Source organism: Muntiacus reevesi, chromosome 2 (genome assembly GCF_963930625.1).
Source record: "Muntiacus reevesi chromosome 2, mMunRee1.1, whole genome shotgun sequence".
Lineage (NCBI taxonomy): Eukaryota > Metazoa > Chordata > Mammalia > Artiodactyla > Cervidae > Muntiacus > Muntiacus reevesi.
Window position 1 is genome coordinate 77373080 of NC_089250.1, and position 144179 is coordinate 77517258.

At 46.2% G+C, this 144179-nt stretch overlaps 1 protein-coding gene across 3 annotated transcripts; it reads right to left on the reverse strand.

The window, feature by feature from the left end:
- Positions 1-13562: 13562 nt before the first annotated feature.
- ZFP64 (ZFP64 zinc finger protein) lies at positions 13563-87655 on the reverse strand. Of its 3 annotated transcripts, XM_065922199.1 has the most exons (9): positions 87469-87655; positions 84561-84800; positions 70659-70820; positions 69140-69202; positions 64936-65187; positions 27100-27249; positions 26906-26968; positions 18392-18643; positions 13563-16033 (listed from the first exon to the last, which is right to left on the reverse strand). In XM_065922199.1, the coding sequence occupies exons 1-9, from the start codon at positions 87512-87514 to the stop codon at positions 15342-15344; spliced, it is 1920 nt and encodes a 639-aa protein (XP_065778271.1). In that variant the 5' UTR covers positions 87515-87655; the 3' UTR covers positions 13563-15341. The 3 variants fall into 3 exon arrangements, with proteins under 3 accessions (XP_065778271.1, XP_065778270.1, XP_065778269.1); XM_065922198.1 differs by lacking the exons at positions 13563-16033; positions 18392-18643; positions 26906-26968; positions 27100-27249 and adding an exon at positions 57482-58871 and having other exon boundaries at positions 84561-84794; XM_065922197.1 differs by lacking the exons at positions 13563-16033; positions 18392-18643; positions 26906-26968; positions 27100-27249 and adding an exon at positions 57482-58871.
- Positions 87656-144179: the final 56524 nt, after the last annotated feature.

The following is a 144179-nucleotide window of genomic DNA, read 5'->3' on the forward strand; positions in this document are numbered from 1 at the left end:
ACTGCCAAACTTAGAATACTTTCGTTGTGGTCCTTTTAAAAGAAGTTTGCCAATCCTACGCTAAGATATGGCAGGCTGCGAGCATATCTTAGAGATACACTCCTGAATCTGTATATGTCTACAAGTGATTTCAGTTATCTGGACCTACCCTTGACACCCAGCAAAAGGTTTTGTGCAAGGAAATGATGGAGTACAGCTAATGTCTTGGTTGTTCAGACAAAGTAGAAGAGCTTTATTGTTTTGCCAGGCAAAGGAGGCCATAACAGGCTAATGCCCATAAGACTGTGTCCTGCCCTGGAGGGAGTAGTGAGGAGTTTTATCGAAAAGCTTCATAGAGGGCATGATTGCTCGTGGACCTTCTTCTAATTGGTTGATGGTGAAGTAATTGGGAGTCAGCATCATCAACCTTCTGGTTCCAACTGGGGAACCATCAATCTTCTGGTTCCAAGAAGGTCTGGGGAGGGGGGTCTATGTGCTTGTGGGCGCAAACAGTTAGCATCTTCGATCTGGTGGGAGTTTTGGTACCTATAAAGCAGCTCAAAGGACACGGCTCAGGACATCAGCTACAGTCCTTGAGGAAGAACTAAAGGTCCTTGACTTTGTTTAATGGCTTAAATATTACTCTTTTGTCTTCTAGCTAATATTTTAAAATTCTATTTTTGCTACTGTTTGGAGGGTCTTGGAGGAAGGCAGGACTGGGGTGGGGGGCCATAAAGAGGCAGTTATCTAGATGAAATGTGGTGACGACTTGTACCAGGGGGTGGGAGGGATGGGGAGGGGACGGAAGACACAAGATACAGTCTAGAGACAGCTCGGCAGCAATGGACACACTAGTGTGCAGGTCAGGGTTAAATACCCTTCTCCACTGAAGAGAACCAGACTCCCTCTGAGAAAGAGCCCATCTCAGAGCTGGGGCAGGAGATGCTCAAGAGGCACCTGGAACATGTGATGCCAGAAAGTAAGGATGTGCTTAAAGACCAGGGACCATGGTGCAAACACACAGGAGCCAAACTGAAAGGCCTCCCGGAGGCCGAACCTGGAGCGGTTTGAACAAACCAAACAAGCAAAGAGAGCAACACACAATATAAGTCAGTGACTACATGGGGAGGAAGGACAGTGCTTCCTTAGAGAAATCCCTACTGACAGATGAGAAGAGAATGACAGAATTTGAAAATCACAGTATGGCAAATGGGAGCATGGAATCTTAATCTCTGGACCACTAAGGATGTCCCCCAGCTATTTAACAAAACAAAACAACAAAACGTATTTTATTTACTTGGCTGTGCTGGGACTTCGTTTCTTCTCTTTCAGCACAGCGACTCTCTAGTTGGGGTGTGTGGGCCCAGCCAGTAGTTGAAGCACATGGGCCTAGTTGCTCCACGGCAGCTGGGATCTTAGTTCCCTGACCACGGATTGAACCCATGTCCCCTGCATTGAAAGCTGGATTCTGAACCACTGAACCACCAGGGACGTCCTCTCTCAGCTATTCTTAAGCTGCTTTTACAGCAATCCTGAATCTTTTCCCAAATAATCAAATGATACAGAAACGAAAGCATAAGAAGTAGCCCTTAAAATACTAGATAGGCATTCTTCTTTCCTTCCTTTTAAATATGCCAAAATTTAAGGAATTGCTTCCTTCCATCTGCCCCCTTTGTCAACTGCATTTTCCCCAATTTTTAGGTTGTCCTCAGTTACTGAAAATCTGGCAAAGCTCTGCATTTTTTTTTTTTTTTTTTGTGGTCTCCATCCCATCCCCTTTCCTTGATCACTGTTACATTCAGCTTTCAAGAGTCACATTTAAATACAGGAGTAGAAACAGCCTGTTAAGCTATTAGCAATGAAAGATAATCAATTGGAAATGGCTCCCTGCCTGGCAATTTTCAAGCAGTCATCACCAAGAAACCAATTATGCTGGCAGCTCTTGGTCATCATGAAAGTCTTTGTCCAGTTAGAAGTTATAGCATTTGCTAAGAGCTAAGATTTATATACAAGCAGTATTTAATATTGATTAAACAAATCAAGGCACATCATATAAATTCCCAACATTCTTAAGCAAAGTCCAGATTTTTAATAATTCTTCCTTTTACTGGTTACTAGAGTAATTAAGTGCTAAATGAGAAATTTCCAATGATTTTATTTCTTTATAGTGTCCACGATGTTGCTGGATCAAGGGGTTGGTGGATTTGATATTTGCAAATTGATACCTGGTCATCAGGACACTAAAATTTAATTGGGGCTTCCCTGGTGACTCATATGGTAAAGAATTTGCCTGCAATGCGGGAGACATGGGTTTGACCCCTGGGTCGGGAAGATCCCCTGGAGGAGGAAATGGCAGCCCACTCCAGTATCCTTGCCTGGAAAATCCCATGGACAGAGGAGCCTGGCGGGCTACAGTCCACAGGGTCTCGGAGTCTGACATGACTGAGTGACTCATACTTTCACTTTCATCAGGACACTTGTGATTTTTTTTTTTTTTTTGCTATTTAAAAATTTAATACACATCACTTAACTATGCAAAAATATGATCATGATGGATTTTTGAAACAGGCCTCCACTAATGCCATTAAAAGTTTCTAATGCAATAATGATAATCAGCTTATCTACTTAACAAAATAATGCCTAGTTCTGGAGAAGGGGAAAGCCAACTTGGCCTTTCAGTATTACTGATGAGGATAAACTGGTACAATCTTTGCAGAAAGCAATTTGGCAATGTTCAGTAAAAGCCTTAAATATATTCATGACCTTTGACCTAGTAATTCAATTTCTGGGAATCTAACAGAAGAAAACCAGTCAATCCTAAAGGAAATCAGTCCTGAATATTCATTGGAAGGACTGATGCTGAAGCTGAATACTTCAATACTTTGGCCACCTGATGCAAAGAACTGACTCATTGGAAAAGATCCTGATGCTGGGAAAGATTGAAGGTGGGAGGAGAAGGAGATGACAGAGGATGAGATGGTTGGAAGGCATCACCGATGCAATGGACATGGCTTTGGGTAAACTCCTGGAGTTGGTGATGGACAGGGAGGCCTGGCGTGCTGCAGTCCATGGGGTTGCAAAGAGTCAGACATGACTGAGCGACCGAACTGAATGGAAGAAAATCCTATATATGGAAAGAGCTTTATGCATTATTTTTAATGAAAAGAAACCCAAATGTCCACCAAGGGAATAATGGTAAGTAACATTTTTATGTCATTTTGACAACATGGAAAAATGCTATGTTAGGTTACAAAGAGGGGAAAATAAAAATTTCAAATTGTGCAGATATTAATATATACTACATTAATATATATTAATATATAGTAAAATATATTTATATTATATACAGTGTATATTATATACACATATATATACATGTATTATTACATATTAGTGTGTATACTTAAATATTAATGATGTAAAAACATACTAAGCAGAGTAAAGACTAAGAAAATAGAGCGCAATGTTAGCAACTGATGCCTATGGATTTGTAACTAAATTATAGGTAATAAAGTGCTTCCCAGGTGGCGCTGGTTGTAAAGAATCTACTTGCCAAACACAGGAGACACAAGAGACCCGGGACTGATCCTGGGTTGAGAAGATGGGCTGGAGGAGGACATGGCAACCCACTCCGGCATCCTTGCCTGGGAAAGCCCATGGGCAGAGCAGCCTGGCAGGCGGCAGAGACACAAGACTGAGCACGCACACAGGTGATTTTGCTTTTGTGTATCATTCTATGCTTTCCAACTTTTCTACAAGCATGAATTTAATTTATATGATAAAAATGATAGAATGTACTACAACAGTTTTAAATTAAAAAGAATTAAGATCATTATTTTTTTTTGGTGTGAAATATCAATCACACATTGCATTGTCCCCAGCACAATGTCCCTGTTCTTCAGAGGTGTGGTCGTGTTTGAGAATATTTTGTTAAAGGAAAGCATAAGACTGGAAAGTGAATTGCAGATGAAAGAAAACAACAGATCTACTTGGTAATTGGATTCGTTTTGGCAAAAAACAAGGTCAGTTGCTGAAATTACTGCTCTAATTAGGTAAATTCCTATTTTATCCTGAAGTTAGAATGCCAGAAAATAACAAACCCATGAAGGTGATAAATTTTTCCAGGCTCACATTTTGAAAGAAGTTCTGTGCAACTCATAAGCGGCATTATAAAGTACTTTTTATTTGGTTATCCAAGTATTTTCCAGAAAATAAGATTAAAAAGTGTCCAGAGGTGGGTAGGAGAGTGGAGGAGATGGATGTGGAGGCAGTGTGTGTAAAATACAAGGGATGAAGTGCTCACAGAATTTTTTAAAATTTCAAAGGATTTTACACTTTTAAATCAATGTGTATATTTATATTTAGAACATGGACATCAAAGTCAATAAACCGGCAAAGTGGATGAGAATCTGGCAGATAAAAGCTATTTTTTTCCATTAATTTAATACTCACTTGCTGTAAAAAGCCCAACAGAACGGATTTTATTAAAGTCATAAAACCTCTTTCCCTCATCTGTTTCACTTACAGAAGACAGCCACCATTCAAGTTATTTCATATCCTTTAAGACAATCTTTATTTAAAACACCAAGGGGGATTAAACTGCAACTTTTTTTTTTTTCATTTAATAATTGACCTTCAGCTACTTACCTGTCAACACACACAGGTCAACTGTACCTTTTATTTTTTCAACTGTACCTTTTCTTAAAAAAATGTTTTGGCTGCACTGGAGCTTCACTGCCCAGGCTTCCTCTCACTGGGGAGCTTGGGTTCAGTAGTTTCGGCACACAGACTTAATTTAATTGCCCATGGCTTGTAGCATCTTCTCAGGCCAGGGATAGAACCAACGTCCCCTACATTGGCAGGCAGATTCTTAACCACTGAACCACCAGGAAGTTAGTGGTTTTTTTTTTTTAAATGATGCATGTTCATGACTGCCTGACTATATCAACATTTTGACAGCCTCAAGACATTTAGTTGCATCCTTCCAACTGCTCTTATGGACAACGCTGCTCTGAACAGCTCTGTAAACACTCATTTGCTTCCTTAATTCCACAGGGGAAATTTCTGTAATTGCTGGATCAAAGGGAACTCACATTTTAATATTTTGGTAGACATCATCCAATTGGTCAACCCCACCCCAATCTCTTCCTAGCAGGGCATAAGAATTTTCTTTCCTAACTGGTCATGCAGTTGAATTTTGTTTAAAATGAATAGGTGATTTCTATCCTGCTGTGTTCAACTTATTATGTCCATTTCTTAAAGAAATTTTTTGTTTTATTTGACTGTGTCAGATCTCAGCTGCGGCATGTGAGATTCACTTCCCTGACCAGGGATCAAACCTGGGTCCCCCGAATTGGAAGTGAGGAGTCTCAGCCACTGGATCACCAGGGAAGTCCCTTATCCACTTATTTTCAAAGGAGAGGAGTTTCGTATTTGACCAAAAAGAAGAGCATGAGGAGAAGGTAAATCCAATACGCATATATAATTAATTCCAAAGTCACACATAATTGATTTGAGGATTAAGGAAACTCCTGGATATTTGAGAATTGTTGACAGGTATTAATGGCTCATTAAAAAGTATAAATTCTAGTTGGCTAGTCTGACCTGGGGCTTGGCATGTGCCAGGCACTGTTCTAGCTCTTTTATGTAGATTTGACTTATTTAGCTCTCATGACAACTCTATGAGGTAGGTACTATAATTATTATTTTATAGATTTTGAAAAATGAGGCATAGAGGGTCTTGAGTAATATGACCAAGGTCATGCAGCTAATAAAATGACAGACCCAGAATTTAAACCAGACACGCTGACTGCAGCCTCTGGGCTCTTAACGACCGTGTTCTATTCAAAGTTCATCTTCAAGAAACAAGGATGCATTCCGCAGCCCTCCACAAAGCTTTTTATCATAGCACTGACAACGGAAAACTTCCTTACCTGCCTTTGGTGGAGGTGTCCCAAAAGCAAGGTGTTGCAATGGCTGAAGCACGGGTTAATTTATTTTTTTGGCTCACAACAACAGAAAAGTATTATTTCAGAGGTTAGGAGGCCAGAAGTCCAAACTCAAGGTGCTGGAAGAGCCACGCTCCCTTGGAAGCTCGAGGGGAATTTTCCTCCTTGCTTCTTTCCGTTTCCAGCAGCTCCTGGCAGTACAGGTTAATTTTTGTTTTGCTTTTCTCCATTTCCTCCAGTGACCACATATTGCTTTTGTACTAGGAGAACCCCAGTGACAGTTCTTAAGAATAGAACACTTTCAATACCAGAAAGTGGCTCATCTTTCAAACGTCTCATTCAAGCCCCGTATCGACTGCCACTCGGCATCAGGAGGGTTTCATTTCATCAAACCACAAAACCACACAGACACCATGACCCCCTCTGACCAATCACTCTGCCTCCAAGAGTTCAATGTGCAACATGGGGCCAGCATCACCTACAATGGGGAGTTGCTGCAAGCGGTCAAGACCTTTGTGAGGTCCGGAGCACATTTGGCCCAGGTAGCTACTATAATCATGATTTTTGCCAGCCAAAAACAGCCATGATGCATCATTTATTTTTTTTGCCACTTCCTGCAGCTTTTAGGATCTTAGTTCCACAACCAGGGATTGAACCCAGGCCCCCAGCAGCAAAAGTGTGAAGTCCTAACATTTGGACTGCCAGGAAACTCACGAAGACAAATTTTTAAACCAAAGACTTTATAGACACAGCTAATGGTGACTGCCTATTGAAAGGGAAAATGAGGGGCTGTGATGGGAAAGAGACTTTTCACTGTACATCCCCTGGTATTGCTTGATTAAAAAAATATGTATAGATTATTACTTTAAAAGAAAACACTTTAGGACTGCAGGACTTCTTATAAATGACTTTCATATTTCAAGAGAGGATACACTGAGCTTTTTAATTAAGTGAACATTTCATAAATGTAGATTTACTTGTATCAACTTACTCAAACCATACTAGAATCTTTAATTCTAACAGCTAACAGTTAAGGCTTCTGTATTTGAACTGTAATATAAAACCAATATTTGGGGACAAACCATGTCAGAAAAAAATGCTATTCAAGCATTCCATTCATGTCAAAAACAATCTCAGAAATAGGAGAGCAGTTTCAAATTATGCATCATATTTTCATAAGCTGTTCTCACTGGCAGGGGTGGTAAACCACAGCCTGGGGGCGGGGGTGCTAAATCCAGCCAACTGTCTGTCAGTCTTTTTCATTGAAATTTTTACTGAGATCATTGTAGATCCATGTATAGTTGTAAAGGTAACAGTGATAGATCCCTATGTACCTTGGCCAGTGTTTCTCATAGGAATCCATGAGCTGTTTTTGTACAATCCACAAGCTAAGAGTAGCTCTTAGATTTTTAAATGGTTGAGAAATTTAAAAATATGTTGTGATGTGCAATCACATGCAATCCAAATTCTGGTGTCTGTAAAGCACTCCAGGGACACAACTACATGCATTTCTTTAAGTGCCATCCCTGGCTGCTTTTGTATTGTGAGGCCAGAGCTGAGCAGTTGCGAGAGACTGTATGGCCTGCAAAACCTAAAATATTTCCTACTAGCTTTACAGAAAAAGTCTGCCGGCCTCTGACCTGGAGGCTAGGCTGGAGTCAGGAGAGAAATGAGTACCTGGAATCAAGACTTTTCTTTTAAAGACCAAACATTTCTAAATGACATCTGCACCATTGATTCCCTCAGGTTTTGCTGTTAGAAACGTCTTCTTGAAACAAGGGACAAATGCACAACGGAAGAAGAGGCAGAGATGACCAGTTCCTCTCCAAATCCAGAGATGTCTATGCGTTTGGAAAGAATTACACACAGGACATGAATGTCTTTTAAATCCAAAGGGATCATGTATCAAAACTATACAAAAAAAAAAGAAGTGAAGGTAGATTGTTGCAGATGGTCAAGTGACCACCAATACGGCTGAGATAACCCTTTCCCTCCGAGGACGCCTAAGATGAGTAAGTACAGACGACCCTGGGCTGAGCACTAGAATTATCTGCGGTTGTTACTCACGTGTTATGCTCTCGGCCTTGGGTAAAAACCCTTCCGTGTCAGGCTGAAGCCAGTCTGCTGTGACCTTTCAGGAAACAGGGGTACAGCATGAGCACACTTGGGTGTGTGTAATGCCTTGAGAATTTCAGAGCTGTTTGATGAACATGCAGAGTCTGTTTTCTATAAGCCAAAGTCCCTCAAACTAACAGGTGAGGACTGAGCCATCCTAAGAAGAGCTTGTCGGAAACGGGCTGTACCTAGCAAAGAGCCCTGTTTGGTGAATGCCTTCTAATGCACGCTTTTCTTAGGGTGGGGTGAGGCCGGGGTAAATGTTTAAATGCTGATGCTACTAGACCTGGTCGTGATGGAAATAACTGCAAGTTCAAATTTTACCAAGAAAATCAGACCCCAGAAATTCCATTAGCATCAGAGGTCTTAACACAGGGGTAAAGGGACCATGGGTAGAATTGATAAGGTCCAGGAATTTGCAAGGGAAATAAGATGAATCTTATTCCACTCGCCTCTAACTGAAATTGAGCACCTGTCAGTTTGGGATGTAGGTACCAGATCACAGGAGCATTGATAGGACCAGTGACTGGGTCAACAAAAGAGACCAGTAACTTTCATATATCTCTGGTGCCTCAGTGGTAAAGAATCTGCCTGCAATGGAGGAGATGGAGGAGATGTGGGTTCAATTCCTGGGTCAGGAAGATCCCCTGGAGGAGGAAATGGAACCCACTCCAGTATTCTTCCCTGGGAAATCTCATGGACAGAGGAACCTGGCGGGCGACAGTCTGTGAGGTCGCCAAAAGGTGGGACACAGCTACACTCACACACTTCCCAAGTTTCATAAAACATCCTGGTTGCTGTAACTATCTTGAAATAACAGTTATGAGCATCTCTACTTCAAAATAAGCTTGTGGTTGACTGACCCTTGAACAACATAGGTTTGAAACGCACTGGATCACTTATACACAGATTTTTTTTTCAATAACAAATATTACAGGACTATACCTTGCGGTTGGTTGAATCCATGGCCATGGAGGAACTGCGGACATGGAAAGCCCAAGGCTGGCTATAAATAATAGTTATGCTAGAGGTCTGCTGCTACAACCTTTAATATGATGTTAATTAAGCACACTTAAACCAAGAAATATTTTGATAATGATTTCAATAGTTTTCCTCCGCAAGCTTATATATTTTGCTTTATTCTCTTAAACGTCCTTTGAAGAGAGGATTTATAGACTTGTCTGGACTGACACAGGGGCTCATGACTCCAAAAGCAATGAAGAAAACTGGTGTTAGGTCTCTTGAGCAGGTGGTGTTAGGTAATAAAATGAGTTCCACTCAGAGGACACGAACACAGGTTCTAATCCTGACCACGGGCCAGACTTGGATTCTTTACCTTCATTTTCTTCCCTATTAAAACAGAAGCGCCTCAAGGTGTGAGACATACACAAGATCCTATCTAAGTGGCCTCTGAGTGGCTGAGCGTGGGCTCTGGGGGCCCATCACACTGCTAGGAGTTCAGGTGTAGTTATCATCAAGATCAGTATTGAAGCTCAACCATCTTGTAACCTGCCTGAGCTGGGGGAATGTAACATCGGTCATTCCTGCAATAACTTACCCGCAGCACGTGGACACATAGCCTAGGGACATTTTACAATCATCCAACAATACCCATATTCAAAATATTTTCCAAGTCAACTACAGAGCTCACCATTCTTGCAAAAGATCATGTCCTTTTCCGGCCTTGACACTTAGAACTCAAATGGCTCCCTCCCCAATTGCCCCACTTCTGCCGGTGGAGGACAGCCTGCCTAAGCTGCAAATAACATACAGCACAGGAGTCCAGCACACAGGGTTTGACTTTCCTGTCCTAGCTGCCCTGAGCAGGTTTAACTTTTCTGAAAATCAGCTTTGTTCGTCATAACAGATGCACATGGTATTCATTGTAACGTCTGAACGGAATCGTGTAGGGAAATTCTAGACTATCATGATGCACGATGCTTCTCCCTCCTATCCAGAGTACTGGCTGGCTGGCTCCAGACGGGAGTCTTGGTCGCAAAGGTTGAGACCTTTTCTGTACCAGTGACGTACACTAGTTCCCTTCCTAGCCATGTTTTCTTTCCTCACAGGACTGGCTATGTAATTTGGGCTTGATGCAAAATGCAAACTCAGGATCCATGGTTCAAAAACTAAGAATTACAAAACAGCGTCAGCAGAGCAGGTACCCGAGTGTGGGGCCCTCCGGGACAGTATAGGCGGCAAACATCCATGAAGGCAGCCCTGCTTCTTCACTGGGGCAGCTGCTCCCTCCTGGCTGCACATTATGATCACCTGCACGGCCTCAGAAGGTACCAATGCCCACGGCCTCCCTGCAGAGGCAGATTTGTTACCCAAGAGCTTCCCACATACTTCAGCCCGGAGCCAGTGGACACCCACCAGGCCAGAGGGACAGAAAACCCTGGAAGGACACCATGGGCCAATATCACAAAAAGCAGGCAGAGCGAGCCCCGGCGAAGCCCTGATAAAGCAGAAACATTCCTGTGTAGAGTACCTTGGGTGTTCAAGGCCGACGCCTGGTGTCTCATAGCAAAGTCAGCTCCAGCATTCACGAGAGCCCTGAATGTCTGCTCAGGGGCAGAGGATGCACGTGACCCAGCATCTCCTTCCAGGTTTTAACTCAGCAGAGCTACTCTAGCGCCGTGATTTCCCAGCACCCTTTGCAACGGCCATGGCGTATGACCAGCCAGGTGGCAGGGACTGGAAACAGAAGCTTACATGCAACTCTCCTGCAGTGCTAAGGGGAGGCCTCCTCCCACCCTGGCTGGAGCTTCAGTTGCCACCATTTTGGACCACGTGTTGCAGACAAGGGGTGGGGTGGGAAGTAAGATAGAAACTTTGATGCCCAAGGTCATAAGGTCACAGTACTAGTTCTTGGTTATCCCCATGCCCCAGCTCCGATAAAATAAATGAAAAAAAGACACAGGCGAGCCGGATTTTGCTTTGCTGTTTTTAAACTTGTTGACATTATCATTAAGTCAAATGCCTGAAATGGTCCATTTTACAGATGAGCGAAAGTATTCCTTAGGTGGCTTAGCGGGTAAAGACTGCAACACAGAAGACTGGGGTTTGATCCCTGGGTTGGGAAGATCCCCTGGAGAAGGGAAGGGCTGCCCACTCCAGTGTTCTCGCCTGGAGAGTCCCATGGACAGAGGAGCCTGGCGGGCTACAGTCCATGGGGTTGCAAAGAGTCAGACACGACTGAAGTGACTGAGCACTCCATGGACAGAGAAGCAAATGGAGAACCTGAGGTCCAAACCCCAGCTGGACGTCAGCACCCAGTAACGCCAGAAGCAGGGCTGCTCAGACCCCTTTCCTCCTCAACCCCGACCCCTTTCAACAAAAGGCGGCTCCTTTCGGATGAGTCTGTCGTCACCCTACTCAGCTCAGCTTATTACTCTAACAAGATATATATTTTAGAATTGGAGACCCAGCCCAGTACTTTGGCTAAAAATGTGGACTCAGGAGCTACTCTGCCTGAGACTGAAACCTAACTCTGTTCTAGAAGGTCCATCACTCTCATGCTTCAGTTTCTGTATCTGGACAAGAGGCAGGGACGAGGGTGAGGTGGTTGAGGCACCCCCCATGGAAAGGGGTGCCCAAAATCTCACTGATCAAGGAAAGTATTTTAATGCAATTTTTCTAAAGACCAAATTTAACACAGAAAATCCACAATGAACAAAAACATCACAATCTTAAAAGACAGGACCAAGTCCTGCCTTAATTCCCAAGCTAACTTCTAAAAAAACTTTAAAAAAAACAACAAAAAAAGCAACTGACCTGTAGTCCGTAGTTTGCTAATTTAGAAAATATATCACTTTTTTTTGTTTTTGTTTTTGTTTTTTAAATATATCACTTTAAAACATGTGATTGCTGAGTTTTGAGTGCCCTAGGCCAGTGCCTTCCTCATCTCAACCTAGTTCCAGCTCTGGATAGCACCTGACAGAAGGAGATGAGTCAACACAGGTCAAGTTCTTATCACAGTGCCTGGCTCAGAGTAAGGACTCACACCAACATAGCAGCAGCAATTGAGGCTCATTCTTTTTAAGAAATTAAACACAGGGAAAAAAGAACTCACGTACTACAGTGTTCAGAAGGCAGCAGGAAGCCTTAAGCAGAGGGAAGCTAGAGGGGATCACCTTGACTTTTTAATTCTTCACTGGACATTTTATAGCTGCACTGAATAGATGTCCAAAGGACTTAGCATCTCCCAGTCCTTAACCTCCCCGGTCAGTCCCTAACCTCCCCAGTAGCTCAGCTGATAAAGAATCTGCCTGCCGTGTGGGACACCTGGGTTCGATTCCTGGAAGATACTGGAGAAGGGATAGGCTACCCATGCCAGCATTCTTCGGTTTCCCTGGTGGCTCAGATGGTAAAAAATCTGCCTGCAATGCAGGAGACCTGGGTTCAATCTCTGGGTTGGGAAGATTCCCCTGGAGAAAGAAAGGGCTACCCACTCCAGTATTCTGGCCTGGAGAATTCCTTGGACTGTATACAGTTGGATACAACTGAGTGACTTTCACTTACAACCTGGAACTTGGGCTTCCCAGGTGGTGCTAGTGGTAAAGAACTCGATCCCTGGGTCAGGAAGATCCCCTGGAGAAGGAAACGGCAACCCACTCCAGTGTTCTTGCCTGGAGAATCCCATGGACAGGGGCGCCCGGTGGGCTACAGTCCATAGGGTTAGAAAGAGTCAGACATGACTAAAGCAAATTAGCACGCATGTACACAACCTGGAATTTAACCTATCTCTGCAAGGATGTCAAACCAGTCAATCCTAAAGGAAATCAGTCCTGAATATTCGTTGGAAGGACTGATGCTGAAGCTTCAATATTTTGGCTACCTGATGCGAAGAACTGACTCGCTGGGAAAGATTGAAGGCAGAACGAGAAGGGGACGACAGAGGATGAGATGGTTGGGTGGCATCACCAACTTGATGGACATGAGTCTGACCAGATTCTGGGAGTGGTGATGGACAGGGAAGCCTGGCTTGCTGCAGTCCATGGGATCACAAAGAGTCGGACGCGATGGAGTGATTGAACTGAACCTATCTCTTGCATGAAACTGTACCGGCATAAAAGAACCCCAGGAAATCTGGCATTCTTTGTGTTTCTCCTCTGTTTTGACATATCAATTACTTTACTGCTTGCACTCAATAGCCCAGGTCAGGAATCAGCAAAAGACAGCCCTCCAAATCATGGCCTGCTTTTTGTAAATAAAGTTTCATTGGCACACAGCTATATCCATTCACCTACCTGTTGTCTCCAGCGGGTCTGATAACTGGCGGAGTTGAGTGATTGTGCTACAGAGGTGAACAGAGTTGAATAGAGACTGAGGCTAGCAAAGCCAAAAATACTTACTGTCTGGCCTTTTAAGTTCCCCAGCCCCTGGTCCATGTGATGCCACACTGCAAACATTCATTAATCAACGTCCCCTTTGAGATCGATGTGCACCTTGCAAAACACAGCTGGGGGCAGAAACCAATTCAGGGCCTCTTAGCTACTATGGCTATTTCCAGTTTCATTTGGCGATAGCTGTATATTTTAAGTCTCATCCTCATTTCATAAAGTTTTGTTGGCATACAGACAGTCTGGCTGCTTTTGTGAAGAGAGTTTAGTCACGGAAGAGCCCTTATGGCTCCATAAAGCCTCAAACGTTTACTATCTGGTTCCAAGCTTTTTGCTGATCTCTACTCTACTGGGGATCCAAACTCGCTAGGTGATACCAGTGTGGATCCAAGACCCTTGATAAAATGCCTTCTAAAGAGGCTGATATTTTCCCCGTTTCTTTGAAGAGCTATGACACCAGAAGTACAAGGAACGTTTATATGATTTCAATCTTTGTGTTCCCACTTGAAAGGTCAACAGCCCTTCTGCTACCAGAACAGAAACACAGATAAGACTCATGACAAACGGCAAAAGGTGACAATAGAATCTGTACCATGCACCAGCAACCAGGAATGAAACACTTCTGAACAACCGAAAATAGCTATAAAACAAAAAAGTTATTAATTCTCTCTGCCATCATTTCTCTCTTTTCTTCTTACAGTTGTTATCGCTCGCCTTGAGCCAAATGGAATCAGATTTGTTCAAACAAACCTTCTAAAACAAGCTCTGTATGTCTATTTCATAAGTGAAATAGTCACCTTTACAATCTATAAGTAATCTGTTTTCACATTCCTGTTCCCACTTTATCAAAAACAATGGATCTATTCAGTGTTTCAAAGGCCCAGATATTTAGCTTGATGAGGGCACACAAGAATGTGGATTAAACAAAGACTGTATCTGAAGAAAAGACGAAAGCAGCTTTGGATAAATTATATATCCACTGACATTCCAAGACCTCCTAAGTTACGGTCAAGTTAAATGTCCATTTACAAGAGGCTTGGGGTTTCCCTTATTTGTTGGTTCAGCAAACACCAAGCGCTTACTATGATGAAAGACACTAGACCCAGGCTTTTCCGCGTATCGCCATGTCCCACAGCGAAGCCCAGGACCCAGTGGGTCCCTACTCTCTTTTTATGAATACAAATACACAAAACTTGAATTTCACAGCACAGTTACTGGCTGAGCTAGCGTTAGCTTGATCTCTGGCGCCACCTACAGATCACACTGCATTTTGCTTCGCTGCGGCACTGGGACACGCAGAAATCCTAGGTGCATTTGCAGTGAAATGACCACCGGCTGGAGGGCAATGGAGAACCTCCACACTGTGATAGACCACAAAAATGGAGTGTCCCTCTGACACCACTCTACAGACGAGCTTGCCTTTTTATTGTAAGACCACAGAGAAAAGGAACCACACAGAAAACATATGAGGCGGCTACTCAGAAACCACCACCCAGGTTAAGAACTGGAACTTTTCCGGCCACCCCAGACCCTCCACATACCCCGACGTCCCCTAAACCTGCTCTATGTGTGGATCAGTGCAGTTTTTCCACGTGGCCTAACTCGTCTGCTTCATAATCCCATCGGGGGCGGATCGGCTTTAGAACCGGAATCCATCGTGAGGGAAATATCCCGATTGGATAGAGCGGTGCTCAGTGGACCCCCGATCTTGGAACCGAGTAAACTTGCTTAGGCGATGCTTGGAGGGAAGACAGATACGGGGGGTGCGGTTGGGGATGTGTCTCCACGGGGCTGCCTTGGCGCCTGCCCTCACAGCCCGCTGTCTGCGGCCACGGCCCCTGCAGGCCTCAGGGTGCAAGCAGGCATCCCCGGAGCGCGAGGCCAGCGGGGCTCCAGGGCTGGGCGGCTGCCTTGCGTCCGGAGATCCGGCTGGCTGACCGCCCTCTCCGGGGTCCTAGAGGCACTGGCCGGGCTCCAGGGGCGTCTCGAGCTGCCCGACGGAGACCAGCGCGCCCAGCTGCCCGGGGGCGCCGCCCTCGGGCGGGAAGCTGACCAGGCCCGAACCCCGGTGCTCGCCGAGGTCGCTGTGCTGCCTCCGGTGGCAGCGCAGAGAGTCGTCCCTGACGAAGGCGGCGCCGCAGGTCTCGCAGCGGAAGGCCCTGTGCGTCACGATCTTGGCCACGGGCGGCGCCTCCCGGCCCGGCGGCGCCCGGTTCTCCGTCCGGGCCTCGTCCCGGTGCGCCTTGTCGACGTGCTTGGCCAGGCTGCTGGGCCGCTTGGTGTCGAAGCTGCAGAGGCCGCACTTGAAGGGCCGGTCGGGGCAGTGCACGCGGCTGTGCACGCGCAGGGCGGCCGCGCTGGAGCAGGAGTAGCTGCACTCGGGGCACTTCTCGGGGTGGTCGGCCCGGTGCAGCCGGCTGTGCTCCAGAAGGTCGGCCCGGTCCCGGCCCTGGAAGGCGCAGTGCAGGCACTTGAAGGTGTGCTTGATGCGCACGTGCGACTTCAGGTTCGCCTTCATGGTGCAGCGGACGTCGCAGAACTCGCACTTGAAGGGCTTCTCCCCCGAGTGCACGATCATGTGCCTTTTCAAGTCCGAGCTGATTTTGAACTTGGCGCTACAGAGCCAGCACTGGAAGGGGGTGTCCCCTGGCAACGGGAAGGTGAGTTTCCATTAGAGCAGGCAGGCAACAGAGCCCCCCACCCCACACACACACACATGCGCTCAGAACACGTGCTGGCAGACAGCTGGGTCCTTAAAACTCCAGGTACTCCTCACCTCCTACCAGCACCACGTGAGAACACCGTGTATTAAAACTGGCTTAATCTGCATAGCAACCCCACATGTGAGTGCTACCCCCACTTTACCAGATGGGGTGACTGAGGCTCAGAGAGGTCACGTCATTTGACCGTGGCCAAGCAGCATCATGCCATCCAAGTCCACCCTCTTCATTTCAGGTTCAGATCTAAACTCGCTTGACATCTCAGATTTGGACACAGAAGGAAGAGGTGTGGTTATGCGATACAAAACTGTTTCAAATCAAGATTTATAAACATGCTCACTTTGGTGTCTGGACTTCCCCCATGGCTCACACACGAAAGAATCTGCCTGCAACGTGGGAGACCTGGGTTTGATCCCTGGGTTGGAAAGATCCCCTGGAGAAGGAAATGGCAACCCACTCCAGTATTCTTGCCTTGAGAACTCCACGGACAGTCCATGGGGTGGCAAAGAGTCGGACACGACTGAGCAGCTAACACTTTTACTCTTCACTTTAAGTTGTATTATCACATCAGTTAACTGGCTTGTATTAAAGGTTTGCAGTTTCACACCGACAGACTGAATTTTATTTATGAAATTAACCCGTGACTATGGCAGCAGGAGCAGAAGACAAATCATGAAATGCCATAGCCTCCTCTATACTCCCTGGAGGGATGGCTAAGGGTTTAGCTCTTTGGAGGCTGCTACTTTAAACATCACTGTCGGTTGATTATAGGCAAAGATGAGACTGTTACATATCCTACACAACCATCCTTTCCCCAGACTTCTCCTACATTCTGTTGAATGTGATTTTGACTCATCTAGCATCTCTCTCTAAAACGAGCATTAGCTTCAGTGTTTAGTCCATCAGCTTGAGAGGTTTAAGGATGCCTTTCTCTTTGCCACTACCTCTCCTAGATTCAGTAAATGGCTTTATCTCACTTGATTTTCTCACCTCTTTTCTTCCTGACCTTGCCAGAAACACCAGACTTCTATCTTCTGGTTGTCAGTTCTCCAGCTTTTTTTCTGCTCTCTGAAAAGTTGGTTATAGCCAGCAACCCCAGTTTCAATTCATACTGATTTGTTCTACTGTTTCTAACAGAACTCTTAGATGCAACATTCCTGCCAGTGGGTGGATACCAATGAGAACTAAAAAATGCTGGTAAGTTACGCAAGCACTCTGTCGTCTCCAGGATTTGTTGTGAGCCTTGGCACATTTCATACCACTTATTTCCTGCAGATGACGCATAATCTGCAGATGATACTTCAAAGTTAGGAGAGGAGATCAGTTTAAGGACTAGACATTCGGTGTGTTTTACCTGTTACTCAACAGTTTGGGCCATCATGCCAAGAGGCTTCAGCTGCTCCTCTGACCTCTGGCCTCTGCAGCCTACACCAGTTCCAAGTCCAGAACACCCAAGGCAGTCAGACTCTGGCTGCAAAGATTAGCATCTAGCTCTATGGCTGCCTCCCACTTGTCTGCTGGGACACAGGTTTCTTGACTCAATTTTGGATGTCAGTATATGCTGGTCTGCTTGCCATTTGCCAGGCATTCACTGGAAATTCTAATTTTCTGACTCTTATGAACTTCCCCAATCCCCCTTTTTCTGCACTGTGATGGCTTGGTTGGTTCTATCTCGTTATTTCAACAGTGTCTCACACAGGGAGGGAAAAGACTTTCTGCAAAGCCTAATTTCTAGACGCTTGTGATTACATTCAGGTAATTTTGCTACATGTTTCTTTTTTTAATTAGAGTATAGTTGCTTTACAATGTCATGTACAACAGAATGCATCAGCTGTATGTACACATACATCACCCCCCTCCAACCTCCATCCCACCCTGCTCTTCCCACCCCTCCAGGCCAGCATGGAGCACCAGCTTCCCGCTAGCCAGCCGTTTCACACATGGCCACATGTTTCTGAATTAAGCCGCACAATCAGAGTTGACGTTGAATGACAGAAACACCTAGTTTATCCATCAGACTTTTATTGAGATGCACCCTTTGCTTCCTGCGTGTTGAATTGGATAATCACCCCCAGCTGTATCTGCACAGGCAAGTTAGGAAACTCAGCTGTCAGATGTCCAGTGTTTTACTAGAAGCTGCCGTCCCGGTGGGAGAAACCACAGGCTTCACCATCAACAGAGAAGCCCCAGATTCCTTTACTCACGCCCTGGAGTCATTTAAGCTGCCTGTGCTTTGGCTAAGCGATCGCCGAGGGGCCAGAGATGCAGGGGGCGCGGGACTTACCGGTGTGCGAGCGCAGGTGCACGGTGAGCTGGCTGGAGTTGCGGCTGGCGTAGGGGCAGAGCTGGCACTTGTAGGGCCGCTCGTCCGAGTGGATGCGCAGGTGCTTCTTGAGGCTGCTGCTGTCCACGGCTGCGTAGTCGCAGAGGTGGCACTTGTGGGGCTTCACGCTGGTGTGGCAGCGCATGTGCATGGTCAGGTTGTCCTTGCGGCTGAAGCACTTGGCACAGAACTCACACTTGTGGGGCTTGTCTCCTGCAAACACAACCGAGAGTCGCGGCTTCAGGGCTTTTGTCCGCCAGGACGCCGGCAGAGAGGGCCGACCAAGAAGGCGGTCTGGGCCCCGGTTCTGCCTTTTCCTTCGGATCAAACGCCCGGAGACAGGCAGACACTGAGGTCTAGACGAGCACCGTGGGACGCGAGAAGGGGTGCTATTTCATTCATGGCTCAGAGCTTGCGAAACCTCCCAAGGAGCAGAGATAAAATCAGGCTGAAAGGAGGCCATAGGCCAAATCATCTTTGGGAAAAAGAGAGCGCTCCTAGAAGCAGTTGAGATCGGAGGCGGCAGGTGGCGGACGTTGGAACGGCTCTCCGCTCACTAGCTGATGAGCCGCCTGGAGAGCAGTCAGGGTGACTCTTCCCTGACTTGGGCTAAACCACAAGCAGCAGAGGCACCCACCCGCCGGGCTGTCAGGGAGGGAGGCTGCTTAGGCTGGAGGAGCACCGCCAAGGCTCCAAGCATGTGGAGGTTCCCGGAGAGCAGAGAACCCCATGCCCAGAACATCACCACCAAACTGCGTTCCTCCTCCTCCTACAACTACTCCAGATGAATCACCTCCAGACAAAAACCTCCCCCGGAACCCACTGATCAGGGAAACCCAGAATGGGAAGGCATGCCCAACTAAAGAGCCCAGACTTAAAGAAGATAACTATTTGACACCAAAACCAGACATGGGTCTTTAAAAGATTGTTTTGGGTTGTGCGTGGCTCAGGGGATCGTTGTTTCTTGACAAGGGATCGAACTCAGGCCCCCAGCAGGGGCAGTGCTGGGTTCTGACCACTGGACTGCCGGGGGATTCCTCAGACATGGGTCTTAAGATGGCTCAATTAGAGGCAGAGTGGGACAGTGTCCAAAGCCGAAGAATGATGACATCCTAAAGCTTTCAGGATGGGGAGGGAGGTGGGAAGGGGGTTCAGGATGGGGAACATATGTAAATCCATGGCTGATTCATGTCAATGTACGGCAAAAATCACTACAATATTGTAAAGTAATTAGCCTCCAACTAATAAAAATAAATGGGAAAAAATAAAGCTTTCAGGAAAAAAAAAAAAGGCCCAGATGAGCACACAACTCCTCAGACAATGCCGGATGGTAAAAAGATGGGAAGAGTACCTGCAGAATTCCATGGAAATTACTGAAATAAAACCCTGTACTTGAACTCACTTCCCCGGTGGCACAGCTGGTAAAGAATCCGCCTGCAAGGCGGGAGACCTGGGTTTGATCCCTGGGTTGGGGAGATCCCCTGGAGGAGGGCATGGCAACCCACGCCAGTATTCTTCTTGCCTGGAGAATCCCATGGACAGAGGAGCCTGGTGGGCTACAGTCCACGGGGTCGCAGAGTCGGGCACGACTGAGCAACTAAGCACTCAACTTGAACTCGCGTTCCATGGGAAGAGAAAATAAAGAAAAGAGAAAATAAAGCCAGTTGACAGATCACACAAGGCATCACACTTGAACCATGTACATCGGAACAACAAAAAGGTAAGCAGACAAGATGTGGGATACAAGTAATGAAATGGGAAAGACTGCTTTCAAACCGGAAAAGAGAAGCAAGGATAAAAAACAAGGGGCACAACAGAACAGAAAATAAGGTGAAAGTCAAACCAAACATTTAGTACAAATGGATTAAAGTTCCTGTTAAAAATGGCAATTATACTTTTTTTTTTTTTTTACAAGTCAGTTTAATTCTCTTGAAAAGGGAAAGTGTTAGTCCTTCAGACATGTCCAACTCTGTGACCCCAGGGACTGTAGCCCACCAGGCTCCTCTGTCCATGGAATTCTCCAGGCAAAAGTACTGGAGTGGCTAGCAATTCCTTTTCTCCAGGGGATCTTCCCCACCCAGGGAAAGAACTTGTGTTTCCTGCTTTGCAGGTGAATTCTCTATCGTCTAAGCCACCATCAATTTAGATGACTCAATAAAACAGTGATGGTCCAGGAAGATACAAAATTACAGCCTGAATTAAGAAAGAAAACAGAGCAATAACAAATTTAGAAAAACCTCTGTTAGAGATGTACCCCAAGGTAAACTGTTTTCTGTTCAAATATTTGGCGTCCTTCTCAGGATAATTAGGCTGCTTGATCCCATCACTGTAGGCCTGGATGTGGGCCTGGCTCTGCACAATGGAGAGGAGCGGATTTAAGAGCCGGTATCTTGGGAATTCCCAGGTGGTCAAAGGGTCAGGACTCTGCGCTTCCACTAGGGGGCATAGGTTCAACCGCTGGTCTGGGAACTAAGATCCTGCAAACTGTGTGGTACCACCCCAAACAAAAAACAAAAAGACCCCCCCAAGAACAAAAACGACCCCAAACTAAAAACAAAACGAGCCAGTGTCTGGTCGGCTACACTTGCTTCCCTTGTCCGGGATGACCTGGAACGTTCCAGATCAGGGGTTGTTTTTTTGAACTCCGTTTCAGGAGTACAACATAGAGATTCACAGTTTTTTAAAGTTATATTACACTTACGGTTATTAGAAAATATTGGATTTCCTGGGAAGAGCAAGGATTCTTAATTTGGGCCCCGTGGGTAAAATTTAGGGAGTTTTAAGACCTTGTATGACAAGGGATTAAGTTTTATCTCCTTGACCTCTAACTGGAATTTACCATTCCCATACATTCTGAGGATTCATTCCTCTTACTAGAGCTGCAGGTTTTACCTTCGACTGCTATCTCCCCATTTCTCAAACCGAACTCATAGAAACAAGGAGGAAAATGCAGTTTCGGGGTCAGTGGGTCTGGGAGGGTCTGAGATCCTGTGTTTCTAATGAGCTCCCAGGCGGTGGTGACCTTTTTGGTCTGTACCACTCTTCAGGACTTCCCCGCTGGCTCAGACGGCAAAGCGTCTGCCTACCATGCGGGAGACCTGGGTTTGATCCCTGGGTTGGGAAGATCCCCTAGAGGAGGAAATGGCAACCCACTCCAGTATTCTTGCCTGGGAAACCCTGCGGACTCAGGAGCCTGGTGGGCTACAGTCCATGGGGTCGCAGAGAGTCAGACACGACTGAGTGACTTCACTTTCACTTTTCAGGAAAGCAAGAGTAGTATATTAAAATACTATACAATGAACACTTTGATAGCAGCTGTATTTAAATGTGATTTTATTATGCTATTATGTTTTATATTATATATATGTTATATTATTATGTTATTAAAATGTTATTCTAGGAGGGCTCTATAAAGCTTCACAAAACTGCCAGGAGTCCACAGCAGGAAAAAAGGGTTAAGAGCGCCTTTAGGTGGCATGTTTCAGACGGGCCGCCCCACCAGCTGGGTCCTGGAGGGGAGACCACAGGCGTGGAGCTGGCAGCGACTCTGGGGGCCCAGGGCTGAGCGGAGCTGGCCTCCGCGGCCACGGAGACGGGCACCGTCATCACAGCCTAGTCCATGCACCCTCCAGCCTCTGGGAAAAGAAAGTCGCAAACGGAGCACTGTGGTCACATTCTACCCAATTTACCAGCAAAAGCGTTTGCATGTTCAATTGTTTAATAGCAGAGGCAAAGAAAAAAATGTCTCAACTCACTTCAGGATAGATTAACCCTGATATCAATACCAAGGGAAGAAATACAGAGTGGGATAAAACAAACATTGGAAGACAATGTCCTTTATGAGGTTAAATGCCAGACAATTATCTTAAGTGCAAAACATTTGAAATTCAACCATCATTTGTTTTTTTATAATTTAGTCGCTAAGTTGTGTCCAACTTATTGCGATCCCAAGGACTGCAACCCGCCAGGTTCCTCTGCAAATGGGATTTCCCTGGCAAGGATACTGGGGTGAGTTGCCATTTCCTTCTCCAGGGAATCTTCCTCACCCAAGGATCAAACCCACGTCTCCCACACTGGCAGGTGGATTCTTTACCACGAAGCCAACAGGGAAGCCCGTCAACTATCATTCTTGATGGAAAAACCCAAAGCTGAACAAAACACATCCCAAGACCCAAACCCACTTCCGCAGACTTGAAATAAAATCAAACAAACAAAAACTTCTCAAACATGACAATGATTTCCACAAGGATCCTAAGGACTTGAACCACAAATGATGGTTAAAAAAAAAAAAAAATCCAAGTAACTCCCTGGTAGTCCAGTGGTTAAGGCTGGGTGCTTTCACTGCCGAGGCTCTGGGGTCGATCCCTGGCTGGAGTGCTAAGATGCTGAAAGCTGCTCTTACGGAGCGGCCAAAGAAGAAAAAACTCAAGATATTCCATCAGAGTCAGGAGTAAGATACGGATAGGTTTACCTTCACCACCACTCTTCAACTCTGACCCAGAGCACCAAGGCACTCGAGATGGAATAGAGACAAACACGATTTGCATGGGATAATCTACCAGGACAATTCGAAGCCTAAACTTGACCTACTGCAGGACAGAAGGCAGCCAGGGCCTGGAGAGAACATGCAAAACTTCTCTGAAGCTGGTTCTGCCGCTGTCAGCACTCTAGGTTCCCACACACCCCGCTGCTACCCCATCCTTCATTCTTCTCCCTGCAGAGAACCACATCCTGCCTTGGGAGGTGGGGAGGCCCGGTGCGGCGAGGCTTGTTAAGTGCCATGTTCCGCGATTCACAGTCTTAATTGAGTACTTTTCAACTTAGCCCACTCTGGGGAAGACACAGTTCTCGTGTTTCTTTTGGACTTTATTCTTGTGAGCTTTTCACCTGAATATGGGCACTTCTGTTTGAGTGACTGCTTGTTCAGCTTCTTTTCTGTTGGAGCCATCACTGATTTGCAGGCATCCTTGTGTGTTCTGAAGATGACCTCTGCCCCACGTTGCAAGTTTCTTAACTTCTTAATGATGTCTCAGTGGAAGTTTTAACTTTAGTCATATTTAATCCGGCTTCTTGGTGGACTTTGCTAGTTGTGTTTACCTGTCTATTTTCACCATAAATTTGTCCTCCTATATTTCCCAGTAAGTTATAGACTTTAACTTATTTAGGATATTTGGAATTTGAATGATAAATTTCCCTATTAAAGATGTTGATTACACTACAAAAAGTGTTCTGTAAACCAAAATCCTTGGCTGTCTTGACAACAAGTGCATGAGGGGTGACTGCGCAGGGTGCTTTCCCTACGATGTACCCTGTTGACTTGAAAGAACTAAAAAACCACATTATTTCAGATTTGGAATTTGGCAGATGTTTCCTGAAGTATGAACTGAGTAAGCCAGTCATGTCAGTATTACCGACAATACTGGGATGATAACTTTTGGATTCTAGAAAGTTTGGATTAGCATCCTTGCTTTAGGTATTCCTGCTGAGATTCATAATTAAATATGATTTTTCTCCTATGGTACAATGAAACGGATCAACATTTGGAAGAATTACAGAAGTTGGCAAAAGTCACATTTTCCCAAATGACTGGCGTATGACTGTCAAACCAAGTATGGTTTGAGAGCCAATCAAGCATGAGTAAGGGCTATTCAAAGTTGAAAACAGACAAATGGAATTTAACAAGTTTGAAAAATTTACGGATATGACTGCAAATTCTATACAGCAACTAATATTTAACAAACCACCATTTGTTGTATTTTGGTATAGTATTAACTGAAAAGACTATTGAAATACTCCCCCATTTCCAATTACATTTTACATGAGCAGCCAGATTTTCCTCTTACATTCCAACCAAAGGAACACACGGCAATAGGCTGGATACTGGGATACAGGGATGAGAGTTCAGCTAAACCATGAAATAAGACACGTTTGCAGGTATATATGCAAGTACTTGCTTTGTTTTGGAAAACAGTTACTTCTCATAGAGGTGTTTATATATAACGGGCTTATTACTGTTACTCTTAAATGAATAAATTTAAAGTTTTGATTTTAACTTCTAATGCAGTGATTGTCAATTAAAACACTCTTCGGGGGATCTTCAGGTTTGAAGTGTAAAGGATCTCAAAGTGGTGGCTGGAAAATCAGTGTTTTACCCGTTTGCCAAAGGTCCAGCTTCAGCCTCAAGCGGTCACCTGCACGCACACAGCCATCCCCGCCTCCCTCTCACGGCTGCGTCTGAGAGGCCGTGTGGTCTACACGTGAGCTCTTTTTCTTGGTAATAGAACTCTCTCTCTGTAGCTGGGCACTCACCACACAGATTCAAGACTTCAAGCTCCCGGACTTCATTTCCACAGCTACGAATCGCCACGCGACTAAGTTCTGGCCATCGACTGGGCAGATCTGGGCATCGACTGAAATGACGTCTGTAGCTTCTAGGATGCTGCCTTTAAAGTGGAAGTAGAGCTTCCTAGTGACTCAGACAGCAAAGAATCTGCCTGCGATTCAGGAGACCCACGTTCGATCCCTGGGTTGGGAAGATCCCCTGGAGAAGGCAACCCACTCCAGTATTCTTGCCTGGAGAATCCCATGGACAGAGGAGCCTGGTGGGCCACAGTCCATGGGGTCACAAAGAATGAGGACACGACTGATCAACTAATACAAGCCATTTGAGACCACACCAATCTCTGGGATATCCAAGCAACAAAATAGGACCCTGAGTCCCTGAAACCACGGGGCTGGCCACCACACTCGTCAACAGGTGAGAAATATGTTGGCTTTATGCAACCATGGGGAAAGATGCTATGAGCACCCCAGGGCCCACTCCTGCTTTCCAGAGGTAGCATGGGCCTGCCCAGCATCTCCACCCCTGGCTCAGGGAGCCCCACCAAGGACATGGCCTCACCTGTACTTCCGTATCCCCTCAGGCTCTGTATTACTCCAGTAAAACATTACTCCAGCTCCCACCTGTCTCTTGAGGTCCTCCTGGTACCGTGGCCATAGGGCCTGACGACCCCGTGCAGGGCCTGTCCTGCTCACTGCAGGTTCTAGGCAGCACCTTCGGCCTCCGCCCACCAGAGTGGCACATGCCCCAGCGGAGCAGCACTGCCCGATTATCCTCAGGACCGAGTCACCCACTTTGAAGTTGCCTAACCCGGCCCCCTTGATGAGGAGTCTCTCTGTTCAAACGGCTCCCGCAGTCTGCGGGCGCACCGCTATCATCCTGGCAGCCCTATCTCCCCAGGCTTCACAAGGAGGCCGTTCACGATCCACCCTTCCCAGGCAAAGCCGGCCCTTTGCTCCTTAGCTTCCATAGCCCACTGTCCATTTCCAAGAGAGACTAGGGGTCCAGAAAGCTGTCCTCTTGATGATGGAGCCTCAGGGTTTCAGCTGGGCATGTGGCTGCCCTTCTTGAAGGCATTTTCCAGCCCTGCTTCGTGCCTGGCGCGATCATGACTGAGTCCTGCTCATTATCCGGCTAGTCACCGGCGAGGTCACTTCAGGGGCCTGGCCTGGGGGAGGCTGAGCCTTCCTTCCGCTTCAGTTTTCTACCAGCTAAGAGACCGAGGTCCAGAGCAGCTGCCTCAGACCAGGAGACGAAGCTGTTTGTTAGGATGCCAGCTGCATCCCATCAGCTGGGGACTACCTGGCTTCTTAAATTGTACTTGAGAGAGAGAAAACTCATTAAGTCGTTTAGTCTGTGAGGGCGAAGAGATCAGCATCTCAACTCCTACAGGCTAGTGCAGGGTCAACACTGGACACCAGGGGGGGGGAAAGTTTCTCTAACAAACCGGACAGTGTGTGTCCGGCTCTGCGTACCATGAGGTCTCCAGCAGCGGTTCAATAACCTCATTGCGGGGCCAGGAAACAGTGATTTTTCATGCAGCTGCTAATACATGATGGGCTTCCTCTTATACTATCTGTAGCAGCAGGCACAGGTAACAGACGGGCCGGGCCTGACACCAGGCCGCACGCAGTGTGCAGAGCCTGGTTCTAGGTCAGTCCTTCACTCCAGCACATCTGGTTTCTCTGCGTTCCCAACAGCGTGGTTGCTCAGAAGGCCTCTTCTGTCCAGAAGCAGCCTCACTGCTCTTACCCACGACCCCGACGGCCACAGGGCCTCTGCGCTGACCCTCCCTCTTCCCGCCTCTCCAACTGGATCCCACCCTTGGTTCTGCTCTGTCCACGCCTTTGTATAGCAATTCCCTCCATCTGGAGTCCTTCCTTCTCCTCGCCCGATTCCTCAGGCATCTTTCCTACCTGAAGAGCCTCTTCTTCCAAAAAGTCTGCCATCACCAGCTTACGACAGTCTCCCCCCGTCATTTACCATCACTGCCTTTGTGACTTTTCAGGCCCCAGCGCCTCCCACGGGATCACGTCCTGAGGCAGGGACCTTCTGTGCCAGGCTCACCAGCATACATTTCTGTTCTCGGGGTTTTTTCCAACACGCAAGTTTGGGACAAACGAATGGGTACCTACCCGTGTGGATTCTTAGGTGGCGGTCCAGATCTTTCATGCCATGGACAGTTTTGAAGTGGCAACCTAGAAAAGAAAAACAGGTTCCCTTAACAGAACCTCACAGAGGAAGTCAGGAAGAATCTGAAATTTCGGCGGGTCACATGTGACGGAGCCGGGTGCAGAGCGGGGCTCAGCACATCGAGTCTACCCTATACCTGGATAGCAGCAGTTGAAGGTCCTCTCCCCAAGGGTCGCTGTTGGTTCCTTTGACTCGGGGGGAAGAGCTGCGACAGAGGCTTTCTGGACATCACTGCCGTCAGCAGAGGGACAAGGTGGTGTGGGAACGTCATTATCTAGTTCCGAAGCTGAAATCGAGACAATGGAAAGTATTATTTGATTTCTCAGATATAAGCACCATGATTGGAAGATCCCTTGGAGGAGGAAATGCCAACCCACTCCAACACTCTTGCTTGGGAAATCCCATGGACAGAGGAGCCTGGCGGGCTTCAGTCCACGGGGTCGCAGAGTCTTCGGAGCACACAAGTCTCATAACAGAGCAGGTCTGGGCTTATTCCACCTACCCCCACTCCCACCAGAAAAACCCCAGACATTACAGATTAGAAGCCATGCACACCCTGGTCTTGACCATCCTCTTCACCAATTTCCAAGAAACAGAGGGGACCAAGGAACATGGAATGTGACAGGGACATGACTGTCAAGATCCAGACTTTGCAACCGCACCTTTTGAACGATGTGAGGAAGACCTGGTTTGTAAAATAACTTCTGATCCATCAGACCAGCATTTTTAATAAAATAAAGTATGAGAAAAGTGGAGTAAGACAGTAAAAGCCCAGATGTTTCAGATATGACATAAAGCTGGATGTTTGTTGAGTTACTTTTAAATGCTCTGTTTCTGAACTTATTTTGACTCAACTCAGCAACAAGTCACAGACCACACCTTCAAGTGTCACTGCTCTCCAGGTTAAAATGCCACCGTTTCAACCTGAAACATGAAGGAATAAAAAACTAGAGACTAAAAGGCTTGAGATGGTCTGCAGTATCAGGACTTTCTGGGATCCTGATTAAACACACTGTAAAATCCATTTAAGACCCGGGATGCACCAAACTGAATGAACATTTAAGGGAAGTTTTTAAGGTGTGAAGATGAAATTAAAGTTTTAAAGAATATTCTAGTAGTTTGCTTGCATTCATGCTAGTCGTGTCCAACTCTTCACAACCCCAGGGACTGTAGCCCACCAGGCTCCTCTGTCCATGGGATTCTCTGGGCAAGGATACTAGAGTGGGGTTGCCACGCTCTCTTCCAGGGGATCTTCCAACCCAGGGATTGGATCGGACTCTCCTGCATGGACAGGCAGGTTCTTTACCACTGAGACACATGGGAAGCCGTGTTCTAGCAGTTTGGGGATGGCTCTCTGTAGACTGTACATGTCTGATGCGCATCAAAAAAAATCAGGGCAGGCCAACGGCTGTATGAAGAAACAAGATCGGCCACTTGTAACCAGTGATTGAAACTGTGCCTCTGGTTCATGAAGCTCATCGCATAACCCTGGTAGCGAGGCTGACCCAGGTGTTACTGTGGTTTCTGTCGGTCAAAATGGCTAGATTATTTCATATGGTTCAATCTAATAGGAAACTTTAAAAAGTTCTACAACAAAGACCAAGTGCTCCTCAAAGACTATAAAGTGATTTCTCTCCAAATAGATTTAAGACCCAGGTAAAAGGAGGTGCAGTCAATATTTTAAGTCTGAAAAGAAAAACCTATTAACTGGTTTATGAATTACAGCCCAGGGTCAGAGACCCTTGATCCCAGGCATCCCAGGTGGTTCAGTGGTAAAGAATCTGCCAGTCAAGCGGGAGATGCGAGTTTGATCCCTGGGTTGGGAAGTTCCCCTGGAGAAGGAAATGGCAATCCCATCCAGTATCCTTGCCTGGGAAAGCCCATGAACAGAGGAGCCTAGTGGGCTACAGACCATGGGGTTCCAACGAGTCAGACCTGACTCAGTGAGGGGGCAACAGGGACAACACAGAAGGCGGATTCCGCGTTCCTTGACAGATTGGTCAAGGCAAACCTTCTCACCATGGAAGCTGCAGGACACGCTGATGAGGGCGTAGGGTTTGCGCAGTCACATGCGAGCTGTGGGATTACCGGCGGCTTACTTAACCTTTCTGAGCTTCGGTTTACTTATCTGTAAAGAGGCATCACTGACCTGCCTCCAAGCAAGAAGAGATGTACTATGTAAATTCCCGGCACAGCGTCCAGCCTCCATTGCGTCAATGCGATTACAGGGCTTCGGTTAAAGGACGCAGGTGCCATGTCCAAGGAGCTGCGATGCTTGAAGCCCCTTCAGGGGACTGAACAAGGGGCGTAGGCCTATGCCTTTCAACTGGGGGTCATTTTGCAATACCTGGGGACACTTTTGATTGTCACGATTGTGTGCACACGTTTGACAGTGGCGTCTAGTGGGTAGAGGCCAGGGACGCTGCTGAACATCCAAAGATGCACGGAACCCCTTCAAACGCAACATCAGAATCACCTGAACTGTGGGTTAAGTGTAGTCTCCAAAGCCTCATCCACCTTAACTGGGGAGGGGGCGAGCCCAGGAACCTGCATTCTAAAGCACGTCAACCTCATCCTACTCTCTAAGCCTTTGATACTCAAAGGGTGGCCCTCAGAGCACTAACACCAGCACGATCCAAGAGCCTGCTAGAAAGGCAGAGCCCAGCTCTCAGACGTAGAGTCTGTGCTTTAACAAGATCCCCAGGTGAGGCCCATGCACATCCAGTCAGAAGCACAACCCCAAGCCAGGGCGTCTCAAACTACCCATCATCACGGTCACCTGGAGTGCTTGTTAAGGTACAGGCGGCGTGGCTCCCCCTCTGGAGGTCCCAGGTGGAGCTGGTGGTGTTTCATTTCTAACAAGTTCCCAGCTGATGCTGCTGGTCTAGGGGCCACGCTTTGGGACTTTCTGTGGGAAGAGACGGAGAAGGCTCTGGCACCCCACTCCAGTACTCCTGTCTGAAGAATCCCATGGACGGAGGAGCCTGGTGGGCTGCAGTCCATGGGGTCGCTAAGAGTCGGGCACAACTGAGCGACTTCACTTTCACTTTCATGCATTGGAGAAGGAAATGGCAACCCACTCCAGTGTTCTTGCCTGGAGAATCCCAGGGACGGGGGAGCCTGGTGGGCTGCAGTCCATGGGGCCGCAGAGTCAGACACGACTGAAGCGACTTAGCAGCAGCAGCAGGAAGGGAACAGGGCTCAGAGATGCTGCTCAAGGCTGCTGGGCAGAAGTTCTCAGCGAATCAGAACCCACACTTGGCAGGTCTGAAGTCCATCACTGTGCCTCTCTGAGGAAGAGGAAACCTTGCATTGCTTAGCAATTTGCGTGTTAAAGAAAGAAAGCCATTAAACTCCTGAGGGTTTTTAGTCCCACTGAAACCAAGGAAGACTGGAAAGCTAAGACTGGAAAGCTAACTAAGTAGGAAGCTGTGAAGCACAGTGGTTTACGAAACTGCCTGAGAAGCCAGCTGATAAGTTTCAGATTCCAATTCTATTCTTTATTAGCTGTGTGACCCTGGTGGAGTTCCTCAACTTTCCTGTTCCTCAGTTTCCAGATTTATAAAATGAGGACTTTGGTCCCCATTTCCCAGGTTTAGACGAATATTAAATTCCTCAACATACTTTTGTAGAAGAACCTTCTGAGTCAGCACTACACAAATGCTCTTGGTTGTATCCACTGATGTGCGCAGACATGAGCCACCAAATTCCCGGGGAGAGGGAAACAGCTCACAGTGCTAATGTGAAGGCAGGCAGAAGGGAGACTTTTGGGTTAAAGCTCTCAGAAAACTGTGCCCAAGGCTATACAGGGTCACCCAGGCAGAAAACAGCAGAGCTTCAGAGGCGGCTTCCTTCTTCCAGGAAAGGAAGGAAGGTGGGAAGCCTGCTCTCCCGAGACAGGCGCAGCTGGGGCAGAGACCCTTCTAGACTGGAGGAGGATGGTGAGAACTCAGGGTAGCAGAGTGGTCCTTCGGACCTTTTGAGAAACTGCTGGTGTTCTTTTGGTAAGGTTGTGTTCCTGCCTCGGTTTCTCTCTGGTGGTGACTGAAGTCTACCAACTGACCCACGTCACTATCTCCTCCAGAAGCCACATGAGTTGCAACGACACCTGCAAATTAACAGCAGCCCAAAACCTTAAAAACGGCTTCGTAGTAGAGGATCCACCTGCCAGTGCAGGAGATGCAGGCGTGTGGGTTTGATCCCTAGGTCCGGAAGATGCCCTGGAGGAGGAAATGGAAGGAAACTGCACCCCACTCCAGTCTTCTTGCCTGGAAGATCCCATAGACAGAGGAGCCTGGTGGGCTACAGTCCACGGGGTCGAAGAAAGTCAGACACACTTAGTAACTGACCAGACACGCACACGCATGCACAACCTTAAAAAAAAGGGGGGGGGGGCTCTAGCTCAACATAACAGACCTGAGACAAGTGCAGGGGAACGTCGGTTACAGGGCTGTTTTTCTCTGCAGCGGGGGCCGGTGTTGAGGGGCCCTGGCACCCCCCAGTGCCACACAACACAGAACAGCCTCCCCAACCCCTGCCAACACAGAGAAAGGCTCCAGGAGGTTGCCCTCCAAGCGCTGTTTGCAGGAGTAAAAAGTAGCCCATAGCACTCCCTTGGAACAGCCTGTGTTCCTTCAAGAACAGTCTTATGTTATCGCTCCCCCCACAAGACTCAGCATCCCCAGGGCCCCCACAATTCCTTTTTTTACAGAGGACCCTGGTTCTTCCTGCCTATCCACACTCTAGACCTTGAGCACAGAGACGGGGTGTTTGGGTTGCAGAAGTTTCAACCAGCCAAGCTTCACTTCTAAACACAAACCACGAGTTTAGGAGCGGCTCTGTTAGGCTGGTTCTCTCCTCACCGCCTCCCGGGGTGGGCAGAGTGGTCATCAGAGCCCACCAGACACCTGCTGCTGGAGGTCTGGCCCTTCTCGAAGAGGAGACCAGATCCTGCCTCTCCCTTCCGGAGCCAGGAAAATGAGGGGCGGGGCGGGGGGGGGGTTGGAAGGAGGGAGAAGGGGAGAAAGTTCCAGTGAGGGCTCCTTTCACCAGCTCCAGGCTAAGCAAAAGTCAGCAACTCTTCGCGGGGGTGCGTGGGGTGGGGTGGGGTGGGGTGGGGTAGGGTGGGGAAGAGAGACCCGAAATAGGAACCTACAGGTCTTATCTGAGGACAAGATAATCACAACGGGAAGCGCCTTAGAAATGCAGATTCCCCGACTCCACTCCACCCCTGGGATTCCTGGAGCGCGGGGTGGGAGCCGGAGGAATCCAGCGAGTTCTCTAAAGCTCCCCACCCGCAGGGTCTTCGGAAGCAGAGGCTGCCTTGGGCACTCAGGGTAGCCCAGGGTCTCCAAGCTTCTCTCGGAACCCCTCTAACCCTACACCCCACCACCGCGCTGACCCCGCTCCCGACCCCAAACCCTGGCGCCACTTCGCTCAGAGTAAAAGTCGACATCCTCGCTGGAGCCCGGGACCCCCGTCCCTTCTCAGACCTCCGTCGGACGCACCAGCTCCAGCCTCGCTACCGCCCTCGGCCGTCTACCGCTCGCTCAGAGCCCCCGGAGTTTTCCTCGACGGTGCCCTCCGCCGAGAGGCCGTCCCCGGGCAGCACCCCGGCCCCTCCCAGCGCTCACCGCTAACACGCTGCACGCGCCACGCTTTATCTCGGGGGCCGCCGCTCCGGTCCCCAGCGGCCTCGAGCTCCAGGAGGGCGGTTGGTCGCAGAGCCTCCGCCCCAGCACCTGTCCAAGGCCCGGCAGAAGCTCGGACACTTCCCCCCCAACACCCAGCAAGACGCCTGGGATCTCGGGACGCCAACCTCCGAGGCGCACAGCCCCAGCCCGGCGCCAAGCAGGCCCGGCACGCCGAAGGCTGCCTCCCGAGGGATCTCAGAGCATCCTTCCAGGGTGTCCGAGGAATGAACCGTCATCGAATAGCGCTTGGGGGGCTGGGGGCAGGAGGGGTTGCAAGAGAGCGACTCGGGGAGCGACACAATCTACCCGAGATGGGCCAATTTACAAGGGGGTGTGTGTAACTTACAAGCAAGAGTAACAAGGTCTGAGCCCCGGAACTCGAGTTGGAAGCCTCACCGCCACCCCCCGCCCCGAGCCCGATGGCCGGGACCTCGCGCCCGCGCGGGTCTGCGGAGAGTCCGAGAAAACCGCCCCCAGCCCCCGGGACCCGCGGCGCCACTCACCCGGCTCCCCCGCCGCCGCCGCCGCCGGGGCCGCCTCGCCGAACTCCCGGGTCGCCGGCTGCGGCTGCTCGGAGCTGAGATGCTGGGGCCTGGCCTGCTTGCGCCGCGACATGGCGTGAGGATCGGGGCTCCGGCGACTCCCTGCGAGCGGCCAGCCTCACGCAGCCAGTTCCCGGAGTTGGGGAATTAACCCGGCTCGGCCGGAGCGCGCACGTCGCGGCAATCCTGCTCATCAACCCAGCGGGACGGTTTATCAGGAGCGCCGGCGGCGGACTGGCCCGCAGCCAGGACCTCGGGACTCTCGGGGAAGCGCGGGGCGCACTCGCGCAGCCCGCACCGGCTGGGAGCTCGTTAGAAATGCAGACTCTGGGGCTCCACCCCAGACCCGCGGAATCAGAATCTGCATTTTAACAAGCTCCCCAGGTGATTCGCATGCACACTAAAGTTAGAGAAACCGTGTCTGCATTTTAACGAGGTCCCCAGGTGATTCGTTTGCCCATTAAAATTTTAGAAGCACAGCTCTCCTGCAACTTAATGTGCGCGCGAATCACTGGGGATCTCGTTAAAATGCAGATTCTGACTCAGTGGGTCTGGGGTGGGGCCTGAGCTTCTGTATTTCTAACGAGCTCCCAGGTGAGGCGGCTGCCGTCCAGGCGGCGCTGTTAGATTCTGGCTTAATTGGCCTGGACTGAACCCTGGGCATTGGTGTGTATATATTAAAAAAAAAAAATTATTATTATTTTTAAAAACTCCCCAGGTTTTTCTGAAGTGCAGCCAAGGTTGGGAAGCACGACCTCCACTCGTGGCTGCGTATTCGAATTTAAAATTTAAATTAGGCTACAATTGAAGGGTGAACCCACGGGTCCTGGAAGAGCCGGGTAAAAACGCAGATTCCGCACGTTTTCGCTTCCGGCAGCAGGGCCCAGGGATCTGTATTTCTTGCCGATCCTCCCCCTCCTCGCCCGGCCCCGGGACTCCGGCGCCCGGGTCCGAGACCACGCGCAGGAAGCCTGGGGCGCAGAGCGGGGCGGACCCCCCCGGCAGGTGACCGAGGCGTGGTCCTGGGGGCGGGGGGTTGAGCCAATTGGCGTTCGTGCTCAGACTGGCTGGGTCTTGATGAGACCCGAGGGGACCCCTCCTGGCCCCAGGTGAACGACATCGGACCGGGAGCAGGAAGCCACCTACAAGCCCCAGGTGTTCGCGCTCCGCAGCGGGGGAGTCACTTACGGCGGGGCTGCGCCCGGAGCGTGCCCGAACCCGAGGCTCACGTGGGGGCTGTGGTTAAAAAGACTCGGGTCCGGCCCCGAACCCGTGGGGGCGGGCCTGGGGATCCCTATTTCCAGCACAGCCGCGGGTGAGCTTGTCTTCTGCGGCTGCTCCGGCCCCGTGCGGTTTCCGCTCCATCCTGTAATTCCCCTTTTGCGAAGTTTACCCTTGGCAAACCCTAGGGGGCTGCCTGCGAGAAGCACATTTTTATATTTCTCAAAGACAGAGCTCAATTTTCCTCAAACTTCCTGTTGATTTTCAAGTTGTAGATTGATTGTCAAGATGTCTGTGTAAAGCCCGGTGAAGTCACTCAAGGTTAAAATTTCACGACGTTTTTAAAAGCAACTTTTAAAGCTTTCTCTGGGGTGTGTGCCTCTGTGCACAGATGGGGCGGTGGCGGGTCAGTGGCTCAGTCGTGTCCGACTCGTTCGGCCCCATGGGCTGTGGCCCGCCAGTCTCCCGTCCATGGAATCTCCCAGGCAAGGACCGGTGTGGGCTGCCCTCTCCTTCTCCAGGGCTTCCTCCCGGCCCAGGGGCCGAACCCGCATCTCCTGCGTCGCACTGAAGGCAGACTTTACTGACTGAGACAGGAGGGAAGCCCTGGGCACACACACAGGCAAAGCCATTTCAGAACACCCATGTGTGCTGGGTTGTCTGTCCTTTTGGACTGTCTCAGAAGGGTTATGCCTCTTGTTGTTCAGTCGCTCAGTCGTGTCCCACTCTTTGAGACCCCGTGGACGGCAGCACGCCAGGCCTCCCTGTCTTTCACCACCTCCCAGAGTTTGCTCAAACTCATGTCCATTGAGTCAATGATGCCATCCAACCACCTCACCTTCTGTCGTCCCCTCCTGCCCTCAATCTTTCCCAGCATTAGGGTCTTTTCCAATTGAGTCTGCTCTTCGCATTAGGTAGCTTAAATATTGGAGCTTCAGCATCCGTCCTTCCAGTGAATGTTTGATGTTGGTTTCCTTTACGATTAACTGGTTTGATCTCCTTGCAGTCCAAGGAACTCTCAAGAGTCTTCTCCACCACCACAGTTCGAAAGCATCCTTTCTTTGGCACTAAGCTTTCATTATTGTCCAACTCTCACATCCACACATGACTACTGGAAAAATCGTAGCTGTGACTAGATGGTCCTTTGTCGGCAAAGTGATGTCTCTGCTTTTTAATACGCTGTTTTGTCATAGCTTTTCTTCCAAGGAGCAAGTGTCTTTTAATTTCATGGCTGCAGTCACTGTCCACAGTGATTTTGGAGCCCAAGAAAATAAAGTCTGTCACTTTTCCATTGTTTCCCCATCTATTTGCCATGAAGTGATGAGACCAGATGCCGTGATCTTAGTTTTTTGAATGTTAAGTTTTAAGCCAGCTTTTTTACACTCCTCTTTTACCTTCATCAAGAGGCTCTTTGGTTCCCCTCTGCTTTCTGCCACTAGGGTTGCCTCTGGGGAAGCTGAAAGAGGAAATGCATGAAGCCTGGAGGTGGGGAGAGGTCTGACAGCGCTCTGCCACTCGAGGTGTGTGCCTGTGTTTGTATTTGCTCTGGATGGAGATCATTTCTTCAGCTCAGGTCACAGAATTGGATTAACGCATGTTTGATATCAATACGTGTCCCACTGTCATCCATGATGTGTCGCTGGCCTGCATTTGTTTGGTTGCTTGTTTGTTCCTTGGCTTATTATGAGAGGATTAATAACAGGGAACCCGCAACCCCGGCGTGCCAGGACCTTAACCCTGACCTGCATTTCTCATATACCTCCCTTAGCCCCTCCCCCAGTTTAATGGCCATCAACCTAAACCCTCCGTTCTTCATTTCTTCGCCTTCTTTTCCCCTTGGCAAGTTTTTTTCTTTTTTGCATCTACACGTATTCCTTAAATCTTAATTTTTCAAGAACTTCATTAAAAGGGAACGTAGTGCCTTCCCTGGCGGTCCACTGGTGCTGCCTTCCAATGCAGGGGGTGCGTGTCTCTGATCCCTGGTCAGGGAGCTAAGATTCCCACATGCTGGGGCCAAAAAGCAAAGTGTAAAACAGAAGCAACGTAACAAATTCAACAAAGACTTTAAAAAATGGCCCACATCAACAAATACTAAAAAGAAAAAATAAAAGGCAATGTCATCTCCCAGGAATTACTCCCTAGTTTATTATATCGCTAAGGTCATCCAAACTGTCACTGTCGTCCAACCATTTTGACTGATGTGTAATATTCCAGTCTGATTGTCTGCTTTCCTGTTGATGGGCGCTTGGGTTGTTTACCAGTCTTTGCCCTCTGACTAATGTGGCTATGATCTTTCTGAAAAGTGTCAGTTTGTTAAATGAATGCATACATTGGTTGGACTGTAAGAGACTAAGAAATGATGAAACAGTGGCGGCATCAGCCTCGCTTTCCCAGCAAAGTAGGAGGGACCGTGGAGCCACCATCTTTCCCACACTCCATATTATCAGATGTCTTAATTTTTGCCAATCAAATTGATGTGCAAAGATATTTCACTATGGTTTTGACTTGCATTATCCTTACATATATTTCTACAAAAAACAAAGTGAAAAATTAGCAATGTTTTCTACAACTATCATGACAGCAACAGATTAAAATTTGTTTCCTTTTTTGAAGGCATTGTTTTAGTATTTTGTGATACATCCATTCAAAGTTATGATCCTAAATAAAGCTCTGTACCATGTTTCGTTTTAGTGGCTTAATTTCAGGGTCATCACTGAAAAACTGAAGAGGAGAAAACCTCACAGAATATATAGAAAAAAGCAAAGTACCATTAGCTATGCTTAAGTTTTGGTTCTTCCTTTTTAATCCCATTTACTAGTTAATACAAACTGACTCTTCATTTTCTTTGAAATCCAGCTTGTAAATTTTCAGCTTCCCTGATAATCAACCTGGCGCTTCTACAAACTAAACTAAAGATGGTGCACCACTATATGTGTAACAGGTGGATTTCAAACCCACTGAAGATTTTTAGGTGGAAGATATTTAAAAAGATTAGGAAATTCTGTTGGCAAGTTTAAACATGCAGATAGGTGACAACTTTTCTTTCTTTTCAGCAACAAAATCACCTAACAAAGGAATCCTGGCCAAACACTGCATTTCAAATATTCACTTCATATCATGTTCCTCTTGGAAACTAGTTACTTTCTTTTTTAGAACTTCTTTTTTTTTCTTTGGTCTTATCTCTGGGCATGTAGAATCTTAGTTACCCTCAGTTCAGTTCAGTTGCTTAGTCTTGTCTGACTCTTTGCGACCCCATGGACTGCAGCATGCCAGGCCTCCCTGTCCATCACCAACTCCCAGAGTCCACCCAAACTCAGGTCCATCGAGTTGGTGATGCCATCCAACCATCTCATCCTCTGTCGTCCCCTTCTCTTCCCACTCTCAATCTTTCCCAGCATCAGGGTCTTTCCAATGAGTCAGCTCTCCGCATCAGGTGGCCAAAGTATTGGACTTTCAACTTCACCATCAGTCCTTCCAATGAAGACTCAGGACTGATTTCCTTTAGGATGGACTGGTTGGATCTCCTTGCAGTCCACGGGACTCTCAAGAGTCTTCTCCAACACCACAGTTCAAAAGCATCAATTCCTCGGCGCTCAGCTTTCTTTATAGTCCAACTCTCACATCCATACATGACTACTGGAAAAACCATAGCTTTGACTAGACAGACCTTTGTTGACAAAGTAATGTCTCTGCTTTATAATATACTGTCTAGGTTGGTCATAGCTTTTCTTCCAAGGAGCAAGTGTGTTTTAATTTCATGGCAGCAGTCACCATCTGCAGTATTTTTGAAGCCCAAGAAAATAAAGTCTCTCACTGTTTCCACTGTTGCCCCATCTATTTGCCATGAAGTGATGGGACTGGATGCCATGATCTTAGTTTTCTGAATATTGAGCTTTAAGCCAACTTTTTCACTCTCCTCTTTCTCTTTCATCAAGAGGCTCTTCAGATCTTCCTCATTTTCTGCCATAAGGGTGGTGTCATCTTTGTATTTGAGGTTATTGATATTTCTACCAGCAATCTTAATTCCAGCTTGTGCTTCATCCAGCCCAGGATTTCTCATGATGTATTCTGCATATAAGTTAAATAAGCAGGGTGACCATATACAGCCTTGACATACTCCTTTCCCAGTTTGGAACCAGTCTTTTGTTTCATGTCTGGTTCTATCTGTTGCTTCTTGACCTGCATACAGATTTCTCAGGAGGCAGGTCAGGTGGTCTAGTATTCCCATCTCTTGAAGAATTTTCCACAGTTTGTTGTGATCCACACAAAGGCTTTGGCGTCATCAATAAAGCAGAAGTAGATTTTTTTTTTTTAACTCCCTTGTTTTTTCAATGATCTAATGAATGTTGGCAATTTGATCTCTGGTTCCTCTGCCTTTTCTAAATCCAGCTTGAACATCTGGAAGTTCCCCTCTCAGGGTTCAAACCTGTGCTGCCTTCACTGAGGGCGTGGAGTTTTATCCGCTGGACTGCTAGGGAAGCCCCTAGTTACTTCCTCATTCTTTATATATGACTTTTGTCTTGATTTTTTTAAAAATAGTTGTTAGGAAGTTCCCTTTCTTCACAGAGAAAGTTAGTTTTTAAGGCTTGTCACTTTGTAAAAGAACAATGGAGTATATCTGTAATTTTGATAATTTAAGCATTTTGCCAAGAGATAATGCATACTGCTGAATTATACAGGAGAGTTCTCCTGGTCACTCGGCATCTCCTTACAAAGCATTGCAAAGGTTCCAGAGTGGGTTCCTGTCATTACTAAGCACACGTACTCGGGCCAGCTGGGGTGAGAATCCCGGCTCTGAGACCACGTGACCTTGAGAAAGCGGTCCTGTGCCCCAGTTTTCCCATCAAAAAAATGGGGATGCTAACACACCCAGGGTGGCGGCCAGGGTGAATGAACTTCATGCATGTAAACTACAGGGAACAGTGTCTGCTACAGAGGCAGGCCTGTGAATGTTAACGGTTATTATAACAGTGAGGTAAGAGTTACAGTTATCTATGATAGTAGCTAACGCTCATCTAAGCTGGTGGTTCCCGGAATTCCCTGGAAGTTCAGTGATTAGGACTCTGAGCTTTCACTGTTAAGGACCCGGGTTTGATCCCTGGTTGGAGAACTAAGATCCCACAAGCTTCGTGGTATGACCAACCAAAAAAAGAAAAAAAAACCACAATTGGTGGTTCCAGTGAACTTGAGACAGACATTCGTTTTATGTGGGAATAAACAGGAGGCAAACAAGCTGTGACATTATCAACCCTTCTGAGCTGCATATTCTCATGCCTTCATGCCAGTTTCTCTCTCTGGTAAATAAGTACTAGTACTCACTCAATTAGCCAAGTAGTTTCTTTTTTAAGAGAAATAAATAAAAACACAATTCTCTCTCTGACTGTTCCCAGAGGAGAAAAACATAGCTCATAAGAATTTGAAAAGAAGGCCCAAGCTCACTTACGATGAAAGAAATACAAGTTAAGAATACACTGAGGTACTATTTTATATCCTGTCTGAACAGACAAACAAACTCACGCACGCCCCAGGTCAGTGGAGAGGGGGTATGCTGCGGTCCAGCTTCCCTCTCCCAGTGCACTTCCCACTGTGTGTGGGCATCACTCGGGACCTTGTTAAGAAGCAGATTCTGACTCCAGGGCTTCTCAAACTTTAACGTGCAGAAGACAGACCTGGGGATCAGGCTAAGTGCAGATTCTGGGCAACGAATGTGTAAGAGGCGTTCAGCATCACTAATTATATGGGCGGTGGTGGTTTCGTTGCTAAGTTGTGTCTGACTCTTCGAGACCCCGTGGACTATAACTTGCCAGGCTTCTCTGTCTATGGGATTTCCCAGGCGAGCATACTGGACTAGGTTGCCATTTCCTTCTCCAGGGGATCTTCCTGACCCAGGGAATCTTCCTGAGATCCAGATCAAACCTGGGTCTCCTGCACTGCAGGCAGATTCTTTACCAACTTAGCCACCAGGGAAGCCCAATTATTGGAATGAATATTAACCATAAAGTCTTTGGTTTTTTTTAACCTATCAGCTCAATAAAAATTGAGAATGCTGGTAACATCTACTTTTAGTAATAGCGCAAGGCGATTAGTCCTCTAATGCATTGCTAGTGGGAGTGTGAATATTTATAGTCCCTTTGGAGGGCAATTCGGTGATGAGTTTTTAGATACGCCCTGCCAATTCTGTCAGTTCTGCTTTTCATCGATTCTTCAGAGAAATGGTTGCACATGTGCCTAGCGGGCAGGTCCAAGGATGTTTGTTGCAGTACCACTGTCAGAGCAAAAACCCTTGAGAAGCAACCTGAATGCCCAACAGGAGAGGAATGGTTAGAATCAGTTGTGGTTTAGCCACATCAAGCAGCAAATAGAAGTACTCAGGCAGATTTATGGTTATAGGCATGGCTAGAGTTCTAGATAGACTGCACTGAGGAGGAAAAACAAGTCCTACAAAGACATGAAAGTGAAAGTCGCTCAGTCGTGTCTGACTCTTTGCGACCCCATGGGCTGTACAGTCCATGGAATTCTCCAGGCCAGAATACTGCAGTGGGTAACCTTTCCCTTCTCCAGGGGATCTTCCCAACCCAGGGCTTGAACCCAGGTCTCCCGCAGTGCAGGCAGATTCTTTACCAGCTGAGCCGCCAGGGAGGCCCACATGGACATGAACACATATCCAATTCCACATGTTTCCAGGGGTAAGAAATGAATGTCCGGGGAAGAAAGGTCTCAGCAGAATGCACACTGGCTACGGGTTCCCACAGGCGGCTCGGGTGAAGAATCCACCTGCTGCGGCAGGAGACGCAGGCTTGATGCCCGGGTCGGGAAGACCCCCTGGAGGCGGGCATGGCAGCCCACTCCAGTGTTCTTGCCTGGGAAATCCCATGGACAGAGGAGCCTGATGGGCTACAGTCCACGGGTCACAGAGAGTCAGACATGATTGGGAGACAGCACACGTGCATACCGGCCGTGAGTGAAGGAAGATGTGGGCGGGGACTAGTTCGGGAGGGGATGGATTGGAGAGCCTAGAATATCCACAGATGTGCCTAAGAGAGCATTATACTCAGTAATATATATATATATATTTTTAAATAGGGAGCAGGTTCACATACTACTTTATGGTTAAAAGTTAATAATTAAAATTACTACATTATGGTTATATCATACAATGGGATAAATTCTTTGTGACCATAAAAATAATTTCTCTGTGCACAGATGGAATATTCTTCAAGACGCATGCACACACGCAATAGTATCGTGATAAAATTTAACACAGTTACATATATGCACATTCTCACATAAACTTGTGAATGCAGTGGAGACCAGGGTGCGGGTAACATGAGTTCTCTCTGGGGACACGACAGCAGTATTTGTGATGCAGTTGTCTGAGTGACGGAGATCTTGGCTACATGCCTTTCCACACTCTTTTAAGTCTGAAAATTTTAAATTTGGCACACGTACAAGAATGTACAAAACATAAACGTGCAATTTAAGGAATAACCATCGACATAGGGAGATAGGGAAGATTCTTAGCACTGAAGGAGCCCTTCACGTGTTATATCAGCTTCTCCTTCCTTCAGCCACCTGCTTCCACAATCTCTAATTCTGTGCGTTATTTAAACATCCTTTCATCGCCTAAATATATTGCCTAGTGTTGCCACTCCTGGAATGGTATGACTTAACTTTCCTTCCCTTGCTCCTTTAAGCCTGTGAGATTCAACACGTCACTGCAGGCAGCTGTGGTTCGTTCACTGTCACCCCGTGAATGTATTCACACTTCATCTACACCTTCACGACGGGTGGTCTCCAATTTGTAATCACGAGCGATGTAGCTACGAACATTCTGGCACAGGTTTCCTGATTCATATGTATAAGTGTCTCTACGCCCAGAATCTGCATTTTACTAATAACAAGATCCCCTGGTGAGTCTCATGCATGGTAGGTTTGAGAAATGTAGTGTGGTAGGCATGCCTGGGTCAGAACACATGCTTATGTTAAAATTTCCTAGGAAATGCCAAACTCTGCTTCCATGTGGCCATACTAATTTACATCCCTATCAGCATATGTGGGATACATAGCACATAGAGCTGAGCCACTGGGCTTCCCTGGAGGCTCAGCTGGTAAAGAATCCGCCTGCAATGCAGGAGACCTGGGTTTGATCCCTGGGTTGGGAAGGTCCCCTGGAGCAGGGAAAGGCTACCCACTCCAGTATTCTGGCCTGGAGAATTCCATGGACTGTATAGTCCATGGGGTTGCAAAGAGTCCAGACACGACTGAGCAACTTCACTTCACTTTGTCAGAATATACAATTTTTTAAATTAAAAAAAAAAAAAAAAAAAAAGAAGCTCATTAAATAGTCACTAGTGCTGAGTTGCTTCAGTCGTGTCTGACTCCCAGCTCTTTGCGACACTATGGACCATCGGCTGCCAGGCTCCTCTGTCCATGGGATTCTCCAGGCAAGAGCACTGGAGTGGGTTGCCATTTCCTCCTCCAGGGGATCCTCCCAGCCCAGGGATGGAGCCCACCTCTCTGGCATCTCCTGCATCAGCAGGTGAGTTCTTTACCTCTAGGGCCACTTGGGCAGCCCGCAGGCACTAGGACACAGTCTTAGCTGAAAGTGGAAACAACCATGATACAGATCCTCAGTTCTTCCGCCCCTTTCCTTTCTCCTCCGACACTCCAGACCCTCCCCTGCACGGATCAGAATTCGAAATGACGAGAATGAAATATTGGCGGAGGATACTGGGTAGGCAACAGTGTGGATCAGGGCCTGTATGGTGCAAACAGCCGCCGATTCCCAGGCCGGCCCGCACAGGTATGGAAGTTCCTGAGTGGTAAAGGAATGTTGCCCCGGAATAAGCATTCTAAACCTCAGGATGCAGGGTTGGGGGTGGCGGGCCTGGACTGCTCAGCTATCTTACCTACTCTTGAGAAAAATGCGTTTCCAATTCCTTTTTGGTGACACTGAAATCATGCAGCCCACCGTCATTTTCAGGTTCTGTTGTGTCCATGCATTATCTCACAGCTGCACTCATCTCACACGCGAGCAAAGTAACGCTCAAAATTCTCCACGCCAGGCCTCAACAGTACAGAACCGTGAACTTCCAGATGTTCAAGCGGGTTTTAGAAAAGGCAGAGGAATCAGAGCTCTAATTGCCAACATCCATTGGATCATCGAGAAAGCAAGAGAGTTCCAGAAAAACATCTACTTCTGCTTTATTGACTATGCCAAAGCCTTTGACTGTGTGGATCACAACAAACTGTGGAAAATTCTTCAAGAGATGGGAATACCAGACCACCTGACCTGCCTCCTGAGAAATCTGTATGCAGGTCAGGAAGCGGCAGTTAGAACGGGACATGGAACAACAGACTGGTTCCAAATAAGAAAAGGAGTACGTCAAGGCTGTATATTATCACCCTGCTTATTTAACTTATATGCCGAGTACATCATGAGAAATGCTGGGCTGGATGAAGCACAAGCTGGAATCAAGATTGCTGGGAGAAATATCAGTAACCTCAGATATGCAGAAGACACCACCCTTATGGCAGAAAGCAAAGAAGAACTAAAGAGCTTCTTGATGAAAGTGAAAGAGGAGAGTGAAAAAGTTGACTTAAAACTCAGTATTCAGAAAATTAAGATCATGGCATCTGGTCCCATCACTTCATGGCAAATAGATGGGGCAACAGTGGAAACAGTGACTGACTTTATTTTCTTGGGCTCCAAAATCACTGCAGATGGTGACTGCAGCCATGAAATTAAAAGACGCTTGCTCCTTGGAGGAAAAGCTATGACCAACCTAGATAGCATATTATAAAGCAGAGACATTACTTTGCCAACAAAGGTCCATCTAGTCAGAGCTATGGCTTTCCCAGTGGTCATGTATGGATGTGAGAGTTGGACCATAAAGAAAGTTGAGCGCTGAAGAACTGATGTTTTTGAACTGTGGTGTTGGAGAAGACTCTTGAGAGTCCCTTGGACTGCAAGGAGATCAAATCAGTCCATCCTAAAGGAGATCAGTCCTGAATATTCACTGGAAGGACTGATGGTGAAGCTGAAACTCCAATACTTTGGCCTCCTGATGCGAAGAACTGACTCATTGGAAAAGACCCTGATGCTGGGAAAGATTGAAGGCGGTAGGTGAAGGGGACGACAGAGGATGAGAGGGTTGGATGGTGTCACTGACTCAATGGACATGAGTTTGGGTAAACTCTGAGAGTTGGTGATGGACAGGGAGGCCTGGTGGGCTACAGTACATGGGGTCTCAAAGAGTCAGACATGACTGAGCAACTGAACTGAACTGATATTATGGCACACAGTCTCCCCGACTCTGACATATTCTACTAGCACTTGTTCCAGAACCATTCACTTGTTTAACAAAAATTAATTGGGTTCCATCTGAGTGTGAGGTGCTATATCAACCTCTAGGAATGTCACAGTAAGCCTTTAAGGAAGTCACAGAGTAGTCGAGAGGAAAAATAAGTAAACAGTTCCATACAGTAGGATAAAGACTCACACAGTGGTCAGGCAAAGCTTCATGCAAGAGGCAGACTCGTAGCCCCAGAAGTGCAGGAAGAGTCGGTCTTAGGCAGACAGAGAAATGAGGCAAAGGGAATAGACGTGGCCCTCTGGAGAAACCGCAGTCTGGCTGGAGGCAGGCGGTTTGCTGGGACAGGAGGCGGGTGGGGAGGAGACGCGAAGGCTTTGATGGCAAGAGGGGCAGGGAAGCCAGCTCCTGCTGCTCCTTCCCTCTCTCCCTGTTCAGCCTGGACATTTCCAGAGCAGGTCCGAGGCCTGGTCTGGGAAGGCTACCTAACCTGCCCTCAGCTGCGAGGCATCAGTGGTGATGGCAGTGATGGCTGCGATGCTGTCAGTGAAGAGTGATCAGAGGCTCGCCATGTGAGCCTCCGTGAACACATCTCACACGCATCGTCTCGCCGAGTCCAGCTCTTCAGAGATGTGTGATTTTGAACAAGTCTCTTAACCTCCTCAGGCCTCAGTTTCCTCATCTGCAAAATGAGGATGATAATTCTACCTAACTCAAATGGTTTTTCTGAGTATTAAAAGGGAAATATATATAAAGGGGCTGACAGTAAAGAATCAAGTATATTAGTTATTTTTATTATTATCAGCAGCAGCCATCTACCTACTACCCTTACACTATAATAACCTTAAAAACTACTTTAAATGCAATAAATACTTTCAATAAAATGTTTAAAATAAATAAAATACTTTAAAATACAAATTTCTATAATTATTGATTTTATTGAGTATCTACAAAGTGCCTGATTGGCTTGTCTTGGGTCATATACCCATCCTTTAGCCCAGGGGTTGGCAAGCTATGGTCTATGGACCAAATCTGGCCCATTTGCATGTTTCTGTAAATCAGGTTTTATTGGAACATGGCTCCACTCATTTCCATATTTATCTATGGCTGATTCCTGGGCAGTTCAAAGGGTAAAGAATTCTCCTGCAATGTGGGAGACATGGGTTCGATCCCTCTGTCGGGAAGATCCCCTGGAAGAGTGCATGGCAACCCACTCCAGTATTCTTGCCTGGAGAATCCCCTGGACACAGGAGCCTGGTGGGCTGCAGTCCATGAGGCCGCAGAGAGTCGGACACGACTGAGCGACTTTCACTTCGCACGGCTGCTCTTGTGCTAGAACTACAGAACTGAGGAGCTGCCGTAGAGATGATAAATATTTACTGTCAATTATTTCTGTTGAAACCAGCAACTCTTTCCGTTGCCTTATAGGATAATCTCGCTAACCTTTGCTTTTGGACTGATACCTTTGGCCGAGGTCACAGGGTGCTGTGATTGGCCAGGCATGGGACACATGCCCTCCCCTCACGAAGGCCGGCCCTCACACACTGGAACCCGTTAAGCTCTCAGAAGGAAGGAGAATTCCCCTGCTGGTGGTAGGGGCATCTTTTTGTTTAAAGGAAACAAGGTTTGCACTATTAGACCAAAAAGATCTGAACTGGCTTTTTAGCTGAGTGCAAGGGCTGAGTCTAAGCAATGATGTCTACATTGATACAGCCCTCAATTCTGCCCAGAGGGAGTCCTCAGTAAAGACCAGTGACCGTAGATCCCATCAGAGATCCTCTCTTTGGGAGTTTATCAATTAGAGTTCGTTGATTACAAGCAACAGAAACTGCTGGCCAACTGCACCAGATCAGGAATTGACTGGTGGCAAGTGAGGGAGCTGAGAGCACAGCTCAGGCGACAGGTGGACAGGGAGACAGGCCACACTCGTGATGCCGCAGGGGTGTCTGTGATGCTGAAGCTGGAAACTCCCCAGCGGGGCCCCGCTGCTCCCAGAAACTGCCACTGCTGCCATCACGCACTGTTGCAACCTCTGCAGAAACGCTGCTCTTGTGAGTGAGCTCTGAGACCTCCTCTGGTTCGTGCTGGCCTTCCCGGGTGGTGTGAGTGGGAAAGAACCCGCCTGCCAGTGCAGGAGACATAAGAGACGTGGGTTCGGTCCCTGGGTTGGGGAGATCCCCTGGAGAAGGGAAAGGCTGCCCACCCCAGTATCCTGCCTGGAGAACTCCATGGACTGTATAGTCCCTGGGGCCGCAAAGAGTCGGACACAACTGAGCGACTTTCACATGTGTTAGGTACCTAACATGTATCACTCTTTCTGTTTTTCTTTTTAAATTGAGGTATGGTTGCTTTACAATATTATGTGAGTTTCAGGTATATAGTATAGTGATTCAGTATACTTGCAGATTATATTCCATTATAGGTTATTATAAGAAAATGGATACGGCTACACCGTTTGTCCTTGTTGCTTACCTGTTTTACACATAGCATGTGTATCTGTTAATCCCACACTCCTAACTTGTCCCCTCTCCCTTCCTTCTCCCCTTTGCTAATTTTCTGTATCTTAACATGCCTTATTTTATTTAACATGTACTATTTTATTTAGTTCTTCTTTATAGCACTCTAAGGCCGGCACGGTTATTCTCTCACATTATAAAGAAGACCAAACTGAGAGGTTCAGGGAGGTTAGGTCACTTGTCTGGGTCATTTTCATTCTCTGGGATAATCGGAGCTGGGATTCTACCCCACATTCATCTGACTGCAGAGCCTTCCTTCCTAACCGCTGCCATCCATGCTCCACTTCTCCACGGGCCTGCGTACAACCCAGGCTCTCGAGGGCTTTGAATGATAGCCACGTGTCCTTCACAGGCCCAGCCCTAACAAACTGCGTCACAGAACCCTTTGTTTTTTTTACCCCTAGACACCCTGGTGACTCAGCTGGTAAAGAATCCGCCTGCAATGCAGGAGACCTGGGTTTGATCCCTGGGGTGGGAAGATCCCCTGCAGGAGAAAATGGCACCCCACTCTGGTATTCTTGCCTGGAGAATTCCACGGACAGAGGAGCCCGGCGGGCCACAGTCCACGGGGTCACAGAGGGTCAGACACGACTGGAGTGACTTAGCATGCATGCTGTCTACACTGGACTAGGTGGAAAGAAGCTCTGTAAAGATGACTGACTGCCAACTTACTAACTTGCAAGAACTTTTAATACTGAAAAAATTCCAAGTTCTCATGGATCCTTCAACATACAAATCTTTCAAATTAACCTGAACTCTGCTGATCTTTCTGAAGACACATAGTAAGTTAGAGTCAGGTAGAAACGAATGGAATCCTCTTTAAGAAAAGGTGTAAACTCTCCCAAAAGCTGAAGCATCTCCAGAACTTTGTTACTCCCACGTATCTTCTGGAAGGCGCTGAGCCTCAGAGGCAGCAGGGAAAACGCTGCCTCTAACCAAAGATGCCCACAGGGAGACTAACAGGCCTTGGGCAGACCGAGTGGGGAGGCCTCTGGGCAGTTTTCTTTCCATTTCTGAAAAAAGGGAACTGGCCAAAAATTTAAAAAAAAAAAAACAGAAAAGGAAGGAAAAGGAGGTAAGATAAGATGTGAAGAAGAGACCTGCTGGATTTGCATTCAAAGTTTATAAGGACAAATATTTTTTTCATCATACTTGTGTTGAAAGTGATTTTAAAGTGGTATTGTAGGGGAAACATTGTTTTACTTATTCAGGTAAATGCTAAATATGGGATACAGCAATTCAGCAGAAAATCATAAATTGAGGATGTTCACTAATAGTCTCCTGTGTTGGCTTTTGCTGTGTAACAACCTCAAAATCTCAATGGCTCTTGACAACAAATCTTTATGTTCTTTTTCATGGATCTGGGAGTCACTGTGGCTCTGTTGGGTTGGGTTCAGGCCAACTCCATGTGTCTGCTCATTTTTCCTTGGGTCTTTATCTACACAAGGCATGTGCTTCTCATGACAGGTCATCTGAGAGCGAGAGGATGAGCCAAATTACACAGGCCCAGTTAAAACCCCTCTTCCCTTCGGCTTCATTGGCCACAGCAAACCACAAAGCTTCGCCCAGAGTCAGCGGGGCCCGGAAGCCACTCTACCCACCGTGATACTGATGGGCAAGGCTGGGTAAGGATGATTCAGTCCCAGGGAGGGGGTGCCGGGTTGGAAACAGAAATCTAATCCACTATGCCTACTAACATTGGAAATAGGAATGCAATCACACAGCGAAGAATAAACAGAGAAAGACGATACATTTATAGTAATAATACATTTATCTGTAAAGCATTAGGTCAAAACTCAAACTCCATCAACTCTGTGGCATGTGACTTGTTATTTTTCTTGGAAAACTGACCCGTGGGGTATGAAACTCTGACCTTTGCCTTATGTTGTGTTGCTGCCTTCCACTGCTAGGGCAAAGCATTAGGCATTATTTTACGGCTTCTGGCTTGGCCTTCCATTGGAATGGGTGCTAAGGGCATGTTGGAAGCCACTTACACCTGCTCGCCCGTCCTAATTATCAGAGTGCCGCCTCACTCTCTGTCCCAGACTGGATGATGGACAACGTGGTCTCTTTATAGACATGATATACATGTGGTATTGCTTCTCTGGAAGTAAACACCTCTCCCAGGAGCTAACATTCCCCAAGGAGCCCCATTTACTTATTTATTTTTTTGGCCTTTTCCTTTTGGAAGAATGCTCACAGGCTTATATTTTACTCTCTTAGATCAAACACAGAATAATATGAAACACAAAACAAATATTTTGGTGTGTATGAGAAGCTCAGGGCAAAGATTCTACCTTTGAATTCCCCAAGCTATAGCTATAAACCAACACGCAACAGAACACATCTGTCACTCACATCTGGGGGTGGGTGTGGCAGGCACGCCAGCAACGGCTCCCCAGTCCCACTTGATATTCCAGGGGTCCAGGGCTGGGTGGGAGCAGAGAAGGATCCCGGATTTACCAAACTGGAGGAAGGTCGTGACGACAGAAAACAAGTCGGTTAGGATGGGGCAGGTGATTTGAATGCCGGCTGATGGCTGCAGCATTACAAGGGATTTGCTTTGTGACCTTCGGTGGGTTTCTTACCCTCCCTGAGCCTTTGATTCTTTAGTGTTTCCCATGTTGTCTGGACCAGAAAAATAGTCACCGGTGCAATTTCTAAAGCACAGGTTCTCAGGCCCCCTCACAGGCGCACTCTATCGGTATTCCCAAAGCTGGGCTGTGGCTGCGGGCCTTTGTCACAAGTTTTCCAGGTGAATCTTACACCAGGCAAGCTGGGAAACATCTTTTCTGCACAATGTGGGTAATAATTGTGCCTCCCTCGTGGCTGTTAGGAGGATGAGGTAACTGCATTTAGCACTGTGTTGGACAGAGGAGCTTGGCGGGCTACGGTTCATGGGGTTGCAGAGTCGGACACGACTGAAGTGACTTAGCATGCATGCATGCACGGCATATCCGGAGTCAATAAATGTTAGCTTTTTATCACTGAAAATCATTATTGCTCTTTATTTGATAATAGTCTGTTATGTACCTACTCTGTGCAGTTGTACTAGGGCAAGAGTTGGCAAACTGTGGTCCAACACACCCGTGTTTGTGTGGTCTGTGAGCCAGGAATGGTTTTCACATTTTAAAAAAAATGGTTGGAGAAAAAGAATAGTTTGTGACGCTTGAAAAGGACATGAAATTCAGCTGTCAATGTCCATAAATAAAGTTTTATTGGAACACAACTATACCCTCTCCTCCACTATTGTCTCTGGCTTACAGACGTTTGCTAAACCCTGCTCCATAGCGAGGGCCTTTAACTGGGGTTCTTGTGTTTGCGGAATACAGAAAGATTTCTCAAGAGGGTCACGGGCATGATTGAGGAAACCAGTTCTCAGATCCTCCACTTTTACGTGTACTTTCCCCTAAAGCTGATCGTCTAAGAAAACACCCAGGAGGTGACTTATGGTGCCGAGGTTGAGAAAGTAAGTGCTCCATGACTGGGAAGGAAATCTCAGGTGGTTTTCAGTTCTTTGCTTTTAACAAAATTGACCCAATTAATTATGATTGATCATTGTATGATCTGGCATTTAACTCAGAAGGAATTTAAATAATTGAGAAGCATTGCTGAAACAATACACTTTCTATGTCCACATCCTTACTTATGTGACTGAGACTTCTCAGGGTTTACACCAATAAAAAAGAAAACTGAGAATATAACTGCAAATGATCTATCCCTCATTCTAGCAGCTGATACAAACTTTTAAGTACTGTTCATCACAGATATATAAGCTGATTAAAAACTAGTCCTATCTCTCAGTAAATTTTTAAAATTTTAATTATCAAAATATGTTTTGATAATTTGAAAAACAACAACAAAAAGTTGTTTCTAATGATAATCTGACATAAAGAAGTATTTAAAGCTTGGAGCCCTATGGTCAAAGGGAATAAAAAAATGTGTTTCAATTTATAGAACCATAATTTTGTTGCTGAGTAGTAGGATGAAATGATTAGTTTCGGATCTGCAAGTTTCAGAGACCGGTTCTTTCGATCTGATTGGCTGAGATGAGAGACTCCCCAACTTCTTCCCCCTTACTGCCATTCTATCTCAGTTTTGCCAGTCACTGGATCAGATCAGTATCAAACTTCTCATCTCCATGAGAACAGATTTTAAAGATGACTTAAAAGAACCCTCTGTCCAAAGGTATTATTCCTCTGCCAGGACAAAAGAAATACCAACCTATGTGACCTTTCTGAGGAATATACTCAAGAGATTAATGGAATAAGGATAAAAATCAGAATAAAGATATGAAATACAGGAAAAAGAGTATAGGACACTAAGATGAATAATGAATGTTGTAACTTTGATTATATCTCAGTGGATGATGGTAATTTGGGAATTATAACATAAGAGACATTGTGTAGGGTAAAATTTAACAAAAGCCTGGAAGTAAACGATTTAGAAGCTATTTCAGCAAAACCCAGGATTTGGGGAGGGGGTTGTAGAAAGAGATGTGGTCCCACAGCCTCCTCTTAGGAGGACGTAATGAAAGGCTGGCGCCTGGTTAATATTTATATTTGATATAACAGCAGAGGAAGCAATTTAAGAACAATCACTAAAGTTTAGAAAGTAACTATTAGCAGAATGGAGACATATTTAAGAACCATTGAGAACAAGGTGAAAAGCTGGAAAGGGAAAAGAAGAAAATCACAAAGTTTAATAAGTCGTAAATATTAAATAAGACAGAAATGAATAATGCTAAGTATATGTTACTATGATAAATGCAAACAGTTTGAATTCTCTAACCAAAGACAAAAAGATGCTATTAAAGAAAGATATTAAACCACAGAGTGGGCAAAGATAAACTGAGAAAATATAATAAAATATAAAAAAGTCTTAGAATATCGTCACAAAATAAAGTATGATTTAAGGCCAAAAGCTTTTAAATGGAAAGATCAGGCACAAAGGATAAATTGTGACATTGACAAAGAACACATCACAGCCACAAAATTATATGCATCAAACAACGTGTGACAAAATATAATAAAATGAAACACAGTAATACAAGAAAAGCTTGATAAAAAACACAATGATAGTGAAAGGTTTAAAAATACTTATTTCAAAATTTAACAAATAGACAAAAACTAAGAGGGATTCAGAAAATCTGAATAACAAAATCAACACGCTTAATTCAGAGATCACCATCATACATTTACAAAAATTGGTCACTGCATGGCCATAAAGAAAACTAATAAATTACCAAAAGCACATATTTTACAGGTCATATTCTCAGATCAAAACATTAATATCAAAAACCAAAATGTAGTTTCACAAATTGTACTTACTTAAAAAAATAAGAAATAAACCTCTTGGATTTTATCCCCCTGACCCACCAAACCAACTAACCAACCCTAAAACTGGAATAACAAAGAATCTAGAAATTTTTGAAAAGACACTTCATATAAAAATCTGTAGAGATATGGATGTCAAGAAAATTTCTGAAAGACTTGGAAACAGGCAAAAAAGATTACTGGCTGGTGTGTGAGATCCCAGCCCGGAGTCCCCTAATTCTACAGGGGTCAATGCCTATCAGTGTTTTTGAGATATTTTACAACTTTGTGAGTTATAGAAACATACGATAATGCAAAAAACATGTAAGAATGCACACAGACTTTGTGGGTGGAATGCAACTGATGGTTGCCCTGTAGACACTAACCAATTTTGCATCTGTCTGTGAACTCACTTCAGTATTCCTGACTGCCTGTTTAAGTGTTCATTCATTGAATTCTCCTTGGAACCTGTTGTAACATCTTACTGATTCCTTCATTACTTACTGAATTAAATGAAATTGCTAATGTCTGTTCACTTCATATTTGTATGACAGTCATGATTTTGAAACTTCAAAAAAAATTATCTTTTTTTGAAAAAAAAGATCTTTAAGTCATACTGGAAAATACATAGGTTTAAATGATTTTACTATTAAAGGCTGAAAATAAGTGAACTTAATACAGGAAATCACACTAATAAAAAAACTGAAAGAAAAACAGGGGAATGAATTAATAAAGACAATACTGAAATAAAGATAAATGCTGAAGTGAATAAAACAGAGGAGAAGCAGAGAAAGGATAAATAAAAGCAAAAGCGTTACTTTTACATAAACAACAAGATAAACTCTTGGCAGACTACCTAAGAAGAAAACTGAAAATACCAAAAAACAAAACAAAACAAAACCCAAAAAACCCAAACCCAACAACGACAACAAAACAAAACCAAAAGTCAAACAAAAAACCCCCAAAACCTTTCACAAAACCCCAAACAAACAAAAAAAGGTAATCAGAAAGCTCCTAGACCAAAAAAATACCGAAGATTCTAAATAATTTTAAGAGACTAAGTGGAATTATATACTACAGATTTGAAAATTTAGAGTGAAATGAATGGGTTTATTTTCCTTTTGCAAAGTCTGTAGTACCAAAATATATCAGGTTGAGATATAAAATCCAAATAGACCATTAATTACAGAAAAAAATTGGCAAGTTTCATAGGAATGTACAATGAAGAAGGGTATCCATGTGAGAGACACGGGGTTCATGTCCCAGTTGCCCAACAACCCATGGAGAAAAATGAGAGTATGAGTTTATAGTTCATAGATAAGAAAAGTGCAAATAATCAGAAGTCTACGCAGAGGCGTCAGGGAGATGCCGATCAAAGCAGGAGCTCAGGGAATGCAGAGTCCTGATGACCATTTTCACACATCAGATTGACTAGACCTCAAAAGGTCAGTAACACCCGAGATTGGTGATAGCTGGGGCTCATCCCAGTGAGACCATCATTTTGAAAAAGTCATCTGAGTCTACGCAAGTGCAAACTGCAGAAACTCACTGAAGCTCACTTTGAGAAATCTAACCTACAGAAAGCAAATAAAGCACACACGAATACGAGGCATCATGTAAGACATTTACTGTGGCAGTTTGTAACGGCAAACAAACGCCCAAACCACCAAAATACCCACGAATATGGAGGTGGGTGCTTATAACACGGTAATTCACACTCTACCTTTGGCTTAAAAAAAGTTAGGCGTTGCTGTACTGACAGATGGTACTGTGTGTGGAGCAATAAGAGCAAGGCAGAGAGAAACGGACGTAGTGTGATACTACAAAAACAAGGAAAAACCTCTACTGGTGGCTCAGACGGTAAAGAATCTGGAGATCTGGGTTCGATCCCGGGGTGGGGAAGATCCCCCGGAGAAGGGAATGGCTACCCCCCTCAGTACTCTTGTCTGGAGAACTCCATGGACAGAGGAGCCCGGTGGGCTACAGTCCATGGGCTCGCAAAGGGTCGGATACGACTGAACGACTAACACTTTCATTTTTCACATCAGAGAGAAATGTATATAGTGCAAGACTACAAAAATAAGGACAAACCTTTTCTAGGTTATCTTTTGAGTTGGTATGAACACAGAGACCTTCTCAGCTTGGGTGGGGTAAGAATAGGCTGGAGATTATTGTCTTGGTTTTTGTCCAGCTCTCTATATAGCTTATCAGGAAGAACAAGTTTTCCTGTTGTAGTTTGTTTAAAAAAAATTCAAATATGCACGTGTGTGTATATGCATGTATGTGTATGTGCTTTACATGTATAAATGGAGAGGCGCAGCTCTCTGGAGATGTAATGGTATAAAGACAAACATAGTATATAAAAAGAAAACAGTGTGCTCAATTCAACCCCAGCTCTGTAACTGGAGGAGAAAACATAGGCAAGCACAGAGAATAATGATTAGAAGAAGGTACATCAAGATGGTCACAATTTTTACACCTGGGCAGTAAAACTATCAGCGTCTTTGAATTTTTCTCAATATATATGCAGGTGGCCCCAAATTTATACGATGGCTCAACTTACAATTTTTTAACTTTTCGATGGTACAAAAGCAATATGCATTCAATGGAACCGTACTTTGAATTTTGATCTTTTCCTGGGCTAGCACTCTGCAGTCTGATCATCTCTCCCGAGGCTGGGCCGTGGCAGTGACTCCGCCGTGGGATCCCAAAGATGAACCAGTGATACACCTACAGCCATTCCGTACCCCTACAATCCATGACCGTCACCTTCTGCAGTCAGTACATTACACGAGATATTCCATATCCTGCTACAAAATAGGCTTTGTTGGGCTTTGTATTAGCCCAGCGGTCAGCTAACCTAAATGGTCCAAGCATGTTTAAGGTAGGTGAAGCTAACCTATGTTTAGTAGTAGATTAGCTGCATTAAATGCATTTTTCACTTAATGATATTTCCGACTTAGTAATATTTTCAACCTAATGATGGCTTTATCAGGACATAACCCATTTGTATGTTGGAGGAAGAGTTGTAACATGGTTCCCTTATTTTCTATCTTGACAACATAACATTCATAAGCAGGAAAATATCATTTAAAAGTTGAAGCAAGGGGCACACTGGGAAAAAAGAAACATGTAGAACATAGGTTCATGACAGTTTCCCAGCTAGAATTTAGTGGCTGAATATTTTCTCAAAGAGCTGCAAGCAATAATCCTAAAGTGATAAAATAACTAAAATACTAACAGAGTAAACTGCAAGTTTTTTTATTTCTTACCAAACCACAGTTAATGATGCATTATTACCATAGCTGATAAATAAATACCATATTACCATAGCTGAAAATAAATTCTGGCAAAGAAGATATGTGAATTATCAAAACTGTGTTCAGATAGAAGGGACCAAAAACAGAAGACAAAACGCAGCTTGAACTCTGTGTCTTATGGAAAGCTGGCTTTCTGCTTCTAACAGGCAACTCTCAAGGTTTCCGGCATCTCCATTTTGCATCGTTTCTCAGTTTGCTATTACAAAAAAGGGGGGATAGTATCTTTATGTAAAAGTGAGTTGATATGCATGAGAATTTTAATAAGTTCATGTGTTACGAAAATTAAAGTGTTGATGACTCTGGTAAAAATGTATCTAAAGTGTTCTCTCAATTTAAATATACTTCTCTCACAAATGTAACCCCCCCCTCCTGACCAATCTTTGCTGATGCTCTGTGACAGCATGTTTCATTCATTTAGAGTTTGTTAAGAGCCCATCCTGAGCTGAAGATAATGCTAGAAGCTGGAAATCAGAGACGAAGACCCTAATTCAGGTCTTTGAAAGTCAAAGTGTTAATTTGCTCAGTTTTGTCCCACTCTTTGCCATCCCATCAACTATGAAGCCCTCGAGGCTCCTTTGTCTATGAAATTCTCCAAGCAAGAATACTGGCGTGGCTAGCCACTCCCTTCTCCAGGAGATCTTCCCCATCCAGGGATGGAACCTGGGTCTCCTGCATTGCAGGTGCATTCTTGACCATCTGAGCCCCAGGGAAGCCTCAGGTCTTTGAAGTACGGGAAACTTGAGACTACTCTCTGGCGCCACCTACTGATCACACGGCATTTCAATTCAAAACAGTAAAATGTGAATTTTCCTCTCTGTACAGCCCACCCTTTGGAAAAACATAGATGCTTTTCCAATCTCGCTTGTCTGATCCCTGGGACTGCATGTATATTAATATCTAACACAACGGTATCCTAGAAAATTGTCCTAAAGCCTAACAGGAACTTGCATTATATTAGCATCTAAACAGAAATGTCAGGTTCGTCACTCTGACGTTTTAAAATAAAAATGATTGTTGGGTCACTTTAGGCACCGCACATATTTGACTGTGAAGAAGGTAAGACGTTTACATACTATTTATGAGAGAGGACTAAGAACCTTTGCTTCTTCAAGTTCTCTTTAATTATATAACTCACCCCCCAATAACCCAAATCATATGGTGACTCTAAAGAATCATTAACATTTGTTATGTTTGAATCATGTATCAACTTATCAGGAAACCATTCCTTCCCCCCGCCCCCTCATTTGCACTAAACTGTTTTTAGTCGCATATCCATGTAACATTATGTAGAAAATGGTCCTTCATGCCAATAGATTTGTATCCATGTATTAAAACACTATTACCCAAAACACTGGGGGGATTTCAGAATGGAAGCTCACAACAGGCTGAGAAGTACCATCTACTACACAAATTTAATGAGATGGAAAAATCCTTTATTAGACTTGGGAAATCAAGTTGGAAGCAAACAAATGTATTCACTACTCATTTCATTCCAAACCCTAAATGGCATCATGTTGGTAGCATTGAAGACTCTACAGCAGTTACAACACGGTGATTCAGAGGTCTCAAAATCATCACAGCGTAAAAAAATTACAGTGAGCAGTATAAAATTGCAATTTATTATGGGGGCGAGGCGTTTTTCACAGCAGCCCTTGAAAACAGTAAGGAAACAGCAATTCTCTTACAGAATTCTCTTTCTGCCGTCCTTTTTGGGTGTCACTCCTTCCCCCCCCTTTCTCTTGTTTTATAAGCACTAGTCCGGGATGGAATCCGCGGGACAGAGCAGCGCTGGGTGGGCCCCTCCTTGGATGATGGAGTAAGTCTGCTTGGGGAGCTCTTGCTGGGACGTGGAGAATATGGGCGGCGCCGTGGTGGCCACTGCGATGCTCTGGCCTCCGTCGCTGACCACCGTCACTTCAGCGGTCCCCTCCTGGATCAGGGCGTTCAGGCCCTCGAAGTCAGTGCACGTGATGCCCGAGCTGGTGATGAAGGTCTGGTTGCCAGAGCCCTCCTGGGGGCCGCCCGGGGCCGTGGGGATGAGGGTCTGGTCGTGGGTGGTCAGCAGGACAGCCGGCTGGGGCAGCGCCGCGGCCTCGCCGGGGCAGCCCGGGGGCGCGGGGGGCGCAATCAGGTTGACCTGGCGCAGGACCTGCAGCCGGCTGCTGCCCCGCAGCTCCTCGGGGCTCGGCGCCACCAAGGCGGGCTGCACGAGGTTCACGGCGGCCGCCGCCGCCTGGACGATGGCGCTGGCCTGGGGCACCGGGTGGCCCACGATGATCTTGACCCTGCCCTCGCTGAACTGGGGCGCCGGGGTGGGCGGCAGCGGCAGGGGCCCCGCGGGTGGCTTGCCGGCGCCCGCCTGCAGCTGCAGGCCCGGCGCGCCCGCGCCCTTGCCGGCGCCGTACTCACTGTGTTGCCGCTTGTGGCTGCGGAGCGAGTCCTCGCGCATGAACGAGGCGTCGCAGCGGTCGCAGTGGAAGGTCTTCTTGGCGTCCAGCCTGGCCGCCTGGCGGCCGCCCGGCCGGCCCGCGTCCCTCCGCTCCGCCGCCTCGCTCTTAAGCGCGTCGCCGTGGAACTTCTTCACGTGCTTGGCCAGGTTGCTGGGCTGCTTGCTGTCGAAGCTGCAGTGGCCGCACTTGAAGGGCCGGTCGGGGCAGTGCACGCGGCTGTGCACGCGCAGGGCGGCCTTGCTGGAGCAGGAGTAGGGGCACTCGGGGCACTTCTCGGGGTGCTCGGCCTGGTGCAGCCGGCTGTGCTTGCGCAGCGCGGCCTTGCTGTCCCCCACGAAGTCGCAGTGCGGACACTTGAAGCTGTTGCCGCTGTGCTTGATGCGGATGTGCGACTTGAGGTTCCCCTTCATGGTGCAGCGGACGCTGCAGAACTCGCACTTGAAGGGCTTCTCCCCCGAGTGCACGCGCATGTGCCTTTTCAAGTCCGAGCTGATTTTGAACTTGGCGCTACAGAGCCAGCACTGGAAGGGGGCGTCCCCTGTCAACACAAGGTGAGGTTCGATAAGAACAGGCAGCAACAATCACAGCGGATCCCCCCGAAGCACACACCAGAAACCCGCTTAAACCGAGGCGGGCGCGTGGAGACCTTCTAACTGCAGCTCCTAGCAGCCCCTGGGAGGGAAAAAAAGAGGGGGGGTCCGGGGCGTCTTTCCTTCCCCAAACTTTCCCACTACCACCGTCATAATACCCGGAAGGAAGATGGAGACTGAAAATCAAGCTGCTTAATTGGCCCCCCGTAAAATAAGATCTGTGAACACGCTCACTGTATCCTTTAAAACAATCAGGCTAGCTCTTCCTACCATTAATGTGCTCGCTCTGCTAGGGAACGGTTCACAGTTGTATAATTTTGCATAATCCGTGGATTTTGATTGAGTTATGTGTTGTAACAGATTCAAGGGTACATTTTCAAATCAGTCAGCTCCGTGCTCACTCATCAGAATATCCTTTTTACAGTGATTGAGACGCCCGGCTTATACTTCATGTAGATGCTTATCATTAAAGATGTGTTTATTGCGTGCAACTTAATTTATCCACATCGCCAGCTGTGTTCTTTACTCTTGGAGTTACAAAATCCAGCTGCTTGATTTTTTTTTTTTTTAAGATTCATGTGCGGTGAAAGATGAACAGGAAAAGCGAAACTGCAAACATCTGAAAGGACATGGATATTCCAAGTTTATTTCCTCAGTGAATGCCAAGTCCCAATCGTCTGATAATTGAAGGAAATTGCTGAGCCCACCCATTGCAATGCTGTTTAAGCAACAGAAACAGCAGCTAAGAGTCTTCGGCGGCTTCTGGGAAGGCAGATGCCCTGCTGAGCATTCCACAAGAATGGTCTCATTTGAAGATCCCGACATTCCTATGAGCTGGGTACCGCTGTCAGTATTATTCTCAGCACTACTTATGAATGAGAAGACTGAGGCCTAGAGGGACCACATCACTTGTTCAGTCACTGGGTAGTACATGGCAGAGGTCGGATTCCAACCCAGGCTGATTCCAAAGCTGGTATTTTTAGATGCTGGGTGATTATCTGTACATATGACCAAGGCCTTCTTACTGCAAACTTAAAAGAGTGGGACTGTTCTGGCTTTTTGGTACAAGACTTATAACATCATTGTGAGATGTTCAATAAATGCAATTAACAATGGCAGGGAGCAGATTAAACAAGCTTTGAGAAAATGAAGATGCTCCAAACCAAACAACGCTTTGCATGACTAAAATGCCACTAAGGTCATTCACACAAAACTCTTGAACAAGGAATGGTAAGCTACACAGACTATGGGCCAATCCGGCCCACGGTTCGTTTCTGTAAATAAAGTTTTATTGTAACACAGTCGTGTCCATCTGATCATGTGTCGCTGATGACTGCTTTCATGCTGCAACAGCAGAGGTGAGTATCTGTGACAGACACTGTACGGTCTGCAAAGCCTACAGTGTTAACTATCTGGCTCTTTATGGAAAAAGTTTGCTGGGCCTCCCTGAGATGCTGGCTCGATCCCTGGTCTGGGAGCTCGCACACGCCTTGGAACAACTAGGCCTGTGAGCTGCGACTGCTCAGCCCGCACGCTGCGATGCTGAGCCCTTGCGCCCCAGAGCCCGTTCCCCACACTGGAACCTCCCCCACCATGGAGCCAGTGCACCCCGACCGAGGGGCGGCCCCCACTGACTGCACCGAGGGAAGGCCACGTGCAGCAACAGAGACCCAGCGCAGCCACGAATAGACGGAGAAAACTATTCAAACAGAGAAAGCCTGCTGACTTCTGCCTGAGAACGCTGCTCGTAACCTTTTCTATGCCGTGGGGCCCCCCTCTGGCAGTGAAGTCCGTGGATCCTTTCTCAGGAGAATGTTTAAATGCACAAGTAAACTAAAATAAAAATCAGTGGGAAGACAAGAGAAACTGATCGTACCCGGAGTTATTAAAAATTGAAGGAAAAAATCTTGTGATTTGGCAATGTGTGTGCTTCATTAGTGCATGAAGTGACGAGCTCCAGTGGCGGGTCTAGTGACTAAAATAATTTCTAAATAGAGAAGAAAGTAAACTATATTTTGATCTATCAAAAACACTCGCTATAAAAAGATCTGTGACTTCTATGGATGACAAGGTTTCACACATACCGTAATCAGATCGGATGCCCATTTTCATAACTGAAGGACATACCACATTCCAGTAAGATCAGTGAGAATGAAGATGTCATTTTTCCCCTCATCCAAGTTCATGGACCTCCTAAAGCCTACCCATGGATCTCTTGGTGGAGGTGTCTGTGAATTCAGAGGAAGAACTGCTGCTCCAGAATGTTCTACTAGGTATTCCAATTACATCACTGCCCAAATTAGTGACCATCTGTTTGCCTTTTTTTTAAAAAGCAACCAGCAAAGGTCAAACCTGGAAAAACCAGGTAACCAAATCTCACAGCTGAGTTGCAGAGCTTAACAACACTTTTTGACATGAAAGCAGAGGGTTTAAATCTCTTCATCATCATCATCTTTTTCCTTTTTAAAAAATTTTTTATATTTTCTTCTTTTTCCTTTTAAAGTGAAAGTGAAAGTTGCTCAGTCATGTCCAACTCTTTGCAACCCCGTGGACTAAAGCCTGCCAGGATCCTCTGTTCATGGAATTCTCCAGGCAAGAATACTGGAGTGAGTAGCTATACCCTCCTCCAGGGGATCTTCCTGACCCAGGGATATAATCTGGTCTCCCGCATTGCAGGCGGATTCTTGACAATCTGAGCCACCAGGGACGCCCAAGAATACTGGTGTGGGTAGCCTATCCCTTCTGCAGGGGATCTTCCTGACCTAGGAATTGAATCGGGGTCTCCTGAATTACAGGCGGATTCTTTACGAGCTGAGCTACCAGGGAAGTCCTTTTCCTTTTAATCATAAATTAATTTCTTAAACGAGACAGAAATGTTAGTGCCAGTCCCATAGGACCAGAAATTCTCCAAAGCTAATGACCACGTTCGTTCCTGCCCACTGCCTGGTCCCCACACTACCTGGTACCTGGTGGGACTCAATGAATGTTGCTCAATGAATAAGCAACTGCCATATTTACGCCGACAGGGCTTTCTTGAGTTTAGGTTGCTACTAAGACAAGGTAGTTGATCAAAGAGATAAAAAGGCAAAAACAAACTCCTCTTAATGTTACAATTTATAAAAATTTACCAGTGCCACAGATTTATAAAAGGGATGAATGCTCCATGGAGACACTGCATAGATGGCATACATTTAAATTTTTAGAAAATATACCTTTTCTAGACCAACTTAAATATGCTACTATAAATGGTAAGTTTTCCCTCCTAAGGTGATTCTGACCCACTTCGCTAAATGCACACTTCAGTGCCCCTAACTCAGGTGGGAGAGACTTCTGAAGAAAATCAAATGGACACCAGTCATGCCAACGTCTTAACTTGCTGTAGTATCTTAATGTCCCCAGATGTCCCCACCTCATAGCCCTCTCTGCAGCCATGGCCTCTTCCAGGTTTGTGATTATGCAGGCTCTCCCGGCAGAGGCAGGGTGACCTTCCATGACCCCCCCAAATAGCCTCAATCATGTCATTGGGTTTGGCGGATGGTATGTTAACTAGACTTGATACGAGTAATGCCTTGAATCAGGGTCTGTGAATTAGGGTTTGCCCACGTGTACCTCTGTCATCCATTGCCACGAGAAGGTCAATCCTGTCCTTGCCCGCTGGTCCCAGAAGGAAGGTGACAGAGGCGGAGCAGAGCTGGACTGCTGCAGCCAAGGCCACTGGACACCCAGCCACAGCCGGCAGACTCTCAGATTTGTAAGTGAGCCCAGTGAAGATCAGCAGAGTTGACCAGGTGACACTCAGCTGATCCCCAGACGCGAGCAGAGAAGGCGTGTTACATCCACTGAGGTTTTCTGGGGTCTTTTGTTACACAGCATCACTGTGGCATTAGATAACTGACACACACGCTAGCATCCAGAAACTAGTGCTGCCGTAACAGAAGACTAAAGTATGTCGCGCTGACTGGGACTGGGTGGCAGGGAGAAGCAGGAAATAGTGGCAATGGCCAGTATTTAATTAATGGCCGGCATTTACAGTTTGGTAAAGCTGTCGCCTGTTCTAACTCAGAAGACAGAAAGTGCACCCACTGAAGTTTGGATTTGAGCAAAGAGATTAGTTCTAAGTAGAACAGTGAAAGTGTTTTACAAGCTGCAACTGATAAGGTCCCACAAGAAAGAGACAAACTCAAAGAATAGGCCATTTCAAAATGGAATTTAGAGACAATATAGAAAATCAAAGAAGTGCTGGGCTGGATGAAGCTTCTCATCTCCAACCAGCAAAAGATTTTCAAAGTAAGACAAAAGCCTGGGGACAAAGATCATATCCAGGGAACTGATCTCAGAGGGAAGAACAAATGAGGAAAGAGGGGTATAAGCATAAGATTCCTTGTTAAAATCTCCAAAAGAATAAAGTTGGTGCCAGCTAAGTCCTCTCAGCTGGACAAGGATTCCTAAAAGCCTCACTGGTTTCAACCTCCAGAAGGTTACATGCCAAAAGTGTCTATAATTAGGTTTAGAAGAAAGGCAAGTCTCCAAGAGGCGTATGGGTGTGGCTTCTGACACGGATACGCAGGAAATGCACGATGTTTTAAAGGTAGCTCACCAGTCTACAGTAAAATAAAATCCAAAAAGATCCCAAGTTTCTGTAGGAAGGAAGCAGGTGGAGAAAGTTTCTCAAAAGCACATTTCCACTCCTTTTCAGAAGTGGTGAAGGAAGGTGAGGAAAGGATGCTGCAGGGGACAGAGGCGAAAACCAGGCAGCTGGGTCAACGCTTATTCAAGAAACATTCCCTGTCCTCAGAGTTGGGGGACCTGGAAGCATCTTTCCAGAGAGAGTTCAGAAATCTGTGGGCAGTGACGGCCAAGTGCCTCCTGTCCTGCCCCTTTGGAATGGCAGGTACGTATTCCGACCGCGTTTCACTGCTGTGTGTTGGGAATGTGGGGACAGACAACTTGCCTTTTTATTTCAAATTCAAAAGGCTCTAGGTCAAGAGAGGCCATATCTGTACATGATGGAGATTATAGGATCCTGGTCTTTAAACCTGATTCTATGATTAGATGTGATTTGTGGGGGCCTGGGGAGAGCAAGAATGCACATGCGTGTCAGAGGGAAGTGGATGAGGGTGGAGTGAACCCTGGTTGGTTCATGGCCTCCACCATGTAACCTTTGATGACCCTCCACTGTGGGTGAGCTCAGCCCCACCCCTTGATACCAGGTCCAATCAGGTAACTGACTTTAGCCAATGGGATGCAAGCAGAGGCTTGAAATGAGCTTACACATTGGGGCATGCTTGTTTTGTCTGCCATCCTCATGGAAGGACAAGCGTGGAGTAGCCCACTGGTCCCAGAAGGAGGCCATGAGGTATGTGGACACATTCAGACTGCCCCAGCCAAAGCCGGGGGACAGCTAGCAAATGCCCAGCCAAGGTCAGTGGACACCTGCCCTTTCCCACACGCATAATCAAGCCCTGCAAAGATCAATGGAACGTCTAGCCAACCCCCTGCTGACCTGAAGTATGTGGGCAGTAAATGCTTTTACTAATATAATATGCCACTCAGATTTTGTGGTGGTTGTTACGCAGCATCAATAAGTCGAAAGCTAACAAACACACACTTGCGGAAAGGAAAGCACACATAATTTGTTAAGTTACCTACTCTGCTGAGTTTTTCCATCAAGCTGTCCCATGTTGAACTGATGAGTATTCTTTAAAAAAATCACTGAAATGTCTAAGCATGTGTTATGCAGGCGTTTAGTAAAAATGCATTTAGAGCAGCTTCTTGATGAAATACTAGTGAGTGAGTTACAGAGCTACATAAAGATAGGCATAAAGCTGCAACTTTACTGTTCTCGCCTGTTGTACAGAGAAAGACGCTTCTGAGCAGATGCAGAGCAAGACGGCCCACTGGGGGATGAACTGGCGTGCGCAGTTCCCTTCCCGGGGCTGGGACTCAGCGCCCGAAGGTGCCGGCGATCGAGGCGCCAGGCCTGGCGCGGGCAGGGCCGCACGGAGGACTTACCGGTGTGCGAGCGCAGGTGCACGGTGAGCTGGCTGGAGTTGCGGCTGGCGTAGGGGCAGAGCTGGCACTTGAAGGGCCGCTCGTCCGAGTGGATGCGCAGGTGCTTGTTGAGGCTGCTGCTGTCGGCGGCCGCGTAGTCGCAGCTCTTGCACTTGTAGGGCTTCACGCCCGTGTGGCAGCGCATGTGGGTCTTCAGCTTGTCCTTCCGGCTGAAGCACTTGCCGCAGACTTCACACTTGTGGGGCTTGTCGCCTTCAAACAAGCACATGCGGCGCAGGGAACAAGGTGAAAAAGGAAAAAGGCTTACTTCCCGCTGCCTTTAGAGAAGGGGGAGGCAGGTCCCCCGAGAATATTTGGAAACTCCCCCAGACCTGCTGGATGGGTTTCAGTCATCAGCAGACAGAGAGTGGGGGCAGCTGGACAGCCCAGGGAGCTGGCTTGGGGCTCTGCGATGCCCCGAAGGGTGGGGTGGTGGGGAGGGGATATATATTCACATGTATATTACATACATGTAACATATGTATATTACATATATATACTTAAATATATATACACACATAGCTGAGTCACTTCGTTGGACGGCAGAAACTAGAACAGCATTATAAAGCAATTAGACTCCAGTTAAAATATAAAACTAGATGGGGCTGCCCTGGCGGTCCAGCGGCTGACTCTGCACTCCCAGTGCAAGGGGCCAGGGTTCAATCTTCGGTGAGGGAACTAGAGCCCACATGCTGCAGCTAAGACCAGCGCAGTCAAACAGAGAAATAATAAAGACAACTAGATGGATAACTGGCAAAGAGCCAACATCTTGGGAGAGGGGGAATGGCTTCTTCTATTTTGTTTATTCGTATTTTCTAATTTTTCTGACAGCGAATATGAGTTCCTTATTGATTAAAGATAGAAAGCAACTCAAATATTTAAAGTGCAGCTAAGTAAAAATGAGGAACATTGTCTTTTATACCCGTTTGTGTTTCTTCTTTTTCATAACAGACACAGCCTAAAACTCAGGGTCTCTGAGCTGATGGCTCACCAGCCTAAGAATGCATTTCTCAGCCTCACTTGCAGCCAGGGGTGATTCTGCGATAAAGTCATCAATCAAATGGCAAAGAAGGGGAACGTGCTCCTTTCCTAAAAGGAAATTGCTTGACTTTTACTTTCTCTCTTTGCACCTGTCTGGCCAGCTGTTCCCAAGACATGGAGGTGGACGCACACGTGAGGACAACACGGCTGCAGAGGGTGGATGTGTACCTAACGCACGGTAACACTAGAGGGAGCGTCAGTCCCCAGACGACCTCCCAGAACACAGCTGCCTCTCTGCCTAGACCGCCTGCTTACCTCTGGACAGTCATGTGAGACGGACATAAGCCCTGCCGTGTGTGAGCTGGCATTTGAGCTTCTCTGTTACAGCAGCTTAATCTGTGTTCACAGACACACCTGTCATCTTGCCACCCGTGAAAGTGAAGTGAAAGTCGCTCAGCTGTGTCCGACTCTTTGCAACCTCATGGACTGTACAGTCCATGGAGTTCTCCAGGCCAGAATAATGGAGTGGGTAGCCGTCCCCTTCTCCAGGGGATCTTCCCAACCCAGGGATCAAACCCAGGTCTCCCACATTGCAGATGGATTCTTTACCAGCTGAGCCACAAGGGAAGCCCAAGAATACTGGAGTGGTAGCCTATACCTTCTCCAGTGGATCTTCCCAACCCAGGAATTGAACTGGGGTTTCCTGCATGGCAGGTGGATTCTTTACGAACTGAGCTATCAGGGAAGCCCTGCCACCCCTGAACACCTGCCAATTTTTGATGTATACTTTTATGATGACTTTTGTATGTGTGTGTGTACATTCTGGGGTACAAAAGCCTTCCTGGCCAATATCAATTTAAACGCTTATTTTTGAATGGTACTGTATCTCTCAGTGATTTTACTTAACCCTCTCAACTTGGACCAGAATCCAGTATGGCCTTGCCTTCTTAGCCAAATGCAACACTGTCTCCCTATTATTGACTACTTTCTTATACTTGAAATAATTTCAAACATGTTCATATCATTAAATTTCTAGAACATAATTGTTAGGGGTGAAGTATTTCACTGTATGGATATACTGTAAATTAACGAACCAATTTCTTACTTGGCCATTGAAAGAATGAGGTAGATACATACACATATGGATGTGGAAAGACCTCCAGCATTAAGTGAGAAACAGCAAGCTGCAGTGACAGTGCATACAATATTAATTTTATAAGAAATGGAAAAAGTACATTTTGTGTCTGTTTAAGCCCAGTATGGGCTTCCATGGTGGCTCAGATGGTCAAGAATCTGCCTGCAATGTGGGAGACCTGGGTTCGATCCCTGGGTTGGGAAGATTCCCTGGAGGAGGGCATGGCAACCCATTCCAGTGTTCTTGCCCAGAGAATCCCATGGATAGAGGAGGCTGGGGGGCTGCAGTCCATGTGGTCGCAAAGAGTCGGACACGCCTGAGCGACAAGCACAGCAAGCCTGGTGTCGGCCAAAATTTAAGGATGAGACGCGCTGGACTCTAAAGACTGATGACTTCTGGGCAGGTATCAGATATGAAGGAGATAGGCAGTGAGTCAGGATTTTCACTTTTTACATGCCAAACACATACTTTGACCAAATCCTAAATAGCTAAGTGCTAAAGTCAATTGTCAGTCAAGGATCATCACTATCTTCATAGAATAAACATCTGGGATTTAAGAATACATCTATGGAAGTGTATTAAAGATTACAATTTTATTATTAAAAATGTTCATAGTCAGAAAATCCAGCAACCATCACTTCTCAGTGCTGTCAGCTGCTACATAGCGTCCGTGGGTGCCAGCCCGTGTACCAGTGCTGGACAGTGGGGGAGCTGGGCGGGTGGCTCCTGGCCAGTGCTGCTGGCAGAGTCCAGCTCCTGCTGGTCCTGGCCACACCCCCTTCTAAGGCAAGGGCACGCCGTCAGCTCTCCAACTTGAGGATGTTAATGGAGGCGCTGCAGTTACCTCTGTTGCAGAAACCACCTTACAAATCAAAGCCTGGTTAACTGGGAGGAGAGGAAGCTCCCTGAGGGTCTGCAGCAGTGAACTTCAGGTCACTGTCCTCACTGATACTTTTATAATATTTCCCTAAGTTTCATGAATCATGATAGCACTTTACACTTGCAATGATGAATATGCTCTATGTGACTGATGGACCTTCAACAGAGGAAACCCACCAGGAGAGATTTATTGCTTGGTACATTGAGAATGCTTACCAATACCTGGAACGTAATAATTTCAGAGTCTGATAACTCGATGAAATGCAAATGACAAGATGCTGTGAGGCTGATTAGACCTGATGGTGACCCCAGTGCAACAAAGCAATCACTGGCCCTGGCCAAGGAATATCTGAGATAACTGCTGGATATTTTGTCTTCTTTATTTTATCTTATAGATACTTATCTGAGGCTATGTAGCAGATTTTGGGCAATTAGTGATGCCCATGACAAATTTCAGTGTCCCTCCCCTTATATACATGGATACTCATTGAATTTATACATGACTATATCATTTGACTTATAAGCATCTAATAATTTGTTAAAAATAGCCTAAAAGTAATTCTTTCTCCATGTGTAAAGTCTGGGAGACACAAAAATGATACATTAAAGAAAATTAAATCACAAGAAATCATGGTTTTTTTCCCCATGCATCAATCTTTTTTTCTTCTTTGAAAATAGTTTTTTGGGAAAAAAAAAAAAAGAAAATAGTTTTTGTTAAATTTCCCCTTGGAAACTGCAAAAGTAACACACTCAGGTATCCATCCAATGATGCAGTGTAAAGATACCTAAGTGAAAAGTTACTATTCTTCCCCTTCTTGCTCTGTTTACCGGTCATTACACACACACCACACACACACACGCTTACAGGATATTCTCCTCCAGATGAGAAGAGCAGGTGCATTTAAATTGTAATTAATTCTGGCAGATCAATTTTCAAAATGCCCACACCAGTTCACATTTCCACTCCTAAGTTTGCTCATATCGATTCTAGCACTGAGTTTTCTTGCTCTAAACATTTTCTGACAAAATCATGTGTAGAAACAGCATCTTGTTTTTATTTCATTTGTGTTTGTATTCCCGTGATGACCAATGAGGTCTGTGTCATATCACGTGTTTGACCTGTCTGGACCCTCACCTCCCAGCAGAGGGGGGATGTGTGTGACCACTTACCAGTATGGATTTTTAAATGACGTTCCATGTCCTTCATACCATAGGCAGTCTTGAACTGGCAACCTTAAAAAGGCAAGGAAAGATCAATGCCAGAGGGAAACAGTCACTTTAGAATGGAGAAACAGCGAAGCAACTTCCCTAACCAACGGATGAACATTAATACCATGGTAACAGGACCAGCAGGTATCAGGGTGAATCCTGATAGCAGGTATCAAGAAGCACAGAACATCACTTCTGTGCATCCTACTGAAACTGCTGCACCGAAATCTAATCGGACAAACCCAAAGTGATGAACGTTTTATGCAATAACTGGCCGGTTACTTTGCAAAAATATCAAGTTCATGAAAGACAAAAGCTTAGCATTAAAGGAAACCAAAGACACATGAGAACTATATGCCATGTGTGATCTCAAATTGGATCCTGGACCAAGGGGAAAATTTTTTCTTTTGATACAGAGGATGTTAATGAGACTGTTGGCATAATCTTAATAAAGTCAGCAGTTTGATAACAGCATTTATCAATGTTAATTTCCTGATTTTGATGATTATACTGTGGATTTATAAAAGAATTTCCTTGTTTCTAGGAAGTATATATTGAGGTACTTAGAGGTAAAAGTCATGTCTACAACTTTGGGGGAAATATATATATATTTAGAAAAAAACAGGGGCTTCCCTTGTAACTCAGTTGGTAAAGAATTTGCCTGCAATGCAGGAGACCTGGGTTCGATTCCTCGGTTGGGAAGATCCCCTGGAGGAGGAAATGGCAACCCAGTCCAGTATTTTTGCCTGGAGAATTCCATGGACAGAGGAGCCTGGCAGGTTGTGATCCATGGGGTCGCAAAGAGCTGGACACGACTGAGCGACTAAACCACCAACCACCAGAAAAAAAACAAAGCAAATGTAATATGTTAATATTTGGGAAACCCATATGAAAGGTAAAGGCTGAAGGGAAAAGAAGGGGCCGGCAGAGGATGAGATGGTTAGCTAGCTTCACCGACTGCAATGGACATGAATTTGAACAAACTCAAGGAGACAGTGAAGGATAGGGAAGCCCGGCATGCTGCAGTCCATGGGGTGGAAAAGAGTCAGATACGACTTAGCGACTGAACAATAACAAAAGGGTGCTCAGAAACTTTTTGTACTATTTTTGCAACTTTTGCCTAAGTCTGAAATTATTTCCAAATAAATTTTTTTGTTTTCCTTTTTTTAAAGTAAGTAAGGGACAGTTTTTCTGGATATCTTTCTAGGCTGTGGCACCAAGAAAAATTCACAGTAATCTGAAATTCTCACTAGTCTCATTCAAAGATTTTTGGCTGTTAAAGTCTTAGAGCCCAAGTGCACGGTGACCAGAGACAGTGAGAGGTGGGTTATGTGTAACGACGAAAACTCTGTGGGGTTGATTTCTAAGCCAGGCAGTTTGGAGCACACCTTTGCCCAGTTGTCGGGAATTCAGGAGTTCGAGCCCTGGACCCGCTGGACGTCACATTCTCTACCCAAGCAGGACTGAATGTCGCCTTTACCTGGATAGCAGCAGTTAAGCCTCTTCTGAGCAGGTGGGGCGGTGGGCTTTTTGGCACGCGGCTTGGCAGGGACAGAGATGACAGTGGCTGTCTGGTTCTCGTTGCTTTCCGTGGGCAGATATGTTTGATAGCCATGTTCAAACACGAATTCTGGAGCTGAAACTAAAAGATAGGATGATTATTAATTTTCATAATATGAATACCCAGTAGCTTCTCCCTTTGCCTACTTTCCTTTGTGAGAATAAATATGTCAGATTGTTTTCCCATTGTTTCTTGCTGCTTAGGAGTGATCACGTGACCCTGTTCTAGCCAATGAGACCCTAGAGAACATCCGCTGGGGGTGTTTCTGGAAAAGATGTTCTCCCTGATTTAAAAAAAAGGTGGGGGCAGAAAGAGAGGTCGTCGAGGAAAACTCATTCTTGCTGCCCTGGTTGCCCTACTAATTTGTCTTTGGACACGTCTGATGAGGATGTGATGTCTGGATCTGAGGCAGCCACTTTGTAACCATAAAGCGAGATGTTGAGCCAGAGCCCTGAAACCCATTCAAATCTACACTCATTAAATAAACAAGAAATGTCCTATCATTTATACCAGGTAGGTTTTCTGTTAACTTCACCCAAATGCATTAGGTACTGTACTTTCATAAGCTTTATCATAAAATCCTTACAAAAACCAGAAAGGAACTGACTGAAGGAATTCTGGGCAAACTACGAATACTCTCTAAACACAGATACTCTTCAAGCACTCCTAAAACCAACCAACCCACCAAACAACCTTATATTCTCACTGAAGTTTTGGGGAAAAAAGAATAAAAAGAAGACCAAACATCATTATCATCTTTAACTTTTGTCATTATAACAGGTAAAACAAGCAGTCCCAAATGTCTTTTCTTAAAATTGTTTTCACTGCTTTGTTAACTAAGTTTATAGTTTGTAGTTTGGGAATATGTATTTTCTCTCTTCCTGTAGTGTCTGTAATCGTCACACGGAGATCTGGCTGCAGACAGGAGTAAATACGGCCTCTGGGGCTTCTTCCGGTGAACCTGTCTGGCTGAGAGGCCCTCCTGATGATTTTGAGAGCCCACGTCACGTTCTGCTTCCCAAACTTCAGTCACGGAGGCACCACCTCTGACACTTCTCCACTGTATTTACAAAGTACACTTCTTTAAATCAACACGGGCCTGACATCACTCCTTATTCAGCTTTGCCTGAAGCAGTAATACTCATGCCAAAGGTCTGAGGTGCCAGTTATATTTTCCCTTAAACATCCTCTCTCTTTGAAGATAAGACGCTATAGACCGTAAGATGTCACATTATTTTATATACAATAAATTTTTAAAAGCTGTCAATTCAACACATGATAATGCATCGCTTTCATATTCCTTTTAGGTATTTTACATACATTGATATTCCTTAGACATTTTATATGTGTTGAATGAGTTCTGTGAGACTTCACTGAACATTTGAGAGGAAATCCACGTTCCTGGCATGTACCTCTTGGGCACCTTGAGCAGTGACAACTTCATCCCAGCGTATGTCAAAGAACAACCAGGTAGACCAGCATTTGGCGTTTGAGCAAACTCATAGTTTCCATTCTTTTCAGTTGAAACATGTAGCGGGGAGTTCAGCGGCTTCTGTTTAAAGCTGGCAAAAGATTCTGACAAACTGGAGTTCCATCTTCTGGCCAAGTCTCTGATGACCTGACCACCCACACCCGCCTCTTGCTGAGATGCTTTATCTGTGGGATTTAGCTACTGGTTCTCCAAGTGTGGCCCCCAGCCAGCAGTGCTGGGTCCCCAGGCAGCAGCACTGGACTTACCTAGGAATCTGCTACAGAGGCAAATTCTTGGGCCCCACCCCAGCCTACTGAACCAGAAACTCTAGGGTGGGCCCAGCAATCTGGTCTAACAAGTGGCCCATGTGATTCTGATAAACACAAGTCTGAGAACTAATGCTGTAGACCATACTTTTCCATGCAGCTCGGCAGTAAACCCTAACCCCACTTTGTCTAACTGAGGGAATCCATCTCTCTCAGTTGTTGCTTTGCAAAAACCAATGGTTGTTTCTCCAGCAATAAGATTTGCTTCATCAATATCAAGCTGACCCCCTACTACTATTCCTAGGTATTTCTGGGCACAGTTACTTTTCATCTTCAATCTGAATCATCCTGCAGTATCTCAGGAGACATTTCAAACAAAAATTAAACCGAACACACATAGCTCCAAAAAAAAAAAAAATGCACACATCTCCGCCAAAGTGAGTAAAGCAGTGATTCCTGATAATAATCCAGGTCATTCACAAACGTGCAGAGACAATTCCTTGCTGACTGCCTCCGGGCCGGCAGCCATCTCGCTGATTCCCCACTGCAGCCCCGCTTCAGGTGTTATCACGTGTCTCTGAGCTGACGTGAGTCCAGGCTCAGCCACTTCCTGCGGGGGGCACTTCAGGCCAGCTGAGGATCTCCTTTGAGCCTCAGTTTCCTCGCCCGTCAGTGGGGATAATCACTGTGCCGGCTTCACAAGGATATCAGGAAGCTACATGAGAGCATCAGTAGTGCAGGATATGGCCTCAGCTGGGTCTTAATAAACACTAATCCCCACAGCTGAACAGAACTGGGCACCAGACTGAGCGGGAATGATCAAGGCTTAGGGGGAGCAACCACTTGTCTGGGATCGAGGGGCTCCCCGGTCACAGGACCCGAGATGAAACTAGGACGGCTGGTCATGCCACCCCGACGTCCCAGCTCGTGGGACAGAAAGAAGCCGGGGCGCAGGGGCGGGGGGTGGGGGGTTGTGAGGGTGGCCAGGCACTCCCTACAGTCCGGCTGAGGAGTCTGTACCCCTCCGGGAGCTGAGTCCTGGGTTCGGGAGGGTCCTGAGCCTGGGATTCCCACCCTACCTGGAGACGCCGGCCTGTCTGCTGACCGCCCCCTGCCCCGCCCCCACAAGCCTCAGCATCTCTTCTATGGTGAGGGCCAGCCAAGGGGAACCGTGAGAGTATTTGGGTGGCAGGTTTGCAAGTATTTCCTCCCACCCCGGAGGCTGCCTTTACATTCCGCTGGCTGCTTCCTTGGGCGCACAGAACCTTGGGGCAGGCCTGCTGGTCTAGAGTATTCTGGGCGGCAGCTCCTTTTCAGAAGTCTGGTTTGCCAGCATTTCCTCCCGCCCCGGGGGCTGCCTTCACATCCCACTGGCTGCTTCCTTGGGCGCACAGAACCTCGGGGCAGTCCTGCTGGTCTACTTCATCCCGCTGGCTGCTTCCTTGGGTGCACAGAACCTCGGGGCAGTCCTGCTGGTCTACTTCATCCCGCTGGCTGCTTCCTTGGGCGCATTAGAACCTCAGGGCAGTCCTGCTGGTCTACTTCATTCCGCTGGCTGCTTCCTTGGGCGCACAGAACCTCGGGGCAGTCCTGCTGGTCTACTTCATCCCGCTGGCTGTTTCCTTGGGTGCACAGAACCTCAGGGCAGTCCTGCTGGTCTACTTCATCCCGCTGGCTGCTTCCTTGGGCGCATAGAACCTCGGGGCAGTCCTGCTGGTCTACTTCATCCCGCTGGCTGTTTCCTTGGGTGCACAGAACCTCGGGGCAGCCCTGCGGGTCTACTTCTGCCTGTGCTGCGCGTGCTTTTGGTGTCTTTGGGGGAGGCATCCAACTGGAGGGGTCACTTGGGGGGTCCCTTGTCTGTCTTCAGATTTGGCATAAACAGTGGAATCTGAGTGTCCAGCAGACGTGAAGGCAGCAGGGACAACCCCAAGATCCGCTGAGTGGGGGAAGTGCTTCTAGCAGAGGCGTGAACTCACCCCCAGGGAAGAATGTTCTCAACCCCTCTTTCCACTGGGGTGACCTGTAGCATGAGCTGCCGCTTTCTGGGGGTGTGGGTGGGATGGGGGAGTCTCCCAGAGTTCAAGGCCTCGCCTCCCCCATGGGTGGCTCTTACAATCAAGTGCAGTGCTTCTGGATCAGCCCCCACGCCCCCCTGCACCCCCAGCAGCTCACAGCCTCACCCCTGCTTTCGGTTCTGTGTGACTCTGGGGCTCTCCTTGGCTTGCCACTGTGCCCAGCTGCACCTCTGAAACACACAGCTTGTTACATGCAGTCTCGGTTTGTAGCAGGAGTACCTCGGGTGTTCAGTTATTCACTCATGATGTTGCTTAAAAAGTAAGACTGTCTCATGAATTTCACAGGGAGCCAAAACCGCTCTCTGAGCTTAGGACCCACCGGTGTCTGAGGCCCGCTGAGCTCACAGGGGCCCCTGCAGCTCTTCCCACGAAACCGCCCTGTGAGTATCTGAGGTCGTCCACATCCCCCAAGTCCCGTGGCTTCTCCTTTCTCTTCTTCAAGTTAAACACTCCAGTTTTAATCCTTTTCTCTTTTTTAAAATTAAAAGTGCATTATATTGTCAACACAAAAGAAAACACCGACTGGAGAATATCCAGGCAGCGCAGAAAAGCGTGGAGAAGAAAAGCAGAGCGATGCTGGCCCCACGTGGGAACGTTCCCCCGCACGACGCGCTCACGGAATTCTGTACCCTCCCCGAAGCCCTCATCTCCGCTGTAACTAGCTACGGGGTGAAGTATCTGATGACCTTCCTCTCCGCCATTCGCTTGGATGAGCCCAGTGAGGACGTGTATTTCCCCCCATCACTGTCTCCTAGAGCCTCACAGGATTCTGGCACAGGTCAGGGGCTCAAGGAACACCTGTTGAGTTAGTGATGGATCAGAGGGCTCACGGATTCTTTTTACACAGAATTTTAAAAATACAGAACTGAGATCACGGCTTCAATCATTTTGTATTCTTTTCTTTCTTATTAAACGATTAAACAATTTTATTAAACAGTTTTGCTATGTGAAAGCATGCTGCCACGTTATCAATTCATCCAAAACACCACTTCTCACGGCTACATAACGTGCCACATTTTGGCCGTCCCAGCTAAATGAACCCTTTCCTCTTTTTTGGACATTGAGTTGGTTTCTAGGGGTTTACCTTTATAAATAACAGCTATCCAAAAATTTTAACTTATCTCTTTAGTTTCTCTGGATACCTTCCTGTAAGCTGAAGAACCGAGTCAAAATGGAACGGTCATTGTATGGCTTGGTGACTCATAACTATAAGACCTTCAGGGAAATCTAAATATATATTCTCCCCTTCACCTTGGCTATCACACAGACTATCTGACAGGACAATATGAGATCATTTTAGTTTAATCTGCATTTCTTTCATAATTGGTAAAGAATCCCTTTTCACTGTATTTTATTCATTCACATATCTTCTTTAGGAACTGCCTGTTCAGGCTATTAGCTCTGTCTTTTTTTTTTTTTTTATTATTAAATTTTGACTTTTTTCTCATTTACTTGTAAATGATCTTTACAAGTCAAGGCTACTCCTTCACGGTCACATACTTAAATCTACTGTTTGCTTTTCCCTATATTGTCCATGCTCACAGCTCACATTTAGGGGTCGTGATTCAAGTGAATCAAACTCAGCATTCACTCCTGGGAGAATTCTGTAAGGAATTCTGTAAGGAAAGGTGGTCTCACGCTCTTCTAAAGGGTTTCCCCTCACGTCATCCACACCTGATCCGCAGGTCCCGGTTCCAAGGGCTGAGGCCAACGCCAGCTTCTGATTCCTGCCCCTGCCCGTCTCTCTGCGGCAGCTGGCTGGTCTGGGGGCAGACACGGGCACAGAAGCTGGACCGATCAGACCTGCCTGCCCTGCAGTTAGGAACTGGGACAAAGACACCATGGTTTGCTGTGGACATATCATCTATTTTGGAAAAAGAAGCACCCATGTGCCAGACATGCCACCGACAGTGTCTAGAGTTCTAGTCCAGAGTTCCTTCCTGCCTCTCTCCCGGCCCAGCGGTTCTCAAAACTGATCAGGAAGCAGAGATTCTGATGGGAGGTCTGGGGATAGTCTGGTATATTTATAGCTGTAATTTACACACATTTTCCGTTCTTTTGCATACCAGCTTTGAGAACTGCTGCCCGAGCCTATTCCAGGAGGACAGTGGCAGGAGAGTGGGTGGCCAGAAGGGCTTTGGGCTTGGATTCACAGCTAAGCCCCTTCTCCATGACCCTTGCTGGCCTGGCTACACCAAGACAGTGGAACTGGGCCTGTCACCCATCTTAGCCGATGGGACCTGGGATTCCTGGGGAAGCGTTTCCTCTCTGTTAAAGAGAAGGTCCCTTTCTGCGTCCCTGAGCCGGGCTGAGTGAAGACTTGAGGAGGAAAGCAGCCACCTTGTGGCCACGAGGAGCATTACGGCCCGGTAGAGCAAGGCAACGCAGAAACCCTGGGTCTGCCCGGCCAGCTCTCATCCTGGGATGAGCAGAACCTCACACTCCAGCCCTCCTGAAGCTTAGTGTTAAGAGCAACCAAAAGCACCCGAACTAACCCGAGCCCTCACTGACTGGCCCAGACTCCCAGGACCCCGCTCAGAACCACCCAGATGGGGCTGTTAAGGAGGGGGCTGGGGATCTCCATCTTTCACTGAAGCTCCAGCGGGTTCTTTTGAGAAAGGCTGCGATGAGGTTTACCAAGGGTGCTGAGGGGCGGCCAGACGCACAGCTTCTGCAGTCTGAGAGCTTGGCTTCCAGCCCCAGGTCTGGCTTCCAGCCCCTAGCTGGCTCTGTCACCTCGATCAAGTTATTTAATGCCTTTGTGCTTTAGTTCATTATGGGTAAAACGGGGATAATAATTATTAGTATCTAATATATGTTGCAAATTTTTAATTTTTTAAATTAAACGTTAAATTCGCTAACAACTGAAGTTGTGAAAACGTGCTTCACACAGTGAGAAAACTGCTCGGCACAATAACAAGCAGCACGTAAGAATGAGCTGGTTTTCCCAGGTGGCAGAGCAGTGAAGGATCCGCCTGCCCATGCAGGAGGCGTGGGTTCCGTCCCTGACGTGGGCAAGATCCTCTGGAGGAGGAAATGGCCACCCACTCCGGCGTTCTTGCCTGGGAAATCTCATGGACAGAGGAGCCTGGCGGGCTGCAGTCCCTGGGGTCAGAGTCAGACACGACTGAACGGCTAACACACACACACAAGAATTAGCTGCTACTATTATTATTGCTGGATCCTCCGGGCAACTCACGACCTGGTTTGTTTTACTAAATTGCTCACACACTTGACAACCTTCAGTGGCTCCCTAGCTCCTTCAGAATAAAGGCCAGATCAAAGCAGGGGCTGCTACTCCATACGCCCTATATCATCTCCAGCCACTGTGGTCAGAGCTCCCCTTCAGCAGCAGGGGTCAGCTTCTCCACCTCCAGACCATCGGGAGGATATGCCCCGCTCCCTCTGTCTTCCTCCCAAAGGCTGGTGAGATTCTCAAGGTCTATCACGTGTGATCTCACTCATCATTTTCCCCGTGGCTTTCCCCGCCAAAACCAACCTACTCCATGAACTCTCTGCATGAGGGGGTACTGTCACACATGGCTGGGCTTGTGTGTCTTACAACTAAGATCTCCTCCGCTCCCGGACGAGCTTGGAATCCTCCAAGGGAAGCATCTCTATTACCTTGGCTCCAGCATCTGGCGCCCGCCAGTCCCAGAGCTGCCCTCACCGGGCCCTCATGATGGAGCCGGCGCCATGCCATGAACCTCATGGACTTGAACGAGTTGAATCTGAACTGTACCCCCTCCTGCATTTACTTGGTAACTTTTACTGAGCGCCTAGGATGTGCCAGGCCTGCTGCTGGGCGGCCGGAAAGCAAGACTGATTAGTCCCTGCTCCAGGGAGATTATGGGGCTTCCCTCGTAGCTCAGTCGGTAGAGTCAGCCTGCAGTGCCGAGACCGGGTTCGATCCCTGGGTCGGGAAGGTCCCTTGTAGAAGGATATGGCAACCCACTCCAGTGTTCTTGCCTGGAAAAATCCCATGGACAGAGGAGCCTGGTGGGCTACAGTCCATGGGGTCGCAAGAGTTGGACACAACTTAGTGACTAAACCAGGGAGATTATAGTCTACTAAACTAGAAGTTAAACCACTACCTTGCTTACTATTAATTAGTTGTTTTGCAAATACAGAATAAGGGTCATTTAAAATTAAGAAAAGAAAACAAAACAACCCACTACTTTGAGGCCCACAGGCCAAACTGAGCCTTCAGATAATTCTGTTTTTAAGGCTTTCAACATCAGTTAGGTGGGCTGGGTCTTCCCCAGGTCAATGACCTCTGGCCAAAGACCACCAGGGACACACCTGTAGTTGAATAAGTTGATTACTCCTTACAGTAGGGGAGCCCTCACCCCATGGGGGCTGTGGACGGTCTCAGTCAGAGGGTGCCTGGAGGCACATAGAGTTTTAGATGTTTGGGGCTCGTGGTAGATGATTCCGCGAGGAGGCGTCAAGGAAGCCTGCACTGGAGGCTGTCAGGAAGCGGGGACAAGCCTATGACTTGATGTCTTAGCGACCGTGCTGAGATGCAGAGAAGGCAGAGCAGTAGAGCGGCAGGGCAGGAGGGGCGCCCGGGGCGCTGAGGCTCAGGCATGATAACAGAGTTCTGTTCTCAGCCCGTCCCTGCAGTCAGGGCTGCCCTGTCCCACGTGGACGTTCTGGGCCTCTCTTCGGCAGGGGAACAGCATGGCCCGCGCCCGGGGAGTTAACCCAGCTCCCAGCGATGCCCACTCCCGCTCACAGCTGACCTGCTGCCGTATTTGCTGCCCCTGCCTGATCCCTGGAGCATCTAAATTCACTTCTCTGGCTAAAGACTGTTTGTTACCAAATAAACTGATGGCAACTGTGATAAGCACTGGTTGAGGAAGTGGTGAAGAACCTAACCTTCGGGGGTGGGGAAGGGAGGGAGAAATCATGGCTAGCTTCTAGCTGGGGGTGACTTTTAACCTGGGTCCTAAAAAAGTAGGAATGAACCAGAAGAGGCAGGAAAACGTCAGTGATAACTCAACTAACACTGTCTGGAGGCTTGCCATGAGTCAGAGCCTGCATAAAATTTTCCATGTGCTGTTTCACTTAATTTCTACAGCCCCCTGATTCAGTAAGTAATGAGAACTAACCCTGACAGCTTGAGTGTCTACCATGTGGGAGCCCCTGGCAGCGACCCTCTGAGGTGAGTACTATCATCACTCTCCCGTTTTACAGCTGGGCAAAGGGAGACACCGAGACCCTAAGTCACCCGCCCGAGGTCACCTGGATGGGAAGTGATGCAGCTGGGATTTGAACCCAGACAGGCAGTCTGGCTCAGGAACCCAGACTCTCTCCACTACCAGGTTCTACGGCCTTTCTGTGTATTTTTGTCCCCACTTTAAAAAGGAGACAACACAAGCTCTTACAACTTAAAACACAGCTCCTAAGGCCCTCTGCAGCCAAGACTTTAACACAGGGGCCTGACCCCAGGCCCCATGACCTCAAGGGAGGAACTTAGAAAAATGCAGGTAGGATGCTAGTTTTTTCCACCAGCATCAAGATCTAATTTTACTGCTTTTATAGAGAAGTTCTCAAATCAAACGCCAAATGATAGGCAGCTTTCAAAGCTAGCAGGCAGAGAATAAATTTTACTTTATATCCAACATGGCAACCCACTCCAGTGTTCTTGCCTGGAAAATCCCACGGACAGAGGAGCCTGGTGGGCTACAGTCCATGGGGTCGCAAAGACCGAAGCGGCTGAGCAGGAGGAAGGCTCTGGTTTAATCAAGGACTGGAGGGACCATGGGCCCTGGCCAAGGGCTGGGTGCGGGTATCGAGAGGAATCTGCCAGGTGGTGCGGGGCGGTGAGCACCTTTCCAACTGGGTCGAGGCCTGGACCCCCCGGGAGCTTGTTAAACACGCAGATGACTGCGCCTCAGCCAGGCGGATCCGGAGGTGCAGCCCTGGCACCAGCACCTTTAACAAGATCCCCTGGGACCCCCGTCCAAACTGCTGCTGCTGCAACGTTGAAGCCCAAACTCTGGGGAAGCTGGACCCAGCAAACCAAAACAAACAGTGTAGAAGAACGGGGGTGGGGGGGAAGCAAGATGCTGCTTGTTTGGGGGCAGAGCTGCAGGCACACGCAGGGAGAGCAGCGGGGTCAGGCAGAGACCCAGCGTCCTGCTAACCTCACGTGTGCGCTCGTCTTGATGCTAAGAAAGTGAAAGTCGCTCAGTCATCTATCTTAATAAAGTGAAAGTCGCTCAGTCGTGTCCGACTCTTTGCAACCCCATGGACTATACAGTCCGTGGAATTCTCCAGGGCAGAATCCTGGAGTGGGTAGCTTTTCCCTTCTCCAGGGGATCTTCCCCACCCAGGGATCGAATCCAGGTCTCCCGCATGGTGGGCGGATTCTTCACCAGCTGAGCCACCAGGGAAGCCCTTCATGTTAATAAAAGCGGTCACTTACTGAGTTCAACGACTGTCCCAGGTCCTTTATTTGGATTACTGCAGAGTCTCACAACAACCCAATGATATTAGGCACCTAATTCTACAACCCGGTAGTATTCGTTTGCTGTCTACTCACTAAGTCACGTCCAACTCTTTGTGTAGCCCGCCAGGCTCCTCTGTCCATGGGATTTCCCAGCAAGAATACTGGAGTGGGTTGCCATTTCCTTCTCAGGGGATCTTCCTGACCCAGGGATGGAACCTGCGTCTCCTGCACTGCAGGCAGATTCTTTACCGCTGAGCCACCTGGGACACACCTAGGAGTATTAGGTACCCTTTTTAATAATCCCTTCCTGCAGACGAGGAACACCGAGTGAGTGACATGCCCAGAGCCCAGGGCTGCCGACCGGGGTGGAGGTCACGCAGCCCGTCTCTGGCGCGTGGCGCCCCCGTCAGCTCTGTGCGGTGGGGAACCTCCAGCAGCGGGCGCCTAGGCGTACAGGGCGGTCGGCAAAACTGAGGCAGGGCTACGGTGAATAAGGGCGGGGCCGTGGAGGTGCCAGGAGGCGGGTGAAGGGCTCCGAGCCGAGAACTAGGACAGAGGAAGGGGCGGTTAGGTGGTGTGGGGTCAGCCTCACCAGTGGACGTGAGACGCGGGCCCCCGTGCATTCATCCACACAGAACCCGTGACGGGAATGAGGCTGGGGGTCCAAATGCAGTGGGACAGACCTTAAGTTTGTTCTGCAAATGATCCTTTAATTACGGGGACCTGATCTGAGAGGACAGTGCACATGTGTGTGGTCTCGGGGGGCTCTTTGAGGCAATGCAGTTAAGCCCAGCTCGGACACACGCACCAGCGTTAGGTCAGTTCAAGGCAGAGGGAGCAGCACACACAAAGGCTCAGGGTGAAGCGACTCGTTCGGAAAACAGAAAGGACATCATCACGGTACTGTGGCTCAGAGGGCAGGGGAGTGTCCTGAGATGAAGCCAGGTCCTGTGTGCAGACGGCCCTGAACCTGAGGTTTTGCGGTTGAGCTGGTGTCAGCCAGGTAAAGGCAGGAAAGGTATTTCAGGCAGAGGGAACAGCACCAGTGAAGGCTCAGCGCCCAGAAAGATGCAACGGCCACAGATGAAGGGTCTTGAGGCCTCCCTGCGCTGGGGCCTCGGGTCCCAGGCTTCACACTGGTGTGCGGGGTGACTGGGAGTTTGTTTCTGAGAACAGATAACCCAACACTAAATCTTCAGGGAGGAGACCATGAGGGCAAAGGCCAAGGGACGTAAGTCCCAGGACTGTCTTGAACCTGTGCTGGGACACTGACCATCTCTCATCTCCACTTGCAGCTTCACTTTGTCCAGCTGTAAGATGAGAAGGTGGTACCAGGCTCATCTCTAAGGTGGGTTTCAGTTCGAACACTCTCTTGGTGATTTCCTCTAAGATGAGATTAAGAGAAACTCAGGAAAAAGTGGGAAGACCTCAAGGTAACCTGATTAAAGTTTGTGAGGTGTTCAATGCTTAACAGATTTCAGCAGAAACATTATTTCGAATGCATTAAGGAAACGACCACAAAACTTCACCTGCTGCCAAAAAATTCAGACACAACATTAATGTACAACTGATAAGGTAAAAGCTGGTACCCCCACTTCGGAGGTTCTCCACATCTTAGCTCCCGATTAACCGTTTGCAAAACATTGAAAACAAGTCAGAAGTGGCTGATGGGCTCAATCAAGCTCCAGATGTATTTTGTTTGACCAACAAAGTTTTTTTTCCCCTCGTTGCCTGGCATGTGGGATCTTAGTTCCCTGACTGGGGATCAAACCTGTACTCCCTGCAGTGAAAACACAGTCTTAACCACTGAACTGACAGGGAAGTTTCCTAACAAAGTTTTAAAATTTGGGAAATTTTACATCTTTCAGCTTCTCAGAAAAACCCAAATATCTTACTGATTGAATCCAAAGAGCAACTTTCTCTGTTTCACCAGAGTCCCCACCTTCCCCTAACGCCTTCTGCAGAGGTGACTTCACTCTTTAACATTACCTGCCTCATTCCTGCTCTAGAAGCTTTCCTTGAATATAATATGTATGCATATATATACCTGTTTATATTTACCTTGAGATTCTATGTGGGTACACAGATCTAGCTCTCCTTTTCAGAGCTAAGTCACATTCCACTGTCTGAATTTATTCATCTAATTAATTATTAGATTATTATTCATTATCCATCTGTGGCATTTATTCATCTAATCTCCTCCTGACATACATGTTACAAAGGTTCCATTTTCTTTACAGTATATCCGTAAACACCCTTGTACATTTTTACTTGTCAAGTTTTATAGGATAAATACCTATAAAAGTGCACACACTGGGTAAATGTGTACATTTTAAAATTTGAAAGATTCTAAATGTAAGAATTAAAGTTTGAAAGATATCACAAGATTGCCCAGCTTATATGAATGGATATCTCCAGAAAGGAAAGGGAAGCAGTATTTGACTTGCATTTCTTTATTATTGAGTGATGATGAGGCAATGGCGCATCCTTGTCTACTTACTGGCTCTTGAGCAGCAACTGCTGCTCTTTGCTGACTTTTCCACTTAGTCCTTTTATTGATTTTTAGGAGTTTTTTTTTTTTTTTATGAAGGATATTAGGCCTTAGTCACATGTACTATATTTTTTTCCCCCCAGTTGTCTTTAGGCTTTTTTTATACATTGTTTTTACTTTGGAAAAATGGTAACTTTATTTGCAACTACATAATAATTCTTTGTCTTTTGGGGGGGCAATCCTATAATCTGCTTTCTTTGGAAGGCACTGTACTAAAAAATATATTTTTTGATTTAAAAATTTGAATGCCTTTAGCTAACAAATACATTCTCTATTTTCCCATAGGATCCAACGGTGGGTCTACCAACTATCTCATAAATGGGTGACTTACTACATTTAAAGTGCTCTGTCTTATCCCTTAAGGCAGATTATAAAGGAGTAAGCGTAGGGGTGTGTGAGTGTTTGGGTCTCTCCGCGTGTGTATAGTTTTTTTTCTACAACTTTGACGGTTTCATTGTGCACATTTAACTTTTGGATCCATCTGCAGTTTCTTTTGGACACGACCAAGAACTCGGATGAACTTTTCTGTTTCTCTGGTTGGTGGCACAGGGAAGGGGAGTCATCAATACTTGTTTATAGATTTAAAAAATTTCTTAAGCATTTTTTTTGTCCTTTACACAAAGAATGCAAATTCAGGAATCACACACTTATTCCCACCACTCCAAATAACCACTTCTTCCTTTTTTACCATTTCCTGCAAGTATTTTTTTCTTGGTATATAGGGTTTTTTTTTTGGTTTTGTTTTAAAAACCTGGTTTTTGTCTGGTAGTTTTGTTTAGCACGTGACAACAATTTATAACTGCTACCACTTAATGTTTTAACCTAGCAGTTCCCAAATCTGGCCAGGCAGCTAGCTTCCCCATGGAGCTTGTTAAAAATAATGAATCAGCAATCCTAGGGGGTGGGCCCTGGATGTCTATATTTTTAACAAGATCTGTAGAGGCGTCTGGGACACAGCCAGGCCAACTCTAAGTGACTACCCCACCCCCCAACCATACCTGTGATCGTCTGGGTCTCGGAGGTGATGGTTCGCGTGGTGGTCTGAGTCTGGGTGGCAGGCACCGTTTCCTCCGATACAAACTGGACCGTGCTGGGCGCCGCCCCAGACGTGCCGGTCAGCTGGCAGCCACTCTGCTTGTGAGCTACAAAGGCGTCCAAATTGTTAAACTGCTGCTTGCAGATGCCACAGATGTGGATGTCGGGAGTCAGCTCCACCAGCACTGTTGTGCCACCTGGAACTCCATGGGACAAAGGGGAAGTCAGGGGTTAATTTCAGACAGCTTGGAATGACAACACACACCAGACCCATGTAAGAAAAATGGGCATGGTGGCAGATGTGGCTAGCTGCTGGCCCAATATCTATTCCACTCCCCTCTTCTTGCACACAGAACCTCAGTTCTGCCCAGCAGCAACACACCCACCCAAGTAATGCTCCTGATTATTCCCTGTGGGGGCACTAGTGGTATTTCATGCAAGAAGGTTCTTCCCTGCACTTCAAGAAGGCTACCTTGCACTTCAAAGGACCATCTCCTATCTCAGATAAAATGTAATTATACTTCTCAGTCATTATGAAAACTAAGGCTCCCACTATTCCAACACTCTCTGCCATCATGAGAACCACTAGCCTGAATCTCCCTTCAGCCTTGAATGCAGATGTGATGCCAGGTGCTTCTGCAGCCATATTGTAACATGAGGTAAATAGTAAGATCTCTACAAAAGTTTACTTCACTGATCCCCTAAATCAACTCTAGAATCAATCAATTCCAGACTTCTAATTAGGCCAGTATAGTTCAGTTTAGTTACCTATAAGCAAAATTAATTCCTGACAGAGACATTATTTCACTATAGCAACAATATCAAGAATTAATACTGTATTTAACACTTGCAAAGTGCTTACCACAGTCCTGGCACTATATTAGAAACTGCTATATAAATGTTTATTAAATAAAGAAATATAATGACTAAGTCTCTAACTAATAAGACAAACTGAATTTTTATTTTAAAAGTTTTCTTTGCCTTATTACAAGGAAATTCATGTTGATAACAGAAAATTTGGGAGAGAGGAAGCAATGAGGAAAATTACAGTCTTTCCACCTATGGCTACCAAGAACATTACAAAATATTTTCTTCCATTCATTTTCAATTAAAAATTGTTTATATCATAGTGCACTGTAAATTAATCTTTCCCCGAATACTGTTGTACAAGCATTGTGCTCTATCACTAAAAACTCTTTATATATATATATATAATTATTTAATGATAACACATTATTCCATATTTTCTAAGCCTCATAATTTCTCACTGCAGAAAGACAATTTGGTTGACTTCTAAGAAAAGATACTTTGCACTGAGCATGGTGGTTTTATAAGCCATCTTGCAAACACTGAAATAAAAGGATAGAAGGATGTGACATTTCTCTTTTCTGGAACACTGTCTTCCTGTAGCTACTGAGGTGCCCAAGCTAAGAGGAAGACAAGGAATCAAGAGACGTCGTGACTGCATCGCTGAGATTCCTTAATGATATCTGGGAGGAGATGTGGTGAAGTTTCTGCTTCATAAGATGGTTAGGAGAATTAAATGAGATGGTGCTTATAAAAGGCCAGCACAGGGGTCCCCAGCATGTCACGTGATGGGGTTATTACTGAGGGGTCCTATTTGAATTTGAAAATATCCCCTATGAAAATCTGTAATGAAAATCTGTAATGAACCCAACAGAAAACACTGGGTCTAATTTTTTTTTTTTTTTTTTGCATCATCAACAAAAAGAATTCCTTTATCTTTGCCAGGCTCCCCTGTCCATGGGTGTCCCCAGGCAGGAACACTGGAGTGGGTTGCTGTGCCCTTCTCCAGGGTGTCTTCCCAAGCCAGGGATCGAACCTGTGACTCTTCCGTCTCCAGCATTGGGAGGCGGGTTCTTTACCACTGGCGCCGCCTGAGAAGCCTCTTTATCCTTGCAAAGTTCTCCAAACCTGTCTGGGCATCAGAATAAGGGCTGGGGCGGGCTGTTTAAACACGGACACGTCCGAGCCCCACTTCGGAGATACCGAGTCCTATTGGAGGTGGGGTGGATGGGGACTGAGGTTCAGGGAAATCTGCGCTTTTCCCAAGTTATGCGGGGAACACATAGCCAAGTTTGGGAGCCAGAGTCTTCCAAGTCGTTAACGGCCACATCTAACAAGTCCCAGGGGTTCTCAAACTTCCTGTGCCTCCGAATCGCCCAGGGCACGGCCAACCTCCTCCCCTCGACCCCGGCCCCACCGCCTGGTAGGTGGGGCCCAGAGAGCTCCCCACCCCGCTTTTAAATAATAAGCGCTGGAGCTCCCAGGCGGCTGGTTCGCGCTCAGCCCCTGGTCTACACTTAAGGAGTCAAGGAGCCCGGCGACACCACGGGCTTGAAGAAGGCTGTCATCATAATGAAAGCGAATCCCAAACTCAAAACGCAAAGAACACGCCCACGGCCCCGTTCCCCATTCAGATCTCCACCTTGAACGTGGACAAGGCTTTCCAGGAAGCCGGCAAGCCCAGCCAGCCAGACCTCGTGCAGTCCTCCGAACCCCAGACTTCAAGGAGTCGGGGCCACCGGGACAGAAGTTTTCCCATCAGCGTGGCCGCGGTTACCCCAAATCCACCTCCGGGCTGCGCCGGGGCCGGGGAATGCCGCGAGCCGGTGGGCGACGGCCGGAGACGCCAGCCCTCCCCACCGCCCCCTGCCCGGGGGGCTCTCTGGAGGCTGGCGAGCGCCCCCGGCCCACCCCGGCGCCTCCAGCCCGCGCGCCCGCCGCGGTCCCCGAGACGCCGGCTCCGGGCCGCCACCCCGATTTCGGGGCCCCGGGCCTGCCCGCTGCGTCGCAGGCGTGCTTGGGCCCGGGCCCCGGAGCGCGCACTGCGCCCGGAAAAGCACTTACTTTGCACCGAGCCCGGGAAGCTCTCGCCCTCGCTGCTCGCGTTCATGGCCGCAGACTGGGGGCGAGGGGGTCCCCGGCCGGCCGGGGTGCCAGGGCGCGGGGCGCGCGGGTCTACATGGTGCGGGGACTTTTCCTTTTATTTTTCCACCCCTCAGCCTTCCTTCTCCCAACTCTGCGCGGCGGGGAGGACGGATGTTCAGCGAGCGCCACTTCCGCTGCCTAGAGGGCGCTGGCCCGGCCCGGCCGCACCAACCTGGCTTCGCGGCTGCGGCTCCCGGGGGAAGCGGCCGGCCAATCCCGACGCCCCGGGCCGCGGGGTGCCCCCGGGGTCCGGACGGCGCACACGCGGTGGGGCGGCCGCGCGTAGCGACGGGTGCGCCCCCGCCCCCCGGGGCTGCAGCAGCCGGCGCCCTGTCCGCGCCCGGAGGGCTGGGCCGGCGCGTTAGGCACCCCCACCCCGGCTCGGGCGCCTCTGCACCTGCCGCTCTGGGCGTCTGGTCCCCGCCGGGTCCGGGCAGCCGGGTCGCCCTGGTGGTTTGCAGAAGAGGACCGAGCCGGCAGCAGGTGGCTGGGTGCGTGGGGCGGGCCCCTGCCCAGGAGTGAAATAAAGAGGGCCGGGCTCACGTGCTTGGGTGGCAGCTGGGATCGGTCGCTGGGGCAAGACCCCTGGCCCCGCGGGTCCGCCAACTCTTGTGTGCACCACAACCACCCGGAGAGCTTGTTAGGACGGAGGCCGCGGGGCCAGCCCAGAGTTTCTGACTCGGTGGGTCCGGGGGGAGGCCCGAGGACCAGCCTTCTAAGTGACACGGTGAAGTTCCTGATGCCGTGGGCGCTGCTCCCCACGGTCTGACCCCGCGCTCGTCTGACTTCACCTGCTACTCCCTGGTCCCCTCAGGCGCTAGCCCCAAGCTCTTTCCAGCCTCAAGGCTTTTGTGCTTCCTCTTCCCTGTGTATCCACCTGCCACCCTGCCTAACGCCCTCAGGTCTTGATTTCAAATGCCATCCACAGAGCAGCCCTTCTTGGCTAGCCCCCCTGTTCTAATCCTGCTGTCCCTCCTCCATCCAGTGGCTCCCCCTGTTACTTTCTGGTCTGCTTTATCTTCTTAGAATTTATCAAATCTAACAAGGTCATCTGGAGTATCTCTACCTGTGTCTACCAGTCTGTCCTTCTATCTGTAGATCTATCTAATTTGTCTATCTCTACAGACAGATATGACGCTTCCCTGGTGGCTCAGAGGTTAAAGCGCCTGCCTGCAATGGGGGAGACCTGGGTTTGACCGCTGGGTTGGGAAGATTCCCTGGAGAAGGAGATGGCAACCCACTCCAGTATTCTTGCCTGGAGGATCGATCCCATGGACGGACGAGCCTGGTGGGCTACGGTCCATGGGGTCGCAAAGAGTCGGACACGACTGAGCAACTTCACTTCACTTCACAGACAGATATACAGATTTATTCATTTATTACCTGTTTTCCCTTGCCCCTTACATTCAATAAATCCTCAAGAACCTGGGATTAATAAAAACCTCTTTGCCTGGCTGATATATCTATCCCCAGCGACTTGGCCTGGTGCCCAGCACGTAGTAGGCCCAAGTAAATAGGGCGAGTGTGACTGATGGAATTATCCTGCGGTTTCCATTGAGGGTTTGCTCATTCCTTCAGCAGCAATTTACTTACAGGCGCCTGCCATGTGCCAGGCAGCGTGCTAGCCCCTGGAGGTACAAGGGTGACCCTGACTATTTACTTCCTGCTCTGATGGAACTTGGATGGTGGCTAGCGATGCAGTCCACGCTAAAGAGTCAGATCAGCCGTGTAATTTCTTGAGAGTGACATGATCTCAGAAGACATGAAACAAGGCTGTGATAGTGGCTTCTTGGCCTATCTGAGCAAGCAATATTTGAATGAGGCCGCTGCGACTGGGGGTGCTAGAGTCCCGAGTGACAATGCGCTAGATGGGGACAGGCCCCCCGCCCACCAGTCCCACTGCGAGTCTCACGCTCTCCCCCAGCTGCTCAGGTCGGCCAGACCCCCCCACTGCTGCTGCTCAGACACGCCCAGCTCTGCATTTCCTCCTCCTTCTGTCTGGATTGCCTTCCCCTGGTCTCTGCAGGACTAGCTTCTTTCTGTCGTCCAGGGCCAGATGGAAGGTCGCTTTGTGGGAAGGCCTTTTCTCTCTCTTATCTGAAGTACTTACCCCCGCTTGGTACACTGTGTACATCGGCTTCATCACGCCTGCTCCTGGTCAATGTGATCCAGAAAGGCCCTGCAGCTTAGGGCGATATTTACATTTTTAACGCTTGATAAATGAATCCCCACCTGGATGAACATTTCCAGCCTCATGCCCCTTCCCAGTCACTCTTACCCCAGCTCCCCAAGTCCAGAGAGGTACACACCATACAGAATTCTGTTGCTGCGGATTCCTTTTGTTGAGAGCAGTAATTTTTATTTTTGTTGGAAGAGGAGAAATACCAAGGGGGCTTGCTAAGGAACAAATTCTAAAGTTCCAATCCAGACCCAACTGCACCCAAACTTCCTAAGGCAAGACCTGGTAATTTGCATGTATTTCACAAGTGCTTCAGGTAATTCTTAACCACGATGTAATTGGGGGCCTTACGAATCAGTGATTTGTGGACCCTGAATTTTACAACGTATTATGAACTTTGTAACCCGAAGGTTGATGTCATTCTCCCTAAGTGGCAGTTGGAGAGCCAGGGTGCAACATATCCCTATGAATGATGCTCCTAATATGAGTCAAGAGCATCAAGAGGGGGGAATGAAGAAAGAAGTCATAGGGCCTGGACTCCATCTCAGGCCTGTCTGTGCTGATCGTGCTCGGCCACCTCTCTAGTGGACTCTGAACTCTCTGCTTAGTGCCTGCGGGAACAACCAGGGAAGGATAAGACCCCTCCGGACAGGGGAACCTGTCATATCCAGGTTACTCATCACCTAAGAGAAAACACACTAATCACCCCTGCCTCCAGACAGTATCTATCGGAATGTAACCACAGGCTTATCGTTATTAACTGGTTGGAATGTAACCGCGGGCTTATTGATTATTAACTGTTTGAACACATAACACGTGAATGACGGGGTTATTGTGATTGTATTTACCCTTCCTTTGTAAGCCTCAAGGGATTTGGGGTGGTGGGTTTGGACACGTACACATGGGGTATAAAAGATTTTCACAAATGCCGGTCGGGGTCCTTGGCTAAGAGGAGACTCTGCCTTGGGCTCGCCGGTGTAATAAACTGCACTCCACTATCAAAAAAGTCAGCCCGACCTGGACACACACTGTTCCAAGGTGATGTAAACCCTGGAGCTGTTTTGCTGTAACTAGTTGGGTGACCTGCATGGGAGATTCGGCTGCTTTCTGCCTCACTTATCTATAATCTGGAGACAGTGATGGTACCTCCTTCCCTAAGGTCTTTTCAGAGAAAGTGAAAGTGGAGTCCTTCGGCTGGTCCGACTGCCACCCTGTGGACTGTAGCCTATCAGGCTCCTCAGTCCATGGAGTTTTCCAGGCAAGAGTACTGGAGTACTGCTATTTCCTTCTGCAGAGGATCCTCAAACCCAGGGATTGAGCCTGGGTCTCCCACATTGCAGGCAGACACTTAAGCACCTGGGAGTCAGTGTATATAAAGTGCTTAGAATACTGCCAGGGCAGCATTAGCATGACTGGGACACAGAGGTTTAAGAGAATTTAAATGTTTACCCCACGTCCAAGGGCAAAGGAGAAGCCCCAGCAAGACGGGAGGAGGGGCAAATTCACGTTTAGAATCAAACCCTTCCCCACCAGAGATGCTCAGGGGGCTCAAACACGCCTTGTGCGCACCAGGGCCCAGGGACCCCACAGAGACTGAGCCAGAGCCGTGTCTGAGCATCTCCTGCAGAGGTCCGCGTCAGCAGTGGCCCGCCGCAGGGGCGGGGGCTCTGGTGCAGCAGACCTGGGTGTGGCATGAGCCCTCCTGGAGGAGGTCGCCACTAACCCACCACAGAGCCGCCAGAACTTACCCAGGACGGGGGAGACAGACCCCTGGAGGGCGCAGCAGAACCTTGTGCTCCAGGACCCAGGGGAAGGAGCGGTGACCCACAGGAGACTGACCGGGACTTGCCCGGCGTGTCCAGGAGTCTCCGGGGAGGCGTGGGTCGGCGGGGGCCTGCTGGGGGGCCGGGGGCACCGAGTGGGGTGGTGCACGCCTGGGACCTTTTGAAGGAGGTCGCCGTTGTCTTCATTGCCTCCACCATGGTTTGGACCCAGGTAAGGAGCAGGGAGGGAACACAGCCCCACCCTTCAACAGAAAATCGGATTAAAGATCTACTGAGCATGGCTCCGCCCCTCAGAACAAGACCCAGTTTCCCCTCAGTCAGTCTCTCCCATCAGGAAGCTTTCATCAGCCTTTTATCCTTCTCCATTAGAGGGCAGACAGACTGAAAACCACCATCACAGAAAACTAACCAATCTAATCACATGGACCACAGCCTTGTATAACTCAGAGAAACTATGAGTCATGCTGTGTGGGGCTACCCAAGATGGATGGGTCATGGTGGAGAGTTCTGACAAAGTGTGGTCCATTAGAGAAAGGAATGACAAACCACTTCAGTATTCTTGCCTTTAGAACCTCATGAACACCATGAAAAGGCAAAAAGATAGGACACTGAAAGAAGAACTCCCCAGGTCGGTAGGTCCCAATATGCTACTGGAGATCAGTGGAGAAATAACTCCAGAAAGAATGAAGAGATGGAGCCAAGCAAAACAACACCCAGTTATGGATGTGACTGGTAATGCATAGGAACCTGGAATGTTAGGTCCACAAATCAAGGCAAACTGGAAGTGGTCGAACAGGAGATGGCAAGAGTGAAAGTCGACATTTTAGGAATCAGTGAAGTAAAATGGACTGGAATGGGTGAATTTAACTCAGATGACCATTATATCTACTACTATGGGCAAGAATCCCTTAGAAGAAATGGAGTAGCCATCATGGTCAACAAAACAGTCCGAAATTCAGTACTTGGATGCAATCTCAAAGACGACAGAATGATCTCTGCTCGTTTCCAAAGCAAAGAATTCAGTATCATGGTAATCCAAGCCTATGCCCCAACCAGTAATGCTGAAGAAGCTGAAGTTGTATGGTTCTATGAAGACCTACAAGACCTTCTAGAACTAACACCCAAAAAAGATGTCCTTTTCATCATAGGGGACTGGAATGCAAAAGTAGGAAGTCAAGAAACACCTGGAGTAACAGGCAAATTTGGCCTTGGAGTACAGAATGAAGCAGGGCAAAGGCTAATAGAGTTTTGCCAAGAGAACGCACTGGTCATAGCAAACACCCTCTACCAACAACACAAGGGAAGACTCTACACCTGGACATCACCAGATGGTCAATACTGAAATCAGACTGATTATATTCTTAGCAGCCAAAGATGGAGAAGCTCTATACAGTCAGCAAAAACAAGACCGGGAGCTGACTGTGGCTCAGAACATGAACTCCTTATTGCCAAATTCAGACTTAAATTGAAGAAAGTAGGGAAAAACACTAGACCATTCAGATATGACCTAAATCAAATCCCTAACGATTATACCATGGGAGTGAGAAATAGATTTAAGGGACTAGATCTGATAGAGTGCCTGATGAACTATGGATGGAGGTTTGTGACATTGTACAGGAGACAGGAATCAAGACCATCCCCATGGAAAAGAAATGCAAAAAAACAAAATGGCTGTCTGAGGAGGCCTTACAAATAGCTGTGAAAAGAAGGGAAGCAAAAAGCAAAAGAGAAAAGGAAAGATATTCCCATCTGAATGCAGAGTTCCAAAGAATAGCCAGGAGAGATAAGAAAGCCTTCCTCAGTGATCAATGCAAAGAAATAGAGGAAAACAATAGAATGGGAAAGACTAGAGATCTCTTCAAGAAAATTAGAGATACCAAAGGAACATTTCATGCAAAGACGAGCACAATAAAGGACAGAAATGGTATGGACCTAACAGAAGCAGAAGATCTTAAGAAGAGGTGGCAAGAATACACAGAAGAACTGTACAAAAAAAGATCTTCACAACCCAGATAATCATGATGGTGTGATCACTCACCTAGAGCCAGACATCCTGGAATGTGAGGTCAAGTGGGCCCTAGGAAGCTTCACTATGAACAAAGCAAGTGGAGGTGATGGAATTCCAGTTGAGCTATTTCAAATCCTGAAAGATGATACTGTGAAAGTGCTGCACTCAATATGCCAGCAAATTTGGAAAACTCAGCAGTGGCCACAGGGCTGGAAAAGGTCCGTTTCCATTCCAATCCCAAAGAAAAGCAATGCCAAAGAATGCTCAAACTACCGCACAATTGCACTCATCTCACATGCTAGTAAAGTAATGCTCAAAATTCTTCAAGCTAGGCTTGAACAATACGTGAACTGTGAACTTACAGATGTTCAAACTGGTTTTAGAAAAGGCAGAGGAACCAGAGATCAAATTGCCAACATGCGCTGGATCATCAAAAAAGCAAGAGAGTTCCAGAAAAACATCTACTTCTGCTTTATTGACTATGCCAAAGACTTTGACTGTGTGGATCACAATAAGCTGTGGAAAATTTTTCAAGAGATGGGAATACCAGACCACCTGACCTGCCTCTTGAGAAATCTGTATGCAGGTCAGGAAGCAACAGTTAGAACTGGACCTGGAACAACAGACTGGTTCCAAATCAGGAAAGGAGTATGTCAAGGCTGCATATTGTCACCCTGCTTATTTAACTTATATGCAGAGTACATCATGAGAAACGCTGGGCTGGAAGAAGCACAAGCTGGAATCAAGGTTGCCGGGAGAAATATCAATAACCTCAGATATGCAGATGACACCACCCTTATGGCAGATAGGGAAGAAGAACTAAAAAGCCTCTTGATGAAAGTGAAGGAGGAGAGTGAAAAAGTTGGCTTAAAGCTCAATATTCAGAAAACAAAGATTATGGCATCTGGTCCCATCACTTCATGGCAAATAGATGGAGATACAGTGGAAACAGTGTCTGACTTTATTTTTCTGGGCTCCAAAATCACTGCAGATGGTGATTGCTGCCATGAAATTAAAAGACGCTTACTCCTTGGAAGAAAAGCTATGACCAGCCTAGACAGTTTATTAAAAAGCAGAGACATTACTTTGCCAACAGAGGTCCGTCTGGTCAAGGCTATGGCTTTCCCAGTAGTCATGTATGGATGTGAGAGTTGGACTATAAAGAAAGTTGAGCACAGAAGAACTGATGCTTTTGAACTGTGGTGTTGGAGAAGACTTTTGAGAGTCCCTTGGACTGCAAGGAGATCCAGCCAGTCCATCCTGAAGGAGGTAAGTCCTGGGTGTTCATTGGAAGGACTGATGCTGAAGCTGAAACTCCCAACACTTTGGCACCTGATGCAAAGAAACTGACTCATTGGAAAAGACCCTGATGCTGGGAAAGATTGAGGGCAGGAGGAGAAGGGGGCGACAGAGGATGAGATGGCTGTATGGCATCACCGACTCAACGGACATGAGTTTGGGTAAACTCCGGGAGTTGGTGAAAGACAGGGAGGCCTGGCGTGCTGTACTCCGTGGGGTCACAAAGAGTCAGACGACTGAGTGACTGAACTGAACTGAACTGAAATTAATATTTACATATCTAAAAATCACTTAGTTTTGGTTGTGCCGGGCCTCCCCTGCTGCACGCAGGCTCTTCCTCGCTGCAGCGCGTGGGGCTCCCCCTGGTCGTGGCGCCCGGCCTCTCCCTGGGCCTCCCATCCCGTGGAGCGCAGGCTCGAGGCCCACAGGCTTCCCTCGGTACGGCACTGGACTTCGTTGCTCCGCGGCATGTGGGATCTTCCCAGACCAGGGATCAAACCTGTGACCCGTGCATTGGCAAGCAGATTCTCAACCAGTGGACCACCAGGGAAGCCCAAATCCTAGTTCTTGTTATTATTGTCTGTTCTTGGTTGCCATCTCCTCTCCAGGCTGTAAGCTCCTGGAGAGCATGGGCCTGATTTCTTTCACTAACCCTGCATCTCTGGAGCCTCCAACAGGGCCTGGCACATGGGACCTCAGTACAGTTTATGCTGCTGAATGAATTCACTTATGTTTCCACCAGCTGCATATTAACCGCTTGCTACTGTGCTCAGCCAGACGTTCTCTACTTCACATTCATGTCACTGCAGTGGTTTTTTTTTTCAGGTCTTAAAATATCCTTTTTTAATTTCTTTTTTTCTTTCTATACACGTACTTCTTATTATAAGAGTATTACATGTTCTTGGTTAGTAATTTAGAAAAAACACAATAATATAAGAAAAGAAAACCCGTATATAATTCACTACCCAGAAATGACTTTTTGGTTGATGAGTATACCTAAAGTTTTTTCTTCTTTTTGTGTATGTTTGTATGTGTATGTGGGCTTCCCATTGGCACTTCCTCCTGCCAATGCAGGAGGCATGAGAGAAGCGGCTTCAATCCCTGAGGTGGGAAGATCCCCTGGAGGAGGGCCGGGCAACCCACGCCAGGATTCTTGCCTGGAATTACTTATACTGCTTGTGCTATGTCATTTAATCCTTAGAACAACACATAGGTAGACACTGTCATACTAGCTTATAGATACAGAAACCGAGTCTCCTAAAAGTTAAATAAATTTCATCCACACAGAAGGCCAATAAAGGACCAGTGCAGTTAAGAATCCTTGAGGACAAGTAACTGAAACGGTATGAAGAATGGAGACTTGCATATGTTACAGTCAATCAGTTAGAATTATATCCTTCTTTCAGTGATTTCTGGCAGGAGATTTTCAGATATTTCTTCAATTATTAAGAAAACACATAGGACCCTTCCTGGTGATCCAGTGGTTAAGAACCCATCTGCCAATGCAGGGGACGTGAGTTCCATCTCCGGTTGGGGAACTAAGATCCCGCATGCTTGGAGCAACTAAAGCCCATGTGCCGCAACTACTGAGCCTCGTGTAGCCCCTGCTTGCTGCAACTAGAGAAAGCCTGAACACGGCGACGGAGGGCCAGTGCAGCCAAAAATGAATAAAAAAGAAGACACACTATTTTTATGCTGCTAGTATTTATTAATCGTAACAAGAATAATGAGGTCACAGCCACTGGCTTGATTGTTGTAAGTTCTGCAAGCAAAGATATCCTTATCCTAAGAAAATAGTTTATAATTTCAAGTGATCAAAATTTTTTTGATAGTAACCATTTAAACAGATTTAGTTTCCTATAGCAACCATGCACAGTTCACTGAAATTGGAGTTCTCAGGGCAGAAACTTCTGTTCATTTTCTTCCCTGCTGCTCACCAGCATCTATAATAGTGTCTGGCATCTAAAAAGGGATGGATAGATGGGTGATGAACAGACAAATGGATGGATGGGTTGATGATGGATGGATGGATGGAATGATTAGAATCATGGTTACTTTGGAAGACAACTATTAAAGCAAATCTTTGACAATCATAGGAAAGCATTCTTCTCTTTTCAATAAAACATACAGACAAAAGTGTGATACAGTGACAGAATCTAGAAAAATTATAGATTTCATTTAAGTTGTATGGTCACTGATATGCAAATTCCTTATAGCCTTCCTTATTTTTCTAGACAAAGGCTAACAAGAATGGCTAACCCAGAGTTCTGCGGTTTTCAAAAGTACTTGTGTCAGCAACCTCTCCACTTCTCCATTTCTCAAAAGTACTACAGAAAATTCTGGCCTCAGGTTCCACCCATAAACTTACCCAAGGTGGGTGAGCTGGCTCTGAGCCTCTTGTCGTCTGATCCCTTCCCTGCCTCCCCTGCTCAGTTCTGCAGGGGAGCTGACCCCTGTCTGTGTCTTCCAGGCTTCTGGGGCTTCTAGCTTTCTGTCGAGTTTGCTAATGGGTGGAAGGAAGTGGGAGAAGCAACCAGTCTTTTCCCAGGTCTTCCTCTCTGGGTGGCAGGGTCTGCATCTCTGCTCTGGCCTCAGATCCCAGATGGGCCCACCGTGGCCTCAGGCAGGTGGCTCTGGTTCCTGGTCTCTGAAAATACAGCCTCCTCCCTGGGGAGCACGGGCCGGTGACTTCCAGCCAATGCTATTCCCATTTGGCCTTTCAGCTATCAATTCCTGATGTCAGCTTAACTTAAATCCTCAGACTTGCTTTCTTTTCCTGGTTGGGCTCTGGTTTAAGGTTTGGATTAAGGTGTGTGGGGTTTATAATTTTCTTCTGGCTTTTCTGGACATGGCAGGTGATTCTCAATTGGAGAGTGCTGTAAAGTCTCCAAGGGAGCTTGCTGAGAACACACACACCCAGGCAACGCCCAGCCGCGCGGGAACAGAATCTGGGGGCGTGGAGCTCCAGGGGCCAAGCCTGGGGAAACGTCGTGGGTGACATGGGCTGGCCCCTCCTGACTTTCTCAGTGAAACCTGACCTAAAATCTTGGAAGCAGACCAGGGGGGCTTTTTTTATATTCCAGAACTGATTTGCCAACGTATTTGACGACGGCCTGCAATCTTTACATAAACATAAAAGTCAATGAAGAAACACTTGAAAGTTAAAATAACCACTGAAACCTTCTGTAATAGGATATAGTCAAGACTCAACCTGTTGGGCATTAAGTGGTGATTATACAACCTATCATCTTGATGAGAGCTGGCTCTGAGTCCTGTCTGGCATCTGAGGGTGGCACACCTGTGCTTTCAGAGAAGCCTCACGTGGGTAATTCCATACGAGCAAGCACACACACGCCTGGTTTTTTTCACTCTTTGAGCGAGAATGCTCAAATAGTGTAAGAAGGCGTGTAGTAAAAAGGGCGGCCCCTTCCGCCTCTCACAGCCCCAGTCTCCTTTCCAAGGAACGGTCATTATTGCCAGTTTCTGGCGTGTTCTTCAGAACGGTATATCTATACATATCTATGTATATATCTCCCTCCATTTCTTTTTCTTCCAAATGAAAATACAATGTAAACAACACTCTACACCCTGCTTTTTTTTGCATAACAATGTATTTTGGAAAATATTGCTTGTAAGTGAACCTAGGTTTTCCTTCTTGCTTTAGGAAGAGATCAGTTTTTCATTGTGTATATACATATACTAAAATTTGCTTAAACAATCCCTGTTAATGAACACTTAGTTTGTTTCAAGGGTTTTGTTACCACAGACAAAGCTGCAATGAGTATCTATAGCTGTATCTATGCCTGTACAGGGGAGAGTATATGTCTGTAGCATACTTTCCTAAAATAGAATTGCTAAGTCAATGAGTATGGGCATTTAGTGGGGTTGTTTTTGGCGGGGGGGGGGGGGGGGGGGAATGGACCATTTTTAAAGTCTTTACTGAATTTGTCACAATACTGTCTCTCTTTTATGCTTTGGTTTTTATGGCCTGGAGGCATGTATGACCTCTGCTCCCCGACCAGAGATTGAAGCCACATCCCCTACATTGGAAGGGGAACTCTTAACCACTGGACCACGAGGGACAACTCTGCCTTTCGAATTTTGATGCTCCGATGGCGCTTACAATGCCATCGATAACTTGTTAGGGCATCTCTTTCCTACATTCTAACTCACACAGTAATCAGGTTTCTGATCTCTGTCAATCTGGTGAGTAAAAAAAATGCTGTGTCGAAGATATAATTTGCATTTCTCTAATTATGATATACTTCTGAATTTAATCAAAGGAAGGCAAACTCAACACCTGTCTCCAACAAAACAGAATAATGCAGCTACAATCTGTATAATTATGAGTTCAGAGAGGTTCAGACATAATGCATCAATGGCGAGGGAGACACTTTGTCCCAAAATGTGACTGTCGAAGAGCTAACCTGCTGGGGTTAGCTCTCAGCTTGCTGGGGTCCCCAGTGTGTTAAAAATTAGCAGGTAGTACTTTAGCTTGTGTGTTTTCAAGTGGTTTTAATATGAGACAGAAAATTCCAATCAGTTATTTGCTAAGATCTTGAAACCCTGAGTGATGGTGTAGTTTGAAAACCGCTGAGCCAGTCCTCATTTTGGGCTTCCCAGGTGGCTCAATGGTAAAGAATCCACATGCATTGCAGGGGCTGCGAGTTTGATCCTTGGGTCAGGAAGATCCCCTGGAGGAGGAAATGGCAACCCATTCCAGTGTTCTGCCCTGGGAAATCCCATGGACAGTGGAGCCTGGTGGACTATAGTCTACAGGATTGCAAAAGTCAGACATGACTTCGGGACTTAACAAGAAAAACCCTCATTTTACAGAGTGCAAAACAGATGCTTCCCTTGTAGGAATCCAAAACTGTTGGTGGAAATTTGAAAACATTTTTTTTTTTTTACCTTTTTGAATATCTTTTAAAATATCTTTTAATTTTGGAATCACTTAAGATTCACCAAAAGTTGCAAAAACAGTAGAATTCTTTTATTACCTTCTTCCCAGTGACAACGGCATATTCTTTTTGAGTTATCCCCCCCCAAAAAAACTTGAAATGTTTATTAATTTTAAATGCTTTTTACCCATCCAAGATCACAGCCAATTCAGAAGGTAGTCAAATCACAATTATACTGATAACCCAGATTTTCATTAAGATGTCCCAGGAAGTATTAATATTTTAGTTAGGGCCACATGTGTGGTTGAAATCAATAGTCCCCAAGATACAAGGGTTCAAAGTTATAGAAACTAATTTCTCATTCTCTGCAGTGTAAGATGGGTGTTCCCGTCTATGGAAGGGGGTCTCCTTTAAAGAAATGAGGACCCTCTAGACTGGAGGAGGTGTATTTTTGATGTACAAGTAGCTTGTCCGCCACAGAAAGGATTCTGCTCTTTCTCAGATGGTGTATCACCCAGGAGATTGGGGCACCGGGGTTTAGTTCAGTCTGTTATTTAGGAGCTTCCCCGGTGGCTCAGATGGTAGAGAATCTACCTGCAATGCAGGAGACCTGGGTTTGATCCCGGGGTTGAGAAGCTCCCCTGGAGGAGGAAACAGCAAATCACTCCAGTATTCTTGCCTGGAGAAAGCTATGGATGGAGGAGCTATTGTTTTGGTCTTCCTAGTATCTCTTTCTTACTTCTGATAACAGGACTACTTCTTTCTGTGACTTCCCTCGAGAATGATCGCCCTAACTCCGCATAAAGGAAATCACAGCCACCCCCTCTCCCCATCCCAGTTGTCAACCAAGTGGTCATGTGATCCAGACCGAGACAGCGTCTCCTGTGATCCTGAATTATCTGAAGCTCCACCAAGCTTCCCTACTGCATACATTCTGTCTGTTTCCCATCCGAAATTCTGTTTCTCACTTTATCAGGATCATGCCTCCTTTGATTCGAGCTCAAGGTCCTCTTCTACGGAACCTCTTTTAAAATCTCGGTTGATTTAGGAGCCTCCTCCTGCGGGTGTGTGTGGCCATATCCTAGCACTTAACGTGCTTAGTTGCTCAGTCACGCCCGGCTCTTTGCAAGTCCATGGACTGTAGCCCGCCAGGTTTCTCTGTCCATGGGGATTCTCCAGGCCAGAATACTGGAGAGGGTTGCCATGCCCTCCTCCAGGGGATCTTCCCAACCCAGGGGTCGAAGCCAGGTCTCCCACACTGCAGGGAGATTCTTTACCCCTGAGCCACCAGGGAAGCCCAAGAATACTGGCGTGGGTAGCCTATCCCTTCTCCCGGGGATCTTCCTGACCTATGAGTTGAACCAGGGTCTCCTGCATTGCAGGCGGATCCTTTACCAGCTGAGGCACCCGGAAGCGTTTTGTGCTGGTTGGTTGTTGGCCAGTCTCAGCTAGGATGCCTCTGGCTGCCAGCGTCTTACACGAAGTCTTTCTCAGTTATGCCTCAGACACAGATCACCGCAACCCTATTGGCAGATGGACAGAAATGGGTTTGCTGGAGCTCCTGGGCTGGTTACAGTGGCTAAGACCAGCTTTGGTCTGGGTGCCCAGCCTCAGTCTAAGCTATACGTGAAAAGACTCGTTTCCTTTCGCTAGTGACAAGTCCACAGTGGACACGTGTGATGCTGTGATTGATAATGAGACACGTGTGCCTGGTTTTCCACCTTTCTTGGCTTGAAGCTCCTAAAACCCCTCGGAGTTTCCTCGGAGACCACAGCGATGAAGGTGACTTTTGTTATGTTAATGAGGCGACTTTTGGAAGGCCCCAGTCACCTAAGCTCGTGCTGGTTGCCAGGGAAACCCAGCTGTGTTTAGCCCTGGATGGAACTTCAGTCTCTCCTTGCCCTTCTCCCCCCACTTCCAGGGAGAAGAGAGGGGCTGGAGACTGGTTTTACCACCAATGGCCAGGGATTTAATCAACACTGCCAGGGTAAGGGAGCCTCCTTGAAAACCCAAAAGGACAGGCTGCAGACAGCGTCCGGGCTGGTGAACATCTGGCCGTGAATTCAGGGGAGCAGGGAAGCTCTGGGCCCCTTCCTACATACTCACGCCGTGCACTTGTTCCACCCGGCTGTTCCCAGGTTGTGTCCGTTTACAATAAACTGGTAAGAAATAAGTAAAATGTTTCTTTGAGTTCTGTGAGTGACTCTAGCAGGTTAACTGAACTCAAGGTGGGGGGGAGGTGTGTCTTGGGACGCTCAGATCTCTAGCTGTTGTCAGAATCTCGTGTCTACACGGGCCTGTCATTGGCTTCTGAAGTAGAGGGGGAGGCCGTCTTGCAGGACTGAACCCTTGACTTGTGGGATCTGAGACCATCTACCCGTAGAATTGAGCAGGGCACCCAGCTGGTGTTGGAGAATTGCTTGTGTCTTAAAATACACACACACACACACACACACACACACACACAGACACTGCAACATGTGACCAAGTTCTGCTTAGTAAGAGGTAGAAGAAATCTGGAACCTTCTGAGAAAGACTTTTCATCCTGAACGGAAAGAGGCATGTGAGAAGAAAGCTCCTTCCTGCCTCATCCCCAGCTTTCTCCTCTTCTCTGGGTGTTGCCAGGGGCAGACCTGGGTTCCAGAGCTCTGACAGCCACACGTGGACACCAGGCTTGGCAGTGGGAGCCGGCGGGTGCTGAGGCAGGTGGGGAGCAAACATAAAAACAGCCTGGGTTTTTTGCTGATGTTACTGAGCCATCGAACCTACTCTGAGACTGCCTACCTCCTGACTTCTCATTAATTGTAATAATAGATGTCCTAATGATTTCAGCCAGTTCCCTCCAACTTTTTTCACAACAGGGTACATGATCATTCAAATGATAATAACTTAGTTGTTATCACACTGGGGTCGAATGGCAGAAATTTTGAGGCACTGATACGCAGGCTGGGGAAAGAAAATCAATCCTATTTCTTTATGTTATTTCCTTAGAATATAGAAAATAAAATGGAAAGTTTCAGAAAATAATTATTACAATTTTACAAAACTTTTTGTTAGAAGATATCAGGTTTTTTACATGAGAAACTTAAGTTTGCATCCATAAAGTTTGTGTATCAGGTTTTATGCTTTAAGTGGCTCCATGCAACTCCTGTTTCAGTCTTTTTAATGAGGATCATGTTATGTGATCCTCAGTAAAAAGAATGAGATGGCTGGGTGGCATCACTGATGAAATGGACATGAACTTGGGCAAACTCCGGGAGAGGGTGAGGGACAGGGAGGCCTGGTGTGCTGCAGTCCATGGGGTCACAAAGAGTTGGACACGACTGGGTGACTGAATGACAACATGTTACATGTGGTCACTTCTCTTTTGGCCCTGGTGGTGAAGAACCTGCCTGCCAAAACAGGAGGCGCAGCTTTGATCCCTGGGTTGGGAAGATTCCCTGAAGGAGGAAATGGCAATCCACTCTGGTATTCTTGCTTGGAAAATTCCATGGAAAGAGGAGCCTGGCAGGCTGTAGTCCATGGGGTCGCAAACAGTCGGACACAACTGAAGCAACTCAGTTCAGTTCAGTTCAGTTCTTAGCACTCTGTTACATATATGAGAAGAGCCATTCCATGAAAAGCTCTGTTAGCACAAGGAAGCTGGGTAAAAACATACTATTTTTATAACAAACTTTCAGAAATTTCCAATAATAACATTTTTTAAAAAGGGTCTGACAGCCAGCATCCATATCCTTTCCTGTCATTGGTAAATGCTGGAATTTCTTGTGGTAGTACAAATGGCTTTCACGTCCAGTCAGACTTAGAGGTAAAATATCATATATTTTACAATCATGAACTCCCACCAGTAGAACACAGAGGTGTGGTTCAAGCAATGCCCTGCAGGTGGTCTGCACCCACTAAAAGGTCACAGCTGAGGATGACGTGAAGCACCCAGCTTATAGAAGGGCAGGTCAGGACCACTGCGTACCTGGAAATGGACCCGCCAGTAGTTCTGGCCAGACCCCCATCAGCTCCACGCTGGTCGGCCAGGGCACGGTGTTCCTGGGCATCAGGAACACGAGCTCTGCCAGCATCCAGGGCGCCCTGGTCACTGTTCGCAGCCGCGAGCTCTGCAGCTGACGTGGATGTCCAGCTGGGCAGCACCTTCCTGACCACACTCAGCACGTCCCGCACCATCCGGGCTGCTCAGCGGAGGACCAGAGTGAGGATACGGTGCTTCCTGGTGCGGAGGGTCCATGGCTCTGGTATTTGTCCATTATCTTTTGGTCGTTAAAGAGAGAAATCCAAATTTGAACGGGCTTTAAACAAAGAAGGGAACGAATGGCTTCTGCTTCAAGGATGGTGTTATCAGGAATGGCTCTCTCTCTCGCTCTCTGGTTTGATTTAGGGAAAAATTTATTTCATCAAGCTAACATTTTAAGTTTAATTTTTTTTATCTGTGTTATTAAGGCACATATATTAAAGAGCTAGATAATTCTTCAAGGCTTGTTATCAATGAGAGTGATCTCCCCACTCCTATTTCCCAGACCCCAAAGGAATTGCGGTGTAATTATGCTTAGACAAATATATTTAGCGGTCGTTGTTGCACCATAGGATATTCTGATTACCTTTCCTGTTGTGCACAATCTTTTGTTTTCATTAGAGTTTAAAGTTTTCTTTTTCTGTCTGTATACTCACTTATCTGGGTATTAATTCATCTGAATGGATTGCCACCAGTTGTGTAAGTGTCTCCTCAGTGCATTCAAACACTTGACAAGTCCTTTTGATTTTACCCTGTGAAGAAGTTCTTCAGTGCAGACTGGAGCCGCTGAGGAGCTACTGTCTGATGACGTCTTCACACCATCCCGGGGCTTTCTTACGTTTCTTCCTCATGGCAGAGCCGCTGGTTTTACAGATCTTACGTCTTGCTTCCTGGTTTATTCCCCACCTTCCACTTTTTTTTGGTATAGTAGATTCCTATGACAAGGTAGAAGGAAAGTACATTTTAAGATCTGTGTATCCTCCTACTTTATTGATTTGAGTTTAAAATTCTAGGCTGGGCAGACTGTAACTCGGCAGGGAAAAGGCACAAATGATGGATACGTGCGAAAACTGGGGGGACTTTTGGGGACTTCCCCATTGGGCCAGTGGCTAAGGCTCTACACTCCCAATGCAGAGGGCGTGAGTCCCATGCCTGGTCAGGGAACTAGATCCCACACGCCGCAACTAAGAGTCTGTACACCCAAACTAAAGATCCTCTGGGCCACAACTAAGAACCAGTGCGACCAAATAAGTAAATGCATATTAAATGGAAAAAAAAAAAGACTTGGGTGAATCCCAAAGACAGTAGGTTGAGTGAGTGAGGGAAGCCAGTCTCAAAATGTTACATGTTGTAGGAGTCCATTTATATGACACTCTCTAAAAGACAAAATGGCAGTGATGGAGAACAGCTCAGCGAGTGCCAGGGATTAAGAGTGAGGGGAAGCTGTGAGTACAAACGGGCAACACCAGGGAGACTTAGAGGGGGATGGAAACCTTCGGTGTCCTGACTGTGGCGCTGGTCACCGAAGTCTATGTATGTGTTAAAATTCATAGGCCTGGACTTTCCTGGCGGTGCAGGGGCCAAGAATCTGTCTGCCACGGCAGGGCAGATGGGTTTGATCCCTGGTCTGGGAAGATCTCGCATGTCACAGGGCAATGAGCCCGCGCGCTAGGGCCTGTGAGCTGCCGCTCCTGACTGCAGGGCCTGTGAGCTGCCAATCCGGACTCCAGGGCCTGTGAGCTGCCACTCCTGGCTCCAGGGCCTGTGAGCTGCTCCTCCTGGCTCCAGGGCCTGTGAGCTGCCACTCCTGGCTCCAGGGCCTGTGAGCAGCCACTCCGAACTGCAGGGCCTGCGCCCCACAACGAGGAAGGCCGCTGCGGTGCGGAGCCTGCACACAGCGGAGTCGCTCCCGCGAGTGCAGACAGCACAAGCCAAGCGACGCAGACCCAGCGCAGCCGACAGCGAATAAGGAAACTCACAGGCCTGCACACGGACAGAAAGCAGTCATTATCTGCATTATAAACAAAACCAACAGGAACGTTCTAAGTTATAATTCTAACCGATTCTTGTTGCGGGAGGTGGTATGTCCTGCAGTCACCATGACCACCAAATTGTGAACACCGAACCCCTGCTTCAGGGGAAACGCAGAGTCGGGTTCCTTTGAGCCCCTCGCCGTGATGTTTTCATCAACACACGACACATAACCTTAGTGGATGTGTTTCTATCAAAAGACAGCTTATATACTGTTAATGCATTAGCACCAAACTCTGCCACCTGTTAACTGTCCATGTGTGAGCGCTGTTGCTTCAGTCGTGTCCAGTTCTTTGTGATATTACAGACTGTAGCCCACCAGGCTCCTCTGTCCATGGGATTCTCCAGCCAAGAACACTGGAGTGGGTTGCCATTTTCTCCTCCAATGCATGAAAGTGAAAAGTGAAAGTGAAGTCGCTCAGTCGTGTCCGACTCTTTGCAACCCCGTGGACCACAGCCCCACCAGGCTCCTAGAACTAAGCCAAGTTTCCATACCACGCCGAAGTCAGCCACAAGGCGCAAGGCAGCTCCACGGTCCTTGGGTTTCTCGTGCCGATGATCGTATGTCTGATACCATTATGACTGTTGTACTTCTAGATGAAAAGTCTATATTTTTTTCCCACTAGCTTTCAGCTACCTTCCCTTGTCCCATTGTAACCTGAATTTTAATGATGATATTTATTGTTTGGGTCTATTTCTACCCACTGCATGGATCTTGGCTGTCTAATTATTGAGTAATGCATGTCCTCTGGCTCCAGGATATTTTACTGGATTTCTCCTGTCCCTACTGTCTCCTCTGTTCTCGTCCTGGAACTCCCAGCATTTGGCATTGGAACTCCTGCGCTTCTCCTTTTCTGTTTTATTTTAAATTATTTATTTCTTTATTTTTAAAATTTGGCTTTGCTGTGGCTTTGTTGCCTGGAAAATCCCATGGACAGAGGAGCCTGGTGGGCTACAGTCCATGGAGTCGTGAAGAGTTGGACGTGACTCCGCACACATGCACACACAAGAGAATCCTCTAAAAAGGTAAAATCATGACTCTTTCTGTGTCCTGATTGTGGTGGTAGTTATACAAATTTACATGTGAGACAACATTTATAGGATTGTACATTTAATGAAAAAACATCAAGTTATCTGTATTTTACATTAAAAAATGAATTAGTGAATAATTTAAGGGAAGACTTCAGTTCAGTTCAGTTCAGTTGCTCAGTTGTGTCCGACTCTTTGCAACCCCATGGACTGTAGCATGCCAGGCTTCTCTGTCCATCACCAACTCCTGGAGCTTACTCAAACTAATGCCCATCGAGTCGGTGATGCCATCCAACCATCTCTTTCATCCTCTGTCGTCCTCTTCTCCTCCTGCCTTCAGTCTTTCCCAGCATCAGGGTCTTTTCCAGTGAGTCAGCTCTTCGCATGAGGTGGCCAAAGTATTGGAGTTTTAGCTTCAACATCAGTCCCTCCAATGAACACCCAGGACTGATCTCCTTTAGGATGGCCTGGTTGGATCTCCTTGCAGTCCCAGGGACTCTCAAGAGTCTCCCCCAACACCACAGTTCAACAGCATCAGTTCTTCGGCACTCAGCTTTCTTTATAGGGAAGGCTTAAAAGGTGTATAATCTGAGCCCCTAGAACTGGGCTCTGTGGAGGTGAGATTGAGGTTCAGAGAGAGAGTGCTGATGGAACTTCCACACGCCCCTCCTTCTCTGACACTGTACTGGGGGCAAGTCAGTTTCTAATTTCCCGTTTCTCCTCCTGTGCAGTCAGAGTGACGCCACAGTGATGCCACAGTGATGCTCAGAATGGAGCCTTCTGAGATGTCCTGATTCCTGGAAACTGTGGACCTGTTACCTTACTTGGCAAAAAGGACTTTGCAGGTGTGATGAAATGAAGGACCTTGAGCTGGGGAGATGACCATGGACTGTCTGGGTGGGTCCAGTGTAACCACGAGGGTCTTTAAATAAGGGAGCTGAGAGAAGATGTGGTAACAGAAGGAAAGGTAGAGAAAGAGAGAGATTTGAAGATGCTATGCTACTGGATTTGAAGATGGAGGAAGGGGCCATGAGCCCAGGGACGCAGGCAGCCTCTAGAGACTTGAAAAGCCTAGGAAATGGATTCTTCCACTGAATCTTCAGAAAGAACGCTACCTTGCTGACACCTTGGTTCTAGGATTTCTGATCTCCAGAACTGTAAGATAACAAGCCGCTTAGGCTATTTAAATATTTTTATTTGCTTGTTTAAGCCTGCGCTGGGTCTTCGTTGGTTGCGCGTGGGCCTTCTTCAGTTGTGGCGAGTGGGGGCTACTCTCTCTGTTGTGGTGCGTGGGCTCCCCACTGCAGGGGCTTCTCTTGTTTCAGAGCACAGGCTCTAGATTCACAGGCTTCAGGAACCGCAGCACATGGGATCAGTATCATTGCAGCTCACGGGCTCAGTTGCTCCGTGGCATGGGGATCTTCTGGGACCAGGGACTGAACCCTCGTCCCCTGTAGGAGCAGGTTCTTAACCACTGGGCCACCAGGGAAGTCCCCACTTAGTGTTCCAAAGCCACTAGATGGTGGAGATTTGTTTCAGCAGAATTAGGAAACCGATACCCCTCTCTTCATACACTCATTCAATATTCCTGGTTTCTTTGGATCCTCCTTTGAACAGGTTCTAATACCTCCACAAGGAGCCAGACCTGCCAATACCTTGAATTTAGTCCAGTGAGACTGAGTTTCGACTTGTGACCTCTCTTGCTGTGATATAACATGTTTGAGATGCTTCCAGCCCCTGGGTTTGTGGTAGTTCGGTACAGCAGCGAGGGGAAACTTTCCTCTGCTTCGGGACACAGAGGGAACACGAGTGCCAGTGCCTGAGGTGGAGAGGCGGGTGTGGAGAAGTGCGTCAACAGCTCACCAACCGAGTAACTTAAAGCCAACCCTGCAGCCTGGATTAAAGTAAGCTTCTGCATCAGGATCTCTTACGCGGTTTTCAAGAGGCATTCAAGCTCCCAGACTTCTCTTACTGTAACAGAAATTCAACTAAAAGAATGAGAAACAAGGATCTCCTTGGGTCAGCATTTCTGTCTGACCATAGTACATAAAAGGTTCCGGGGAGCTCCTGTAGTCATAAGAAACAAAGCTGGTGTTAATGAGGCCACGTCCAGAAGGTGTCAGAGGCAGAAGAGAGTTATACAGGGATGGCCACTGACTTTAATCTCTTTTACCACATTGCAAAGATGACTCGATGGTTGAAACATCACAACTGACTTCCTTTTTGATTTTTACCAGAGATTTCATTGTTCGCTTCATTTTTTTTGTTGGCAGATATGTGACATATTTTTTCCAAGAAACTTATTCAGCACTTCAAGGTGTCATTATTCTTTAGTCCTGTGTCCTAGCATATTTGGCTCAAGTTTTAAAAAAGGATGACTTTGGTGAGTGTACTTCGCTGACCAGGCCTAGAGTAAAAAGGGAAAAGTAAAGTGAGCAGAACTGACCAAGAAGATTTCAATAAGGTCTCATAACAGCTCATTTCTGGCACACATTTCATGTATTTTTTTATTAAAGCCTTCCAACCTGGGAAACGCTTAAAGAGGCACACGGAGAACTTCGTTTAGGGCACCGTTTCCATTGTGAGTTGAATGTGTACCCCCCAAAAGTTCTGTTGGCTGAGTCCCCCAGGGAGCTCTGGAGACAGTTCAGTCACTCAGTCATGTCCAACTCTTTGTGACCCCATGGACTGCAGCGTGCCAGGCTTCCCTGTCCATCACCAACTCCCAGACCTTGCTCAAACTCATGCCTATCGAGTTGGTGATACCATCCAACCATCTCATACTCTGCCATCCCCTTCTCCTCCTGCCTTCAATCTTTGCCAGCATCAGGGTCTTTTCCAATGAGTCAGTTCTTTGCATCAGGTGGCCAAAGTATTGGAGTTTCAGCTTCAGCATCAGTCCTTCCAATGAATATTCAGGACTGATCTCCTTTAGGATGGACGGGTTTGACTGAAGGCAGTTGGGCTGCTATAACAAAAATGCTATAGCCTGGGGAGACTTCAACAACATCAGTTTGTCCTTCACACTCTTAGAAGTTGGGATGTCCGAGAACAAGGTGCTAGCCAATATGGTCCCTCGTGAGAGCTGTCTGTCTGGTTTGTAAATAAGTAGATGTCTTCTTGCTGAATTCTCACATTGCAGAGAGAGAGAGAGAGAAAGAGAGAGACAGAACAGGAAGACAGAAACATTGAGCGCATAACGGCTGTCTAGATCTGCTCTGTTCAAGATGGCAGCCCCGAGCCACATGTGGCCATTGAGCCGTTGAAATGTGGTGACTCCAAATTGAAATACACTGTAAGTGTGAAACACACACTGAATTTTGAACACTTAGTACCAAAAAACGAATGTGAAATACGTCACTAGTAATTTTTAACATTGACTACATGATGAAATGGCATATTTTTGCTGTAATGGACTAAATGAAATGCAAAATCAAAATTATTTCCACCTGTTTATTTTTACTTTTGTAAGAAGTAGCCAATAGAAAATTTCAAGTGACAGAGATGGATTGCATTATGTTTCTATTGGACGAAGCATGTTTATATCCTTGCATTCGGTCATCAGTGAAGGGGATTGGTTAAGGCATTTTTCTGTGTGTGTTAGTCCCTCAGTCATGTCCAGCTCTTTGCGACCCCATGGACTGTAGCCCAAGCAAAAATACTGATGTGGGTAGCCATTCCCTTCTCCAGGGGATCTTCCTGACCCAGGGATGGAACCCTGGTCTCCTGCGTTGCAGGGGGATTCTTTACCATCTCACCCACTAGAGAAGCCCAACACATTTCTAGCTCTGCCTAATCCCAGGCAACACTGGCTCGGGCAGCTTGAAATGGAAAGAGCCCAAGGGTGGGGCTGCTAGAAGTAGGTGCCTGCTGGGAGTCTGTGTGCAGGAAAATGGGAAAAAGATGCTCAGGGACACGACGTACTCACACCACCTGTTCCCATCTCTGCAGTACTTCCACTGTGGCTTAGTTTTACTTTCATTTATAAGAACTTCCTTTAAAACAAAAGTTCATCATTAGCAATACTACTGGGGTATCACAGGCTTGTCACGTTAGTGACATTTCTAGGATACATTAAAATAACAATTAAAATGGAATCATAGTTATCTCCCATCCCACTGAAGGTGCACATTTTGGAACATTCTGGCAGAAACCAAGTTTGCTAATCTTCAGCAAAGGAATTCTTTTGAAAGAATAGTTAGTCATTCTCTGATATGTTTAATTATGGCTTTCCTTCTCTTCCATTTTACAAAGCCATTTGAATTCTTCCAATGTGCTACTTTGACACTTAACTCAGTGTTTATGAAACAATCATAAAAATTAATTCTCTTCCTTCTTGAAACTGTTTAAAATCCTCATCCTTGGCCTGCCTTATTGACATGTGCACACTAAAGTATGATTGTGTGACAATAATAATTTCACAACAATGAGTAAATGTCAAATTAATTATGTTAAAATAGCAATTTGTCTGCTTCCTTTCTAATATGTATAATTATTAATTTGGGGGGAAGTGTGAAGGAAATATTAAGTACATTGTCAGAGCTGAGGATCAACCTCTGAAGTGGTGTTTACTTCTTCTTCTGAAATGTATTATGTGGGAGCTTCCTTTTTGTCCAAGTCTGTTACTTGGTGGTCAATAAGTTCTAGGGAAATTCCAGACAATGTCTTAGGTTTCAAACCAGTGGCTAGGACATGTCAATGGCAACATTACCAGAACTTTCTGTTCATGAAAACTTTGTGGTATTTTTTTCAGTGGGAGAAGAGGCAGGTTTTTTTTTCTGTCATGATAAAGATTATACCATCTTCTAATTTTGTTTGTTTGCCGGAATACCTATGGGGCTAAACATAGAAAACATATGTGATTCAATGCAATCCCTATCAAGCTACCAACGGTATTTTTCACAGAACTAGAACAAATAATTTCACAATTTGTATGGAAATACAAAAAACCTCGAATAGCCAAAGTAATCTTGGGAAAGAAGAATGGAACTGGAGGAATCAACCTGCCTGACTTCAGACTCTACTACAAAGCCACAGTCATCAAGACAGTATGGTGCTGGCACAAAGACAGAAATATAGATCAATGGAACAGAATAGAAAGCCCAGAGATAAATCCACGAACCTATGGACACCTTATCTTTGACAAAGGAGGCAAGGATATACAATGGAAAAAAGACAACCTCTTTAACAAGTGGTCCTGGGAAAACTGGTCAACCAGTTGTAAAAGAATGAAACTAGAGCACTTTCTAACACCATACACAAAAATAGACTCAAAATGAATTAAAGATCTAAATGTAAGACCAGAAACTATGAAACTCCTAGAGGAGAACATAGGCAAAACACTCTCCAACATAAATCTCAGCAAGATCCTCTATGACCCACCTCCCAGAATATTGGAAGTAAAAGCAAAACTAAACAAATGGGACCTAATGAAACTTAAAAGCTTTTGCACTACAAAGGAAACTATAAGTAAGGTGAAAAGACAGCCCTCAGATTGGGAGAAAATAACAGCAAATGAAGAAACAGACAAAGGATTAATCTCAAAAATATACAAGCAACTCCTGAAGTGCAATTCCAGAAAAATAAATGACCCAATCAAAAAATGGGCCAAAGAACTAAACAGACATTTCTCCAAAGAAGACATACAGATGGCTAACAAACACATGAAAAGATGCTCAACATCACTCATTATTAGAGAAATGCAAATCAAAACCACAATGAGGTACATTACATGCCAGTCAGGATGGCCGCTATCCAAAAGTCTACAAGCAATAAATGCTGGAGAGGGTGTGGAGAAAAGGGAGCCCTCTTACACTGTTGGTGGGAATGCAAACTAGTACAGCCACTATGGAGAACAGTGTGGAGATTTCTTAAAAAACTGGAAATAGAACTGCCATATGACCCAGCAATACCACTTCTGGGCATACACACTGAGGAAACCAGATCTGAAAGAGACACATGCACCCCAATGTTCATCGCAGCACTGTTTATAATAGCCAGGACATGGAAGCAACCTAGATGCCCATCAGCAGATGAATGGATAAGGAAGCTGTGGTACATATACACCATGGAATATTACTCAGCCGTTAAAAAGAATTCATTAGAATCAGTTCTAATGAGATGGATGAAACTGGAGCCCATTATACAGAGTGAGGTAACTCAGAAAGATAAAGATCATTACAGTATACTAATACATATATATGGAATTTAGAAAGATGGTAACGATAACCCTATATGCAAAACAGAAAAAGAGACACAGATATACAGAACAGACTTTTGAACTCTGTGGGAGAAGGTGAGGGTGGGATGTTTCGAAAGAACAGCATGTATATTATCTGTGGTGAAACAGATCACCAGCCCAGGTGGGATGCATGAGACAAGTGCTCGGGCCAGGTGCACTGGAAAGACCCAGAGGAATCGGGTGGAGAGGGAGGTGGGAGGGGGGATCGGGATGGGGAATACGTGTAACTCTATGGCTGATTCATGTCAATGTATGACAAAACCCACTGCAATGTTGTGAAGTAATTAGCCTCCAACTAATAAAAAAAAAAAAAAAAAAAGAAAGAAAAAGAAAACATATGTGCTTCTCTTCACTCTTTAAATATTACCTTGAATGTCTATCCTCAATGAATTCTTCCCAATTTGGTCTTAACACTTTTGATAGTGTATGTTGCCATCATCTAAAATGATATAAACTGAACCTCTCTCTTGTTTTGGTAATTATATTTAGTTTACAACTTATACACAAATAATTTTTCATGTATGCATTCCTATCAGTTCAGTTCAGTTCAGTTACTCAGTCATGTCCAACTCTTTGCTACCCCATGAACTACAGCATGCCTGGCCTCCCTGCCCATCACCACCTCCCGGAGTTTACTCAAACTCATGCCCATCGAGTCGGTGATGCCATCCAGCCATCTCATCCTCTGTCGTCCCCTTCTCCTCCTGCCCCCAATCCCTCCCAGCATCAGGGTCTTTGCCAATGAGTCAGCTCTTCCCATGAGGTGGCCAAAGTACTGGAGTTTCAGCTTCAGCATCAGTCCTTCCAATGAACACTCAGGACTGATCTCCTTCAGGATGAACTGGTTGGATCTCCTTGCAATCCAAGGGACTCTCAAAAGTCTTCTCCAACACCACAGTTCAAAAGCATCAATTCTTCAGTGCTCAGCTTTCTTCATAGTCCAACTCTCACATCCATACATGATCACTGGAAAAACCATAGCTTTGACTAGATGGACCTTTGTTGGCAAAGTAATGTTACTGCTTTTTAATATGCTGCCTAGGTTTGTCATAGCTCTTCTTCCAAGGAGCAAGGTCTTAATTTCATGGCTGCAGTCATCATTTGCAGTGATTTTGGAACCCAAGAAAATAAAGTCTGTCACTGTTTCCATTGTTTCCCTGTCTATTTGCCATGAAGTGATGGGACCAGATGCCATGATCTTAGTTTTTTGAATGTTGAGTTTTAAGCCAGCTTTTTCACTCTCCTCTTTTACTTTCATCAAGAAGCACTTTAGTTCCTCTTCGGATTCTGCCATAAGGGAGGTATTATCTGCCCATCTGAGGTTGTTGATATTTCTCCCAGAAATCTTGATTCCAGCTTGTGCTTCATCCAGCCCAGCATTTTGTATGATGTACTCGGCATACAAGTTAAATAAGCAGGGTGACAATATACAGACTTGACGTACTCCTTTCCCAATTTGGAACCATGTTGTCCCGTGTCTGGCTCTTGACCCAAATACAGATTTCTCAGGAGGTAGGTCAGGTGGTCTGGTATTCCCAGCTCTTGAAGAATTTTCCATAGTTTGTTGTGATCCACATAGTCAGAGGCTTTGGCGTAGTCAATAAAGCAGAGGTTTTTCTGGAACTCTCTTGCCTTTTCGATGATCCAAGGGATGTTGGCAATTTGATCTCTTTTCTTAATCCAGCTTGAACATCTGGAAGTTCATGATTCATGTACTGTTGAAGCCTGGCTTGGAGAATTTTGAGCATTACTTTGCTAGCGTGTGAGATGAGTGCAATTGTGCAGTAGTTTGGACATGATCTCCTGTAGCATATTGGGCACCTACTGACCTGGGGAGTTCATCTTTCAGTGTCTTATCTTTTTGCCATTTCATACTGTTCATTGGGTTCTCAAGGCAAGAATACCGAAGTGGTTTGCCATTCCCTCCTCCAATGGACCACATTCCGTCAGAACTCTCCACCATGACCCATCCATCTTGGGTGGCCCCACACGGCATGACTCATAGTTTCTCTGAATTGTACAAGGCTGTGGTCCATGTGATTAGATTGGTTAGTTTTATGTGATTGTGGTTTTCAGTCTGTCTGCCCTCTAATGGAGAAGGATAAAAGGCTGATGGAAGCTTCCTGATGGGAGAGACTGACTGAGGGGAAACTGGGTCTTGTTCTGATGGGTGGTGCCAAGCTCAGTAAATGTTTAATCCGATTTTCTGTTGAAGGGTGGGGCTGTGTTCCCTCCCTGCTATTTCAGTTCAGTTCAGTTCAGTTGCTCAGTCATGTCCGACTCTGTGACCCCATGAATCGCAGCATGCCAGGCCTCCCTGTCCATCACAAGCTCCTGGAGTTTACTCAGACTCATGCCCATTGAGTCGGTGATGCCATCCAGCCATCTCATCCTCTGTCATCCCCTTCTCCTCCTGCCCCCAATCCCTCCAAGCATCAGGGTCTTTTCCGAGTCAACATTTTGCATAAGGTGGCCAAAGTACTGGAGTTTCAGCTTCAGCATCAGTCCTTCCAATGAACACCCAGGACTGATCGCCTTTAGGATGAACTGGTTGGATCTCCTTGCAGTCCAAGGGACTCTCAAGAATCTTCTCCAACACCACAGTTCAAAAGCATCAATTTTTTGGCGCTCAGCTTTCTTCACAGTCCAACTCTCACATCCACACCTGATACTGGAAGAACCATAGCCTTGACTAGATGGCCCTTTGTTGGCAAAGTAATGTCTCTGCTTTTTAATATGCTATCTAGGTTGGTCATAACTTTCCTTCCAAGGAGTAAGCGTCTTTTAATTTCATGGCTGCCGTCACCATCTGCAGTGATTTGGGAGCCCCAAAAAATAAAGTCTGACACTGTTTCCGCTGTCTCCTCATCTATTTCCCATGAGGTGATGGGACCAGATGCCATGATCTTAGTTTTCTGAATGTTAAGCTTTAAGCCGACTTTTTCACTCAGGCAATGAAGACAACGGCGACCTCCTTCAAAAGGTCCCAGGCGCGCACCGCCCCACTCGGTGCCCCCGGCCCTGCAGCAGGCCCCCGCCGACCCACGCCACCCCGGGGACTCCTGGACACTCCCGGGCAAGTCCGGGTCAGTCTCCTGTGGGTCACCGCTCCTCCCCCTGGGTCCTGGAGCACAAGGCTCTGCTGCGCCCTCCAGGGGTCTGTCTCCCCTGTCCTGGGTAAGTTCTGGCGGCTCTGTGGTGGGTTAGTGGCGACCTCCTCCAGGAGGGCTCATGCCACACCCAGGTCTGCTGCACCAGAGCCCCCGCCCCTGCGGCGGGCCACTGCTGACGCGGACCTCTGCAGGAGATGCTCAGACACGGCTCTGGCTCAGTCTCTGCGGGGTCCCTGGGTCCTGGTGCGCACAAGGCGTGTTTGAGCCCCCTGAGCATCTCTGGTGGGGAAGGGCTTTGATTCTAAACACCATGTCACCCCTCCTACCATCTTGCTGGGGCTTCTCCTTTGCCCTTGGACATGGGACACCCTTTTTGGTGGGCTCCAACATTCTCCAGTCGACGGTTGATCAGCAGTGAGTTGCAGTTTTGGAGTTCTCACAGGAGAAGATGAGTGCCTGTCCTTCTACTCCGCCATCCTGCGCCAAATGCAGGCTTAATTACTCCGGCTGAGCCTCCAGAGAGACAGCACGGGGCCCCGCGGCCCCCTGGGTCCCCGCCGCCGCCGCTTTCTGTAGATAGATGTGGTCCCACAAGGCTTCCTAGTGGAAGATGGATTTGGTGAAAAACTCTGTGCCTATAAATGGGGTCTGTGGATGTAAACAAGGGCCCTGGCAGATTGAAGTCTAGCTCTCAAACTCCTCTCTCCTGTGATACGGTAGTATTGTGAAGTTTCTTACTAGAATTAGAAGGTTGCAATGTTTGGCACAATTTTCCTGAAGGCAAAAAATATTGCATTAAAATATTATTTATCTTGATTACTGACCTTTTTGTTGCCTCCTTATATGTTTTACCTGAGATGGGTGTCTCGCCTCATTCTAAACTTGGCCCTGCTTCCGAGCTCTTTCCTGATAACTTGTAGTAAATGCAGCACCGTCTTACCGATTCTTGGTAATTCTTGAATTTGGATAATGAGTTTACGGAATGTCAGACTGTTGTGTATTTTGAATTTTCCAATAAAACATACAACTTTACAAACATAATACAAACACTAATACATGTGCAACAGAAAAGCTTTGCTGAATCGCTTCACTTACACATTACATATGTGAAAAGTGAAAGTCACTCAGTCGTGTTCGACTTTTCATTACACCATGGACTGTAGCCTGCCAGGTTCCTCTGTCTGTGGAATTCTCCAGGCAAGAATACTGGAGTGGGTAGCCATTTCCTTCTCCAGGGATCAAACCCAGGTCTCCCACATTGCAGGTGAATTTTTTACTATTTGAGTCAGCAGGGAAGCTATCATGCATATAAATGTTAAGCATTAATTATAACATTTTTTCTTAAAGTTCCACATTTATATTGTAAAAATTTGGAAAATATCTTTGCAAGTATAATGAAAAAGATTAAATCTCATCTCTCAGAGGATCCCTGACAATGTTTTTCTATATTGCAGTCCTATATTGTGCACACGTGTGTGTGGGCTTCCCAGGTGTATAAATTATACACCACACCTTTTTTATCCATTCCTCTGTCGATGGACACGTGGGTTGTTGCCAAGACTTGGCTATTGTAGACAGTGCTGCAGTGAACACTGGGGTACCCCCGCCCTTTCTTTTTTAAAGAATATTTATTTATTTATTTGGCCATACAGGGTCTTAGCTGTGGCATGGGGGATCTAGTTTCTTGACCAGAGATCAAACCCAGGCCCAATGCATTAGGAGCACAGAGTCTTAGCCACTGGATCACCAGGGAAGTCCCAGGGCACTTTCTTAGCATTAAAAAAAGCATCTTTTTTATTTATTTATTTTTTTGCTACACCGTGAGACTTGTTCCCTGACCAGGAACTGAACCCACACCCTTGGCAGTGAAAGCATGGAGTCCTAACCACTGGACCGCCAGGGAATTCCAGCACCTACTTTTGCTTACCAATTTATGTCATTAAGCATTCACAGAGTGATTAAAACTAACCTCTTTTATGTCTAATTCTCTTTTATGTGTATATGTTCTATTCATATAAAAAGAACATGTTAATTTTAGAAAATTCTATGTTTGCATGTGAATGTGTGCTTCTGAAGAACCATCATACTATAAATACTATGTTGAATTATATATTTTTATGGAGCAAGAAATCACGAGTATTTTTCCATGTCGGTGGTATTCCGTGATCTTTAATGGCTACCTGTGTCCCATCGGCTGAACACAGATTGAGGTGCTGGTTAAGAACAGAGGTTTTGGCAGCTCGTCCATCTGTACTGATCCCTCCATTCCTCTTTACTAGTCTCGGATCTTAGACAAGTGATGAAACAACTCTTTTCTTCGTTTTCTTACCTGTAAAAGTAGAAATAAACTGTGTATATCTTATAGGGTTGTTCTAAGAGTACAGGACAGAATGTTTATTAAGCCCTCGGAACTTAATGGAACAATGCCCAGTTCTAACCCATAGTCCTAACGCCTAGCTCTAATCCATCAAGGTAAGACTAACAAAAATAATAAGTCATCTAATCCGCTCTGACCACATGTTTAGGCTTTCTTAACTCTTTGCTTTTTCACGTGGTGCTGTTAGCATCAACTCTTTTCTTAGGCTAAATTTTTACAAGTAAGAACGCAAACGTTTGTGAAGCCACGGTATATAATGCAGACATGCTTTCTATAAAGGCGATGCCGATTTCTGTTCCCACCATCAGCTGAAATATTTTAAATATCCTTTTTGCCATGTTGGACACTATGATTATTATTAGTTTACATTTCTTTCATTAGACATTCATGTCTTTTTCCTTCTCTAGTTGCTGATACTTGCACTTATTTTAATCTTATCCCCTTATACCTCACATAAATAAAATTTTTTTTCATTGTTTGCAGAACCAGTGCACAGACAAAATGAGTACTGTTTAAAACGATATGGGGTCATCTGTTTAAAGTGAGTGAAATGGACACAGGTGAAAAGTGAGTGCTCGCTCTCCCGTATCATGCTCACTACACTAACTGTTAACAGGCTTTTCGGTATCCTCTGGACCCTTTAAATAATCATTTGAAAAATAATAAACTGAGCAAATAATATATTCTTGCTGTAAAAATGCAAGCAATGTTCAAATATATCTATGAATGCTTATTTAAAAATGACATCGTACTATTCTTACTGAATGTAGAACACTTTTTGCCTTCGACACTAAGTCATGCAAAAACTTCCACACTGGTGTACACAGATCGCCTCAATATTTCAAAATGTCTGCAAAGCGTTCTATATCTCAATTATGTGACTCTAATCAATATTTATTAGTCATTCCCTATTGATGGACACTTGTCTCCAACTTGTTAATATTGCATTTTGGTGCATTCAGCATCTCCGTACCTATATTTCTGCTTGTTTGTTTGTAGATAAATATCTCAATGTTCAATGGTTGGGATGATTTTTTTAAAATGCTAAAGCAGTCAATAAGCAAAGATAGATGAGCTAAGATTTGAGGAAATGCAGTTACCTCTCGTTCCCACCCCCCCACAAGGGGTTGTCGGAGGTATTCTAACATAATACATGTGCTTAATTAGTAAAAACAACAAGTTATTTCCACCCAAATTTCAGTTTTAAATTCTTATTTACAAACATTAATTTTATCTTATTTCTTCCTGCCTTTGTAGTAAAGCTTAATTTTTAACTGTAACCTAAACAACCTTTAAAACAAATCATTAATCCCACAGGTTTGCCATGTCATAATTGCCTGGTTATTCGGATGATGGATGTGTCATATCTGAAAACAAACTAGTTATCGTGTGAAATTTATTTCAACATGCATTATCTAAACCACCAAAGATGAGAACACTGCATGGATAAATATGATGGATTTAGAAGCACAATGCTCAGATTTAGTATTTAGTCATTTTTATTATACTGTTGGCTCAAAAATGTAAAAGAAGACCAGCAGAGGAACTGTTAACGCATTTTCAAATTTTTGCCTTTTCTCTTGTCTGGGAAGGAAGTAATTCTAGCTATGAGCTCTTGAATGCTTTACAAGTAATAGAAACCAAGTGGGAAAAGCAGGTTCTATATTTTAATGCTGACATCCTCATAGGAAAAAAATTAGAGATTCAGAATACTTGGCTGTGATTCAGTACCTAAGCACTTCCTGGTGTTTTTCAGAATTCCCTGGAGACCCGTAAAGGCTTCTGAGCTGGAGGTACCCGTTGTGCTGTGCACTTAGGCCAGTTTATCAAACTAACGAGCTCGAGAGTGATGCTATTTCCAGGTTCAACTCCATGAGGGAAGAACAAGAGAGAAAACAAAACCAAAATTCAGACAGAGGAGTAATCCTAAGGGCCAGCCTGACAAAAAATTTATTAACTCATACACACCAAATCTTACCCAGAGTAATATTCTTTGTGGAGATTTTACTCAACAAATCTTATGCCAGTTCCTCCAGTCAAAGCATTATAGATAAAGCACTGTGGTTTTTACACTGGGTGATGTTTATTGATATAGACTTAAAAAACAGTACTGTATGGCTTCTTGCACTAACATAATATTTGCAAACAACTGTAAAATGCTTAGAATGTATTTTTGTGTGTGTGTGTTAGGTGCCTAATGCATTAAAAAAAATTAACAGAAGGAGAAGGAGGTCCTCAAATTCATTTAGACGAAGTTTTTCTCTGCCTTGGAATTTGAATGATGGGTAAAATTTGGGGGGGGGGACACGGATAGTGAGCTTCTGTGTAATTTGTGTCTTCAAAACAACCACTGTATTAGAACAAGAGATACAGTATCAACAGATAATAGAAAATGGAGCTTATACAAATGTGTATTTCTTAAAAGCTTTTGTTATCTGTTATTTTCTAACTGTGTAGGCAAAATTTAGTCACATGTCGGATACACTTATGTTGACAGTAACATATCAGATAATTTAGATAGTAAGTCCGTCTTACAGTTTTGCCTCATGCAGTGTTGAATCACTTTGAAATTCAACTGGTGTTTGTTAAGTAGATCATTCAAATACTTTCAATGAAACATTAAAAAAAATTCTCAGAGGTGACTTACTCTGGCTTGGTTCTAGTGCTGCATTTATGGTGTAACCAAATATGAGTTTTCTGAACTGTAGAGTTGTTCTTTTAGCATTACCACTCTGGGTTCTTTTTGTTCTTTTTCACTTTCTTTTTTTTTTTGTTTTCCCCTCCCTCTTCTTCCTTCAACAAATTCACGAAGTAGGAGAACTTCTGTATTAACTTTATTGCTTATTTAAAAAAGTTTCTGGGACTTCCCTGGTCGTTCAGTGGTTAAGACTCCAAGCTTCCAAGGCAGGGGGTGTGGGTTCCATCTCTGGTAGGGGAACTAAGATCCCAAATGCCTAATGGTGTGGCCAAGAAATAAAAGAAAAAAAATTTTCTTTCTGGCATATTTCAACATATCATTCGGATGAAGCAGTAAAATTTTTTAAATTTGTCCTGCATTTTTCCCCTTGTTTTATGGTAGAAAAGCAAAACTAGTATATACAAATGATCTGCTAATATAAATATTTCTTAACCTTTATGCATGTGCCCAAGAGAAGACATTTTTTCCTGGAAGAGCATTTAAACAAAAAGAGAGTCAAATATTATGTCTATAACTCTTGCATTTGTGGTTATATTTTTTAAACTTTAAAACATTATTATTTACATTAATGTTTGAAGTATTTTCTCTTGAGGAACTACCTGTATTTTTTTTGCATAATGGCCTAGTTTCAATAGTAATATTTTGTAAATGATGATGGTAAAATTTACGTTCTTGAACTGTCTGGTCACGAGTCACTCTATTTTGAATCTAAAAAAGATTTCTTTCCCAACCAATGATTATGCCTCACATTTATCCTAGCCCCGTGACCTACTATTTTTGCCTTGAAAATGCATGATAATCTGATCATGTTTTTATCATCAGTAATTTCATACACAAATCATGAAGCCCATGGATTTCCTCACACGTCACATACACTTATTTATCTTTTTGCTATTGATGGTTGATGCTTTTGGGAGAAGAATTTGGATTTAGTATAAATTGAAACTCAGCGCCTAGGTTTGCCATTAAGTGTCTGTATTTTTGCTGTAACGCTGGGAGCAAGAGTGTGAAGAAGCCCTTGAGGGGAGTAGATGCTCCCTCCCCAACGCCCTCTGCCACAAACGCGTAGACAGACAAGGCTTCCACTAAAGCTAAGAGAGATGGAATAAGCACTTCACATTTCGGGGACCTTTTATGTACTTTCCCAGGACTTTCCCCCTCTTTCAACAGGATCCTGTTTTCATTTTTAGAAATTATCTTTCCCTCATGAGCATGGTCAATCAAAGCCTTCACACTTCCCACCTTAGAGGCCAAAGAGGTAGAAACTTCTTATTACTCCAGGGCAGGCGAGGGTGGACAAGTGAACTAAGGTCAGTAAATCAGACTCTCTTAACCCTGGACTCTGGATTGTGAGCAAAGTGACTCAGAGGTGCAGAGGGTCCAAAGGCAGTGACCCCTGTCTGCGGTTCTGCTTGAGCTCCTGCCTGGGTCCTGACCTTGGTCCGCGCCCGATTCTGCAGCCTCCCCGTAAAGTCTGGAGCCTCCCAGATCTCCTTCCAGTGGTTTCCTTTCTGCCTTTGCTGGCCGAACAAGGGTGGCCGCACGGTTGCTGCTTGCCACTGAAGGGCTCTGACGGAAAGAGAATTTACCTCTCACCACCCACACGGCAGCGAGGAGCAGGCATCACCAGCCCTGCGCCCCGTTTACGGGCTGGGAGCTGGGGCTCAGGGGCCTGAATGACTCGCCCCAAATCTCACAGTGAGGGCGTGACAGGGCTGTAGTTCGTTCCCACGGTGTGGATCTCTACTTCAGAGACACGTCTTTGAGGTTCACTTGAAAGACACTATTTTGAACCCAAAGAGGCTGCATTTAAACCAGAAGAGACAGAGCTACCTTAAAGAGCAAGCTGTACTTTTATTTCTGCACGTCCTCTCATCTGCCCACCCCACCAACTCCAGGGCTTGTTACAGAAACTAAAGATACATTTTCCCGTGTGCATCGGAACCCAGCTTGCTGCCCGTTATTTTTCGGTTTACCTCAGTTACAGTAACTGCGTATTTATTTGGGTAAGTATTCAGTTAATGTCTGCCTTACCCTCCTGACTGTCAGCTCCCCAAGGGCGGGGGTTGCGTCTGCCCCCCCCTCTGTTAGATGCAGGACCGAGCCGCCCGAGGCTGAGTCCTCAGCGTGTACTTTCTAACTGCCCAGCCACTGGCTCCCAGCAGCTACTCAGTAATCGACTCTTTCTGCCGCCTGATAGAGACTGCTGGCTTCATCTGTCTGTGGTTCTGACAAATAGAAACCTTTATCTTAAATAGGTTAAGAGGAATGGCTACTGAAGAACAGTTGAAAAGATATCCACTTAACAAATTAAAAGAGTGAATTTAATTTACTTACACATGTATAAATACATGATTTCTAGTATTATCTGTATAGCTAACAAACTTCTACAAGACTTTTTGCCAGGAGTGTGTAAAAATCTGTACCATAATTTGTTTTTATCTAATGAACTCATTTAGAAAAGTAAATCTAAATGACTATCTGAGCATCCTCTTTGACATGAATGTCTCTAGAATACACATTTGCTGTGCTGAATTTTTCCTAAAACATAAGAAGATAGACGTATATATAGCAGAGTACAAAATCATCCTTTATGTCACGTGAGTGTAGCAAGTCCCCTACACATGATTGAGTTTTGATGTAAGAGTGGGCTCCTACGTTCAGTTTGTTCACAAATCCACGAAGTTAGCCTAGGTACCCATCTAACACAATCAGCTGTAAGTACTGTACTGGGATAGGGTTGTAATACTTTTCATACAAATAGTACACAAAAAACAAACACAAAATAAAGAAACTATTTTTAATCTTATAGTACAGCTTCCCTGGTGGCTCAGACGGTTAAAAATCTGCCTGCGATGCGGGAGATCTTGATTCGACCCCTGGGTAGGGAAGATCCCCTGGAGAAGAGAATGGTAACCCACTCTAGTTTTCTTGCCTAGAATTCCAGGGACAGAGGAGCCTGGTGGGCTACAATCCACGGGGCTGCAGAGTCAGACATGGCTGAGTGACTCACACACACACCTTGAGAAGTAGAATAGAACCAGCTGCATCACCTATGCTTTTACACTGTCTTCTGGGCATCCTGGGCTTGGAATAAAGGGAATGGCAAACTCTATGTGTGTGCTGTAGGTGCTAAGCCGCTTCAGTCATGTCTGACTCTTTGAGGCCCCGAGGACTGTAGCTCAATGGACTCCCAGGTCGTGGGGTTCTCCAGGTAAGAATACTGGAGTGGGCTTCCATGCCCTCCTGCAGGGGGTCTTCCAGACCCAGGGACTGAACCCCTGTCGCTTATGTCTCCTGCCTTGGCAGATGGGTTCTTTAGCACGAGCACCACCTACACAAGTACTGTAAAGTACACAAAAATGCAAAACTTGTGGGGGACGCATACATGTGACAACGCACGCCAGGCACGTGAACTAACTTCCGTGACTGGGCACGTGAACATGTTTGCATCTTTTAAAGTTGGCAACTGGAAGGCTTGTATGCAGGGGACTTAGGGTATGTAGCAACTTGGGGAACTCCAGATGCTTCATCACTAGAGTTGTGCTTTATGGACTGTGTGGATGTGTTACACATAGGAGGCCGGGGTCTCTGAATTCAGAACTGGAGGAGCCCCCTCCACAAGGGAAAAGTGGTGGCCGACTAGGGTGACTAAGGGTCTTGGTTTGCCCAGGACTTTGCACTGCAGGTTCCACCTTCTGGGAACCGCCTCAAGCCTGCGTGCCTTCTAGCTGGCATACTTGTAACTGAAGGTACCGTGGTTTTAGATTTGGCTCAGTTGGCCCAAAAGACCTTGGGACGAGGAAGCAAAGCAAAGAAGAGACAAATAAAACCATCCCAGCAGAGGAAGTGGGACAGTGGGCTTAAGGAATGGACTCTGTTGCTCATTTGCTCCTTCATTTCCTTAATTTGTGTTTCCCCAGCAGCACGCCCTGAGATACAGCCCCACGTGCAAGTAGATTATCTGTGGGGTGACCCGAGGAAACATCCATAAAGGAACGGGGCTGTGAGACTGGGATTGAGAACAGCCAATAAAAGATGCGCTATCCAGCAAATTGACTTCCCGGGTGGCTCAGTGGTAAAGACCCTGCCTACCAATGCAGGCGACGTGGGTTTCATTCCTGGGTCAGGAAGATCCCCTGGAGAAGGAAATGACAACCCACTCCAGTATTCTTGCCTGGGAGATCCAGTGGACAGAGGCGTCTGGTGGGCTACAGTCCATGGGGTTGCTAAAGAGTTGGACGTGACTGAGTGACCAAGCAGCAAGATAAAGCAGGTTAGTTCTGCAAGTAATAGGAGCCTCACCCCTTGCGGGAACCCTGGGAGGTAGAGTGGACTGCATGCCTGCCAGACGGAGGGAGAGGGAGCTGCGGTACTTATACACCGGTTCCTGTTGGCCATTGGTTGAGAACTGCCCCTGGGATGTCAACTCTCCAGGACTTCTGGTTCAGCCCTGAGTGTGCGAGCGGAGTGGGCTGCTCCCCGGAAGGAGCCCCCAGGCAGAGAGACGGGGTGCTGGCGGTGGGAAGCTGCCCCAGAGAGCACTGCGGTGGAAACGCCTGAGGGACCGTGGGCAGGCACCAGCCAGGTCTGCTCCAGCAGCCTTGGGCAAGGCACTTTCCCTTCCTGAGTTTTATTTTCTCTGATCATGTGAGAAGCGAGAGTTTGAAGAATGCCTCCTAAAAATATGGACAGGGACTGCTGCCAGAATGAGAGATGATTTTGGCGCTTCATGGACACAGCTTCAAGTAGCTCTGAATCCTGATTTGTTCAGTCCTTCCAGAAACATGGATGAGGAAGTCTACTTGTGTGTTACTTTGTCCTAGACACTTATCCTGCAATCTCCTCTTTTTCATTAAGAAGGAAGCAAACCCCAATAGAAAACCCAGTTTCTAGAATGTAATATACTACTCTTTTCTTTTGATTTAATTAATTTTTGTGGTTAGTTTCTATTTATGGCATGTGATCTTGGTCTTTAAATAAATGCTAAACAGACTTAAGACAAACATTAAGGTAAGAGCTATACAGATGGGATGTTAATATGGTAAAAATTGTGAGGGTGAGATGCTGCAAAAAATAAACTCTAAATGCTCTCCAGATTCAAGGTCAGTGTTCCTCTGTTTCTTTGAGAATTTTTTTTTGTGTGTGTGTGAAATTTTTGTTGCTGATCTTTTGGGTCATATGTTTAACCTTCCAGCATTTGAGGGCTTAAAATCTTTTCTGCATTCACGTGTGTGTACCGAATAGGGAAAAACTGCGATAAATGGTTGTATAAAGATGGTCGGACTCAGGTACTTTTCTGAAATACGCTGCACCAGGCTTCTTCAGCACCTTTCAATTCCACCTACAGAGGGATTCTCATTCGGTTGTTATCACTGTCTGCATCAGGCCATAAGCATCAGCAGATTTGCGCTGAAGGCCAAAGGAGACATGTTTCAAAGAGGCGCAACTGTGTCCTCATTTTATACTCACTTGGAGTCACGCTTGCAAGGTTCTGGGATTTCTAAACAAAGGAAGGTGTTTTAATAGGAAAAAGTGATGGTTTTAAGTCTTGATATGCTTTCAAGGAAAAACAAGATATTTTAAAGAATAGCCAGTTGAATTTAATAGTTGGAAAGAAGAATTGTGAAATGCAGTGATTTTACAAAGAATTTTGTGATTTGAAGCAATATATTCTAAGGACAGTCTGTTTTATCCACAGCAAATCTGAGATGCAGTATTTTCCAGAAATAGGTCAAATTCAGAGTTTTTGTACAAACACTATCTCCCACTAGAGGTCGCTCTTTAGTTGCGTATTTAACGTTCTTTCTTTTTGTAAAAATAATTTTAAAAAATGACTACAGGGCTATGAATTCTGATACAATTCTTGTTGAGCATGTTATGAAATTTTCTCCAAGACATTGTTTTATTTTCAGCTTATATGTGTGAAATTCCACTTTAAGAAGGATAACATGATCCTGAGTCTTTCAATATGTATAAAATCCCCATGGTATTATGCTACAATAGAGGCAAAGGTATAAGTTTAAATTATTGCCATCCCACAGGTCTTTTGACTATTGTTTCTCTATATATGTTACTGCACAAAGAAAATTTATTGTAAATATTAATACCGTCTGCTTAGATCCTTTGTGTAAAGACAAAGAGAAGCAGTGTGGTCTAGGTGGGTGATTCTGCTGTTTTTTTCCCAGAGTGATTTTTGTTATCTTAAGCCAGTTTTCCAGAACATTCTTTTAATTTGTTTTTCAAGATATCAGTCTGTTCAGCTTGTATTGTTTTAGCTCCCTAATAATCATGGTCTACTTTTTTTTTCTAGATTCTTTCCCTTTCTCCTTAGATTTGGGCTTCTCAAAGCAAACTGTATGAGATTCTAGTGTTTGTGAAACCATACGTTTAAAAATAAATTATGATTCTCCTGGCCCAATATTCAGAAAAATAAAATAATCAATAAAAGTTTCTCAATTCAAGTTGTTTCACTGCATTACATTTTTCTTTAACTGCTACAGTTTAAGGCTATAACTTAATATGACAGTGACATAACACAGACAAGCAAAATGTAGTTATTTAAAGTTTTATAAGTTGATTCCCATGGTGTTCTACAAAAGACTTCATCTAAACATGTTTGGGCATTCTAACTTGTGCTAAAATTACAATTCTTTTTTTTTTTTAATAATCACACATATAATGTAGTAGAATACACTTTCATAAAAATTCAAACAATAATCATTTCAGGACATAATTTTTAACATAGAGATATATACGTTACCATCCCTTTTTATCCCTTCATGAAAATTCTCCTTCCCCAGAAGTAAACTGTTCACATATCCATGTATAGACTACAGATATCTCCTATATGTATCTGTCATTTAAAAATAAACTTTTAGTTTTTATTAATTTAATGGAATTTTAGCCTATGTATTGATGTATTGCTTTTTCTAGGTAACAATATGTCTTCGTGATCTTTTTATTTCACTGTGTGTAGCCTTAACTAACATTGTCTTTATAACCACTGGAGAATATTCATAGGCTCTGCGGATGTTCTTTCACTTATATTCAGAGACTGAGGCTGAAACCAAATTTTAGAACAGTTCACACCAGCCTGCAGGAGGTATTTTTGTTTGTATACCTCTGGTGCCTGTGTTGGTGGGTGTGTTGAATGGGTCTCCGGTGGGCGTGGGGGTGGAGTTTGGGGGTTTCCAGCCTCACCCGAAGCTTGAGAGAAAGTGGCAAAGCCTCTGAGCTTCCATGTGTGGATTTTGTGAAAAATCTCTGGTTCTTCAAGGATATGGCTGTGCCCAAGCTGGTTCGATTTCTCAGAGAGGTGTCATTTGAGACCATTAATCTGATGAGGTAAACCTTTGTTAAAGAAAAAAATGAGAATTCAACTCTGAATACTTGTTGAGTACTTGATCCATATAAGCTACTGTGCCAGTCATGGCTTGGGGGGGGGGAAGTTATGGCTTGAAAAAAAAATTACACAGAGCCTGTGCTCACAGGGGGTGGCAGTGGCAGGCAGGGTAAACCGCCTGGGCAGAGAACACACCCAAACCTCACCCCAGGAGGACAGGGAGAGACGGGGCCGGGGAGAGGCAGAGACTGCTCTGACCCCCCCAGCCGTGGGCGCTCCTGGAGGAGGCGGCGTGGGCCCTGAGAGGTGGGCGGACCTCCCGCCCCTGAAGTCGGAGAGCAGGGAGGTGAGGAGCTGGAGCGGATGGATGAACTGTTGTGTGAAAATGAAATGCACGCATCTAACAGAGAATTTAGAAAACACAAACCCCTTGAAGAAATCCTACTGACTTGGTCTCCCGAAGACAACCGCTGCTCTAATGCTGACACATTTGAGTATTTTTTCCCAAGGCATGTTTTGTAATGGGGGGCCTACTCTTCTCAGCTGTGGGTGTCCTTCGTGAGCCTGGCTCAGCTGGCAAGAGCAGATGAAGAGGAACCCCGCCCCCCCCCCCCCCCCCCACTACTCTGAGGGCATCTGGGAAGGGCCCCATTGCCTGTTACAAGGAGATGCAATTGTAACGCTAGGGAACAATATCCTCCTTCCTCAAGCTCACTTTTCGGGATATACAAGTGGCTGATCATCATTTCTAGAAGGCACCATCCATCCAGTGGCGTGAGGAGAAAGTAAAAAGTGTGGGATGTACCTATCAAAACACGCTACATCTTTCTACGCTTGTTGAGATGTCAGCCAACACTGTGAGGTGGTTTTTCTCCCCAGAGCTCCATCCTTCTCGTGCTGGAATGGTGCTAAGGGATAGCTGGGCGGATTCCAGGCTTTTCAGGTCAAGGAAGAAGTTTCTGTTTGTTCATTAAGCAAACTGAAAAAAATAATGTAAGTATTAGGAAGACAGGAATCTCTGTTTTAGGGTGTGTGTTTTAGGGGTTTGTCTTCCATCCTGGAGAAAGTTCTCTTAGAAGAATGGTCCAAGTGTCTTCTCCTAAATGTAGAAACAAAGAAGCAGAGGACAAGTTGATTTTTTTTCTTTTCAGAGACTCTTTGAAACTTCAGATCCTGCAATATATTTTAAGCATAATTTTTATTGGCGTGTAGCCTGGGTCAGCAGGGCTTTGATAGGCCCAAGAAAAAGCACACACCCTAGAGGGAGGGATCAGCAAGTCTAAAAACGGGATAATAGACATACCAGAGGATGGGGAGGGACTCAGTTGCCTGACTTGGATGGAGCAGACGGAAGCTTCTGAAGGTCCCAAGGTACCGTAACACATAGATCTGGTCCTCCAGAATTGTGGTGGGTCCTTGCCATTTCTTTGGCAGCGCAGACCTTTTTGTGTCCTTCCCAGGCACGGGAGACTCGCCACATTGTGAGAGCCCGTCGTCTGCCATTAGAAGGCTCACCGTCCCAGCCTCGCCGGCAGCTCTCACGCAGCGCAAGTCAGACACCCACTGCGGACCCTGAGATTGAGATTCCTGCAGGCGCCCCGTGGATGCGCTCTGGGCAGTGGAGGGGCAGCCCCGTCCAGGTTCTGGAGGCAGCAACTGCAGGGGGTCGTGGCGCTGTCCAGAGCCCACTCGCAGGGCGAAGCAGGGGGCCGGCTGCAGGGCCTGAGGCTGAAGGGCTCGTCTGTCCCCCGAGCAGCTCTGCAGGGCCACCGCAGGCGTGCTTCCGGGCCGGGCTGCCTCCAGCCTGATTCTCAGTGCCTCATGGAGATTCTCGGACTATAAACTATCCTTTTCCACTCAAGATGGCCAGAGGTGGTCTCTGTTGCAACTCCGAGTCCCGACCTTGGGATGGGTGCGTTTGAGGAGTGGTGAGAGAAGAGAAGAAGGTGCGTGAGGCCCTTGTGATGGGATTTCACACGGTGGCTCAGACGGTGAAGACCCTGCCTGCAATGACCTGGCTTCCATCCCTGGGTCGGGAAGATCCCCCGGGGAAGGAAATGGCTACCCGCTGCGGTGTGCTTGCCTGGAGAATCCCATGGACAGGGGAGCTTGGCAGGCTGCAGTCCAAGGGGTCGCAAAGAGTCAGACATGACTGTGACTAACACTTCAACACGGAACAAGGGTTTATTAGGCCACTGGCTTCATAACAATAAAACCTCATTTCTCAGACAATTCAAAAAGAGTATGTTGAGCACATGAAAAATCATGCAGTCTCAGTAATAACAAAATTGCAAGTAAAATCAGACATTATTTTTATTTCAGAGAGATGGAAAACATTTTTTAAAATGTTCAGCGCTGATAAAGATGTGGAAAAATAGACATTTGTGGTTCCATCATGTTCCAGAGTTCCTTCCAGAAGGAAGTTAGCAATAACTAGCTAACTAACTTTATATGTCCATGTGTCTTGATCCAGCAGTTTCATGTCTAAGAGTTTACTTAGGGAAATAATTAGATGAGTTCAGAGGACTTTCAGATAGATGGAGATATAAAAACGTCAGCTTTACTTCTGATGAAAAAAAAATTTTTTTTTTTTGGAGAATGTTTTTCGGAGTATGTCCACCTGGGCACAGCTTACTCAGGGAAAAGTTACACTTGTCAAAGATTGCTGCCTCAGGTTACACGGTTGTGGGACAGAGAAGAACGGCAGCAGGTTCCAAGTGAGCCTTTTAATATGTTAGCCCGCCCATGTGAGCAATGTGGACCAAAGGCTATCACCCATCAATCAAGTAACTCACTTCTCTGGGGGGTGGGAGCAAGGGTCTCACGTGTGTGTGGTCTCTCTCTAGGGAAACGTGAGACCAGAGAATAAATGTTCCTGGCCCCAGATCCCCATATGACTCTATTTTTGTTTTAAAAATGTGTGTATGTTGATGGAAATAGGTATAAAAATGAACCTGAGATGGATGTTTGATCACGATTTTTCCCTGTGGGTTGGGGCTGTGAGGGAATCTTCAGTCGTTATTATTTGACTTTCAAAAATGCACAGTAATTATTTTTCACGAGAAAAAAAAGCTGAAACATATTTCATTAGAAAATGAAGTTTCTGTTCAAACAGTGTGCAATGCTTACGGTATGTAAATGACATTTAGTCATGCAACAGCAAGTGTCTTTTATAGTTAGCTAAACATTGACAATCGAGCAACACAGACGCCATGATGGGAGCAATGATGGATTCTGTGTTCTCTGCTGTCTTTCTCTTTGGCGGCACTGGGTCTTCGCTCTGCAGGCTTTCTCTAGTTGCGATGGGCAGGGCGGGGGTAGGGAGCTGTTCTTCCTTGCCGTGTGCAGGCTTCTCCTTGCGGGGCTTCTCTTGGTGCAGAGCTTGGGCTCTGGGTGCGTGGGCTTCAGCAGCTGTGGCGCACGGGTTGAGCTGCCCTGAGGCACGTGGGGTGTTCCTGGACCAGGGACTGAGCCGTGCCAGCTGCAGTGGCAGGCAGACTCCCCACCCCTGGACCGCCAGAGAAGCCCTCTGCTGCCCTTTCAGAGTGTGGATGTAAACCAAGTCCCTCCTCTGCTCCCCCCGAGACCCCTCTCAAGCCCTCTTTATTAAAACCATTTCTCATGTTTTCGTTGTAGCTCGAATGAGAAGTCATCCTAATGTCCTGCGTGAACACGAGACACAGGGAGGTACCAGGACTGAAAAATCAAGCTTTTGCAAAGAGCGATTCTTTGGGGGGGACGTGAAGGCCGTGAACCTGGAATCCAGTAAACTTGCATCCCAGATTCTCTTAGGGTAGCTGTTTCAGATGCAGTTCATTAAAATGAAAACGAAAAAAAGACAAGACAAGAAATAAGGCAAGTGATTGGTGTAAGAGGATTACTGGTCTCTTTCGCTTACCTTTTCATTTTCCCCCTATTCAATCAGCTTGTATTTAATACTAAAAATAAGCCTAATTAATCTCACACTTAAAAATCAGTGAGCTTTCAGAGGTAATGGCATAGAGGACTGTATCTTTTGTTTTCAGAATTTCAATACCACACCCTGCTCCTTTTATGTCCACTGACATCTATGGAAGTCCTCCTTTGTTGTGGGCACTTGGAAGACAGTGTTAGTTGTCTAATATCTGTTCTCTTTTCTTCCTTCTCAGCAGAACTCAAGCTCTGTCTAAGCACTCAGTCTGTCCACATAAAAAAACATACTGTTCTCCCATCTCCTTTGCCACCAGGGGCGGCCATTAGTACAGTTCTAGTCGGGAAGACCAAGCTGATCTTTCTATTAAATGTCAGTTTTCCTTCCTACCTTCCCCCTTTTGTCCCTCTGTCATTTTTATTCTTCTCATCTGGAATACAGATGTGAGGCCTGGAGTAGAAGCAGTCACCTTGTGACTATGGGGATCACTGCCGTATGCTGAGAGTGTGAAGCAGAAAGAAGGAAGGTCTGAGCGCTTCGTTGACCAGCTCTGGGCTATAAACCTCTGGACTTCCTGTTGTATAAGATGAAGAAATCTCTGCTTTTTTAGGTTACTAGCTTAGGGCTTTCTCTTATTTGCAGCTGAAACTATTCTTTTAAAATACTGAGGTGAAATCCATATAACCACTTTACAGTGAAGTCAACTCAGGGAAATTTAGCACATTCACAATGCTGTGCACCTACCACCTGTATCTAGTTTCGAAGCATCTTCATCACCCCTGAAGCAAAGGAATTCTTAACGGCACCGGCGTTAGACCAGTGTTCTTTTACTGAATGCTCTCGGCAGTCCTGATAAAGTAGATACTGGTACTAGACACTGTGTGCTGTTGTGCACCGATCACTTCCGCTTTTCCAGTCGTGTCGTGTCCTGTAGCTTTCCTTTTAACAAGCTTGCACCTGAAGCACCTGCCCTAGCAGGATCTAGGGTGCACGTTCACCGGATTTTAGGTTCACGGCATGGGTTCTCCCATGTCCTGGGAGCAGCACACACTTTCCCTCCGGGGAGCAGCATCTTCCCCAGAGTGTGTCCATGTGTTCTGAGGAGCACTGACACCGCAGCGGCTCCACCCTGGGTCTGCAGATGAGCGGAGCATCACTGACTCAGGGACAGGCTTAGGGACGGACATGTGACACTGGGCCAGTGCTCGGATGGCTGGAGAGGGGTGTTCTAATTTTCATTAGAAAAACACAAAAGCCAGGAGCTCCCGGCCACCATCCTGCCCCATCTGGAGCTGGTCAGCCTGAGTGTGAAGCTGATACGGTGGAGGGCAAAGCCAAGGCACAAGGTTACCAGGTCCTGATGAGATCTCTGACCTCCCAAAAATGACTGGGGTAGAAGCCAGCTCTAGTTTCAATATTTTCAAATATTTGAGTTAATTTACTTTTCCTTAAACCCACTTGAATAGGATTTTCTGTCATTTACACTCGAAAGAGTACCACCTCTCATTGCCGTAGTAGTATACCATCCCCATTTTACGGATGTGGAACTGAGAATCCAGGATGATAGAATTTTCCCAAGACCACCCAGCTTTGAACTCAGGTCAGTATCCCTCCAAAGTTGTTCAGCTTTACCACCAAGAAGTCACTTACCTACTTCTGTTCCATGCTGGCTGCACCCAAATATGGGAGTCGGGGTTTCCCTGGTGGTCTAGTGGTTAAGATCCAAGCTTCCACTGCAGGGGGCGCATGTTCGATCCCTGGTTTGGGAACTAAGATCACACAGTTCAGTTCAGTTCAGTTCAGTTGCTCAGTCATGTCCGACTCTTTGTGACCCTATGAATTGCAGCACGCCAGGCCTCCCTGTCCATCACCAACTCCCGGAGTTTACTCAAACCCATGTCCACCGAGTCCGTGATGCCATCCAACCATCTCATCCTCTGTCGTCCCCTTCTCTTCCTGCCCCCAATCATACATGTCACATGGAAAAAAAAAGAGAAAAAATTTTGAATTGAATAAAAAGGAAACTGCAGTATATCAACCTAAAAAATTATATGGGGAAACTAACAAATGAAAAACAAAGACGGGAGTCAAGCTCCACCATCTTGCTAGTGAACGGGAATCTGTGGTTCTCTTGGGTCCCAGGCTGAAAACACTTGTTGGATGTTGGCAGGAAAAAAAGAAACATTTCCTTGAACAGATTAATTTTTGGACTTGGTAAATATAATTAGCTATTTTTGAGTTAGTGACAGCAACCTCTGTGGGTTATTTATTCATCACGTCTGATTCTGAAGAAAAACAGCTTTCATTTGGTTTCCCAGTGACCAGATGAACCATATCGTTGGGCAGTTGGTAAAGAACTTCCTAACAAGAAATAAAAAAGAAGAATCTGACTACTCCTCCTTCCCCTCCAACATTCTTTGGGAAACATGCTTTGCTGGGTTCTGGACTAGTTCACTCACATGTGTCACTAGCAAAATATTGAAGAGGCAGAGAAGCCTCATGGAAACAGTTTTATTGAGTGCCTCTGTGACAAAAATATCTTCAAAGGGAGTTCTATCAATTTTATTAAGCTACATCGTGCACTTTTACATGACAAGCATATCAAGCACAATCGCATTTGAATTAGCAATCAGGCTTTAATAGTATTTGACACTTCCCCACCTTGTACTGGCAGAAGCTGTCTCTCCGAGGAGACACTGGGAGAGGAAAAGTCAGCCTCCTGCTGAGAAGTGGGTGGCGTCCGAAAGTTCATTTGTGAGTTTGTTAGTTGACGCTCAGAACACAGCTTCCCACAGTCAGAAGGGGCTTTCGTTTCCTGTGGTGGCAGTCAGGAGCCAAGGGAGCCCCTTATATCAGCTAAGCGGTTCTGGTGTCAAATAATAGAAACGAACTCTGGTTAATTTCAGTCAAATTACTGGAAGGATACTGGAAGCTCTGAATGGTGGGAAAGCTGAGGGACCAGACTTTCCACAAGGAGGCCCCAAGAGGCCCACAGTAATGACCACCATCGTAATGTCTGTCATCACCCTGTCTACCAAAAATCTGGTCCTTCCTGCAGTCCTCCCCCTCAGCAAATGGCTCCTCAGCCCATCAGGGAGGAATTGTCCTTGACGCTCCTATTTCTCTCACACTTCACATCCAGTTGTTTGGTAAACCTGGTTAGGTCTGTCTTCTAAATATGCATGGTATCTGATTATTTCCCGTTCACCCGTGATCCTAGGCATCATCACTTCTCACCTGAAATACTGCCAGCGCCTCCTTGCTGGCCCTCCCCGCCTTCCCCTCTCAGGCTACAACATCCAGCAGCCAGGGGGATCAAGTTAAAACGGTCTTCTCATGTTTTGGTTAAGTGGCTTGATCCGACCGAATCTGGGTCCTGCCTCCTCTCCTGCCTGCTCCTCAATCACATTTCCATCCCATCCTTCTGCTCCAGCCACACTGACTCCCCCCTTTCTGCCTCTCAAACACAGTCAGCAGGCTCCTGCCTCAGGGCCTTTGCACTTGCTCTACCTTCTGCCTGGAACACTTTTGCCAGAGCTTCTCTGTTCAAACACAGTTTCCTTAGTGAGGCCTCCTCTGATCACCCTCTAAAATAGAAGTCACCTTTTCCCCATCTCTCTCACAATCTATCCCCTTCAGTCTACTTTTTCTTCATAGCCTCATCACCATTTGAGGTTATATAAGACACAGATGTGTTTACAGTCCTAGGATATAAGCTACGTGGGGCTTCCCTGGTGGCTCAGACGGTATAGCGTCTGCCTGCAATGTGGGAGACCCGGGTTTGATCCATGGGTCAGGAAGATCCCCTGGAGAAGGAAATGGCAACCCACTCCAGTACTCTTGCCTGGAAAATTCCATGGATGGGGTAGTCTGGTTGGCTACAGTCTATGGGATCGCAAAGAGTCGGACACAACTGAGCAACTTCACTTTTCACTTTTCATCAGCTACTTAGGATATAACCTACTTGAATTTGTCTCTTTTTTTCAATTCCATGTCTTCACACCGGCGCTGATTAAATTGCATGTGTGTGTGCTCTGTTGTATCTGACTCTTTGAGACCCCAAGGACTGCAGCCCGCCAGGCTTCTCTGTCCATGGGATTTTCCAGGCAAGAATACTGGAGTGGGTTGCCATTTCCTTCTCCAGGAGATCTTTCTGACTCAGGGATCAAACCCATGTCTCTTGCATTGGCAGGTAGGTTCTTTACCAGCTGAGTGACCAGGGAAGCCACATATGAGGTGCTCAATAAATAATTTTTTAGAATGAATGGATGAAGGTATGCATGGATAAATACAGGATCAGCCCTGTGGTGGGAACAGACTCATTAGTCATTGTGCTTCCACTGGGAAGAATGAATTCTGATAACTTTCCATCTCAAAAATCAAGTTTCAGGGAGGGGTTTCTGATGAGTGTAGGTTGACTAACAGGCTCATATCTTAGCAAAAGGAGAACAGGATGCAAATCCCATGAGTTTCCCCAAAGAAGACACACTCCCAAAAGGAAATCAATTTTCAACAAATGGTAGCGGATTCTTGAGATACAGGTGAGGGAGATCTACCCCAATGTGTGAATTTGTGCATCGAAGTGAAGTAACTTTCTGTTGCAGTAATTTGATGCTTCTAGTAACCAAAGCCCAAGTAACAGTAGCTTAGACACACAAGGGCTTATTTTTCTGGCATAATTAATCACTGAGAAGACAGTTGCTGCTACTGGATCTGTAGCAACAGAAGCAGAATCTAGGCTGGCATTTCTGGATCTTCTTAGCCTTTCCCTCATGGTCACAATATGGCAGCCATGTGTCCAAGTTTTCTGCCTTCACACATCCTTCAAAGGGAGGAAGGAGTGGAGGACAAATGACACAATGTTTTCTTCCAGTAGGTCTCTCTCTAACTGTAGGAGGAAATAGCCTTCCTAGGAGCTATCTGAGACTTTCCATTGTCTGTTTTTTGGCAAAACTGGAGGACTTGGGGCATTGCTACTTAGACTCTCCAGTCTCTACGGTGAGAGTTGGACGTTGAGAAGGGTGTTGGGTGGTCGGCCAATGGTGTCTGCTTGAGATCAAACAGCTAGAGGGTTAGGACTTGATTTAATCTGAAATTTTGTCTGGTGCCAAAGCCTATCTCTTGGGCTCGAGGCTAAATTGCCTCTTGGGAGGAAGATTTTGTTTTCCCTTTCATTTTGTTTTGCTTTGTTTTAAGATTCTGTCTAGGTAGCTAGACACAAATGGCCATATATTACATGAATCTGTTGATATGAAATGTCCAGAACTGGCAAATCTGTAGAGACAGAAAGCAGATTATTGGTTGCCAGGGGCTGGGGTGGTTGCAGTGAATGGAGAGTGACTACTAATGAGTATGGGGTTTGTTTTTAAGGTAATGAAGATATTTTGAAATTTTATAGTGGTGTCGATTGCATAATTCTGTGTATATACTAAAAATCACTGGATTGTACACTTTGAAATGGTGAATTTTATGGTGTGTGTGTTAGAACAAAGCTGGTATTTAAAAAAAGATCAGTGCTGAACATATACTGTAGTCTTCATAACCCTCTTCATTAAAAAATATACCAGGCTCTTCAAAACATCACAACGCCCTACCCCTCTCCTGTCCGCTCAGAGGTCATGTGGCTCTTCACCCCCAACAAGCTTCCTGGGTCCCACCTGTCTATTAACTCCCCTGCCCTCCTTCCACAGATCAGCACTCATTTCTCTCATTCCTTTTAGGTCTTCTTTCTAGGTATTTTTCCATACGTACTCACACATGAAAAACAATTTATTTCCCTCGCACTCTCATGACCTCATTAAATTGCAAATTCCACGAGATGGCACTTGACATCACAGCTAATATTGTTTCTACGTAGCAGTTGCCCATGTGTTGCTAAGTGGAGGACCCGATTATAAAAATATTTGCGAAGGACTTTAAGAAGCTCTATAGCAATATTAGACCAGTTGCTTTAGGATGGAAATTCTCAACCTGGGCTATGGTTTAAAACCCCTGGGTAGCTTTTCCAATGCTGGCACCTGGGGTCCATGCCCAAAGATTCTGATTCCACTGGGATGGCATCAAGGGTAGTTCTAATATTCAGCAAGGATTGGAACAGTGGTTTTCGACTGACAGTGATTTTGCCCCCGCCCGGGGCACATCTGGCAATGACTGGAGCAGTTCTGGTCTTCACAGCTCAGGGAGAGACATGTGCTATTTCATTTTGCGTACCGAGAGAGAGCAGGGATGCAACTAAACGTCCTTCAATGCCTATGGCGCCTGCGTGGTAAATACACATCTGCTCAAAACATCAGGAATTCTGAGGAGGAGAAATTCTGGGTTAGAGGATTCACAGAGGACTGGCCAGTTGCATCATCTGCGTTTAACTCTGGGGCAGGTGGTGGCAGGCAGAAATGCATGAACACTGTACCCAGGTAGCCAAGTGGGTAACCACAGAGAGTCACAGCTGCAGTTCAACATGGCTTTGAGTTTGATCTCCTCATGTGTTCCATGGATCCACACCTCCTTTGCCGATAAGCTCATCTGAAAGCAAGACAGAAGTTAGGTTGTTAAAATTCTTGTTATTTTTACAGGCATTCTACAGCTAAAAGCAATCAATTGTCAACCACGATGAGCAATTCCTGTTCAAAATGAAGAACTTCTGACAATTATCACGCGTCTTTATTCCTTCGGCATGTTTTCAGAATTACTGCTTTTCATTATGGAGCAAAACTTGGGCCACAGCAACACACTCCGGAAAATAGCACACCAGTCTTTGTGATAAGAGGGGAGCAGCAGATAAGAACAACCAACCACGGGCTCAGGGGAGAAGTCTTTGTGGGCCGGAGTGAACGCTGAATCGAATGCAGCGCATGCCGAAGCCACTGAAGCAACACGCATCCCATACACCTTGGGATAAATGTTGACTCTGTGGATTTTGGTTTGTTTGTTTAAAACCAATCACTTGATATGTTCTCATCAGCTATGCGAGAGATTGCGATCATGGATAATGAAAACAAAATGACAGGCAGATAAATTTAGTTACTGTTTAAGAAATCTTGTAAGGTATTCTCAATAGTATAAAGATAAGGAAATCGCATAATTGAAAGAGCTGAAAACAGCATTAGCACGAGAGAATATAAGGAGAGCAATGAAATCAATTGCAGAATGCAGGCAAAAGGCTCAGATAAGGCCGTTTTTCCTTTCAGTGACTAAAATTGCCCACTATGAAAGTCAGGCGGCCTGGCCTAGTGTTTTCCAACCTAGACTGCACAACTGAACCTCCTAGATGACTTTAAAAGCGCGAATGTCCACGGTATACTCCAGACCAATGCAGTCTGAACCTCTGGGGTGGGATCAGGCAGCAGCATATTGTAAAGTTCCTCGGATGGTTCCAAGGAGCAGCCACATTGAGACCCCCTGGAAAGTACTCCTTCCCGCTCCCCACTAATGTGGGGATGCCTGTAGTACAGGCTGTCTTGGTTTGGCTCACATCATATCTTGTTGCACTTAAACCTTGGGGCTACAGAAGCAGTCCCCTTAGTAAGGGCTGGTGGCCAAGGCACTGGGACAGTGTTGTGAGTCAACGGCAGAAATCTCCAGTAGCAGCAGCGGCCATGGCACTTGGAGAATAGTGTCTTAACAAGAGTTAAAATTCCCCTCGGAGTCACCTTGATGTGGTTCCTCTGATACAATTTGGTTCCTGCTCATTTTTCCAGCCTTCTTATCTTTTGGGGGACTTCCTGATTTCCTGCCAACAAATAAAACTTCTGCTAAGTTAAGCAGACTTGGTTTCTGTTGCTTGGAGTCAAGAATGCTGATGGGTATATTTATTGAATGTTTTTCTTGAAATGGACAAATTTGAAAAAAAATACCTCTTTAGCTTCATCCTAAGTAATGGACTTCCCTGGTGTCTCAGCTGGTAAAGAATCTGCCTGCAATGCGGGAGACCTGGGTTTGATCCCTGGGTTGGGAAGATTCCCTGGAGGAGGGCATGGCAGCCCACTCCAGTATTCTGACCTGGAGAATTCCATGGACTGTAGAGTCCATGGGGTCGCAAAGAGTCAGACTGAGCAACTCACTTTAAGTAACAATATCCATGGAATCCCTTTAGATGTGTTAGTTTTAATCTTTCTGAATATATTACATTTCTATGTGCAAACATTCCCACTGTGGCTGATTTCAAACTTACCTGCACAATCTCAAATGACTTCGCAGGTTGCTAACAATTTAATAGTCAGCTTTCGTGAGCTGGGAAGACAAGTGAGAGGTGGCAGAGACCACGAGAGAAACAGTTTCCTAAAAAATTCATCATTCTAGCACCAGGATGACGAGGAATAGGTGTGGGACATGAAGCCAACAGATGCACCCTACTGAGAGTAAAGAAGCTTCCATTTATTTTGCTAAACACCTATTGAGATGTATTTCCACAAATGTGCTAGGAAGTAGGTTCTAGAAGAGAACTCACTGATCTGTCACCAAGTGTTTATTATCCACCAAGGACAGAGCCTGTCTCAATCTGGGGGCACAGAAATGAACTCATCACCTAGCGTGGGGAGCTGACATGTCACAAGACGTTGTAGAAGATATGGCAAGTGCTCTAATAGAGGACCGGTATTAGGGGAGGCAATCGGCAGTCCCTGCTTGGGGAGGGAAGGACTAGAGAAAGTTTCAGAGAGCAGGAATTATCTGTGCTGGTTCTAGAAGGATCCACGGGAACGTGTCAGACAAAGGGGTGGGCGCACCAAGCTAAGGGATCGGGGTTTGCAAAGTCACGGGGTATGAAACAGCTCCGAGTGATTTCAGGTGGACTCAGGCGGGACGCGGGCCCAGGTCTTGCATGATGTGTTAGGGACGCTGGGGTGTGTTTCTCTGCCACTGACAGCAATCGGAGTGCTGCAAACAGGAGGAAAGGTCTTGATCCGACTGGCATTCTAGAATGGCTAGGTGTCTGTGTGGAGGACTGATCCTGGAGCAGTGAATCTGAAAGCAAGGAGATCAGCAGGGATTTCAGCGGGAGAAGCTGGGAGGAGCAAGCGGGGAAACGACGTCAACCTGGTGGCCGTCTGGGTGTGAGGGGGAGGTGGACCCAGGAACTCGCCGTTTCTGTCCAAGAGGAGCTCTAACTGATCCTTTGGAAAGCACAGGCTTATATGCAGGAGAGAAACATAAAACCTACAGGCAAAGAAGCGAGGCCTTAGAAATGAAGTGCTTCACTGGTTTAATATTATAAACAAAAATGACTCATGATCAGGAAGAAGAGAGATCCATATTGATTGGCACGATTCAGAAAAACTTATGAATGAGGCAGAAAGAGAAGGATTCCATTAATAACAGGGGTTGCACTGGTCAGAGTGAACCAAACGCTGCAACCCTGAGGTCAGGCCCCGTGTCCACTCTCTCCTCACTTCTGGGTCCAGGCTCACAGGATGGTAGCGAGGTTCTGTCTCCCCACCCCATGCCCTCTCTTTTTCCGTCTGGTTGGCATCACTCTTAGACAGATGCACACCCTTTACCTGGAGAAAAAGAAAAAAGTCCCCCTTTTCCTGGAGAAAGGGGGTCCGATATTTCAATTTTTGAGAGATTGGAAGTTTGAAAATATTTTTATTTCTGAGTAATAATTTGGCTAGTTATGAAATTACCAGAAAGAAATACTTTTGCATGAGCATTTTGAAGAAATGTATTGTCTTCCAGGTTTCATCATGGCTACTGTGATGTGTGATGGTACTTTTAAAATCTGTCTCTGCAAAATTTTTAGGATTTGAAATTTTATGATGACATAACTTGGTGTGGACTTTTCTCACTTTTGGAGCTGGGTAACTGCTGGGTTCCTGAAGCTGGTCTTCTTCAGCTTTAGAAATTTTCTTGGATAACTTTTTATGTTATTTCCCCTTTTTCACTCCTAATTTTTATTGCTGTTGTTTTTAAAAAACACCCATTATTTGGATATTGTATCTTTAATTTTCTTAATATTTTCTCTTCATCATCTCTCTCTTTATTTTCCCTTTGTTCTACTTTCTGGGAGAATTTTCACCATCATCTTCTAAACTATCATTTGAATTTTTAAGTGTTGCACTCTTTCAATTTCCAAAAGTTATTTATTGTATGCATTTTATTCATGAAAGCTACAACCCACTGAAGAGATTTCAGAACACAGGACAATTTCTTCTTGCATGCCAGTCTATTCCTTAGAGCTCCTCCTTTCTCCCATGTTTGTTTACATGCCTGAATTTTATCTCAGAAGCTTTGCTTAAATACACGGAGACGCTTGAATCTTCCTTTGCATTTTGAAGCAGGACTATCTGCAATGCAGGAGACACAGGAGACGCGGGTTTGACTCCTGGGGGGGGGATGATCCCGCTGAGGAGGAAATGGCAACTCATTGCAGTGTTCGTGCTGGGAAATCCTATGGACAGAGGAGCCTGGCAGGCTACAGTCCACGGGGTTGCAAAGAGTCCTAGGTTAATGGGAAGGTTCTGGAACCCAGTCAATTATCACTGGGTTGATTCACTTTCCGTCTTTCAAAATCTGGCTGACATTTCTCTCCTGCCAGCGTCTGTTCTTCCACTCTCTCTTTGTCCTTGTGGAGTTTATAACCCCTGAATCCCTTTACTGTGATGGTAGCAAGGTTTTGAGATGGCGAGAAGATAAACGGGTGACTTCGACCCACCATTTGAAACCGGAAGTCCTTTAATATACTTTCTATTAATGTTTAACATGTCCATCCATTCCCCCTCTCTCCTGACTGCTGCTGCAGACAGTCAGACACCTTGATTGAGCTGTCCTTGATGGCTTTGCTCAAGTCTTTTCCTGTTGAGTATTTCACAAGGTCAGAATCCACAGCGCTGAGGTCAGCTCCCCAAGAGCACAGTCACAGGAGCTTTAGAGGAGCAGCTGAGTCCTCCAACTCCTGCCCGTCACATCCTCAGCCACTCTTTTCTGACGGGAACTGAGGGAAGGGGAAAACGAGGCACCGTGGAAGAGACCCTACAGAGTTTTGTGACAGACCCTACACTCACACAAAAATGCAAATGGAGCCACAACGTGCCTTTCCCTTTTGCAGTTTTATTATATCTTGAAATCCTTTTAATTTTCTGATAAATCCTTTTGAAAAAATCTCATTCAAAAAACACTCTGACAGTGTAGAGGATCAACATTAACTTCCCTAGTCTTTCTCCTCTAATCCTTGCCCCATCCTTTATGCACTTGGTTTGTATCTTTCCCTCTGTATCCCTTAAGGCACACCTTTGTGCTTGTACTAGCATATAAGCACTCATTTATTCACTTAACAAGTCATTTTTGAGTCTCTCTTTAGTGCCAGGCATGGATATGGAGATGTAGGCAGTACGTTGGGGAATGAGACAGGCCAAAACCCTTGCCTTGTGGGAATCCACGCGTTGTAGTGGATGTGTAAATCTTTAACCATCCGATACACCTTATAACCACAAATGCACACACACTTGCTGGCTATATCACACATGGTGTTCTGTAAGCTACTTTTTTTTTTTCACTTATCATCCAGTATATCTTTCCACATTAGTACCATAGATCTTTATTATTTTTAATGTGCGGTATCTCAAACAAATTGATTATTTATTTACTATAATAATAAATCAGTTTTCTTCCAATATTCTGCTGTTACAAACAATGGATCAAGCATAAATTTGTGCAAATATTCTTCTATTGGTCAACCTGAAGCATTTCTAATTTTCA

What these genes read in the sequence shown, in the direction of transcription:
- ZFP64 (XM_065922197.1), bottom strand. Translation starts at nt 87,514, where the DNA reads ATGAACGCGAGCAGCGAGGGCGAGAGCTTCCCGGGCTCGGTGCAAA. An exon ending in CGAGACCCAGACGATCACAG is followed by an intron (nt 70,821 to 84,560) that starts GTATGGTTGGGG and finishes CCTATCTTTTAG; the next exon opens with TTTCAGCTCCAGAATTCGTG. An exon ending in TCATTTAAAAATCCATACTG is followed by an intron (nt 65,188 to 69,139) that starts GTAAGTGGTCAC and finishes GCTTGTTTGAAG; the next exon opens with GCGACAAGCCCCACAAGTGT.